Source organism: Centruroides vittatus, unplaced genomic scaffold (genome assembly GCF_030686945.1).
Source record: "Centruroides vittatus isolate TY-2023 unplaced genomic scaffold, ASM3068694v2 contig_301, whole genome shotgun sequence".
Classification (NCBI taxonomy): Eukaryota; Metazoa; Arthropoda; class Arachnida; order Scorpiones; family Buthidae; genus Centruroides; species Centruroides vittatus.
Window position 1 is genome coordinate 4,329,672 of NW_027121927.1, and position 144,179 is coordinate 4,473,850.

Consider the following 144,179-nt stretch of genomic DNA (forward strand, 5'->3'; position numbering starts at 1 on the left):
TTTCTTTTTTAAATTCTAAAAAACACAAACTCTTCTTAAAGATGTATCATTTTATTTACAATTATTTTAAAATTAAAGAGACGAATTTTTTCTGTTCTAAATTTCTAAAAAAACTTTAAAAAATCTAATTATTTTAATCAATTAAAATTTACTAATTGTAACGAATCCTTTAAACAACGTGATTTTTTGTTTTAGATTTTAAATTGACGCAAATAAAAAATTTTTTTGGCACAAATTTTTTAGATAAATTTAATTTTAATATATTTCAAACACGTGTCAAGTTTAAGTATGTTAAATTATACAGAAAATTTGAATTATAACTAGGGTAGAGTATGTACACGGCATCGATATATCAATTAGAATGTGGGGTGAAAATAGGATGGTGGCAGTATATTGTCATTGGTTCTCTTCTACGAAACGAGCAAGCGAGCAAACAAACGTTGCTGCCAGTTATTTGGCTGCTCTGCTGACAGGGGAGTTGTCTGCAGCTTTCTCATCCCTAACAGCAACGACGCCACTCTGTGCTCTAACTGCCATGAGGTGTCTTGTTAAGTGTTGGTTGGTGCTGTCGTTAACGTGCTACCTTCTATCTCCGGTAAATACCGAAAATAATGGAGAACTGGCACACGTTACGGATACAGTTTTTGGAACCAAATGTCAACGTCGACCACCCGGTTTTCTTTCTCCCAAAACATCGGGGGATAATGGTTTTAAGATAAAAGTTGGTGTATCAGGTAGCGTAGATCGTTACGTTCCCGGTGAGATATATACAGGTATGTGGTATTTTATTAAATTCTAAAAAAATCTATATTTATGTGCTTTTTTTCTGGTTCTAAAAAACATACGCTCTCGCACGCTCTTTCCAAAAAATAAAAAATAAAAAACAATTTAATATAGGCTATCGTGTTTCGAGTATTATTAAATAATATATAAATAAAAACTTTTTCGGTGTTTAGAGTGGAGAGAAGGTTCATAAATCTAAAAAAAGAAAAAATTAAATCGAAAAAGTCGCATAAATGAACTGAAAGTAATACTTGTAACTGATCTTCTTTAAAGAAAATCAGTGACTTTTCTAGTAACTTTTTTTTAAGGTAATTACAAAGAATTGCAAATTCTAACAAATTTACAATCGTAAAATATAGAATTAAATGAGTGTTTTACACAAAAAATAGATTAAAAAGTTGAAAAATAAACCGATAAAGTTATTACTTTTCGAGTTAATTAGCATTTAAGTGAACATTAAAAAAATAAAAAAGACTAGCAATAAGATTACAAGAATGACTTTCTATCAGGTCAGTAAGTAATATACTAGTTCAATTAATAAGGCACGAAGAGGAAGAAGAAGGATGATCCGACGTAGTTCATACCGTGTCATGGGTCATTGACCAATTTCGATGGAACTGTTAATGCATTAAGTGGAAGATGGTAGAATACATGACAAGTGCTGATAGGCGCACATAAATATATAATTATTTTATGATTAAATAATAAATGATTTTGTAAAATGTTTACATCTTCCTTTATTTTTAAGTGTACTTTTTATATATTTAATTGTAAAACTTTAAAAAATTAATGCGAAGAATGTCTTGTTGTTGCTTAAAGATTAAGTTATACATATATTTTTTAAATGTGATTAATTTTATTACATTACACAGATTTTTTTTATTTTAAAAATTTTTATTATTTTTTAAGTATTAAGTTATTTTTATTTTTCAAAAATTATGATAAGAAAATAAATTTAAAATTTATTTATTTAACATATAATAATTAATTTATATACTTCATTACTTTAAAAATCAAGTTTAATGATTAGAATTAAGTTTTTAAAATATTTATAGATTTAGCTTCTGTATTTATATATTTAATTTATATATATATATAAATTAGATATTTAAAAAATACATTCATTTTACTATTTTAAAAATATATAAAAATACAAAAGTTTATATTTTATTCAATAACAATTTAATTTTTTTTTCAAAAAGTATCACATTAACATTGAGATGAATATCTAATAAATTATGTTAAATATTATATAATTATACAAAGATTCTTCTGTAATATTTTTAAAAAATCAAAAGAAATAACCCATCTAAAATAATTTTGTTATGTTTTTAAACAGATTGTGGACTGTAGACTTAACTTTCTTTTTATATTTATAATTAATCTTATGCAATGATGTAAAAATGATAAAATTTTTTGAAATTTTCATGTAAAATTTTATTTATTTTTTTTAGAATTTCATATTTATACAGTATATTTAATTTAGTTTGGAATTTTTGGATAGTAAAAGTATTAAAGTTTAAAAAAGTGTGTCAATAAATAAATAAAAAATGTTACTTTAAATTTTTATAAATTAATAATAATTAAATTTTATATTTTTAATGAAAACATTTCATAAATTTGATTTGTAGTTTTTAAGAAAGATCTGAAAAATTTAGAAATGACAAAATCATTTTTATGTCTTTCAATTCATTTATCATTATGAAATGAAATTTTTTAAATATGTCTAAAAATAGAATGTTTATCATTATCTACTGGATACAGAAAAATATTTTTTAAATTTCTCTTTATTCTTTTATGAAATAAATCTTTTATGTTTAATTGTTGTCTCGAAACTTCTAAAAAAATCGAGACAACAACTCCTCTTCCGTAATTTGATATAAACATATGCTGTTTATGTCTAAGCTATTCGTTATACTAGGTCAAAGGTCAAGTTTTAAATTACTGAGTCTGAGTCACAGGGCTCCTGTCTTGAGACTGTCGAACGAAATAGATCAAAAGGAAAGAATATAGAGAACATCTCTTCTAATCTGTACAAATATCGTCAATAAAAAAATTCATTGATGTTCAACTCCTTTCGAATTCTTTAAAGGAGTTGAATATCGAAATCAAGGAGGATCTATGCAGATTAGAAACCTCATTTCATTTGAATATCTCATCAGAAACTGTCCGTAAATAATGTCACATTTCACAGAGAATGGTAGCTCAGAATGTGAGACAATATAACAAGAGAGGAGAGGGGTTGATTTTGGAACGTCACATTTCATATTTATCATTAATAGGTATCATACACGCTTCTATAATGCAATATGCTTTTAATAAAACATGTTTTTTAAAAATTTAGTTTTTGTACTTAAATTTATGCAACACTAAAAGGTAGCAAAAAATAATTGTGTCAAATTTACTATGACTGGTAACGTAATCTGTTACTGCCAAAGTAAATTGGTACAATTTCTGTGACTATAATAGTGTGGAATTTACATCAACACATTCACTATTTAGTTACTACAAATGATTCACCAGTTCAGATTTTTACAAATCTGAAGTCAAACAAATGTTAAGATAGATAAAGTTATGAAATTGTAGTGATATAGGCTACTTAGAGCTTCCACATCCATCAGGAACAAGGCTGAAACCAAGCACAGTACTGTAGTTACAAGTTCAGCGGTTATTTACTATGTTAGACTCGTTAAAAATGTTTATTGAATATTTTGAAAAATTAAAAGTTCATTTTGAGAATATTATCAAAGAAAAAGGAAATATAGAGAAACGATACTCAATAACGTTTTCTAAATCTGTAGAGGAAACAACTTTTGAATTTGTTTGGAATGCACGGAAACGTAACTCGGACGATGTTGATGACGTAGACACGACAGAACAAAGCATTCCCATAGACACACGTGCCTTCAACATTCCCATTGTATCAATTGAAGAACACGTTCAAAATCCACGAGAGTGAAGTAACTTGCTAGCAATGATAAAATTTTGGTTAATGTAATGTAGTGTTCTATTTTTCGTAAAAGTATATATAATTAATTTTATGTTAATATCCATTATATAATCCACGCAATGTATTTTATGACGTAATAATGCAAAGGCTTTTTCGGAGGATGACAACCAATATGATGATTTCGTCGTAAGGTGACACGGGAGAAGAGGGTTAAAAATGTGAAATTTTAGAGAGACACCATTTATGGATGGCCTTCAAGGAGGAGGCGTGAAGATTACATACCTAATTAACCTCTTTTAAAGGAGATTTTGGATATTTAAATCTAACTTTAAAAGAGGACCCATGGGTTCTTGGTGAGAAGGTTCGAAATATGGGAATGAATAAACACGAGATGTCTTATGGATTTTCCTCCATAAATTCATGAGATACGAGGAATGAATATGGATGAAATATCTAATCGTATTGTAACTCATTTCACCTAGTTTGGATATTTCTTGAAATGATTAAATGTATATATAACGATTTAGAAACTAAACCACTACAGCAGACTTTATAGCACATAAATGCAGAAAACTATTGGCGTTCCAATTAAGACTATCAAACAGTACACCCAAGTCTGTCTTATATCCAAGTCTGTTTTAATCAGGAGACAAAGTTCAGTTGGCAAAAACATAGCGAATGAATTTCCGAATCCCAAAATGCGTAGCGAATAAAAATTTCTTTTGCCAGCTGAACTTGGTCGCCTGATTAAAACAGACATGGATATAAGACAAACTCGGGTTTACCGTTTGATAATCTTAATTGGAATACCAATAGATTTTCTGCATTTATATGATTAGATGCGTTTTCAGTTATTTCTTGTTATGAGCTGATTAGAAATGCTCAATCAAAGTTCACTGAAATATCCTATTTATCCTTAATAAATTAAAGAATCTCAACTGAACATTACAATATATATATAATTATAATACTCAAGAAACTTCAACTAAATTTGAATTTTATAAATTTTAGTTAAATTCTATGCAATTAATTTCTATGAAACTTGGATTATAAATTTCCTTAATTCCGATGATTTATTTCTCTCATTAAATTTTGATATCATTAATATCTTGCAATAAAGTATCTCGGTCCAACACCCAGTGGAGTTTATTATTATTAATTAATAAAGACATTTTTATTCCCCAAGGCAAAAAGTTCCCAAAAAACTTGAAAATCAAATTGCGCACTTGGTATTATGCCTAATCCTTTATCGAATACCGTCCAGCATTTAGCGTGAAAAATGTACTGTAATTATTACAGAACGTTTTTCTTGCTAGATATTAGGCAGTATCGATAAAGGATAATAATTAGACACGACCCCGAGGCAATAGATTTCTAACTGGCTAAATATCGAAATAAATTATTATTTCTTTATTAAAACTGTTTATTCGATCAAAGAAATATTGTTTACAAATTTTACACTGATGTTTTCGTAATTCTTACAATTATTGGCAAATTTTTAAGCCACTTTGTAAGACGTAGAAACTTTAAATTTACTTATTGTATCAAAATACTGAATACAGCGAGAAAATTCTACTGAATTTTTTGAAAATAATCAATTATTGGAAACAAAGAAACCTTTATCAAATCAAAGAAATACTTCACTACACTACAAAGAAGCCGTTATCAAATCAAAAGAAACCGTTATAAAATCAAACTTACATCACAAAAAAAGCAAATGGTGTACACGTTTGATTTGATAACTGTTTCTTAATTTCCATTGGTTTTAATACATAATTAGTAATTAATATCGCGGATTAAATAATTAAAATAACTTATCTTCCAGAGCATTTATTTTAACTCTTGGAATTAGAAAATGCATGCAAATCCCATATTGTATTTGTATATGAATTTTCCAAATTTCTAACTGATTCATTGATTACTCAATTGTTAAATATCTGCAGTGATTTGTGGACGCTTTTATTATTCTCGTTTGATGGAGATCCCAAGTCTTAAATTGATTTATAATCCCAAAAGCTTCTGGAAAGCTATCAATGTAATGATATATATATCAGATTCACTAATTGAATAAAAGTAAATAAACTTCCATAATTATCAATTTTCTTTTATAAGTAATAAAAAGTTTTATGTTTATCCTTAAAGGGATATTTAAAATCAGGAAGAAACACGTCATATTCGTCCTTCGACTTATGATAACATTTTCAGATTACTTCTTTAGACTAAAAATAGAGAAATTAAGCACTTATAAGTAGCTTATAAATCAAATAACCTTTAATGAAAATAACATCTTTAGTATCTTCTCTTGAAGGATTTATCCAAGCAATTCCTATAAGTAAGAAGCACTGAATGAAACACTGCACTTCAACGAATCTTTATAAAATAAAAAAAAACTGCACTACGTTCTAAAGAAACCGTTATAAAACCGAAAAAACACTAATGTAAACTGCAAAGAAACTTACCAAATCAAAGAAATACTGCCCTACAGTGCCCGAAATTGTTATAAAATCAAACTTGAACCACTAAAATACAAAAATCTGTTATAAAAATCACTCTCTAGAGAAATACATTAATTCCATAAATACATTTAACTCAATGTTCTTTATTAACGAACACAAAGTAAATTTTTAATATAAACAAATACAAAACGTAAAGTATTCATCTCAATAATCAACTAATTAACAATTATTTTTTGCTGTGTGTTGATAATTTTACGGGTATTCACTAAAGTAAGCCTTTAGTATAAACTAAACAATTTATTTAATTAGTAAAAATTAAAATTAAACTGCCAAATTTGAATTTGTAACTGTTAATTTTTAATCATTAACAGTTATAAATTTATCGTAAAGAATAATTAGAGATTGTTTTTGACTTTAACAATTTGAGTATTATTTTTTTCCTTTTCTGGATACTTTAAATTGTATTTGGGTTATTTTGTATATTCTTATTGTTCAATGAAATTATAACTATAGAGTCAAAATAACCCTCTATTCCTTTAATTATCCAAAAAATTTATTAATCAATCTGTATGAAGTGATGATTAAAATTATTTTGGATTTAAGGCATAAAATGTCATCTATATTTCTTTAAATTATAATAAATTGATTTCGAATTTATAATAGCTTATAAAATTCTACTTAGAAAGTAATTTTCGAAGAATTTTCACAAAATCTGAAAGCTCTTCAATGTCAAAGACACTATTTAGGATCTGTAAAGCTATTTTTCCTAAGAAGATTCTATAAAATTTGTAAAATCTGATGTTTCCGAGAGGAACAACTGGAGAGTTTTACAGATTATTTAAATAACAGCAGAGAGTTACTTAATATTTATTATTATGAATACTAAATAACATAAATTATGAAATTGTTTTGCATATTTTTCTTAATTATGAGTTCAAATTTATACTTCTTTCTGTACCCTATAATACCAGAAAATGGTACCTTGAAAGCAATGATTATATAACCATTAATGTTGTTATAAATCATAAGCTGTAATTTTTAAATACTTGGCTCTTCTCTTCTAAATTTACATGTATTTTTCATTTTGGAGACAGATTTTAGAAAAAAATCTGTTTAGGTATTTTTTCTTTCTAAATTTATTTTTAAATTTGAAAGAACACCACCTGGTTCTACATCATTGGAATTGAATTTTACCAGTGACTCCTTGTTGTTAACATATTTTTTTTTTAAATTTAGTTTTTGAGTTTTTTAGAAAATTATCTTTAAATTTAGAAAGTTTTTTTGTTTTTTTTTTGAATAATTAAATTGTTTCGCATTTTATTTCCTGAAAAATTAATTAATAAATGTACCGAAGTGGTTAACTATTTGTAATTTTGTAAAACTAAAAAAATCATATTATAAAAAATACATTTATGTAGGAAATAAGTGTAAAAATTTATGTAAAAAAATCTAAAAAATTACGATATAATTTATTTGATTTTTATGGAAATTGCTCTCTTGTATTTATTTATGACTCTTTATGGTTTTTTAGAGGAACGTATTCGAAAAATTTTCCATAAATATCAAGCTTTATCACGCCGAATTTAAACACAATATCTTCCGAAAATATCTTCTTACAATATAAATAAATTTTTGGATTATATTTCTCTTATGGGAATCTTTCATATTTTTTATAATTCTAAAACATTCCTTAAATGACTCAAAAAAATTATGTTTAAGCTAATTTCTTTCTTCTACATAATTTAAAATTCACGAAATTCCGAAAGGGCAATTTAAAAAGTAGTTGTGTGTAATTTTAAAAATTACATTAAAGCTAATTTCTTTACTGTTAAATCTCGTTTTATGGATATAACACATTGTTTTTTGAAAATTTTCTTTTTAATTTTTAAATTTACTTTAGAAAATCTAATGAAATTCCAAATAAATAAATAAAAATTTTGTAATTTGCTCTTCAATTTCTGCTGATTTTTTAAATTTAAATTTTCAAAAAATGCAGTTTTTTCATGAAATATATCAAATATGAGTTTTATGAGCATAAGTATGCTACATTCTGATGGATTATTCCATATTTTTTCAAAGCGCCTGAAATGGAATCTATTTCATACGATTTTGTAGGTTATTTTTATCATAAAAAGTGATGGAAGTAAAAAATATTCGTGAGATCATAAAGAATGAATAAAACACAAATTACTGCGAGTTTTTTTTTAAAGAATATTTATTAATAGTCGAATATTCTAAGTACTCAGAGAATACTGAGCATAATTTACGATTCTTAGTCTACTTTAAAAGCATTTTAACTTACAATTTTTTATCTATATATTTTAGTCTACGAAACTTTAGAGATTTTTTTATTGATGTCTGGTTCAAGGTCAAAGTGCTTAATCATCAATAAGATAAGCTACACTCGAATGGTTAAATAGTGTTTTTATAAGATTAAAGCACCAAATATTTTTTGCTATAATTATAATAATTATCTATTACAATTTTTTCTTTATAATTAACCAGTAATTAGCGTGTTAATCAAGTAATTAAAGTTTTTTTTTAAATCTAGAAATTATGTAAAAAAATTATTACAACACTACACCATAAGTTTTTTTGAATATTCATGAAATAAATAGCGACTTAGAATTTACAGAAAAACTATTTAACTAAAAAAAATCACTTTACTGCCCGCTCTTACTTCAAAAAACCTTGACCTTGAATAACCTTTAACCCCAGGCACGAATCTAAAAAACTAAACTTCACATTCTTGCTTCGAGAATTTAAACTTTTTAGAAAGAAAATTAACGAAATTTAAAAAAAAAAAATAAATAAAACTTTTTCTATAACGCTTCGGGTATTTTTCCTTGTCAGGTGGTTTTGATTGTTAATCTAAAAATATACCATTGTGATTTATCAATTAATCTTTCACACGGATAAAAATTTAATTCTTAATATTTTTCCATCTAAAAACATTAAAACATTTTTAGTTTTTATCATCTTTGATTTTTTAAAATGTTTTTTATAAAGGTTTTATCGTTTTTTTAATTATATTATCTAAACAATTACTTTAAATGTCATTAATATATATCGTTAATTGTAATGATTTAGATATTATAAATAGTTTTAGATGCTATATGATAGATGTAAATATCTTTGGAGTGCATAAATATCTAATAAATCTGAATTAAATTACGAGATATTTTCAATCATATACAGTAATCATTTGAGTTTCATGTTCTTTCATATTTTCTTTGGAACAATTTAATTAATCCACTAATTATATTTAAAAAAATCAATTTATAATACGTTGCTTGCATCTTCATTCGGATTTCTTTGGTGTGATTAATAAATTAGTTTAGATTTTTTAGATATTTTCGAAGATATAATAGTCGTTATGTTTGATTTTATATATATTTTTTGAAACTTTACTAATTACACCATCTAAAAAAATCACTTCCTGATATTATACTTATGCTTTATTATCTTTATCTAAGAAATCTGAATTAAATTACAGTTTTTATAGATTTAGCGATATAACAGTTTTATGTATTTGCTCTTTCAGATTTTTTAAAACTTTTATTATTTAACTAATTATATGAGATAAAAAATCACGTTATAATACGACACTTACATTTTATTAATTTTATCTTTAAAAAAAATCTGAATTAATTTCGATTTTTTAAGATATTTTCAAAGATATTAATCTACATGTAAATCTCCTTGATTACATTTTAATTAGTTGCTTCAGTAATTATAATTCAGTTGCATTTAAATCGATTTATTTACGAATATTTAATTTACTGTAATATTATATAACAGTGTAATTTAGAACTAATTAATAACTCGTTTTAATTTTAATATTTATTTTAACAATTTAATCATTTCATTTTAATCACTGTTATTCTAATCATCTAGATTATCAATTAGTTTTCAAAATTAAAATATTTAACGTAATTGATGGTATAAATTGATGTTAATCTTGAGATTTGCATTTTTCTTTACGCGAGTAATGTTTTTAAATATTAAAAATTTCATCCGTGCTACGTCAATTTTTATGTTTTTAATTATTTAAAGAGTGATAATTAAAAAACCAGCAAAAAATTTAAAATTGTGTGAAGTGTCATCTGTTAATGAAATTTTATTAAAGAAAACGTTATATATTATTAATTATTATAAAATGACAAAAAGCTTAATTTTGAAAATAGAGGATGTGTTTTATAAAAAGTTGCAAATGCTAATAAAGTGTATGTCATGTGTATTAGTCTAACTCCACTAATACACATGACTCATCTCTATTTTCTCACCCTCTTGACCATTAACCACCAAAATTTAATAGCATTAAAGTCTCTAATATATAAATTTCCCTGAAATTTTCGACAGAAAGTACAGGAACTGTTAAGCTTCAAACTGGTGAACTAAATAGTGTCACACACATGACACACACTAACTCACATCCATACATACAGGAAAAATCTCCCACGTTTTTGCATTTCTTGACATTTCAAGATCTTCTGAGTCCAAAAAATGTAAAAATCTTGGGGAGGAAATCATTTTTTAACCGATCGCCATACGTTTCCTCTCTCATATATAACATCCCGGTATATAAAAATAGAGGACGAAATGAAAATTTAAAAATCTGTAATACACCATGCAAGTTTGAAGAAAAACGTCTATAACATATCTTATATAAGATTAAAAACATAACATTGTATCCAAAAGCTACAAACTTTAAATACAACATCTAAAAGGTAAATATAAAAAAAATCTATAAAATCTAGAAACATCTATAACACTAACTGAACATCTACATAACATACAAAAAAAGGTCCTGAGTGTTGATAAAATTTTAATGAAGTATTAACATCTCTAAACATGAAAAAAATGTATAGATTTTTCTTAAAAAATTCATAAATTTGTATGAAAATGATATCTGCATTTTCTAAAGAATGATATCAATCAATTGTTGGTGTGAATAGAAAGCAGTTATTTGCATAATATTAATTTTGTTAAAATTTAATCTAAATTTATGTAATTTTAAAAAAAACCTATCAAATAATTTTGTATATTTTTTAAAAATTTATTCATAAATTAAAGAGACAAACAGAAAGAAAGATGGTTTCTTTTGGTCGAAAGAATCTAAAAAAAATTTGTAATTACATAAACATTATCTTTTACTGTATCATTATTTAAATATTAATTTTTAATTAAAAAAATTTAAAAACTTCCAAAAATTATTTTATCTCATCAAAAGATTGATTTCATCTTAATGTCAGTTTGATCATTAATATTAGAAACTTATTTAATTACACATTTAATGATACAGAATGGATGATGATGATTAATGAATGTCAAGTAAATTTTTTTGAATAATTTGTAAGGCTTTTTTGTTATTTGAGATTTCTTAAAGCTTTTTTTTTTTGATAATAAGAATTGAATTATCAAACTCATTTGAATGTAATATTTTTGTATCACGAGTTTAATATTTAAAATATATTTTTTGGATATCAATTTTTTGCTTCCAAAAACACGAAGATTTTGCATTTGTAGACTATGAGAAGACAGTACCAGTATCACCGACAGTAAAATACCGTACGATAAACAGATAGATTGCTAGGATTAAGATATAAAATTTCAATTTATTTTAGACTTTTCGATTCCAGAAAATCAGTTTTGAATTTGTGAGGATGCGAGAAGACTGTATCGACTACAGCCTTTTAGAAATGATCTATTTTTGTTTTATTTTCCAAAAATTTCCGGACAGACAAATGAACAAGACGAGATCCAAAAAGTTTTCTTAATTACAATGAAAATTATATGATTTATAAATGCAAAATGTGAAAAACAACGATAATTTAATTGAAATTTACGATAAGGAATCAAAATATCAGATTCAAATATTAAAGTTTAATCGATTCCTAAGTATATAAATATATTAAATAACTTTTCCATTATGACGTTGTTAAAGTCGCCACTCCAATAAAACTACATTAAACAAAATGATAGAGAAAATGTGATTTTAATGTTAATGCTCACGTGCTGCTTTCAAATGATAATACCTTCGATATAGAATGAATTAAATAATAGTTTTCTGAAGTACCATCAAACTGTTTACAATTTGAATAGTGTTTCATGCTCTATTACATTTTAAATGTGTTATAAGCTTACATAATTTTATACTGTAGAAATTTTTAAATAAATTTATATGAAGAGAAAAATATGAACTACTGTATGTGTATATTTCCATATATTTTTGTACGTGCCATTATTTTTACGCTTTCTATATTTCCCATCATCATTCTATAGGCTCTTTATTATTCGTTTCTTTTATGTATTCAATAACACTAGTTATTTCCTAAGCTCCGATTATATCGATAATTACTTATTCTATTCCTTCATTTTCCTTCCGCGTTTTTCACATCCTACGCTTCCTTCGTTTTTTGTACTTACACAATCGTTTCCTTTTTATATTTCCCATCCACATGTTTATTTTCTATGCTTTCGGACAATACTACTCATTTCCTATGCTCTCTATCGATGTCATTTTTTCTTTATCAGTGCTATTTATTTCCTATGATCCTATCAATATATTGCTCACGCCACAGTAACACTCACTCTGTATTCCTCGTCAACACTATCCATTGCCTGCATTCCATCAACACCATCTATTCCCCGCATTCCCCGGTAACATCATTTATTTCCTGCATTCCTCATTAACACCATCTATTCCCTACACTCCCCGTCTATACTACCCAATTCGTGCTTCCCTATCAATAGTACTCATTCTCTAGCTTTCCATGAATGTTATGAATTCGGACATTCATGAATTGTTACCATGAACATCCTAATGCAGTTCATCCTATTAATTACCCTATAATTTTCCTTATGCAATTACAATATTTAGATATTTACAAATAAACACAAATGTATATTAAAAAAATTACTGATAAAATTCCTAGGAATAAAACAAATCTATTGACGGATAAATCAAATAAAAGGAGATAGAAATTGCAATAAAAGTAACTAAAATGTATTTATTTGAAATAAAGATGATTAAAATATATTTTTTAAAATATGAATAAAAAAATTAAAGATAAATATTTTCGTCAATTTAAAAATTAATTAAAATGTCAAATAAACGTGGCGTAATTTTTATTATGAATTTGTATTGTTATATTTATAAAGAAATTCAAAATGCCTTGGAGTTTAATTAATTGATAATTTAATTATGGTTTCATTAAAATTATAATTTAAGATTTTAAAAAAGTTTATTGTTTAAATATTCTTAAATTCCTTAAATTAAACGACTCGTAGATATAAATTATCTTTGATTAAAATACTTATTTATGTAAATAAAATGAAATATCTGTCCGCCTGTCTGTTCTCTATACACTTCTAAATCCTTTGACAGATCTGCACCAAATTTTTCATAGAAACTCTTCTATAGGCTACCATGAAACCCGGACATCCCATTCGCCTCCTGATTTCATCCCCTCGACACTACACGATAAACGTAACAATGGTAGGCTAAAATAGTCAAACTGTTAATACGATTTTCATTCTACTGTTTGTCCTTATTACTTTTCGCACGGGCATATCTGTTAATTAGTATAATTAGTTAATTAGATATAAAGGGATGAAGTATGCGAATTAGTGAATTAAATTGTTAGATAATAATTTTAGATTTCATTAAAAAAGTGAAATATACAACGTAGTAAATATATCGTAATCCAAAAATAAAATATAATTGGACAAAAGATGTATTTGTGATAAGGCTTGATATGGCTTTGTATGAAACTCTTAGGATATAGAATTGATTAAAATACTCTTGATAGATATTGTAAAAATTTATATAGAACAAAGTATAGCTATATATAACAGGATATGGAAAGTATGTACAAAGATAAACATTTTCCTATGTATAAACAAGTTAAAGAATGTTGTTTATCTGAAAATTATTTGTCAGATACTCGAATAAAAATTTAACGTGTTTTACTGTAGTACAATTAAGATTGAATTATAACTCTCTCTATACATAAATGCTACAAATTAATTGTTCATATTGTGATAAATCAACACCTGAAACATGAAATCATATCTTTGATGAATGCTCATTACATAACTGTTACAGAAATAAATTTTTAGTTAACTTAGAATAAGATGAAATATTTAAGTTTATTGAAATATATACGGGTACAGCAATGAAAATGTTCATAATTATGAAATCAATGTTATCAAACTAAGAAGCTTTGTATTATGCTTTCTCTTGTGTACAATACATGGATCCGAACCTTTTACAATGAAGACTTAGTGTTTGATTGGTATAATATAGTGAATATAATGTAGCTGAAAGGGAATGCAAGGAGTAACTAGTGTTAATATGGGATATAGAGATAAATAGCATTGATATGGAATAAAGTGGCTTAAAAGGCAAGGTATAAAGGGAATTGCCGCTGTTGATAGGAAGTGAATAGTCAGTTAGATAACAATGTACACTGCGTAAAGTATAAAATTTGCAAATGAATAAATTTAAATTGCATAATTCCATTAAATTTAGACAAGGTTTATAACAAGCATTTTTAATTATTTGAATTTTATAATATTTACTTTACTTTAGAATGTTTATATATTTTATAAATCATATATTGTATTTAAATTTTATTTTTTAGAATGGGATTTCTGATTTTTGGATCATTTGATTAAAAAAAAAAGATATAAAAATGTTTCTTTGGAGCAGATTTATGATTTCTATTTAAATTTTCTTCTACATTTTATTCCAAAAAATGTATTTTACTCTATTTTTCATAATTTTTTCGACAAATTTTTCTTTAATATTTTTAAAATAGCTTTTTAAAAAACTATAGAAAATCTTTACATTTTATTTACAAATTAAAAAATATACGTTTCTTCTAATTTTTTTAAAAAGACATCTTTCCTAAATTTTAATATAAAAAATTAAAAGATTCTTTGAAGAAAGCATTATTTTTCTTCTAAATTTTATTCTGAAAAATTCTGGAAAATGTTCCCTTTTTAAATTTTAAGAAAAATTATTGCTTTTTAAAAAGAAACAAATTTTCTTTGAATTTTTAAAATCAAAATTTAGAGAAAAAAGTAGAAAATTTATTCTGAATCCAAAAATTCTAAAGGACGTCTTTCAACTCTTTGTTTGGAATTTATACCAACATTTATCGAAAAATGCACAGAAAATTCATTTTAAATAAACCGAAAATCAAAAACAAAAATTTATAGAAACTTCTTTAAATTATTTTCTGATAAATAAAACACTTACTGCACTTTAAAGAAAAATAAAATCGTGCTTAAGAGAATCCTCTTAAATGACGAGATAACATAGAAAATTCAAGAAACAACACTCGCCATTTAATTCCAATAAGAGTTTTGGTGAAATTAATCATCATTAATTCCGAAAAAAAAGACTTTTTTATTCCTTCTTTCCATTTTAACTTTTCATCGCATAAACCTCTGCATTAGTAATTTGCTAATCCTTAATTACGAACGCATTTAAATTCAAACGTTGAGAAGATGATGGCTTCTAAAAAACGTTTTCTTGCGCTACTGTAATTATTTTTTAATACGCGCCAACCAATTAGGAATAGAATTAAAACTCCAAAAAGAAAAAGGAAGGAGAAAATAACAAATTCGTTCGGTTTTCCTGAAAGACCAATTGAAGTTTTCAAACTTTATTCTTGCTTTATAAATTGGCCAAATGCTTCGATTTTGTAAAATATCTGTTTTTAGAATAGTTAAAAATGAATTTTTTAGAAGTTAATTTACTTATTTTCTAGTGTTTTTAGATAGATCTAAAAACACTATAGAAATATTCATTTTAGATCCAATATAAGACTATGCGTTTAGACTTATTCTAAAAAATATATTCTAAAATATTTATTGTAGCTTCATTCATTTAAATTCATATTAAAAATAAGAAATATATCGTGTTTTTAGACTAAACATACTGGTATATTTAAACAAACACGTAAAAACATAAGCACGTATTTTAAAATGCATTTAACGCTATATTCTAACATGAGTGAATGAATAAATGACTATTTTATTCGTTTATTAAAGTCTGTCGAAGTGTCTGTTCGTAATAATTTGACATAAATTATTAATTAAAAATTTATACAATTTTTTTATTATATTCAAGTTACAACGTACTTTTTTAAAATTTTTAGTATAGTTTTGAAATTTATTATTTAAAACTATAAATACAATGAATTTCTTTAGTAAAATTCATAAAAATTAAATTTAATGTTTTTTTAGTCCTATAATTTCTTCGAAGAAACTTGTATATTCGTTTGTAAAGGTGTACAGTGACATTTTTTAGAATTATATTAATTATAAATATTTTTAGATGTAGTAAACTGGTAAATTGAATAGCATACTTTATGTTCTATAATTTGAGAAACTTGACATTTTCTAAAAATTTTTTGATTCCATTACCATTGTTAATGAAATTATTGTAACGAGTAAATGTATTGCAAAAGTATTTCTCGTGAGGATACAGCTGAATAACATCTTGAAATTTCAAAAAGTCCGTTGAAAGTATGAAAACATTAATGGAAAAATGGAAAATAATCATTTTTCTTTCACTTGTCTTTCGAAAAATTGTGAATTTATGTTAAATTTTCTAAAACAATCAATCAAATTATGAAGGCAACTTAAAGTATGTATTGAAACAAAAGTTAATACAATTAAAATCGAAAAATAATCAATAACTGAATGTAAAACATTGAAAAATAGTTTATTTCAATACAACATTCTAAAATTGACATACTTTTATGTATCAAAATTTTGTTTTTTGTTGCCGAAGATTGTATTAATACAGGTTAATGTAGTGTAAGAACACGATTTCCATTGCGCAGAAGTTATAAAAGCTGAATTCTAAGCTTCTAATAAACTTTATAAAGTTTTTTTAAAGAAAGTTGTTAAATTAATGCGTTATGGATTAACTTCTCATAATATCGAGAGAGATTAAGGCGATAAACGTGTTAATTTTAAGCCAGGATTAGTAAAGTCTTGTTAATTGCAAAGTTAATCCTAGTGAAATCGATAAATTTAAATTTATAGTTTTGGATCAATAATTCATTTTCTGAACCTTCAATAACGGAAATTTTACAAAAAAAACCCCTAAAATTAATTCCTAAAAAATAATTTAGTTTGAATACAACTAAATATTCAATATAGACTGATAAAATGTATTACACGTTACATCAAAAAAGCTAAGATTTATTTTATGGTATCTAAAATCCTTTAAAGATATATTTTTTTTATGATAAAATAAATTGTTTCTTCTTCAAAAATACTTATTCAGTAAAAACATGTGTATTTTGGAAATAGCATACTTATTTTTAATATATTTAAATTCTAAAAACACTATTTTAAATATCCGAAAATTCTAAAAAAGTATACATTTAAATACATATTTTTGAAGCAAGCATATGATTCATATGGAGTTTGTATTTTTAGAATCACACATTCAAGTATATACTTTTATAACCATAAATTTATTTTGATATACTTTTTTTAAAAAATATTTATTTGATTACGTGGTTTTAAAACCACATATTCATTTGGATGCGTATCTTTGGAACCGCGTGTTAATTTTTATATACAGAGAATACGGGAATAGGAGATTGTTGCCAAGAATTTTCTAAAATTATGTTTAAAATTTTAAATATTACGCCAAATATTTATTTGTGTACGTACTTTAAAGGAAGGAAGTAATAAATTAGGTGAAGCTGTTTTAAAAGTTTTATTAAACAAAAAGCATTCGATAACAGCGAACGGCGTTTTTTATTTCTCGGTGCACTTTCATTGAACGTTCAACATTAAGATCTCTGTCCATTACTTTTAGCTAAAGAGATTCACGTACTTGAAACATTTCATCAAGTCCTTTTAAAGCGAATTTCTTCGTTGCTTTCGTAGTTTCATCATCTCTAATGCTATCATCCCGAGCTTCGTGCACTCGTTTTACATCCAGATAAATACGTCCTTCGTCTGTAAGGCGAATGGAAATCATGGGACTGGAGCAATTCTTGAACATCTTCCTTATCTACTTTAGTTAATCAAAGATTTAACACGAATTACTTACTTTCTTCCACGGCATCGTTAATTTCAGAATCTAATCGCTGGAAATCATTTGCTCATTAAAGAATAAGTTTTTGCCGAACAGCTCTCATGTTAGTTACTGTAACTTTTCTTTACACTTAATCAATGTTTTCAAGAGCATCTTTTTTATGCTAAGGTTTTCCCAAAGTTCTATCAAGAATCTTCTCCTGTTGATTTTTCAATTGCCTGTCTTGCATAATACTTTCTAAATGTTAAAATAATTTCCGCGGCCCAAAAACTGGAGTAATGAAGTCGTGTTGGACGGTATAAAATGACTTTTGATATAAATTGTTAACTTCTGTTAGGCATTAAAATTCGCAAAATTAAGATTTGTGTCGCAGAAATCGCGAAGAATCACTGAATAACTATTCAGGAACTCTCCATAAATCTCAACGTATGGCAAATAAGCATTGTTGAAACCCTTCATCGTCTTAAAGTGGTCGCAAAAAAACGATTTTTTTTCGGTTCCGCACGCATTAACTGAAAGAAAATCAAATTGGATTGAATATCAAAATGTATCGCATTGTGAACCATTAAAAACAATTATCCAACTTTTCACATTTTCAGCTAAAAAACTAAAAGAAAACTCATTTGGCAGCAAAGATCGCAATCACTCGAATAATCGGGATTTTAGTAGCAAATAACTCGAGAACCGCGCTAATCGAAATCGCAATAACCGGAATTTCCCTGTATACTTTTAGAGCCGAATATTCATTTGAATATATATTTTCTTACGTGTAAAAGTATTTTTAAGCGATGGAGTTACAATTACCAGACAGAGAGGTAAAATTACTTTTTGTCACGTGAGAATCTCCAGCGCTCTTGTAAAAAGTAAATAAAACATTTCTTAGAATTTCAATGAGATATTACCGAAACTTGCTCTATTCTTTATTATTAATTTTAACTTTAATATCGACTTTTTGGAAGTTTTTAATTTCGCTTCTTTTTTAATATAAAATGCATTTTTAGATATTGACTTCTTTTTTAGAAAAATACACATTTTATATTACTTTAAAATACTTTAAAGTCTCAATATATTACGATAAAGTTACAATAAATAAAAAAATTCGACATCAAAAAATTTAATTTTAGACGTTGCTTAATTATATAAACAGTTCGACCGTATGTCTATCTGTAGAGCAATTATTAAAAATTTGTATTTTCCAATAAAATTTTAAACTTTAGAATTTTAGAAAAATTATAAAATCTCGTACTAAATTTATATCTAATTTTTAACGGTCGTTATAAATTAATTAATATAATATATTATAATTAATTTGGAAAATTGATAAATCGAAGTTTTAGAATTACATGTTTATCTCGAATATCTACTTTCGGAAGAATAAGCTTTTTGGAAATTTTATTTAAAAAAATTTCAAAGTAAAGTCCGTTCCTTTTGCTTTTACAAATCAACCATACAATTTTGCTATTTTTTGATATAATAACGGCAAAATAGTAAATAAGAAAACATGATTTTTTCGTGGTTTACTGGACTTCGCCGTTCAGTGGATTTGATGCTTTAGAAAACAAAAATCATCTTATTTATATGAAAATTTCAAAAGAATTCCATTATTTTTCTTTTCTTTCAGTGCGTTTTTAAGAAATTTAATTAATAAAACGACCAATTTTAAAATGTATTTACATTTTTTAGAAATTTTCCAGATTTATAAAAAGTGAAATTAGTCCAACATTTAATAATTTAATTTATAAAAACGCTTCTAAAAGTATTTAAACTCATAAATCAATTAAATAATTATTTTTTTCTTAAAACTAAAATATTCCAAAAAATTGAATTTATTTTAGTTTTTTTTAATGTAAAAAATCATTTTAAACTCTAATAGAAATTTATTAAGTTTTTTTAAAATAAATTTCTATTTTTTAACATAAATAATTTAACAGTTTCAACTTTATGATTTTATAAGTTTTATGTAATGTTATCGATAAAAATAATTGAAAATGTGGCATATGAATTTTAGGAATATTTTATCTAAAAATTTCAGCTTATTTAGCTTAATTTCAGTTTTATTTTACCATGTCCAAAAATCTTACTGCATCTAAAACCACACGATTGTGTCATCTTATTACATATAACAGCTGTCATAATACAAATTCGATAAACCTCGCAATTACATCATGTTACCACATCCATAAACTCATAGATGCGCCATTTTAAAACGTCCAAAAATCTTCATAATTGCGTTATTTTATAACATCCAAAAAGTCACATCATCATCATTTTATTATAGATTATCTAAAACCTCATTGTTATGACCTTTACAGCTATATCATTTAATTACATTCAAAAACTTCAAACTCAAAATAAATCATCAAGTTTGATTTGTCAAAAAATTTCGTAATTAAAAGCAAAAATAAATTTGTTTTAGTTCAAAGATTATAAGGTTTGCCGCTTCTCGCATTTCTCGAAATGTAACCTTATCCGCATGTAACTGTTCATTAGAAGTATCCACTCTTTGCGAGTTTCACGTTTCAGTTTTAAGTAGTTTCTTTCAAATCTTCTTCAACTTATAAAAGTAGAAACATGTTTTAATTCTTTTCTAAATATTTAAATGCATTATATGCAATTTTCTGTTCTGATTCATTTATTAGAAAATGATTTTTAAGGCAGTTTTTGTAGTTTTGTTTTTATTTTCTAGATGAAATTTCCCTTTCTTATATAGTATATATATACATATATATGAGATTTTGTAAATGAGATCGTAATCTATAAATTATCACAATACAGTATGTATGAATATGGTATATAAAACTATCGAAAATGCAGGGATTTTGTATTCAGGATACTCCTAGTTAAAAACAGAAAAATTATTAGATTTTACAGCTCTCTGTAAAAAATATTAGTCAAATCCCAACCAAATTTAGTACTGCCCAGAGCGTGCAGTTTCGATTTCAGAAAAATTTTTTATTTAAAAGTTTGTCCGCTAGAGGAAAATCGGCGCTACTGTTCTTTGATGTGCATATTACATGCGTTTCTAACCAATTTCGGGAGTTAAGAGACAAAGTACCATAATTTTATTTTAATTTACAAAGTGGAATATGGAACTGACGCACTAGGCAAAGTGAGCATATTATATTCGAAATTCTTTAAAAAACGTATGTAATCCGCGCATTAAAGGAACAGTAGCGCCAATTTTACCGTAGAGACTGAATTTTGAAAGTAAAATATTATTTTCTGAAAACCGAAATAGCATACACAGGACATTGTCCACCAAATTTGCTTGAGATTTTCCCAATAGTTCTTTCTACAGAGAAGTCTGAACACCTATTCTTTAATTATGATCGTCCTGTATTATATCGAGAAAAACAGGATTGTGCTATAATATATTAAACGTAAAAATACTACTTAAACTTCAAAAAACAAAACAAACAATTATCTACATTATCAGTAAGCCTACAAACAAAAGAAAAAACAAGAACATGGCAAGTAAATTACCAATAACTCTATAACACAACACGCAATTATTTAAGAAACATTGGAATATAAATATCTTAATAAAGAGAAGATCGAACTTTAATTACACCTGTTTGGTACAGCAGAAGAAAGAAATTAATTCCCGTTCTATGCGTTTATCAATAATTTCTTTAAAAACACATCGCGTCGTGCAAATTTTACCTAAAAAATCTTCCAAGAAAATAATTTGATTTATGAATGTTTATATTCGAAGCTATATGTTTACATTAATTTCAATAAAACAGCGAAGAAAAATAGAAACAAAAGTTTGAAAAATGACCTTTGGTATAATGATAAATTGATGTCTTGAATCTAATAAATTAATAATAATTTTTAGAAAATTTATGAAGAATGAAGGAAGAAAAATCGATTTTAAATAAAAAGAGTTTATAATAATAGAATGAATAATTTCAAAGTTTTTATAAATTAAAAATTAGTTAATTTTTTCAACGAATTCAAAATTATCTAAAAATTAAAATTTAAATAATTTACAATTTACATTATGTAAAAAGTCATTTCTTAGACAATTTAAAATTATTCAAAAAGAAATTAACGTCAAAATGAATTAAAATTTAAATTATCCGAGAAAATTCAATATCTGAAATTAATCTGTAATAAAGATAATATTGAATCTAGAAAGATATTTATTTACTTAAGATCGAGAAGAAACTTTTCTGAAATCCAAAAGAAAAAAAAATGTATGTAAAAAATTGCAAAAACAGAAAATATAATTTTTTAAATACGATAAAAAAGCCACGATATCATTAAATAGGAATCTATCGATTTTAAAGAAAATTCAATTTTATAAATGAAGTGGAAATAATTTTATTTTGTAAAATTTTCTATCACTCGAATTATTTAAAAGGATTTACTTAATCAAATAAAATACAAGAAGGAAATTGTAAAAGAATTTTTCGAATGAAATTTCACTTTGAAATCGAATTATAAATGATACTAAAACATGGAAAATGTTGGATTAAATGAATGTAAACGTTTTAATGTTATTTGTTTTAATTGCGATTTAATTTGAAATTGTTAATGTAAATCTACTTTGAACAATTTTGCAAATATACTGGGATCTTTATATATGTTTTTAAAATGCAAATTTTATTAAAATCATATTTTTATTAGTTCATTGTTATGCGTTCCGGTAATTTAATTCATGCAAAATATTACATTCTCGCTCTTTCTTTATTTCTTTATTCCTTTTCCTTTTTGTTTTTTTTTTCTTTCCTTGAGAACATTCCTGCTTTTCCGTCTTGTCTTGAACAAATTCCTGCCTTGGTCTTTCCTCTTATGCATGTTCTTGCCTAACTTCTGATACATTACTTTCTGTATTTATTTTCCTTGAACGTATTCTTGTTTTTGTCGTATTCTCTGACACACTCGCGTATTTTTCTTCTCTACCTTTCTACACATTCCTACTTTTCTGACTGAATGTATTTCTGCTTTTCTCTCTACCCTTGTGCATACACCAGCTTATCCTTGCTTTCTGAACATATCCCTCTTCTTCCTTCAGCATAATTACTTGCTTTTCTTTTATTCTTTATGCATGCTTATGGTGTTTCTTTCCTTACCTGAAGCACTTTCCTGATTTTAATTCTTGTCCTGACACATTTCTGTTTTACTTCATCGCTAAAATGTTATAAAAATTAACAATTAACGGGCCACAGAAATTATCTTAAAACCAAACTCAATCAGTTGTAATTTTTTATTATTTCCAAAGCTTCTTTTACACACTTACCTATAAGAATATATATGTCTAAATATATACTGTTCATAATTTTTCTCCTATTTACTTTACATACACAATTAAATATAAATATGTAAATTTATATTTAAATTTAATGAAGCTTTTATTATAAACATTTATTATCTTTATTAAATATGAAATGCCACTGTTTATTTATAATTTTATTTAAATAACTTAACCGTAAAGTAATTATAAATAATTATTACGTTTACGTATGAATTAATATAATTTATTTTTAGTTTTATGCCTCTTGTAAAGCTTCTTATATATATATGAATCAAAATATTCTGTCGGTATTTATTATTCCTGTCACTCACAATTCCCTCATATTGTGTAGTTAACCGTCCATCTGACGTACTTTAAGCAATTAAGATGGTTCCTTTTTATCAAAAAGAAAAAAAGCTTGCCAACAGGCAAGAATTTCTTGTTATAAACCGTCGAGATATAGTTAATGATATATCTTGTCTAACAGAGATTCAAACCCGGACTCTTCTTTTATCTAAGAATTAATTGAACTTATCTCCAGGCGAATTTGTGAGTAAGTTAATGGTGGTTTCTTTTTTTATAGAAAACTTAAATAAAAATTTTTTAATAACCTCTTAAAAGTCACTTTTCTTTGCTATAAGTACTAAAATTTAGTGACACTTCAAAAAAAAAAAAAACTGAAATAACTCATTTTAATATGTTGATTAAAAAAAATCTTCAACACTTTATGACAATGTCAAGTTCATTTGTTATTTTATTTTATTTTATTTTCTGGATGGATTGTTATTTTCAAAAGTATTTTATAAAATTTTGTTATTTCATTAAAAAAGTTTTAAAACTTTTAATTTAAAATGTCAAATACATCAACATTTTAAAACCAAAAACACCATTCACAAAGCTCGAAACAAGCAAATAATGAGGGTAATTATGTATTAGCATAAAGAAAATTCTAAAAACTTTTTGTATAAAAAAAATATAATTTAAAAATTTGTTGATATTTTCTGTATAAATTAAGATTTAAAATTCTAAAAAAAGCTCGCTAACATTAGATTTCTATACTTAGAAAGAATAAAGAAAAATTCTAAAAAAAAGGGAAGAATTGAAAGCAGCTGTAGGCATTTACACGTTAGCGAGGTATCGTTTTCTTACAATGATTAAGTTAAAACAATCGATGAAGAGTCCACGACAAGTATTGGATAATGAATGAAAATCAAGTTGTGTTAGCCAATGCTTCTTTTGTTTGTTATCACTTGTTTTGCCATGAGGATTGACGAAAAAACCTTACGAATAAATCACTATTAATTATAACTACGATAGAATCAAACAATATATATATATATATATAATAGATCTCCATCAAGGGGAATTTTATAGATCAAAACTATTCTTGAGAAATGTATTCTAAAGATGATAATTAATGGTAAAATATGTACAGTACTTAAATAAATTATAAAATTGAACTGAATACATTTAAGATTTTTTTAGATCATAATTATCAAAAATGGCTTGAAAAATTTATTCTGGAAAAAAACTAGAAGAAAAATGTGTATTTCAATTCATAAACTTTAAATTAGATCAAAGGGAAATTTTATATTTTTTAGAATATATTTTGATCAAAATTATCAAAAAATTCTTAAAATTATTCTAGAAATGAGGAATTAATATTTAATTAAAAAATTTTTCTTTTATATTTTAATATTTAATGATCAAAAAAATCATTTTAAATCACTTTCAAAAAATATATTTAAACCACAAAAATGTAATTTATTAGAAAAAGAATTTGATTTTCTTTTTAGAACAGCCGTTTTAATTTACACAATTTTAGAAATTAATTTTATTGCTAATTCAAAAAACTCTAAATTTATATTTTTAGAAATTATTTTTTTGTCTTATGATATTTTAAGGCGTTTTTATTTGAGTTTAATACATAAAACTTTACAATGTTTAATTATTGAAAAAAATGATATTTATGCTAAATTTATGACTTTCGAAATTTAATTTTCTAAGAAAACTAATTAAATTAATCGATAAGAACTTTTAATTTTTGTTTTTTTATGAACAAAGTGATCAACTTTGAATAATCGATTAGAGGAGATCGTTGATTATCCATGACAAAATTATGCATTAGACTTGCTTTAGTGAGATTACAAAGTATCTATCTACGTTAAAACGATAAAAGGAGGAAAGGGGAAAAAACATAATTTAAAACTTTATATCAAATTAAATTACTTAATTAAATAATAAAGAAATAAATTAAATATTTTCGATATTCTAAAAAGACTAGATTTTTAAAGAGTAAATTTACAAATTCTCGACTTATTAATGAGCTAATTTCTATTTTTTTCAGTAAAATTTAATGTTAGGGTATTTTTTAAAATGTCGTTATAATGGAGTATAATACTGATTTAACAATCATTATTGCCGAGGGTTATAGTTATATATAGTTATAATAGTTATTTGAATCATAAAAAAAGTGTACCGGAGATATCAATCGCTATAACATCGGATAAATTACCAAATTCTACAATTTATACGTTGCAATCCCAGTTTTTTCTAAGATTATATATTATGTGAATTAAATGTAATTTAAAACTTAACGCTTTTGTAATCAGTGTATAACCTCGATTTAACGATCGCCATTTCGGAGAATTCGTACTTCTGTGTAACTACAACAACAGTTAACAGAACCTTTATCAATTGAACTTGTCATAAAGAAATCTATCGTTGCATTTTGATAGTGTCTTGTTATAACGATAGCAAATTTCTGATTTACTTATGCGTTTTAATTTCTATTTCTGTCTCCATCAAAATTGCACTTTATATGAATAGAATGAAATTTTAACATATTTTACAAAATTGTCTCTATAACGGGGTATAACCACTCTTTAATAACAGCTATTCTAAGGTTTTATATCTCGATACCAAGTTATAATAGTTACCTGAGCCTGTTATGTGACAGATGTGGTAAAGAAAACCATCGTTATATTGAAGTATTGTACTAATATAACAACAGCGTTCTAAAAGATTCGGAAACAATTTATTTTAAAATTAGTGAATACTTTTAAATATATTCTGTGTATATCTGTGCTTATATTCTTCACTATTACAACGTATCCTTGTCATTATAACAAGCTCAAACCTCTCTACAGCGACACTGGTATGAAGGTAGCTTAAAGTAACTTAGTAACAAAGTTTCTTATGAAGTGTAATCAATTTTTTTTTTTAAATTTAGCTCTATTATTATTTTATTACATTTAGAATTTATTAGTAATTTGCTCCATGCAGACGGGACAAAGCATTGCAGTATCGCTTTATAAATTACAGTCACTAATTAGTGACTGTTGTAAATATTTGCCGATCAGTGAGTCGCGATCTATCAGTTGAGAGTTTAATAACAGTAATATTAACTGGTATTTTATTTAGAGAATTTCAACTAGTGGATCACGAGCTTCAAGTTGAGATGTAAGACTTAATGCATTCAAGTACTCAAAAACTTGTTAAAAATTTGGTGAAAAGTTTTAATGAAAATCATAAAAATTTAATAAAGATGTTATAAATTAGTAACATAAACGAAATGTTTATAAATTCTAACATAATCCACCAGGAAAATAATTTTAACGCCGTTAAGATAACAATCGAAGGCATTTAACATAGAACAAAAGGTTAAAGTTAATGATAATTGGATGAATAGTGACATATTACTAAGGAACTAGTTTATAACTTCCTTGTAACGTTATGAGAAAGTCAAATAATAACAATGCACTTTAACAATTACATTAACAAAACTTTAAAGGTTGTGTCAAAGATGCGGAAGATAAGTGATGAGGTGGAAACTTTGGCATTTATAAATTATATAGTTATTTTAGTAGAATATAAAGATGAATATAGAATGACCTCTATAATATATTATAATATACATATATAGAAATTTGTCCGAAATATACAGGAAACTAAGATAGGCTTATATACCACTTTAAATATATAAACTTGAGTATGCAAATTTATATTCAAATACTACGTATATATTACTTTTAATATTTTATATTTAAAGATATGTATATAGAAATTTGTTAGTATAAAATGTAATGTAGGATATTTACGTTTTTATTCTTGAAAAATTATATTATATAAAAAAATCGTTATCACTGTACATTTTCTTCCCAATTTTATTTAATTAATTTATTTTTCATTTACAACTCAATTATCTTTTAATATTTTTTTTTTCAAAATCTCTTTTGAAAGATAAATTATTTTCTTTATTTTTAATTTTTGAATTATACATGTGTTAGCAGCGTTTTAAATTTAAATAATTTGCTTAAAATTGATCATGATTTAATTTTATTTAAGATTAAAATATATCTAAAAAGTAAATTTGAAAAAATTTACATTAAATTTCATTATTTATGATTATTAAAAAATTCTTTCTATCTTTAAATGAAATACAATAAACATTTAAATTATTTATAATGTTTTTAATAATTGTTTTTAAACATTGTACCATGATCACATAAAGTAGATAAGTAGATAATACTCGAATGATTCGAAAAATATGCTGAGTGAAATTATTTATATAGTCGAGTCCACTTAAAGCATCGGTAAGGGAGAAGTTTGCTTAGAGAGCCTTCCTCTAGAAAGTCTTCTATTGGTCAGTTTTCTAATACCCGGGCAGTCAAAAGATTTTTTTAAAGAATCATAATGAACAGGTTTTATTGAATAAGCATATGAGAAGCAATTACATATGTAAAAGGTGTCATAAAATATACATAAACAAACAGCGCAGATTACATATAAGTTTTCACAAGGTAAAAAGTAATTACCGACCAGGTTACACGATCTTATTTGGAGGTCCTGTAATTATTTGTTTTTATACTGTACATCTCATTAGAAAGTATTCAGCAGTTTTGGAGCATATGTTCGCATCTTTTCAGAAAGGCCTCATATTTTATTTCTGGGAAGAAGTGAAAACAATGTGACTGGTATCTACTAATTATTCCACAAAACAATGAACTTGATATAAAAATGGAAGATAATATGCAAGTACAGTAAAATTATATGGTAATGAATTTTAACGTTTCCAAAAAGAGCTCGCCTTTGTGAAGGGGAAAGTGACTTTTGGCACACCCTGTATTATAAGTTACACAAAGCTCCAAGGTGAAGAGGAATTGAATACCATTGAATAAGTTAATAAAACTCCAAAGAAATGAAAAGTGAAGAGGAATTGAATACCATTGAATAAGTTAATAAAACTCCAAAGAAATGAAAAGTGAAGAGAATTGAATAATATGAATGCCATCGATAACAGAGCATTCCCGATAAGGGAGCATAGCGCAATGATAACACGGAATGTTCTCTTGAACGGACTCGACTGTACAGTCGACTCAGGGGCGGATCTACATAGGAACTAACAGCGCTTAAGCCCTAGGCCCCCAAGTGTCAAGGGCCCACAAAAATTGAATTATTATCATAAATCTTTAGTACGTTTTTATTAATTCGATTAATTTCATAAATAAATATATTTCAACTCTGATTTTGATGTTATTAAAATGAATTTTAAATCCCAATATTTAATTCTTAATCTAACAGAAAATGGGGCCCTATTGGACTTCAATAAGCCCTAGGCTCCGAACAATCTAAATCCGTCCCTGAGTCGACCACATTTTTGTGAAAAACTACAGCAATATAGTAAACATTTAATTAATTTATTACTTCAGTAATTTGTTAATGTTGCACAAAGAAGCATAGTTATAAGAAGAATCAATTACGAAGAGTAAAAAACACAACTACAAGTATAATTACCTTCAAAGAACTAGGATTACTGCTAGATTATAAATTTCTGCAATACAATGCACATATTTTTCTATTATGCAATTAATTAATAATAATAAATATAACCAACAAAATATACACCTTTATTTTATAAAAAACTACATAAAAAGCAAAAATCCAGGGAATTATTTAATTACAATTTTATTCAATCAAAAACGTTCTGAAGTTTGACTTTTCAATAAATTATATTTATGAAAATATTCGGCTATAATTTAATTTACATTAAAAAATAATTTTTTTTGCATAAAATTTCAAATTTTTGAAAATATTTTATTCTTTTATAAAAGATTTCTTAGATTTTATATACTTAGTATGAAAGATGTTCACATAAAACAAGAATTTCATTAATTAAAAATTTTTTAAAGATTCGATTAATATATTTTTAATATTTATTTAAAAATTTACTTAAAAGTTAATCATTTTAATTGAATAACTTTTTATAAATAACTTATTTTAACATTAAACTGTGGCTAGATCATAAACTTATGAGGAAAAATAGAAGCTCAATTAAAATGTTTTAAAGAGCTTTAATTTTTAATATAATTTAATATATGGTTGTAATTATGTTTCTTTATGTAACAACCAAATTACTAGCGTAATTAGAATATTTATTTTATAACTTCCTTACAAAAAAGAATCTGCTATATAACATTTTCAAGAATTTTTATTTTTTAAACATAATTTATTAACATTTTAAAAATATAAATATAAATATAAATATTAAATCATTTTTATGTTTATTATAGTAATAATAAATTAAATAAAAATATTCTATTCATTTAATTTATTTATAAAAATAAATAAATAAAAAAAAAACAACAAAGGCAAAATCTTGGATAGGGATTGATTTATGTTTTTCAATTTCTAGTAATAAATCTTTAAGAGAATAAAGTATGAGTTTGAATTTTTTAGATTTATCAACCTCTTGTATTTTTAGAGCTATGAATTTATAAAAATGAATGCATTTTCTTAGAAATAAATGTGTTCTAGTTTTTTCTTGCATAAATAAAAATTTTTAGAATAAAACACATAAATTTTATTGTTGTAGGTTAAACTTAAAATACTGACAGATTTATTTTTACAAATAAAAATTTTATAAGAAATTTTGTTACATTTAGAAAATTTAAAGTAATTAAATTTATTAATTTTTTTTTTATAAATTAAGAAAATTATGTCATTTCGGTATTTAATTCTATGTGGTACAATAAACGTAACTGATTAGGTTTTAATTGTTTACGATGCAAAATACATTTAATTCAGTTAATTTACAAGATATTCCTCCAAGAAGCGCTTTGTGTGTAAAAACTTACAACTTAAAACTAATATTAGTTATTATTACTATAAAGTAGTGAATAGTAGTTATGTAAATCGCTCTACTTTCTAAACCAGCAAATATGATTTTTAAGAAATTTTGACTTTGAGTAAAATTATTTAGAAACAAATAAAAAAAGGCACAAGGGGATAGTAATGGAAAGCTTATTGAAAAATTTTAGACAAATTATAAAAATAGAAATTGAGTTATTTCATCTTAAGAAGCGTAATGGTAATTTTTGTATCTTGCTCTAGCTTATATTAAACAAAATTCTAACTAGAAAATATAAAATTTATCTAGAACGCAATAACTTTTAGTTTTTTTTTAAATTTCTATAGAATATTTTTTTTAAAATTTTGGGTTTTATAATTTTACAAGAGCTATAGATACCTTTGTGCAAAATATAAATGCAAAGAGTGAGGATTACTGATAGATTACTATGATGTAATATGATTTTCTTTGATGTTCTTAAATTATTATATCATAGAAATAGTGGGATTTGCTACTTTAACTGCTATTTTTCATTATTAAGCTCTGTCAAGTTAATGCGCGATGAAGAATAAGATTCAAAAGATAATAGATAAACAACAACAACAAAAAAAAAGATAAATAAAGAAAAAAGAAAAGATAAATAATGTTATAAATATTCACAATTTTTATGTAATTAAACCTCCATTATTTATTTTGAAAGAAACGAAAAAAATTTCAAATGATCTGGGTAAATAAAATACAACATGATAAATGAAACGGTTATAAATATTTACATTAAAAATATTAGAACTTTTTGTAATTACATAAAAATCATTTGATGTACTTTTTAGTGTAAGGTATTTGTATGGGTAAGAGAGACAAAGTATTGTTTTAGTTTTGTTTTCGCCCTGTGGACACTTAGAAAACCTTTTTTTATCATACCAATAACCATGCCCACAATCGGGTGGCAGGATAATGAGATGAGGCCCAAATATATAGAATATATAGACAGAGCAGACCGTTCATGGAAAATTCATGGGAAGTTGCACGCCCAGATTCGATCGCGGGTTCTCCAGAGTGGTAGGCTTTTGCTTTAACCGCTATCTATTACAATGTATTAAAAATCATTCGTGAAAATTTTTTTTAAATGTTCAAGAATCACTTGTACAATAAAAATGAAGAAAAATATGATTTCTTATTTCATCATGATTTATCGAATTCTTCACGACAAATCTTTGTGAAGACACTGATAAAAAATCCAAAAAAAATAACAAAGAAATACGAAATTCAAAATTAATTTACAATTAGTTAAGTATTACATTTTGTATAATGTTGAAAATCAAATAATTTCTATAATTTATTATCAAACATTAATTTTAATATAATTTAAAATTTTTTCATGTAATTTAACATAGTAATAACTTAGAATTAATGATGAGATACATATTAACTGTTTCATAAAACAGTATTAATTCACGTAGTGTTACATACATTAATTTATCGATAAAAATTCGATAATTTCTTAAACATTTTTATGAAGAAAATAAGTTTAAAAAATTGTAGCAGTATAGGCAGAGTAATTCTCTTTATCTTTCTCAGAAAATATAACATTTTATGGTGTCATATATATCACGTATGACTTGAATAGCAAATACGTGTTTAAAGAACTGTCCAAGAATTTTATGCCATATTTACTCTAAAAAAATATTGAAATAGCGAAAAATAACTTATTACATGCTATTCAGTTGAATAACTAAGTTTTATTGTTTTTTAATGTAAAAAAAGGAGAGGAAATATGAAACTAGCGCGCTTGAAGGCAAGCGTGCCAGTTTAGAAATATGTTTATTTACATTAAATGTTTAAAAATTTATGTTAAACCGTTAAAAAAAATTTAATATGCAAAGTTTTGTATACAAAAAATCTCATTGTTATTGATGATAATGGCTTTAAACTGTATTAAAGTTAAGACATATTTCTTTAATATGAACAGCATCTTGCTTAGCTTTCTCTACATCTTTATTTTGCTTGTAAAATTAGTAAAATTGTGAAAAATTTAAGCTGCTGAAACTTTATTTTTTATTTAAATTTATTACCTTCTAATTTTTATAATAAAGAATTATCTCCTATAAAATCTTCGACGATATTTTATAATTAACAATTATCATCTATAAAATTCCTTTAATGGCTGAAAAGTTTTATAATTCATATTATAATTATCTTTCATGAATGCTCCTGCTATGTTTTCATAACTAATGATTATCTTTTATGGTTTTCTCTAGCACCTTGCAAGTATAATTCCATATTAGCAGCCTAGTCCATGATAATAATGATGAGGTTTTTCTTCTATGATAAAAATATTCATCTTATTTAAAATATTTTAAAAAATTTTGTACACTCTTCTATAATAAATAATCATAAAACCAATTAAAGATAATTAAAATAATCTTAATCATAACGTAGATTATTTATAATAATTTTCTTTTAATAAGTTGGAAATGAATTATAATTAAATAATAATTTTAAAAACAGAAATAAAGATAATCTTCCTCGTTAAATTTAACAAAAAATTTATAAATTAAGCAATAAAAAATGATTGTGCAAGTTATTAATAAATCCTTGAAATTATATGCTTAATAATAAATAAAATAAGATTATTATTTTTAGTTTACTTTTTATAAAAGTAATTAATTTTAATTTTAGAAAGGAGTAAAATCAACAATTATTATTAGACATTATCACTCCTCTAGGACCATAAAAGACCATAAAAGTAAGGAAAGATCCTAATTCAGATACAAGGAAAAGTACTTTTCCACATGAAAATAAATACGTAAAATGTTCTCCTTTAAGTAAAATCGATATTGTCTGTGAATTTATTTTTTATCTTTTTTTTTAAATAGAGAAGCATTTTTAATGAAAAGAACCGTGCCATATTGATATATTATTCGGTTTTTAATATTCGAAGTATAAAATGCGAAATTATATACATAGGAATGAAAAGTTATGTATCACTGATAAGATTTTTTTTTTATTTGAATAAATTTAATTTTATTTAATTTAAAAAATACACATTTTTAAATCAATTTTCAGACGGTTAATTTACATTTAAAGTATAAATAAATGCAGTTTTCAAAAATTCAAAATTTAATATGTGAATCGCTTCTAAATTTCAATTTTTCTCATTTAAATTTTTTATCATCTCAAGTTTTATACGGTCAATATGCAATATGGCCAAAAAGTCAGTTAATCAAGGTGAACAGACTTTTTAATATCTTAGCTGTATACTTAAATATTAAAATTGAAATGCAAATAGGTGTTTTGGTTAATAACAACCATTTAAGACGTGAAATTCTTCTAAAAAAATCATAACAACAATGCATTTTACAGACATTTCTGGAAAAAAAAATACTAAATTATCTTTTACACATCAAAATTAATGTATTTTTTAGAATGAAATGTCAGTTTATAAAATAAAAAACAATTAAAAAAGGGGAAGAAAAATCAAAAAAATTCTTTCTTATCCGAAAAAAATGAGTCATTAACAAGATTTATTGCTAGATTTATTATTATTTTTTAATATTATTTCTTAACCAAACAATATTAAATGTTATATTTATTATTTAATTGAAAAGATTAATTAATTAATTTTATTATTTAAAAATTAAAATTAAAACAATAAAATTTTTATTTAATGTTACAAAATACCGTTAATTAAATATTGATTACATATTTTAGATATTAATTTATCATCATCATTATCATCACTTCAGGCAGATTGATTCATCTTCATTTGCCTTACCAATATCTAAAAAAATCCAAAATTTCAAAAATTAAAAAAAAATATTCTAACTTTTGTTTTTTTTTAAAATAATTGAATTTTTTAATAAAAATTTTGGATATTCTAAAAGCACTTCTTGATCCTATTTATTATCTAAAAATCTCATTTATTTTCAAATTTGCATTTTTTTTTAAACTTGTAAAAATTTAAAAATAAGTAGAATACATGTTAAATTTTGTTTATAATGCAAAAAAAAATTGTTTAAAAAAATATAAAACGTCTGAAAATATTTTTTGAAAAAGTTTTTATATTAATTATATTAAAAATTACAAATAATAGACTATAAATACTGATGATTTTTTAAAATTTATTTCTTAAAATTTAACTTAATTAAAATCTTAAAACCGTCTCTTAATTTAATATATTAAATTAAATTAAATTTAACATAATATATTAAATTAAGAAATTGCTTAAATAAATTAAATTTAATATAAGGTTTAAATTTTAAATAATTTAAGAAAGAAGAGAACAGAATTTTAGTTTTGAATTTAAAAAAATATATTTAATGTTTTTTTCTTAAAAATTTGGATGATTTTCTTGGATTTTTCAATTGAAAAACAAATTTAAAAATCAAATTTGACAAAGAAAAATACCGAATTGTTTTATTTTTCTAAATATTTAAAAAAAAATTGAAAAATTAAAATTTACAAATGAAAAATGTTGCAATTTGTTATAGTAAAAAACTTAAAAATAATTATAACTTTTCAATTTAACGTGAATCAAAAAGTTTTCTTTCTTAAATTTTCTAAGTAACTCAAGAAAAATTTTACTTTTTTCTATTTTTTTTTAGATTTTGTAAATACATAAATTTGCATTCTTAGAAATATTCTTTGAAGTTTTTATACATACATTTACTAATTTAATTTGTTTTAAAAATATATCTTTATCTAATTTTCTTATAACTAATGTGTCTATGGATAGAAGTTACATTTCAACTCTATTTTTTATTTTTTGTACTTGTAAATATCATTTATATATAATTTTATATTTTTATTTGATTTTTACTTTATTTAGTGAATTTACAAAACTTTAAACTTATTTCGTTTCTTACATAATTATCTTCTCTCATTTTTTCTTCCTTTATCCATCTTCATTGCTTGTGGCACGTTATGTAATATTTATCAACTGTTAGTCTCCTGAGTTTACCTTTATAAAACCAGAATTAATTCAAAATAAATTTTTAATTTTTAATTTTACCTTTTATAGTTTATTAAATTATTATTATTATAAACTAAAATTATTTTCACTATTTATATTAAATCTCTAAATTCCACTGATAATGATATTTTTAAAAAATCTGCATGTGATTTGTCTAATGAAAATTGTTATAGATGTAACGAGCAATTTATTTATTTTGATATCGTCATATTGCTGAACTGCAATTTGTAATCATATTTTTAATTTATTTGACTTAAAATATATGCTCTCCACCTCAAATTAGTAATGGCTTGCCCCTGTACATCATATTTTTCCTGATAACAAGAGTCATGCCAGTCATCCATCTAACACCTTTCGGGAGAAATTTTTGACGATTTTTCCGACCGATGGCGAGATTATTATTAATCAAATTGAAGACAAGTCTGCCCAAGAGGGACCACCATTTATTTTGCGCTCCAGACTAAAAACATACACATATGGCGACAGGCCTTCCTTTTTAGGCTTCATGTCGCCAAAGGTAAAAAAGTCCTTTAAAAAAACACAAACATCCAGTCTAAAACTAGGAGTCGGTGACACACAGACGTCTTACTCTTCAACCATCCAGCCAGTGGGTGTTTCCGCTTTTTTATCTGCTGGAACAAGCGCTGGAAAATGCAAATTTTAAAAGCTGCACCCTGGCGTCGGTATTTTAAAATTTCTTTTTGTCGATTTTTCCGACCGATGGCGAGATTATTATTAATCAAATTGAAGACAAGTCTGCCCAAGAGGGACCACCATTTATTTTGCGCTCCAGACTAAAACATACACATACATGAAGCCTAAAAAGGAAGGCCTGTCGCCATATGTGTATGTTTTTAGTCTGGAGCGCAAAATAAATGGTGGTCCCTCTTGGGCAGACTTGTCTTCAATTTGATTAAGAAAATTTTGAATTGAAATAACGTGACTTTCGGTTTACATCAGAAGTTCGTATATAGTTGATCGGGACCTCCTTTTCCTAATCTTTTTATATCTGGTCTCGGCTTTCATCTATCTAACTTTGTTCTCAAGATTAAGGAAAGACAGACGGTTGACAGTGGGAATTTATAGGTCTACAATCTTTTCAAATTGCAGCTCAATAATACAAGTTCGAAATTTCATGCTTTTTGTTTATGTAATGAAGCTCAAGAACAGATAAGATCTCATTAAATTGGAAAATATTAAAGATGAAAAATACTTATATGTATTTTTTTCAGGTTTGATGTAAAGACAATATTTAATTTGTGTAGTTATTTTCAAAAGCTTATTATACGATAATAATGTAGTTTATTTTTTCTCGTTGTATGTTAGAAAATACATGGGAAGTATTATAATTTAAACAATTTTGTTACAATTGTTAATACTTTATAATAACGATAGAGGTTACTGTCGTTTAGAATGGAAATATAATAGTTAACTAACTCAAATAGTACAAGGTTAATGCAGCCTTATGTTTTATGTTTAGAAAAGGTATTATAAAAAAGAAAGCTGTCTACAATGATATTGTTATAACTAATAAATATTATATAAATATTGTATAACCCTCGAAGTAGCTGGAAACAAATCCTTATACAATAAAAGTTAATTGATTGATTGATATTTAAAAAAAAACTTTAAAATTTGTAAAATAATTTTTGAGGCTTTTTGCATAAAAATATAATTTATTTAAAAATATAGAACCTTTACGTAAATTAATCAATAAAAACTTTGCATGAATTTTGTTTTGGTTTTCTAAATGCAGTAGATTTAAGTTAATTTTAAATTTTTAACTGTGTTTCTGTTGATTTTAGTGGTAAACTAATAAAAAATACTTAGAGAATCGGTTAACAAGTATTTTTAAATTCAAATTTTGATTTCACACGATGAACGGACAATTATTTTAAATTATTTATCTACTAAACCTGAACTTTAATGCAAGTCTTATGTTATAGACGTTCTGTACAACTTGTTTTAGCTATATTCTGTTTTATTTTCTGTCGTTTTTACTTTTATTCTTGTATTAATGACTAAGGGCGTCGCCAGGGGGAGGGGCAGAGGGGCAGTTGCCCTCCCCTAGAAATTCGAAAAAGTTATTTAAATGCTAAGTTTTAATTAAAATAATCTTCTTAGGCTTCTTGTAAGTTAAAGAAAAATGTTTTATTTGAGAGATTTCTTTTCCGGTACATAGTAAATGATTAAAACTTTATGAATCGTTTCTATTTTACCTACATACAATTCATATCCTCTATCAATTTACATCATCTTGCCCCCCCCTTATCCATTGGCTGGCGTCGTCCTTGTTAATGACCATAACATTAGATATTTTCATCATACTTGCTAGTTATCTGATCAACAAATGATGAAGCAAATCTGTGCTGCATCCTACATCTACAGAACATCTAACAAAATTTCACGCACCGTAGTAACTTTATTTATATTAATAACCGTATCATTCCTGCAAGACAGATTAAAAACAAAAATGGATATAACAAAGAGCACATTTTTTCTAAAGACACTTAGATATTTATGAAATACTTTAACATAGATTTGAAAAAAGCTATTGAAATTCTCACGAGTTTCAACATTCAAAAAAGATTAAATTCCTGTATTTACATTTTAGAATAGTTAAATGTATTTTTTTAAGCAAAGAATTTATTTATTTTTATACAAAATTTTAATGAAAAATGAAAGATAATTTGATTTTTATTTAGATAATATCAATTTTAATTATTGGAAAATCGAAGGACAATTTAAAGAATGAATTATTTTCCATTTTTGATTTGATTAGGTAGAAATAGTGTAAATAATTTAACTTCATTTCTTAAATTGCATCTATTCCTTTAAAATTAATGTTTTATTTAAAAAATAAAAGTCTAATTTATCAACATATCTGGATTTACATATAAGATTTTAAAAAAAATAGATATAAGGGTCTCCTACTTTTACATTCACATTATATTATATCAATATTATTATTTAGTGAAAGAGAAAAGCCTCTTATATATTATATCTTAGGGCCACAGTCTAAATCAGGAGTTACCAATTCAACTTTCAAAGTCAGTCATACTCAAAACACTTCAAAAATGGAAACAATGCATCAAAGACTTATGCCTTATTTGAAATACTTCTTAGACATTCATTTTTCCAATTATATCTTATCATATTGATAAGAGATAAATGAAAAAATAAATGTCTAATGGAAAAATAAAAAAGATCCCATTGCCTATATCTATATTAGGCATTTCTGCCCTACGCTTTTATTTTTATTTTAAAAAAAATGAACTGATTATTGCAAAAAGGGAATAAGCGACAGTTTTGACGTAATGCATAGTTTGAACGTTACATGACATTTACATAGCAGATCTAACGTTTTTCGTGAAAAGAAGCATAAGCAGCCGTAGAAGGAATCTCCTTTATGTACAGATCGTGTATTATAGTGTGAAAATGGATTCTATTCATACTTAACTCGTTTTTGCACCAAAGGAAAAAATTAGATTTTAGATGTCGTTATGTGCGTCTTTTTTACACTTTACATTGCATATTAGCAAACTGTCTAATTTACATTTTGCTACTGTGATCCATGTTTTTTTATTTTTGAACTTTCAGTATCAAAGATGTCGATTTCGGATGAGAAAAAAGTCATAATAGAAAGAGGAGAAAAGGACAAAGACACGAGGAACGTAACCGGAAATGTAGAAAAAACACAAAGGCAAAAATACTTAAACATCTTGACTGCAAGAATCAGATGAAACTACTGCATGTTACAGGAAATCCTTACAAATGTTCGAGGGAGTGTTTTAACAAGCTTTTGGTCATTGATAAGCATATATTCTGAGTACACAAATAATATTTGGTGCAAAAACGAGCTAACAAGTGGAGGTCACCACATGGTTATCACAAATTTCAATTATATTACTTGCGTGGAGAAATTTTGACTCCTTTATTGAACAAAGGGAGAAAGCACGCTTCTGAAATGTTTAAGAAAATCGAAATGAAAAAAAAAAATTCCGAGCAACATGAGTAAGTTTTGCAGGACATACCAAAGACCATGCGGTTCGATAGAAGCATACCGGTTCCTGACTCATCTTTTCGAGATAGCTAGTTCGATCCTTGGGGACTAAGCATTTTTCTTGAAATCAATGCAATTTTTACATAAAGTAATTGTAAATTATACTGGTTTATAGAAAAAGCTATTTATTTCCTATTTAAAAAGCTGCATTTTCTTTCTTTGGAAATTCGTTTCGGAATTGCTGTCTATTAAGAATAAATTTAAAGTAGTCTACAGTATTTTACATTTAGGAATGCAAAAATATGGTAAAAATTTGAAATTTTAAGCAATTAAATAAATTCGAAAAATTATTAGTTATTACCAATTCTCAATATCATATTGAATTGTTATATGTGATGGTAAACAATCATCTTTCAATGTCACTTCTTATTCTTATGGTTTATATCATAAATATATTCTCTTTTCATAGCTAATAAAACAAGCAGACAGTATAAACGTAAAAAAATATACCTTAATAATAACAAAATCATATACTATAAAATAATTAATTTATTATTTATTTATTTTATTTAAAGTTTATTTAAACAGACAATTCCGAAATAAATTTTCAAAAGAAAAAAAATCCAGCAACGAGTTGCTTAACTTTTCCGGCAACATTTGGTGGCGCCATCTGTTATAATTTTTATTTTAAAAATTTGTTATATTCTGAACTATTATAAAATGGCAAAAGCTTAGTTTTCAAGGTAGGGATGGGTTTTATTTAAAAAAATTGTAAATGCTAATAACAAGTAAAATCGTCATTAAGTCTGACCCGACGGGAGATATACACGACCCCCTTTATCCCTCACCCGTTGACCTTTAATCACCAAAATTTAATCGCATCAATCTCCCTAATACACAAATATGCCTGCAAACTTTCAGAAATTTTCGATAAAATGTACGAGAGTTATTAAGCTTCAGAGTGAACAAAATCCATACATACAGAATCACTAACATCCATACATACCAGAAAAACTTCCGAATTTTATTTTTGCATTTGTCGACATTTCGAGGTCCTCTAAGACCAAAAATTAAAAAAAAAACAAAAAAACTTCGGGGGTCATTTTTTGACCGATCGTCATATTTTCTCTCTGTTATATAGGCCTATAACAGACGGGAAAGTAAAGAAATGCACATTTTTAATAGAAAATAAATAGATTTTGTATAAATTCGTGTAATTTACATTTATTTACATAAAACGGTTCGAATTACGTAATACAGTACAGTACGAAAATTTTAAACGTAAGTCACTCGGAATTTTTTAACTTCCATTTTCCTGTAAACGTTTACTTAATAAAGATTCATATCAGGGCTTATCCACAAAAATAATATTGCTGAAATCTGTTATGACCATGTCGTGACCTCCCCTTGTAAGTGCTAATTGTATTTAATTTAATGAAATCATAACTGACTACCTGATAATTTTTCTTGATATAAATGATGCATCGCTATATCCTCAACTATATGCGACCGCAGAAAATTTCCAGCGGAGGCAATGCTTGCAGACAAATAAGTACATCAATAAATTATTATTTAATTATTTAATTTTTGGTGAGTTTTTTTCAATAAGTAGATTATAGAATATAGTGTTGCATCAAAACGTCTCGTGGTCGAGGATGTATGGTTACATAACCACTTTTAATAATTTGTGGAATGCTTTACTCGATTCCATGGAGGGACAACTGCTCTATTGCCCTTCTCTGAGAACGCCCATGTCTTGAACTTATATTAAAAAGTAGGATTCTATTGCTATACAGGATCCATTTGAAGAACTTTTTTTAATTGTGAGAATTTGCATTTTTGTGACTCATTCCCTTTTTTCAGTAATCTATTTAATTAATTTAGTAAATAGGCTATCAAAATTTCCATTAAACTACTTTACATATAAATTTATAGAAAAGATATTCAGCATTATATAAAAAAGAATACATTATTATTTGTAAATTAAACGCAGAAAATCACAAAATACCAATATTCTATGGCAAAAACGCAAGCCAACTATTAAATTTAATATTAAATTGCATGCTTCTAGCCCTTCTATTTACCGTTATTAATTATTTCGTTACTATTATCCTTTAAGGCTATAACATCTTGTAGGATAAGTTTAAATATATTAATTTATAATAGAACAGCCTAAAAAATGTAAACTGATGAGGTCATGTTGTTGAAGTGCATATTTATTAATAGACCGCAAATTTGAATAAGAATTTTATTGAAAAATTAGTTAAATATTGTATTTTAATGTTAAAAACTGAAATCTGAAAATGGGTCTCCACGTACGATAAGACTGAAAGACGTTATAGCCTTAAAATATAATAGTAACGAAATAATAATATTAAATTTAATCTTAATTTATCTCAGTATTAATTATTTTTACTGGAAGCCTTCCAACAACACGTCTTTAATATTTTATTAAGGGAAACACGTGTGCTTCCTCAAAGTAAATCCTGAATGAAGAGAACAATGTGTCCATTTTCTTCATAAAAGACAATTCTCATGATTAGAGATTTAATAGTATATAAATATTTATACAGAAATAAATAAAAGAAATATATATATACACCATTAGAAATATAGTAGTTTCTTTCTTCTTCAATTACGAAGAAAATTGATCATGATGACATCGATCCTTACCATCAGTAAAATCCACTTTACTGCTTTCCGCATCAGAACAAGTGATATATGAAGCACTCACTTCTACTATCTCAACATTATAAGTGATAAACATATTTATTTTATGTCTATCGTGTTCTTCTTCTAAAAACATTCGACGATACTAAAAACTTACAAGTGATTATATTCTGCACATTAAAAAATTCATTAAAATAAATATCGAATTAATTTAATTTTTAATTAATTTTAACAAAAAAGTTTCTTTTTAATAAAATAAATGTATAGAGAGAGATACAAGTTTTAATCCTATTTAATCCCTTTGTTTCCGTATCAAATAGTTTAATTAATTTATTATTTGGTCCGTTAAATAAACTTACTTTTCGTGTTAAATAAAATAAATTAATTTTCTTTATTTTATTTTTTTAATTTAATTTAACATTTAACGTTAACAATATTAATCGGATTTTTATACATTAATTTATCTGGATTTTTACGTTTTATTTTAAAAAAAAATATTTACTCTTTGATGTGTTTATAAACATATATTTTATGTGAAATTAAAAGTCATTTTACTCTACAAAAATTTAAAAAAAATATTTTTAAATAGTATTTTTAGTTCTTTTGATTTAAATTCAATAGGATCAATATCTTTCAAATGCTTATTCTATTGAAAAATGAGATCAAATTGAAGAATCCACGATGTCGGATCTTGGATTCTTCATCCAGAATTGGATTACATCTTCAACATTAAAGATTAATTTAAAGAACTTTCATTTTGATCAGTGCCTATATACGAGCCCTAGGCAAACTGGTAAACTCGGTTTCTTTTTTTGAAAGGTTTTAGTATTATTAAAAAAATCAATTCTTCAGTGGTTTCGGTTCTCCAAAACTACGAGCATAAGATCTTGTTTCTTTAGGCGTAAAAATAACATTGATGTTAATGCTTTTCTTATTAATTTTCATAATAAATCTTCGTTCTTTTAATCCAAAAACCTTGTCTTTCTCCATCAAAACATTGTTTCCTTATAAATGCTGAACTAATGAAAAACCTTGATGAAATGCGATGAGTTTTTTAGACTTTAGTTCATAAATGTGACGATATATAATGGTATATCTGCGCATATGATCACCATCTTTCGGAAATGAGAACCTTTCCCATAGTTTCTTTTTGTTTTATGTTCCCGCGTTTTTAACGGAAGTATGAAGTTGGCACGTGGATTTTGTTCAATGAGTATACCTCGAGTGAGGCGTGTAATTCGTATTGTTCTTTATTATAATAACATATCTTTCAGAAATGCACATATTCCTAAACGGCATTAAATTAATTACTACTAATCTGTATTATATATAATCAAAACATTTTTATTAAAAATGTGAGACATGCTTCAAACAATTTCAATATCCTTATTTCATTTAATTAAACATACTTTGTCATCTCAAATTGAAATATTTTAATAATAAAATATAAAAATTCGTATTTATTTTCAGAGTAATTAAAACCTTATAGCAAGTCATTTAAATGTATATGATCATTGCTATTTTTTGAAAATAAGTCTTAGAAGAGCCATAAATTCATAGCGTGACTGATGAACGTCGGAATCGGAATGATGTAAATTCCATTGTGCGATATCTGCAATTTAAAATTTTTTAATATAATAATATAATTCAGGCTTGATCATTTGAATATTCTATAAAAATTGTCAAATGATAACGCCGGATTCACAAATTTAGATAGTCAAACATTTAGTCAAATTATGTAATATCTATAGGTATGCGATGAAGCCGCCACGTTGTATTAAATTAAATATTAGAATTAAATTAATTTATTATTTAAAATATTCTGGAAGAAAACATCGAACCTGAATGGTATTCGAACCCACAGCTTCTGCTTACCGTGTTGATGCGCGCTATCGGACTAATTAATTTAGAAGTAACCATACCGATCACTTGCCGTGCCAAATGAGGACCACTAAGCCCTCCGAAGCGCTTAGCCGACTTAATATGTGTACCAGACATGGTCTTTTTTCAGAATATACTTTTAATTATCATTATTAAATTTAACACAAAATGACAACTTAATCGTCGACCATTAGTCCAAATTCCATATCTGTATATTTAATTAGCCATGTTAATGAATCCAGCATTATCATTTGATTACAGATTTTTATACATTAAACTTTCATTCTACTACTTATACATTTATAAATGTATAAGTAGTAGAAATTTTACTGAAGATTTTTAATTAAATTAATATACTGTACATGAAAAAGTACTTATTCAATCAAATCATTAATTTTTTTTTAAATTTCACTTCATTTTTCTTTAAATTACGAAATTTTTCTGAATTACAATTTATGAATGATCGTTTTAAATAAAATCCATTAATTATGCAAATTAGATTGAAAATATATTATATTTCAACTCCATTCTCTCACTTGATAAAAATTCAGATATTTCATAAATTAAAAAAGTTTTCCTTTATTCAAGATAGAGGAAAACTTCTCTAAGTAGAAACACAATGAAAAGAAATTTTTTTTTAAAAGTGTAAAAATTAACAATAAGTCTTTGTATAATAAACTTAAAATTGCAAAGAATAACTTAAAGTAAATGATTTGATTCTAGATGAATACATACTTTACTTCCTCTCATCTAACTTTTATTAAGAAAGTAATAATTTCATTAGTTCGCGAAGAAAAAATTCCTTCATTAAATATAACGTTAATAAAACAATTTCCAATATTTTGTTTATTAAATATTTTTTCTTTAATGAAATAAAAGTAATTTTGAATTTTTAATCGAATTTTCTTAAAATCCATGGAATATTATGTTGCCTAACGTTATGGATAAATGATATTACATAATTAATGTTTTACTATTTACTCACTAATTAGCAGCTATTATTTTTGTACTCAGATAATATATAATTGCCATTTTGATGAATTAATTTAAAGATATATAAATGTACAACTATTAGATAGCCTGTCTAATTTCATATCTTTCTTTCTTTTTATAAATTTGTTTGTTATTTCTTCGTAATTATAATGTTGTTTTAAAAAAAAAAAAAGTTGGAATGTCTTACCTTCATTCATTTTTAAAATACTCTTAATTAATTCATTTTGGCAAACCTTTATTTTTACGTAAATTCTGTATGAAAATTAGCTAAATTCTTCAAATTAAAATAATTTTTTCCGCTATTTTTTCATTAATTCTCTTTTAATTACGAAGATATCAAAATTGCCGCTAGGTGAATAAAAAAAAACAGTAATCTCCTGAGAGAATCGGACCCGAATCCTTGCGTAAGAATATTAAATCTACGCCACGTTGACTTCTTAATATCTTCATCATATTTGCATCGGAAGCCATAAAGCATGTAAATTTGATAAAGAATATAAATTTGCATATTTTATGAATAAGCTGCAAGAAATGTTTCTTATTACCTAAAATTACAAGATTTTCTTTTTACAAATATGCAAATGTTACAGTGTAAATACGTGAATTATAACGAACCTTTTGTGTTTTCCCGGGAGTTTATTCAAAAGAGAAACTTTTAAAAAATTCAATTTAATTTGAAAATAAACGAAACAAAAGTTCATCTGAACGAATTATTATTATTACATTTTTATTTTTTATTTGTGAAAATTTTATATTATTTTATTTTTAAATAACATTTAATAATTAGGAGCTTTTTAAATATATTTTTAATCAAGATCTTTGAATTTAATTAAGTAAATAAACATCAAACAGTAAATAAAGGAAATTGTAGAGAATAATAGAGAAGTTTAATTAAAAATATATTCATGAATATAGAAACTCCTTTGCAAAATATTCGAGATAATAATAATAATTTAAAATATTCAATAAATTATGTCTTTTTACAAAATTACGTTTGTTTGGACGGAGATTTTAATTTTAAAAAAAACTTAGCCAATCATTGTTAAGAAATATACATATGTGATCTACATAAAATTATTTTATCGTTTGTATTTTACGGAGGACTGCCAATATTTTTTAATTCAATTTTATAGTTTAAGTTTATTTGATTAATTGTTTTTTTTTCTTGTAAAATCATTAAAACTGTAACTTTTAGATTAAAAATATCCAAGATTCTATAACACAATGACTCATTTTTAACGTTACTTCAATATATTAAAATTTGATGAAAATATTTAAATTATTATACTTCTGGTTCTGTGTAAAAAAGAATTTTATGGAAGTGATAATTGATTATTTTAGTGAATTTTATTTAGAAAATATAATAAATTTTTCATTAAATTAAAATTTCTGAAGACAGTTTTAATAGTACGCATCACGAATTAATTACCCGTTTGGCAATTTATTAGTAAATTATAATTAATGTTTTGCATCAATGTGTGTAAAGTTTCCAAAACTTAATGTAAAAGAGAGTTTTTAGATGATTTTATAAAGTATTTTCCCATTTACTTTGAGTGTTTACGTGTCCGTTTTTTATATATATTTTTTCTCACAAGTTTTCTTTTTTAAACTAAAAGATTGAAGTTAAAATTTAAAAATTCAATATCGTATATTTTCTTCGAAAGTTTAATATTTAATCAAACCCTTTTACTGTCACCTCCATTATATAATTATAATAAATTAGATAACGTCATCAAATTTGGTGACATCACGTAATTTGATTTAAATATCATGGAATAAAACAGTAACAAAACGTAAATGAATTACGTCAAATTTTCTGACGGGCGTACATACATATAGACATTCCATTTTAAACATTTCGAATATTTTTAATAGTATAATTTTTATGTAAAAAATTAGGAATAATCTAACAAAGTCGTTTTAAATTAATGATCTGGATTTTTTAGTTTAATTTTGAAGGTATTAATTACTTTAAAAGTTACTTGATTGTTTAATAATTTTTCGGAGACTACTTTACGATACGAAAAAAATTTACTGAATAATTGAATAGACTTACTCATGTATTATTCAATTTTTTAAAGTTTAAATCAAAAAAGTCGCTATCTAAAACCATACTTTTCTTCTTCACTAGCTCTTAAGTCTGATATATTTTCTCGTATACGAATGCCTTCTAAAATTATTTATAACTTTCTATTGTAATTCCCTTCTGAAAAAAACTACTACTGTATACATTTTTCCTTATTTTGTTAGATTTAAACTGCTTTTTCGTAATTTTTTTTCTTCTAAATAATTCCATTTATAGCATTACATTTTGAATTTTTTTTCCTTTATTTATTTATTCATAAGAATACTAAATGGATCTTTTTCGAAAGTCGTAGTATTTTTAAATATTTAAAATCTAGCTAAAAATATTTGAAATTAAAAAAAATTAAATTAAAATATTTATAATAAACAGTAAATTTTTTAATGTTTATTATAGTTTATATTATTTACAAAAATTGTATTGTATTTTTTAAATGTAATATCAAAATATTCTATTTTATTGTATTTTATAAAGTTGTATTTTATAAAATTATTGTATTTTTTATCGTATTTTTTAATAAAATACAATATCAAAATATATTTTATTTTTTAGCAAAATTTATTTTTCAGTAAAAATAATAATAGAATAAATTTTAAGTCTTAAACTATAAGTATTTTCGAATTTTTAAAGTTTTATATATTTTTCTTTTTATTTTCTCTACAAGATAATTGAAATCGATCCTGACGTATTATCCTTTCAAATTGTAAACATCTTTCTTGTTATCTGCCGCTTGATATTTAACTTTTTTTATATTTATTGACCATCATTGACTTCCATACGCTTCAATTACTTTAATCCACTATACATCTGTTCTTATGCTTCTGTAAACAGAGTTTAAATCTTTATTAATTGTTTCTACTTTTATTATACACGTATAACTTATTTATTATATTAAAATATCATTAAAACAAATATAAAAATATTTAAAATATCATCACTCGAACAATGTAATCAATGATAAATCGCGTTATGAACTTCTTCGTAATAGAATTTCGGTGCATTCGTCTGTTTGTACGTCGGTAGAAAGTTAATTTTTCCTGTTTATGTAAAGTTAATATAATAAAAATTTTGAGTGAAAATTGTTCAGTAACATATTTTTAAAATATATCAAAATAGAATTTTAATGAAGTGTTATAACATAATATAATTCACTCTAAACGATTTTAAACATTCGAAATTGTCAGTTGAAATATTATTTAAATCCATTATCTTTCTAAAGATCTATAAAATTGGTAACAGATTGAGTCAAATTTAGATTTATTCCCAATAGTCAATGAGAGCATCGTCTAGAAAAGTCAATTTGGAAATACTTTATCATTGATTTAATTGATTTATTTGAAAGTAGAATCTAAAAATAATTTCTTTAAATTGTTTTTGGAATTCAGATTTATAAAATTAATATTATTATAATCGCTAGAAACTAATACAAAATTTATAATAAAATTAATAAGCATTTTTTAAAATATAAAATTAAAAATAATTATAAATACTTCATAAAATATAACTAAAAATTAAAGTTGTATTTTAATGTATTTTATAATTGCAAGTAAAAATACAAAAATCAAAAAATTCAGTTTAAAACATGCATTTAATTTTAAAATTGAATTTTTAAAATGTTTAAAATTTTAAAAAAAATTATTATTTATTATTTTTATAGTAATTTATTTTACTTTAAATTTTATTGATTTTATTTAATAATAGGTTATATTCAATATCTCTTCTTTAGAAAATTTTAAATAATTTTAATTCTTACCGTTTGTATTTTTAATGACAAATATTTTAAAGAAGTGAAAATAATTTAGAAAGTTTTGGGAGAAAAAGAAATTAATTATCATCGCTATTTTTTATAAAGAATTTAATTAATAAATAAAATATAATTAATTAAATTTTATGGAATTCGGTACAAAATTTACTGTTTAAAAAAAAATTTACTTTTTACAATTTGTAATAAAGCAAATTTTATTGAAGGAAAAAAAATGTATTTATATATCTTAAAATTTAATGCCTTTAAATTTTTTTTGAAGAATTAATCGAATTTTTAGAGTAATTAAATTAATTTATAAATTCAAAGAATGAAGCGTAATATAACTCATTTAATCAATTTTTTAAATTAAAATTTTACTAATTTTTTAAACATTTTTTATAGCTTGTAAAGAATGAAAATAACGTTTTTAGAAATATTTTACCATTAAAATTTATTCAATTTTAATCATTAAAATTTTATATAATTAATGTCACGTTTCTCTGGTTTAAATATTTCAAAAAATTCAAATCATCCTTTATTATTATTATTATTATTATTATTATTATTATTATTATTATAGAAATTACATCATTTTATTTGTAAACCTCTCATTACTAAGTTTAATCTGAATTTTGTATTTCGATATTTGTATTTAAAGTAGTTATTTTTAATATATTTTAAGCTGTTCATTGAGAACATTTATTGAACAATTTTCTAAAAAATTCTTTTTTCTTAAATTATAAAATAATCTGATAGTGAATCTAATGTGTTTATAGGGCGATTTTATTAGTTTTTATTAAATATTTTTTTTAAAAAAGCGTATAAAAATTATATATTTAAAAACTATTAAAATGTCTAATTAAAACTTAATTTTTGGAATATTTTTAGCGATTTTTTTTAAAAATATTTTTTGAAAGTAATATATCAATGTTGATACAATATCAATAATCGAGTAATTCAACAGATCGCCTAAAGACATCAATATTTCAAAAAATGTAACTCAAAAAATACCAAATTTGAGATAGATTTATTTGAAAAAAGAAGATTATATTGTGCTATAAAAATGACATTATCACACTTCGAGTAGATTTATAACAGAGAAGAAAATGTATAAAATTGCTACTTTTGAAGATTTAAACACTTCAAAAATTTTTTTTAAATTGTAACATTTTCCTTTACAAATTTATGGATTTTAAAAATAATCTTTATTTAAATATTTTTTAGAGTTAATAAAATAAATTATACAAAAATCTGAATTTTTAAACACTTGTTTTTGAATGAGATTTTAAAATTAGCGCGGTTAAAATTATTTTCTCCGTACTTTTTTTGCCTTTTATATTTTAAAAAAATCTAAATTATTTACATAACGATTATAAAATATCAACTTTTAGAACTAATAAAAAAATTTGATTTATTTTTAAATTAATTGTTTTTTTTAAAGTAATGAAATAAGAGTGATAAAAATTGTATATTTTTGAAGTTTTTTCAATTCAAAAATTCTAATAACATTACTAAAATATACAGATTTTAAAGATTTAAACCTTCAAATTGATGTTAATATTTTAGAATTATATAAAAATTTATACAAAAATCTGATTTTTAAAATCAATTTTTTAAAAATAATTAAAGAAATTAATGTGCTTATATTGCATACATTTAGAAAACTGTTTCCTATTTTATTTTCTAATTAAAAATTTAAAAAAAAAAAATCAAATATATTCTAAAAGCATTAAAGATGGCTTTAAAATACTAATAAAGCAGAGAAGCATCTAAAAAACTTAATATATTCCAAAATTTCTAAAAGGAGTAGACAAAGTTGTTATTTGCAAATATTTACGAACTTTTAGAATATTTTACAAATTAAAATATCTATTCATTTAAAAATATAATATTTTAGGTTTTTTTTAGAATGAATAAAAATGTATTTATATTAAAATATAAATAATAATAAACCTTGTTTTTTTTATAGATTCCTCGATTTGATCTAAAACACTAAACAAAAAATTTAAAATTTCTTCTACAAACATTGACAAAAGTATACAAAAATAATATTTTTAGATATTTAAATTTAAAGTGTTTTATTTATTTAAATTTTTTTAGAATTTATTAAATTTTTTATAAACACAATGAAATGGACGCTATTAGAGTTATGTTTTCTCTGTTTTTATCTTTTAAAACACAAAAAAAATAGTAAAAAAACCTAATTTTTCTCTAAAAACATTATTAAAATTAATTGAAAAATAATCGGATTATATTTAATTTAATTTTTATTTTTCTATCTCCTATTATTAACTGTCATATATCATTTTACTAACATAAAAAAGACGATTGCTTTTAAACAATTATTTAAAAAAAAACATTTTTCATAGTATTTAAATATGCACTTTTAACATTTTTAAAGAATCTATCGTAAATTTTTTAGAAAAAAAAAGACTTAAATGATGCGATTTGCTTTCAGTTCACATTGTAGAATGGAAGGAACAAGCGTAAAATCATTTTAAAGTAAAAGATGTAAATAAAATGTATTACTTGTACACTTTTTTATGTTTTTTTAGAGTGGATTAGATGTTTTTTTAGAAGATATAAATAACTTTTTCTCTGACAAGATCGTTTATCTTGACGATAAATACATGTCTTTGAAGTCATCAAAAACCATGCAAGCATGCAATAAAAGTCGAAAGATATTGTGAAAGTAAATCTTTCTTTAGGTTTTTTTTTATTTATTTGATTTGATTTTTTTAAAGTTCATCCAAATTTAATTCTGGTTTTGCTCATCATTCTGGAATAAAGCGTTGTTTAATATTACACTCTAAAAATTTCTTTTCATATGTTCTTGATGAAATTTATGATTGAAAGAACAGCTAAAACATTAAAGAAATTTATTGTACCCATTATTAATAAAAGTCTCTTCTTCTTTTTTTTAGGGAACTTGCATATTAAAATATGATTATTCTTTGTAAAAATTAATTAAATATAATTAGATTGATTAGAATAAGTGAAACGAGGTAGAATATGTTTTTTAGAAAGTCAATCTAAAATGCTTTTTAATTCTATTTTCTGTTATGTATTTTGTTTTAAAAGTGTTTTTTATATTTAAAAATTGTTTAAGCGTAAAGGAAAAGATGTTTTTGGCGGATTTTTATAAAAGGAATTGATGTTATTTAATATGATCTAAAACTACAAAGTAATTTTTTTCGGTATTTAGATCGTAAATTATATCATTGAATTAATTGAATTTTTAAAATAATTTGAATAAAATATTTAATTTTATTATTATTTTTTTCTAATATATATTAGAAAATTAAGCGAAATTCTTTGTTTATTGTTGTAAATTAATTAATTAGTAAGCCAAATTTTGTCTTTGTTGGAAATTAATAAGCTAAATTTCTTCCTTATTGTTGGAAATTATGAAGCTAATTTTAATGCCTATTGTTAAAAATTAAGCAAAATTTTCTGCATGTTGATGAAAAATTAATAGATTAAATTCTTGCTTGATATATAATTTTAAGAATATGTTTATAAATTAATTACTTTTTAAAAAATAAACACCAATTTAATTAATTTTTAAACAAAATTCTTTCACCATCACTTTAACTATGAAAATATTTATAAAAACACAAAATTGTATTGATTTATTAGTTTTTAAAGTTTATTTTTTGTTTTAGAAGTTTATAAAGCAACATTTATTTTTATTGACTTGAATGTTATGGTATTTTTTTGTTACTCCATCCCCTTTTCAATTCTATAATCAAAGATACGTTGTGGTCTGTAACAGGAAGAATCTACTTCGATCGATTCCTATTAAATACCATTGTTCGACTTTCTGACTAACTTTATCATATAATTTTTTCAATATAAAAAACTATTAGTGCTTTAGAATCTTCTGACAAAAGTCTTTTATGAAAAAAATCCAAAAAATCCAAGAAAATTCCATGCTATTATTTTAATAAAGGCATTAAATTGTAAAAAATAGCAGATAAAGTAATATTTGAAATGATATTTATTCAACATTTTATGCTTGAACAACATGAAAATGTTATTCGTAAATTGTTGTAGCGTAATGTAAAGCAAGTAATAAAACAAAAATAATTTACTTTATTTTCTTCGTAATAAATGTTATACGCCAGTAAAAGCATTGTTTTCCTGAAAATTTCTAGATTTTCTAGATATATATTTATTTTTTTTATAAATGTCTAGAATAACTGTTGTAGATATTTTAGATGATGTTTGTGCTTATAATCTAAAAAGTCTCATAAATAAGAACAGAGAAGTGAAATTATTTATTAATGCTCTTCTATGATAAAAGAGCGATGTCGGAGTTTTAGATGCTATTTTATGTTTATATAATCTAAAAAAATCATTATAAGAACAATAAGTTGTTTGTTTTCTCCATGTTAAAAAAATAATTTATATCCTGAGCAACACTTGTGGACTTTTTAGGTGATGTCTGTGTTTATAATGTAAATAACACCTCTTAAATACGAACAATGACATAAAATTATTTATTAGTTTTCTCCCCGTTAAGAGTAGCTTTTGTGGATTTTTTTAAGACGGTGTTTGTGTTTATAATCTAAGACAATCTCAAGAATAAGAAGCGAGACGAATTTTTTATTAGTGCTCTTCATATTAAAAGTGTAATATATGTCCAGAGCAACACTTATGACTTTCAACATGATTTTACTGTTTCTAATGTAAAAAAAATCTTATAAATAAGAACAATGAAATAAAATTATAAATAAGTTTATTTTCCAAGTTAAAGTGGACATAACTTATGTCCAGAGCAATATTTATGGATGTTTTTTTCTGGATGCTGCTGCTGTGTTTTAGGTGATGTTGGATATGTTTATAATCTAAAAATCTCTTAAGTAAAACGAAAATTGAATTATTGATGTTCTCTATAATAAAATTGCAAATTTATTTGTTTTAATTATGTAAATTAACATTTTTATCGCCATTTTTAAGTACAGTATTAACTTTACATTTTGAAACTATTTCATTTATAAATTACATTTTCAAAATAAGTTTATAAGTAAAATAAATTTATTAGACAAAATTTTTAATTAAAAAAAAACTAATTTTATTTAATACCTACAAATAACTTAAATTTTTTTACTATCTTTTTAGTCAGTCTTCAAGGTTATAGAACTCAATACAGTGTACAGAAGTTTACAGGATTTATGATCGTTGTGGAACCATCTAAAATCGAAAATGATGCAAATGAAGATCCAAAATTTACAGGATCGTTCCAGGTACATATATTTATTAAATGAATAATTAACTATTTTGAAAACATTAATAAAAATATATTTTTATTAAAAATTTACCATAAGATTCGCGAGGGTTTACCATAACATAGCATACTCGTTTTATTACAATATTTTACACATTTACGTCAATCTTAAGTCGATATTTACATCTCTTTCTCAGTATAAAAATGCAGAATTTATGTCGAATTGACGTAATAAAAGTATATATTATTGTAACAATACAAATTCATCTCATATTTTAAAGATTATGCACTGTAATTTAGAATAATTGTCTATATTCTCTTAATTATTAATTAAATGAAGGAATTTTAATTAAGTTTTGTAAAATGACAAAATAATTACAAATTGTTTGAAATTATTAAGCTGTAAATGCCAAGAATAATTTGAACAAAGGGAGAATTCTATTAAATGTTGCTCTATTTCGATGAATTTACGCGATAAAGTGATGCGATTTCTATATTTATTTCTGAGAAATTTAAGCAAATAACTCTAATATTATTCTAGATATTGTTGAAATTAATTCTGAAGGTTATTTTAATAGATTTTCAATTAGGAAATAATATTTTGCTGCTGCTACTCTTGGAAATTGAGTGTTCATACAATCGAATTGAGATAATGGATATATCCTCTAAGAAATAAGAATTTTATGCAATTTAAATAATAAAAAATATATAAATATATATTAATTTTTTATTTTTTTATATTATATTTATTATTTATATATATATATAAGTTTTCTTAATAAAATAATAGTTTATATCATTAAAGTAATTGATTAAAATTAGTATTTGTAATAATCGAAATTGTGGAATAACGTTTTAAAATGCGCATAGTTTCTTCGAAAATGCATTTTCGGTATGTAATGTATATGTATATACTGCATATATACTTTCATATATACATTAATAAATAATTGAAAACCAAAAATGTTTTAGTTTTACAATAAAACCTAGGCCTATATTTTTTACTTAATTTTTGTAAAAAATTATATTAAACGTCATGTATCTTTTACGTACAGTACGTAATATATATATATTTGTGTGTGTTCTTGTGGATTTAGATAAAAGAGGACCAACAGGACACCTTTTAAGAGCTATATATGGGTATTCACACAGATTAGAATGTCCTTTTTATCTAAGTTATGTTTGTGGCCCTCCGGGTTAAGAGTTCTTCTTGACCACAGACATAGGGTCCCCAAAATTTAATCTTTTGTGGAAAATAAAATGACACTAAAATGTTGTAAATTAGCTACTTTGATAAAGATATCTATTATTGATTTTATTCATACATTCTTGTCTTTCAGTTGGGACTACGCTCCGTAAATTTAATTAATCGGGACCTATCTCATTTCCCTTAGGTCTTGTATATGTATATGTTTGTATTTACTTGTATAGCTACATATGTATATATATCTACGTGTATATACGTTTGTCTGTTTGTATAGTGTTTGATTGACACAATATAAATCTAGAGAAATACTCACTTATTACGTCAAATAACCTTTAAAAATATATATATATATTTGATGTACAGTAGGCTACATTATGTAGCTTAAGATGTCGTCTCTTCAATCTCACAAGATATATTTATAAAATTCACTAAATATATTAAATTTATATGAGTTTAATAAAATTTCTAAGAATAAAAACGATAAATAAATATTATTTCCATTTTTTCAAAAATAGCATATATATTATTCATTATTTTCATACTTACTCTTTCTCTTTTATGTTATTCATCATATTACAACTATTAATTTAAGGAAGATGCTATATAATATTTTATCTCAATTTTAATCTTTTATATTCATCACTAAAAATTATTATAAATTTTCGTTAAAAATTAAAAAAAATTGCAGTTTATATTTACAAGATAGATGAAAGTAGTTAAGCAGAAAGTAAGGAAATCTAAAAAAAGTTCTATGTTCTAAAAAATTTATAAGCTTAAATTCTCCTTAACATTTGTAAATATTTTACTTAACTCGGAAATTACATTTTGGATAATTTAAAGATTTAAGAAAACTTTAATTTTTCTTTTAAAATTTATAAAATATATATTTTAAATTTCTAAGATATTTTATTGTGGATATTTTATATATTTTATTTTTATAAGGAGGTAGATAAAAAATAAATGGATCATTTTCTTTCTGGTTCTTAGCAATCCCCAATGTTCTTATCACTTGACAGAAATGTTATTTTTTGCTTTTTTTTCCTTTTTTTCGGTTTAGAATTCAGGTTTTTCTGTAAAATGATAAGCTAATCAAATTTTCTTTGCACTGTATAGAACATTGCCAAGAGCAAAAAGATTTTAACAAAGAGTGTTTTTACCGAGAAAAATTGGCCAAGAGCAATTAATAAGAATATTTCTTATCAATCATTTCCTGATTTAAACTTCACGTTTTAAAATTTATTATTTTTTGGAAGAGACAGGTCCTCTTATATATTATAATGCAGAGTTTCTACATGCTTGGCAGAAATATTATTTTCCCGTTATTTTAAAGCTTTTTCCGTATAATGATAAACTAATCAAAATTTATTTGCACTTTATGCACTGTAAAATCTGTATAGAATTTTTTTTCTATATTTTCTCAGTATTATAATCTTATTAATTATTTCAATTCTTTAATATTATCTGATAACTAATTAACATTTAAAAAAGTAATAATTTTAAACGCTAACGTTCGATTTTAATATCTCTAATACGTATAAAACATGCAAAAATATTTTTATTAATTATTATACAGTATATTTTGATAGGAAACAAAATTTAATTTATAAACTTACTAAAAAGTTATAATTTTATTATTTTTAAAAATTTATTTGGCTCTTTTTATAATCGTTTTCTTCGTAATTTTGTTTGGAGTTCGTGTACTACAGGTTGAAATATTTTTAATTAGGTAAGATATTTTTAATAGAAAAGTTTTTAAAATATATAATTAATTATAAACATTTAAGTACAAAAATTATTTCTATTTCGAAAAGCGGAAGTAATAACATTGAAATCATTATTAGAAATGATTTTATTGCAAGTGATTAATTATTAGAAGATGGAAGATCAAATATAAGCTTTTCAAGTAAATTAATATACAAGATTAAATTATAAATTTTATCACACTATTATTCAAATATAAATCTAAGAAAAATGTTAAATAATTGTTATATTATATAAATTTATAAGAATTTATTAGATTATTAAATATCAAAATATATTTTTATTTACTTCTTTTAATTATATCAAATTATATTAATAATAAAAGAAAAGAAAATGCAAAGAAAAATCAGGATTTAAATAATATAAGTAAATATTTTTATACTAAAAGAATAAATGCCAAGTTCTTATTAAAAATCATTTCTTAAGTAAAAATTTAAATCACAATTAAGAGAAATAACAGTAAAAATTATTGTGTAAAAATGCAACAAAAATATTTCATTTTTTATTTTATAAAAAAGTGCAACGTTTTCCGTTAAAATACAAAAGATTATATAACACATCAATTGATTAATTGTATCATATTTAAGTGCTTTTATGATAATGATCTAATACGTAGATGCTACATTATGAATACTTGCATCAATAGTACATACTTATGACACAACTGTTCGGTTCATACCATAGCTTCCTCATCGTTATCATTACCATCATTAAAGCTGTGAGATTGTTAATAATGATTCGATTATTGCATTCTCCATAACAAAATACAGTATATACATTTCTATTTTCATTACTCAATGTTAATCATAATCAGTCGTGTTAACGATGATGGTCAGTATGTCTTGTTGATGATGAATAACGTTGATAATCTATTTGTTTTGTCAATGAGAATGCAGCGATTGAATCATCGTTAACAACTTTGCAACCTTCGTGATGATGGCGATAATAATGATGATTCAACTATTGTATTCAACTAATGGAACTGAATATTGTGAAATGTATTAATAATGCAACTATTCATGATGTAGCATCTACAATTATTTGGAATTATAGCATCTATTATTTAATAGTGGTATCTCTTCGATTACTGTCATTTCAATGATAATGATGCATAATAGCAAATTTTCATATATTCCGTATTGCAACATGAACCACTCTGATTCTCAACCATTCAGTTATTATATTCTCATTAATAAAACAGCAGCATTGGCTTGATGATGATGCTGCACCATCACCTATTAATTTCATTAATGGTGATACTGCGTTAACGGTTCACGTCAACGTTAAAATTCACGTCAAGTGGCATGGCCAATTAGGCAATGTAGTAGAAATTTATAATTAACAAGAAATTCCAAGTTAAACGTTTAAAAAGTTCATCAGAACAATTCTTCTTGTTAAATTTGGGGTAATTTTACCTTTGTATTAAAAAAACAATGATAATTGGAAATAAAATTACATAGACTTAGTATTAAGCAAGTATTTACAATAATTACTATACAGTGAAATGCTCAACATTAAATTTGAAATATTAATATTAATTTCTAGTTCAATGTCTAGGGATTTTGAATAAGAGATTTGCATTAATTTATTGGGAATTAAATATTAATACTGTTATAAATTTATAGAACATTAATAATGGATTACATCAGTTTCGAGATAATAAACAAATATATATTGAAAATATCATATGATTAAATACTTTACATGGTGAGTATAGTAATATACATATATATTTACATATATATGAGCTGCAATCAATATTCGTTACCCGTTATTAATGTGATAATAAGGTGTATACATAGCATTGGATCCATTGATTTTACGTTGAACTGAATCTAAAAGAAAAAATCAGATGAAATTTTTGGTCGTGCTTATATAAAGCAAGATGAAGCTTTTAAAAATAAATATAATCCCCTTCTTTGATTGGATAATTTCAAAATATATACAAATTGACGTAATAATTGATTACGTCTAACCGATCGAATCTGTTAAATTTCTCTGTATCAGAGATGAAGACATTGTTACAAATAATGTTGGCAACTAAATCACTGGTTTTAATATTTCGTATGCAAATTCGGGTGTTTATATTTCACGACACAATAAAATTAACTAGTGAATATTTAAATTCAAAAAGTTTGATTTTATTCCTTAATAAAGTCTAATAATTTTATTTATAACAGTTGTAATTATTATAAATACTTTCAAATATTCGTGACACAAACGAATATATTAAATAAATATATTTCTTTTATACATAAATTTAAAACAAAAACATAAATATAAACTAAATAAAAAACGACAATGTGATCCAAAAGTCCGTTATAAATAATCGATTACTGTTTTATTCAAATACTTAAATTAATTTTTTATCAGTTTCATAGAAATAAAGTTTTGAACTGAGTTTATGATTCGTATTCGCAAGTATACTTGGGACTCTCTGTAAATCTTATGGAATATTATCGTCAAATTTTATTTTAAAATGTTTTTAAATTCAGGAATTAATTAATATTTTATAATAGAATTTGACATCAAAAATAAAAAAATAATAGATTTTAATGCTGTGCTCCAGATACTATGAAAGAAAATTATGTGACAAGTTAATCAAAATGGAAAAATTTATGAGATAAGAAACATAAAAATTCTGAAGATTTCATAAAAGAATCAAATAAATCAAACTATTTATTGTAAAATACAAGAATATAAATATTTTCATAAAATTTTTAAAATAAATTTAACTGAATTTAAAATTAAATTTCACGAATTCTTTATAAACTTATGCAGTTATTTGGTATTATTAATAAAATAAAATAAAATAATTTTCACACTAAATTCGAGAGTAAATTAAACATTACTATATTTATTTAAAAATATAACTTAAATTTTATTGATTATTATTTTTCTCCATTGAATAGGAGGTGAAATTTGAGTCATATCTTTTACCTCTTCCTTCAATAAGCAGTGAAAAGAGGGTTATATAATGTAATATCTGATATTTTCTTTTTATTTTTTACCCTTTCTTAAATGCATTTTTTAAGAAAACGGCAGAAAAATGATTGAATTTCACTCTTTCTTTCTATCTTTCTAAAATCTATTCGCTTGGGTCTTAATCGGAAACGGATTTCATGAACAGAATAATCAAAGAGATTGAAGAAGTTGGAACTTTGTACAAAGTCAATATATAGGTTAAACATTATTGACGTTCTCTTTCTCAGCAATCTGAGCCAAAGAAAGAAACTTTTATCAAACCAGTTTTATAAACAAAAAATTATATATATATATATATAACGTAATTAATCAAAGTAATTAAAGGTAAATAGTCAATATACAGTAATCTTTTGTTAATTGCTCGTATTCTCTATATATACTCTCTGTTTTAGAAAATATACCACATAAGCATTCTCTCTATTATATAGTAAAATAGAGAAGCCATTGTGATCCACCAAGTTTGGATTATTATTTTGACTAATTCCAATTTTTTCAAAGAAATAACTATGCTATCACTTACAACCTAGGTGATAGCTTAATCATTTCTTGAAAAAATATTACAATTGGTCAAATTAATAGTCCAAATTTGGTTTGCTGTAATGATCTCCTATCTTACATTTCCTATATTATAGCAAGAGACTATACCGTAGATATATACTCTATTCTCTCTACAATAGATTATCTCAATCTTAGATGGCAGTCTTTAAAATACTCTCTATAATATTAATATGTAATCAAATACTTTTTATTCATAAATTTCCTATTACTTTATGTAGTAATGTAGAGTACGCTCTATATTAATTATTTATATTCCTTATATGTAAAGAGTACTTTATAGATGCCAAGTTCTCTGTTGTAAAAATAGGAATATAGCACGTTTCTCTCTCTATAATATATATATTCTCTCTATTTATTATAGCACTGAACTTTATAGAGTACCCACTATAATTGTTCATCCTTTATAGCATTCTATAAAAAATTATTGAGTATTCCCTGTATTATGTAATCATAAAAATTAACATATATTTTGTGACTTTACAAATAAAGTATTATATAAAATAATAAATGAAAATTCTCTAATTAATTCGCAATTTCTTATCGTTTTATTTTATTTAAAAGAAATTATTCAAATGAATTAAATTAAAGTAATAAATTATATTAAAATTACGCTAGTTAACATTAAATTTGTTAGATTATATTTTACTTAGTATAAAAAACATAAAGTTTTGAAGTATTTTTAGTAATTCTTTTTAGAAATTTTAACTTAATTTGTAAATATGAAACTTTAATTCTCGATAAAACCCTAATTTTTTAAAATAAAATGATCATTTATTAGATTTTTATTCAGGTTTTAATTATTTAAAATGATAAATGATAACATTAAAAGTTTTTCATCGATCGACTCGATAATTCTAAGAAAAATCAAGTTAGATAATATCAGTTTTTTACAAAAATTTTTCACTTTATTCATCTTTTGAGTTTGATTTAATGAGTTTTTTTGAATATTCGTGAAACAATGAGTTGACGTTCTTTGTTGCTTAATTGTCCCTCTTTCTCTGTTATTTTTTAACAACGAATTGCAGTTGTTTTACTGTATTTATTTTCTATAAATTATTCAAAAACCGCCATTGAAACTAATAAAAAAAGTTTAATCAATATCCATGAATTTTTGAACTTTTTTTGAGTTTTTTTATAAGACGTTAGAAGGAATTTGTCTTGGACGTTAGAAGGAATTTGTCTCGCTTATTGTACTCGCTTATTTTGACACAAACGTTGACTCGCTTATTGTACTCATTTATTTTGCTTTTCCTTTGAGTTTAAAAAAATATATATATTTGCAAGAATTTATCATGATATTTTATAAGACAAACATTAAAAGTTAACTTGAAAATTAAAATAAAGTTAAGTTGCAGGAGAATGTCAAAAGCAATTTTTTTGAATTTTTTCATTTCTAAATTTATCTTTTAAATTTGTTTTTAAAAATATGCTATAAGAATTAAGTCATATAAAATTGAGTTTTACCAGACTATATCTAATTAAATTATTTTGTAAAGTAGAAGAGAATATCAGCCGATCCGCTCTATTGAGCAATTCAATTTATTTTAAATTTATCTACAGATGAACTTTAAAAAATAGAAAATTCCTTAGTTATTTTCAAACAAATTAATAGAAACAAAGCAATATTAAGATATTTTATTGTATAGTGATATATAATTATACGTAATGGGTCAAGATGACTTGCGAGTTAAATGGAACGTATCTTTCATATAAGTGCTTCGTATGTACAGTACTTTGAATGGATATAAATGGCAAATAACTAAAAATTACTTCAAGAAATAAATATAAAATGATTTATTTACAAATTCCAAGTTATATTTGTTTGGTAATTTTTTTTGTCTTATGAGATTATGTATTTGAAGGAGAATGATCAAACAAGATAAATCAAAACCGATATAATACACCAAGTAAAAATCATGTTTTTATTATTAATTTAATTATTCATTTTTATATAAAATTAATCGCTGTATTATTTAACAACATAAATATATACAAAATTTTAGAAAATTAAGTTTCTTTATTATTCATTGATAATCTAAATTCCTAAGCAAAAGTTTTCAGGTTAAAAGTAATTTAAACTGTATGGAGTGACTATAAATAATCAATTTTATATATCATTTTTACATTTGATATAGAATATTGTACAAATTTAACGTAGCTCTAGTTTAAAAAAAAAGGCTAAATGATACATGAGAAGTCATTGTGACATCTTCATTGAATCATCTTAGTGTCCTCGTAGTAACGCCTTTAAATCTCTATTAGAATCGTTTTTGAATCTTTATATTGTAATATCTTTGCATCCTCACAGTATCTTTTTGAATCTTCTTATCATTTTTTGTTTTTTGAATCTTCATAATATCTGCTTTAAATCTTCATTGCATCGCCATTAAAATTTTGTAGTATATTCCTCACATCCTTATAGGATTAAATTTTTATTGAATCCTCATTGAATTAATAATAATTAATCTCATATTTTTTTATTTCAGTTACTGGGCGATGCTCTTTCGAAAATTTCGGAAGATTGTCCAAACGCAGTCGTTCACACTTCATCCATTCCTAAATCTGAAATTCAAGTTTTATGGGCGGCACCAATGGCAGGAACCGGATGTGTAGTGTTTAGGTGAGATTAAATTTCTGAATGCTACTAATTATATTATATTCCATAAAATTTAATAATCATTTCAGCACTAACCTTAATGTTAATGTTAAATTAATCACCAATGACATAAATAACGCATTATTTGTGTCATTGGTGATTAATTTAATGTCAAAAATCGAAAAATTAATTCTTCTCACGTACATAATTTTCAAAGGAATTCAGTTACTGAACAATTTGTTATAAAATTTAAATTTTTTATCGAAATTTTATTGAATTCTTGTAGAAAATTCTTTTTTTATTTAATTATCAGAAAACTTTATCGCCAGAAAGACGGTCAAAGAAATTCATTCAAAAATACAAAATTTGAGGACTTAAGCAATGTTGAACCTTATTTTTTAGGCTAAAAATCGAATTTTTTGTGTCTTAATATAAATTTTTTTTGTCTTCAGTATGAAGATATTTATAGAAAATCACTCAAAAACAATGTTTCAATGTAAATAATAATAGAGTACTAATTTTGTTTTAACATTTTAAAGCGAAAAATATAGTTTTATTTCAACTTTAAACAGTTTTTTCGATTATTAAATATCTATGAACTGAACAAAAATTAAATTTAAATAATTTTAGTACATCTCAACCTTTTTTCTAAACAGTAGTAATATTATAATTTACTCCATTCTACAAGGATTCGCAATCTATCGGTTGAAGGATAACAATTTTGATGTTATTACTTGATAAAATCATTAATCATTAATTAAAATGATTCATTAATTTTATTAATTATGCTAATTTAAATAAATATCGAATTAAAATTCCAATTTATTTTATATAAATTATTATTAAATTATGTTTAAAAATCATTTTTAAAACAAAAAATAGCACAATTCTTTCTCATTAATAATAATAATAAACGAGTATCGTTAAATTAATTCTTTGGGTGCACTTATGATAATGATTTTTTGCTCCAAGGCTCGTTTACTCTTTCATTCATCATCAAAATTACAACATAAATCATGTCAAATATTTTACTTTTTACATTAAAAATTTTTTGTTCAAAAATATTTAATTAAATATTATAAAATGTATTTTAAAAAATTATAAACTGTCCCCATCTGTCGAGGAAATTTAAAAGTAATTTTAAAGAATTTACATTTAAAAAATTTCTGAATTTTTTTCTGGGGATGTTTTAGAGCCATGAATATTTAAAAAAATATTATTAAAGTCTAAATATTGACTTTTTAAATTTAAATTTTATCTTAAAATTAAACTAAATTTAATGAAATTTTTCAAGATTTTATAACATTTTTTAATGAATTTTTTAGAGCAGTTACTCTCGTTAAATCTCCAGAGCTACGATATATTCGTATATAAAATATGCAATAAAATTATTACCAGTAATTAAACCGTAATAAAATCTGTGATGAGTTTTTGAAGTTTTTAGATTTAAAAAAAAAATTTTTTAATTAATTTTTACAGCAACTGTCATTGAGCATCGAAAATTGTGGTATATATAAAATCAAATAAATTTATTGATTTAAATTTTAATAAAAGCTTTGGAGATTATTTTGAATTTTTGTTACATTTTATAACATTCTTAACGATGAATTTTAGAGCAACTGTCATTGAACATCGGGAATTATGGTATATGGATGATGGAGGTTTATCAAAGGAGTTATGCGAAGAAGGTAAATATATAAATAATTTTATAATTAATAAAGAAATAAAATTATAAAAAGAGTAAATAAATAACTTTGATTTTTTTAGATTTATTTAAAAGTGTTTAATATAAAAAATAACTTTGTTAACCATTTCTATTTATTTTACTTCACTAGTTTACATTTAAAAGTAAAAAGATTAGAATAAAAAAGTTTAAATAATTTAAATTTTTATTTGCGTGCGAATTCTTAAAAAGAAATAAATTGAGATTTTAGAAAAATTTAAACGTATAAAGATAATAATCGAAACGTTTAATTGTAAAGAAAATTTTCCACGCAATATTTTAAATAAATAAAACTAAATTAAATACATTTTTAGTGTGAATTTTATTTAATTTCATCCATTTTTTCGTGATTTTTTAACGGTTTCAACTGAATTTTTTAAAGAAATGTTTAAGAATATTTGTTTTTTAATTCAATAATTTATTTAGAACATATATTTTTTTCAATTATTTGCTTCGCACAGAAACGGAACAACCAGAAATTATTGAAGAATGTTGCGCTTGTGATGAAGCCAAGTATGAAGTAACCTTTGAAGGTCTATGGTCAAAGTTTACACATCCCAAAGACTTCCCAACAAGTAAATAGTGAGAAAGATCCCATATTTTTAATTTTTAAAACAATATATAGCTTAATTTTCAATGATTCAACAACAATAATAGATTTATGATTGTGTAGATGAATGGCTTACCCATTTCTCTGATATTGTCGGTGCATCTCATACATCCGATTTCCGTTTATGGGAACAAGGAAATTATGCTTCTGAAGGTGTGCGTCATGTTGCAGAATGGGGTGCAACTAAAAAGTTAGAATCGGAACTCAATGCGGAGGTTTGTATGCATTAATCATACATAATTTTAAGCTAAGTCGGATTTACGCATATATTAGATAAGGCATGGCTTAAAGGTCTCATGTCTTAGGAACCTAATCTTAAATGGTATTGTTTTTCAGTCTACAATAATTTTTGAGGTTAACTCCTCAGTGCTTTGGCTTACAAATCATAATATATATAAGTCCGGCCCTGACTTCAAGCTATTGTACTAGCATCAGTTTATTTCTAAAAACGTTAATTTAAGTTTTAGATTTTGAATAAGTCATTCATAGAATTTAATATAAACACTTTAAATAATTAGTTTTTTTATTTTTTAGAAAGATAAAATCCGGACAATTATTAAAGCAAAGGGCCTTTGGTACCCGAATGTCAATGGAAAGACGTTTGCTGTTTTCAGAGTCGACAAGAAGAAACATCTCATGTCATTGATTAGTATGTTAGGACCAAGTCCAGATTGGATTGTTGGAGTTAGTGCTTTAGAATTGTGTCTAAAGAATTGTTCTTGGGTTAATGAAAAAATAATTAATCTTTATCCGTGGGATGCTGGAACCGATAATGGCATATCATACATTGTAAGTATAAAGTTGAATTTAATACAAAAACTTTAATAAAATTTATAAGATTTGATTCCATAAAATTCAAGGAAAAAATACTGGAAAAAAGATTGAAGTTAAAATAGTAAACGCATAAATGTTTTATGAGTTTAACTCGAAAATGGTGTGTTGAAGAATAAAATAGTTGAAGAAACTAGACGTATTGATTTGAATTTCATCAAATAATTTATATATAAAAAAATAATGGTTCTAACTGGAAAGATGTTAGATTACTTTCCTTTCGAATGTTTGGTTTTTTTAGAAGCTGTCACCATATCTTTTTGATATTTGAAAACTGAAATGGAAGCCAGAAATCGATCAAAAAACGTTAGAAATTCAGTTGGAGCATTCGATCCGAAGCCATTCTGTCGATAATTCTCTTGTAAAACCAGTAGAAGTCACTTGATATAGATCTTGAAAGTTGACTTTATGAAAAATTTCAAACGTAGAAACTAATGCTATACTATTTTAATATATAACACTGTAAATATATTCATGCATAAAATCAATACACTTTTTTTCTCTTTTTAATTCGGTTTAAAATTCAAATTTATTAGGTTATAAATATAAAAATGTTTTAGGTAAACTTTTAAATTTAGTTTTTTAAAATTTATTTAACTTTTTTTGTAAGAATTTGTTAGATTAAATTCTTTCATGAATTGAGTTCAAATTATTCTAAAAAATTATTAATAATAATAATTGTTCATAAGTAATTTAATTAATCGCATAATTAAAACTTCGAACTCAATTGATAATCTATTAGTATTTATAAATATATATAATTAATCTAATGAAAATTATTAAGCTGATTTATTTTTGAAATATTTATCTTTAATTCGTGAATAAACGTAAGCATTTTTTGTGTTTTGCATTAGAACTAGGACGACTTTTAATTAATTTTATCGAGTTCAAGCGTTAAATCTATATATTTAACGCTTGAATAGTGTAATTATTTAGAAAAAATAATTACATTATTTAAGGAATTTTACGAATAAATTAGTATAAATTGTTTGCAGTCACCGAACTCTCCAACTGTTCCTCAAGAAACAATTCGTAGGATTACTTCGTCGTATCCAAATGACGAATTCTCACCATTTTATGACCCTTCTGGTACTCCTATGAAGCCCCTTGCTAAATTAATTGTTACAAGAGAAAGAGTTTATGAAAAATCATGCAAGGATACAGATACCTTTTCTTTACCTCCTGAAGAACCCGAGCACGAAAGTGATCGTCGTAAGTATCCTGTTGAAGAAAATAGCAATTTTAGTTCATAATGATAAATAAAATTTACATAAAATATTATAGCCGAATGTCGAGTGTCAGAATGGAGTGAATTTACACCTTGCAGTGTAACTTGTGGGGAAGGCATAAGGATGAGGAATAGATCTTTTTTGATGGAAAAGAAAGCCCAAATGATGGGATGCAAAACACAAATAGTAGAAAAAGAATTGTGTGAAGTGGAATGTTCTGGGTAAAATATTTACATAAAATTAAGATAATTTATCAAATTTTTTTAACATTTACAAATTTAATTTTAATGCTTGCAATTTGTGTTTCCAGAGGTTTCAGTTGCGAAACAACGAACTGGAGCGAATGGACTGAATGTAGTGTGACGTGTGGTAAGGGTTTTCGCATGAGAAATCGTAGATATGTCAATTCTATGTCACGCAAAAGTTGTACTTTGAGTTTAGTCGAGAAGGAAGTTTGTATGACAGATTCTGAATGTGAAAATAAAGAAATTGTAAGTAATTACGAGTACGCATTTTAAAGTATTAAATTACCATTTCACATTAATTTTTTAAATTAATAGATTGATGCCCAATGTGCTGTTACACAATGGTCCGAATGGTCCCCGTGTACAGTAACTTGTGGTAAAGGTATGAAAGTTAGAACTCGTTTATACTTCGATTCGACAGCACTCGCTTCTTGTAACGTTGAATTAATTCAAAAAATGGTCTGTATGTCTGGAAGAACAGATTGTACCATCGAAGCCATTGAAGCAAAAGGTATAAATGTTAATTACAATAATGACATACCTAATTTTAATTAAGAATTAAAATAAAGTTGTCGTGAGGCATATATTCAGTGGCGTAGCGTGGGTGTCAGCCGCCCGGGGCGAAGGAAAATTCGCCGCCCCCTTATCTAGGTATCTCAATTTAAAAGACTAAAATATACAGTAATTCTAAAGAACAATCATCATTATTGTGTATTGTATAGGTGTATTGTATTATTATTATTTATTGTGAAATTTTGCCGCCCCCTGAAAGTGCCGCCCCTGCCGCCCCCACTACGCTACGCCACTGCATATATTATTTACGAATCAAAATTTAATTCATTAATACGTACTTTTCCATTCTTTAATTATAACTATTGACTTTAATCTACAAACAGATGATTAAACGCATATAAATTGCATATTCACTGAGTAAAATGAAGTACAAAAGGTTCTACCTGTTATTTTAATTAAAATGAAGCAGTTAGGACTTTATCAGAAAATTTTATAACAACTTCTTAATTCAAAAAATGAGTGACATATTTTAATTTATGGATTGCAACATCATAAAGAATTAACTTATCAAGGCGTGTATCTATGTAACAAGCAACTTAGCCAATAAAAAAGTCTGTTGCATATCAAATAAACACGTCATCGGCTTGCTTAATTAGCTACTTGCTACTTATTAGACGAATCCAAAATGTATCTTTTATACTTGCATTTAAAATCACTGATGAATTATGTGAAAAATTATAAAATAGCATCATAAAAACCACATTTCAGTAGCATTTGTTCCATTAGCAACTGGAAACCACTGAATTAAATGTACTGTATTATGAACGCACCTATAGTGTGTAAACAGCATGTGTTTGCCTGTATCTGTTTCTGTTTAATGCCATTTTCTGATGTTTTAGTACTATTTAAGAATTTTAAAGCAAAATTTAAATGCAAAATTTGAATCTAAAATTTGGCCAAAGCCATAAATGCGAATTTTTTTATGCAGACATCTATCTTAATTTTTAATAAATTTTATACATAAAAATGTAATTTATGCAAAAAACCTGCAAAACTAAACTAGGTAAAAATATTCTTATTAAACCATTCACCTTCAACCTGTTTTACATGTGATGAACGTTATGAGGATTCACCCACTGAAGACTGCCTTCAATGTTCAAATTGTTTTTTACGGAGGCATGAACAATGTACTGTACTGTACCTCTTTTGAACGAACGCGACAGTTTCGCTGTAATATTTATTGACTGCGCACTCTTATCCCGCTTTCTGCGCAATCTCTCCTCTAAGATGGGGACAAGATTGCAAATGTACATTGCTTTCGAAAATCGCTTTTATATTAATTTCGCTCCAAATAATCTTGTTTTAATGGTTTCTTTTAAATCTAGAATGATTAAAGAACTTATTTTGACAACAGTATTTTCAAATAGAATTATTGTTTTTGTGTAATACATCATTATAGCAAAAACTGTGCGCTGTTGCTCTTCTTTCCCTTTTATTTGGATGAGAAGAAGCCTAACAAGGATTTGTATTTGCGTCATCTAAAGATAATTTATTACTTTTTGAATAAAAAACTTTATTGGGGCTAATAATTCATATGCTTGGAGCACTAAGTTTAGATTTTAGTTAAAATCAAAACTAAATTGTAGAAGATATAGAAGCAAAAGTTCTTCTTCAATAAAAGTTGCTATTTAAGCATACGAGATGTAATCATAAGTCATTTGATTTTGGAGTTATAAATTAATTAATCCTTAAACAATAAATGTCCTAAATAAACAAAGATATGAAATTGATATACGTATAGAAACAATAAAATTAACATCTTTAATTAGGCTTAATTTACTTTATTAATTATTTAATTAAATCTCAATTGTCATAAAATCAATAACTAATTTTATTAATTATCCTTTATAAATATTTAAACTGTACAAATATTTACACGTATCGACAGAAAAGAATAAATTCTACTAGGGATTTAATCATCGAATTATTTTCCTTCATTCTTCACTTATCGTTAATAATATTATTTTATTTTTAAAACATCTTAAAATTAACTAAATAATTAAGAAAATGATAATTATCTTTCATTCTATTGCTTAAGAATCTTTCGTTTAATTACGAAATGATGAACTTGCGTTCCTCGCCGAATGATTGAGAATTAGCAATTAATTTGTGATAATTGTGATTATTGCATTTACTTTAATTACTAACTTTAATTTATTCGCATATTTCATTTAATATGTGAATAATACGAAGAACTGTTCTCATTTTAATTTTCATTAATGACAAAGAAATGGTTTCATTTATTATTTTGAGAGTCTGACTACCGAAGGGCCTTTCAGAGGGGTCTTTGAAATCCTTTTTGAGGCCTCACTGTATTAAAAAACACGAGGTTATTCATCCGTTTTTATCTGAAGATGAACAATCATTCCTGTCATGAGGCCCGATTGCTCATTCTCTCTGGTACAGTACTTCACGATTTACCCACAAGGGTCTATCACAGGTGACGATAAAATATAATGATTATTAATCAATTTTAATTAAGAAATATGTGAATATATAAAAATTTACTTTTTAAGTAATTTATGAAGTAAAATAATGTTCTGACATGATATTTGCAATTGAAAATGATGTCCTCATTCATAATTTTAAAGAAGCGTAGAAGAATTTATAGTTGATTTTTTGTTCCTTTTTATATTTATAATAAATTTTAGATAAGAAAAAATGTAAATTTATCTTGTAAATAAGATTTATTAACTTTTAAAAAATTTATCTAAAATGTTGGATTCAGAGATTCTCAAATATATTGCAAAGTATAATCTCATTAAAATAAAAAAGTTTTTGGAAAGTGTAACTATTCGAATGAATAGGAACTTTTAGACTAAGTTTACTAATAAGATAAATTTTAAAAGATTGCTAGTATTAATAAAAATTCAATCACGTCTTTACGTTAGAACATTACATAAATTTATGAAATTTTATCCCAAAAATTTGTACTTTTAGATGTTCATTTGCGAAATCTCAACGTAAGAAAGTTTTTATAAGGATGATAAATTGGCATTAACGAATTATATAACTAGTTAAAGATTTCACAATAAATAAATTGGAAAAATCGACTAAGTAATTTAAGAGGAGACGTTAACTTTGGTGAAGAAATTCATTTTTTTTTTTTTTTTTTTTTGCTTTTAGAAACATTTAATAGCAGCTAATTTAGTGTGGTTCCATAATTTTCAACTATTAAAGTTAAAAGCTAAATTCAGTTCGTTTTTCTAGATTTATTGAATTAATTTATTCTTACTCTCGACTTTTTTTTTATTTTGCTAATAGTGAATAATTCTCAGGATTACTTTATGTAAATAAGTTAGAAGAGAAGTGACTCTCTAGAGAATGAACCATTTAAACTGTTTACACAAAAATTTAATCAAAAAGCTTTGAGTATTCTATATCATTTTCAGTATGTTATGCAAAAAATTAATACAATTATGCTAACTAATTATCTTCATGGTTACTCAAATAGTCTAAGTCCACCCCAATATTCTACGGATCTATTTTTGGGCTTTAATGCTAAAATACATCTATAAAATAATATAATAAAGTATAATAAAAATAGCAAAATATATAGGATCATTTTCTGTAGAATTATCAAATATCTAATAACCTAATTCATCATAATTTCATATAAATTTAGAAGTTTCTTCTTCCCCATTCGTGCAATCTCAACATTCTTTGCACCATTATTAAAAATTCTATAATTTATATCTATAGATTAAATTCTAAGTCATCGAGTTACGATGATCAATGAAAGTATCTTAACTCAATTTTCGTCAATAAAAGTGAATCAAATTTTAATAAAATTGTTAATTTATAAATTTTTATTGATATAAACTATCATTAGGCCTAAATTACTGCTTTATACAGTATTTTCTTATTCTACAATCATTTAATTATTGTTAAAACTGTTAATTATACCATTTTAATTGCGTCGTTACATTCTATTCTACTCCTTAAGTTTTAGCAATAGTTATAATATTTCAAGATAAAAAATTTCAAATTTTCATTTAAAAATTCAATTTTTATGTTCTTAAATTGAAAAATATTCAATTTATTATATAAATTTTGTTTTAAAACTTCGAATAAGTGTTGTATCTTCCGTCCAATTTGTTCGTTACTACGAAGTAGTTTACGAGATTTTAAGATCTCAGGCAAATTAAATTTAAAATACTTCTTTATAATATAATATTTTATTTTTAAACATAGGAAAATGTTTAAATTTTAGTTTCGAACGAGTGTTCCTAATCTAATTTATATACATATATAACCTATGTATATATATATATATATATATTTAAAAAAAGCTTTCGAGGAGCATCATTAGAGGATGAATCGAAAACTTGTAGAAATGATATCTCTAGGAACGCGATATCTAATATAATTACGAGTCTAATAATATTAAATGTATTAAATCTAATAATAATAAATATAAAAATAAATCTAATATGACAAAATATGAAATAATTTCAAAAAGTGAAGGAATTTGTGTAAAGCTATTTAGCTTAAATATATCAAATCTAGAAGTGAACCGAAGTAGAAGAAAATAACTTTATTTTTATTGCATAGTATTTTAGCAACTAAATAAATAAAATAAATAAATGATAAAAAATATATGTCTCAATTTTTATTTTTAACTTTTACTCTTTAAGAAAATTTATAACTTTCAAAATCTGTTGAAGAATATAACAGTATCATAAGGTTGCATTAAATTATGCATGTTAAATTCGAACTTTTATTGATTTTTAATAAAACTTAAAAATAAAGTAAGTTTAAATTATTAATTTTGATACTAAATTGTTTATTAAAAATAATTATTCATAAATAAATTAAATCTAAAGTATAAACCCGAGTACTTACATCATGTCTACCTCAAGAAAAAAGTCAAGATCTATACAGAAAAGATATGCTTTAAATCACATATGATCCGAACCTATGTCTTTCTATACGTTATTGAAAGGCGTAGGTTCGAATTTTTATCAAGTACCAAAACCGTAATATAACTTTGAGATAGTTAAACTATAAAATAAAGAATTATTTATAAAGCATAAATTAAGAATCATTTACATTTATTTTCAGAAATTTGTATGCAACCAAAAGAAGTAGGACCCTGTAGAGGTTATTTTGCAAGGTGGTATTATGACTTTACTAAAAGAGATTGTATACAGTTTATATACGGAGGTTGTCGAGGAAACAGGAACAGGTTTGAACGTTACGCTGATTGTACTCAAACATGTGCTATGCTGATGAAAGGTAGGTTAAGTGGTTAAATTATATGAAATTCTTAAAATTGTAAGTAATAGTACTTATTATCTTAGCTCTTCCCATCCCCTCAGCAACATTAGCTACAGCTCCTTTGCCTGCCTCGAACAAAACAGAGGATGGTGCTGTCAATTGCGTGGTGACTCCGTGGTCAGAATGGAGCCCTTGTTCACGAAGTTGTGGTAAAGGAAAAAAAGAAAAAAGAAGAATGATTAAAATTAATTCAAAAAATGGTGGCAAGCCGTGTCCTAGAAAATTAGTGAAGGTCAAGAAGTGTAAAGCTAATCCTCCATGTTGTAAGTGGAACTTTATATGTGTAAGAGATGACTAAATATAATGTTTTCTAATTAAAAATTCATTCTAGCGGTTAATTGTATGATGACTCCTTGGGGAGAATGGTCGGCATGTACTAAAACATGTGGAGAAAATAGCATACAACAAAGAATGCGTCAAATTAAAAGACCGGCTAAACATGGTGGTGTGCCGTGTGGGCCAAAGGTCGAACGCAAGTATTGTGTACTACCATCGTGTCCGAAGAACTAACGGTAATTATGAATTTGAAATAAATCACTTACACATTTTATCAGAAAAATATGAGTAAATATATTTAAATTTTACATACAATTGTCTTGTTCCCGTGTGATGTAGATCGATCCCATTGCGGGTCAGACCATTCATAATGAGTGTAATTGATTACAGTATGTTGGTGGCTTGCGTTAGTCAATCAATCACCTGTACAGAAGTGATGGTAACTTATAAAAATAGTATAAAGTTTGTCTATTTACATCTGGAAATTATATATTTATATTAAAATTAATAGACGTATCCTGTGTTAACTGTATTGATTCAGTTTACTATTAAATATTAAAACAAAGTGATGTCAAGCTGTTGACAGTCAACTAAATTGTGACAATTTGAGAAGTAAATTTTCATAAGTAAATTTAATTGCATGTAAATTGCAAATCTTTTACAGTTCAATTATATTAAATCATACATTTTTAGAATTTACAAAAGTTAAAATCGCAGGCAAAAGTTTTTTCTGAAATACAAGTTTTTCAGAAAAAACAAGTATACAAGTCCCAGTTACAGTCTGGTAAATATTCACCGAATTCAAATAATTAGTATTTTTGTGTGAAAAGTATTTTATATATCATTCTACATTTAACTCTTTATACAGTTCTTTAATTAAAATGACATTTTCATAATTATTTTACTTAAAAATATAAATTGTAAACATTATATCAGAAAAATATATTCATATTTCTTGGTTTTATCATATCGCATTTGAAAAATTCGTTCTTCTTCTAGATACTTCAGATATATCTTAATATCTATTATATATATTGCAGCATTAATCAAGGTAGCCAGCTATTCTTACATCTACAGATACCTTGCTGTAGATAAATTACAGTTATTCTTATATCTAAAGAATGGTATAGAAAATAAATAGCTTCAGATCTGGAAATCTGGAATTGGTTAGAAGTAGCACAATATCTCGACTTTTCCTTGTAGTTTATTAAAGAAAGATCAATATTTCCGATATTTCTTGTTCGGATATGGTAATGTAGATTAAATTTATGCCACTTTTTTGACACTGTTCTTTATTTATATTATCAGAAAAATTGTTGATATAGTTGGCATAATATTATAATATAATTCATAATATATTATGAATTATATTGTATTAATATATTATATATTATATTCATCATTTTTACTATAATTTGATTTTACAAGAATAATTTTTTAATGCAAAACAATGTATAGTCTATAATTATTTAACGTGACGTAAACTATAAAGTAAGAAAATAATAGAAAGTTTATCAGAATATCTTATACGTTGAAAAATTCTAATAAAAACTGTGTTTAACTCTGAAAATAATTACAATAAAATTTCGCTTTGTGGTCACCTCTAAAATTCTCTTGTAAAATTGCATGAGTTTTAATATAAATCAAACTCCATTTTAGTGGCTCACTTAATTAGCCAAGATAGGAGTAAAGTGATATTTATCATCCTTTACGTGGCCAACAGGAATTGGAAAATCCAACGTTTCTACTCAACGTATTGTTTAAAGTACTTTAAATGGAATTGAGCTTTGTTACTGTAGTTTTGCAACAATTTGCTGAGTTCAGCGACATTCAATAAAATAATCTTAAATTTAATTTTTCGAATGTAAATAATCTCCAGATTTTAGTACGAAGAAAGACAATTATACAAGTACGATAATTTTATACAAAATCTGATTGTATTTTCTAAAAAATATAACTGTTAATCAGCGTATGTTACTGATACGTCACTTTCAGCATTCAACAAAGAAAAGTATAGATAAGTTTGATGTAAAAGCCAGTTAATTTGAACACTTTTCCGACACTTGGACATTATTGCATATATAATGACTTCTGTTTATTAGATTTTTTAAATTTTCCTGTTAAAATACAGTTTTAAATAACAATTTCATAAACATACTGATTCAGTCTTCCCCCTATTAAACAATTCCGTTTATTACTGCACTTGCAGTACTTGAATTCACCCTACTGCAAACGTCTTGCATTCACTGTACTTGTATCCTATATTTGAATACTCTAGTATTTATTGTTTAAACTTTGATATTAGATAAGGTATTAAATTTCCAAATATTTCAAAGGATTATAGTATTATGTGCATTACTTCTTTGTTCTCTTATAATCTGTATTAAACTTTTTAAGCATTCTCTCTAATAACAGTTCTGCATGTCAATTTTTTCATAATTCCATTCAGGTGACAGAAATTTTTTCAAACTCCATTTATTTAGCCAGAAATTGCATAAGTATGATTTTCTGTATATTATACAAGCTCACTTGTTGGCGCTGTTGAATCGGTGCTTTATACATTATTTTCTCTGTAGAGATACTGTTGAAGTGAAACTTCACTTCATTCGTTATTTTTACATCTAGGATAAAAGTCCTAAACTTGAAAGTGACAAAACGATTTTTCATTGGCTTTTTTCGACAATCGCTATATAAGATTGGTCGAGAGAGTGTCACATGATAATATAGCGCCATTTTCTAGTCAAACGATAGATAAAAGTCATTGTTGTTCCTTTGTGTAGGTTTAACATTATTTCGCGTTTATTTTTCTTTTATTCATTATCTAATTATGTCGGCTCGTTTGCTTGTATGTGTTTTAATCGTGCATTAGCTACGTTAAAATTACCTTTAATATTATCGGAAAGAAAAAAAAATCGCGAAATAAACAAAATACAAATTCAAAAAATATGCAGAGAGAATTTGTATGTGAGGAAAGTTTAGATAATTTTAACGAAATTTAGCATGATTACCTAACGGAAATGAATATGTGATATTGCATAAATCACATTTTCTGTCTTTATTTTGTACTTATATAAGCAAATTATTGATAATATATTTAATTATTAAAATGTATTGTTATATATCTGTATTTAATACCGAGTTCATCTGTTTTATTAAATTGAAGAGCAATATAAAAAGTTTATAATATCTTAAAAATAAAAATATGATTTTAGAATTAATATTTTTGTTTTCGTCATCTAAAAACAAAGAATATCTTTAATTTATGCCTATATTTTGATGAAACTTTTACATTGGATAAATTGAAGAGTCTGTATTAAAGCAGTTCCTCTAAGATGCTGCAACGATGGAAAATGATCTTTCTAAAAATATATTTGTTTAGCATATACCAAACTTTTTAAAGAAATATTTTTGTCATTTATGTAATATTTTATTGTAAATTAAATTAGAAATTTCGGTTCTTTTAATCTCTAGTGACAAAGCATCGTATAGCGACTGAACAACGAAATTTGACGATAAAAATTTTTATGACTAAATCTTATTGTGAATAGTTATAATGTTAGCAAATAAATTTATTATATTTTAAGAAAATTATTAACATAATTTATATTAAATAATAATAATAAATGTTTTCCTCTTCTTTAGGTCATATCAGTACAGAGAAGTAGATGCTCAAAGATGAGATCACATATCAGTTTTTCCTGACACGAACCTGTATATATGAATGCATTTTGTATCTTTATCAATTACAATTGTATAATATTTGAATTTTACATGTCAACAACTTAACATAAGATTTCTTGAAGATAAAAAAATTGTTAAATTTACATTATTAATTTTAATTATTGTTTTCTTTATTTTAAAAAGAAATTAATGTAAATCTTTTCACGCATTTCATCACTAAGATATGGCAAGGCGAAAAATAAAACGATTTTTTAAAATGAATTGTGTATTTTATTATATTCCGAATATTAAATAAATAAAAACATCTTAGGAGTAAGTAATTTAAAAACTTAATTTATTTTTAAATAAAAATAAATTTGAATTAATTAATTAATTTTTAAAATAATTTTATAGCTGGGAAAATATTTAAAAAATCAACAAAGATTTAATTGACACTAGGTGGCGCTGTATTATAGACTATTGTATTAAACTGAGTTCTGTCATGAAACGCCATCTGGTGTCAATTACATAAATCAATTTTAATAAAACAAGAAAGTAATAGAGACATTATACAGTATTAAATTTAAGTCATCGATAATTTTAATGATTTAAGTCGTAGTTACAGCATTTTTATTACATCCAAAATTAATTTACTAGAACAAATTAGTATAATAAATTACATACAAGCTTAATGGCGTCTTTAGCTTCCCCTTTTAAAAGTTGTTTCATTTCATTAACAAAATTGGTTAAAAAATAAATGTAATATTAAGTGGGTCCATTATTACATTAAATTATGGTTTGATAGCTATTGAAGAAATGGTATGGTCATTAATCATTTTAGACTTTAAAAAGGCGCGAACATGGTAGGGGTTAAACTTCCAATACCTCTCATTGTTGATCTGATCTTAAATTTCATACTACAAAATTATGATCAGTTATAATGCGAATTTCTGCCTATATAGACTTACATAAAGACAGCCTTTTAGACTTTATATAAAGTCTAAATTCTTATTATTTTTGTATATTCATATTTTCTTTAACTAAATTTTCTTCTATATTCTTTAATTAGTTTTATAAATATTTTTCTTGATTGATTTTCTTGATAAACATCTTTCATGATTATTTCTTTTAATTGGACATCCATTTAATTGATAGATTTGTCTGATCACGTCAACGCTATAATGCTGGCCATAATTTTGTCAGTTAAGGGCAGACCTGATCCGCAACGGGGTTGATCAAAATAAGTAAGAGAAGGGAAGCGATACTTCGTTCTGAATTGTATTTACAGACGATAGGGGAAAGAAGAGTAATGCCGTGCACCTAAGAGAAAACACACAGATTTATTCAAACATCAAAACTTTATTAGTAAAATATAAGTTTGAAGTGTTCTTTACAATTTCGTTTTATTTATTTTACATATAAGTTATTTAAAAAATTTGTATTAATGACTTTCCAATGCTGTCCATCGAGTAGGAATGTCCGACCATGTAGGATATTACCGCTCAACGCTTGAGCATTGATACTCATTATTTCACTTGAAGTTTTACAACAATAATCACATTAATGGTTATTTGATGGTTTCTATACTTCTGCAATCTTTGTGTGATCAATTTTTACATTTCTGTCTGAGTATCCTTAGATTTTTGCTTTCTAACGCCTCTAGTTTGTGCTTTTCTGGAATAGCTGTTAGAATTTGTGAATTTTTTATTGTGTCTACTCAATTTTCGCCATTAATTATTGTTTGAAATACAAGAAACTGGTGAAGCATCACTTATATACAGGCACTCGTTATTGAATTTAGCTTACGTGAGCGTTATTATCCTTCATCGCCTTATTGGATTCTGACGCTTTTTTGTTGGCCTAATGCCTAACAGCATATAATAAATTAAACAAAAATCAGAAATAGAAAACTAAATACATAGCCTATAGTTTATACAAATAATGATTAAATCTAACAATTTAAAATAAAGATGTACTTATCCTCGACTGAAATTTGCAAAATTTTTAAAGCGATCATCTCACAAACAAACCAGGAATGAAAGAAAGAAACTGCTTCTGATGGCAACCACCACTTGACTATAGACTTATGATGACATTTGCTACCTGACCACAACAATCACACAATCACACATTCACAATTCCATTCTGTTTCGAGATACCTAAGTGAGCGTCATTGCCCAACTTTCCTGTATATTATTTACGGATGAAGACATACAGTATTAATCCATTCAAAAACAGCAATTATCAACTAAAAACAGATATATGGAAAATAAAACTTTAAAATTAATATAATTTAACAGTAAAAATTGTGTGTAAAACAGTAAAAAACTAGTAAAAATTAGTAAATAGCCAGTACGATAATAACATTTAAAATTTATAAGAAAAGCTGAAATGTTTTCTTCTGTTAGCTTCTTGTAAATTTTAAATGCAATTATCGTTCTGAACAGCCTCAATGAAAATAAAATTGAGAATATTAAGAAAGTCTTGCAATACATGCCTGTTGATCATTTGGCATCTCAAATTGTCAACTGGACTCTTACACGAAACAGCGATGACACTAACGAGAACTAAATCTAAAAAAAAATATGTTATTAATCAGTGTGAAGTTTCCTGCAGTCTAGTGCATTTATAAATTGATAGAAAGAACATATGTCCCAAATTTTGATGTTCAATATCGTGGAAATAAACATATGGTTCGAAATAGTGCCTATTGATATATGACTGTGTGAAATACCTCGGCCATTAGCCATTAAAATTTTCATAACACAGCTCACGAATATTTTTCGCTCTTCTGTAAGATTTGGATCATAGACATATTAGCGAGGTTGAGGCCGATGTTTTCAACGCGAAAACGTGTACGTCGGACGTTCGGCGCCGCTTTCCTATAAGCCTGGAAGTTTGACAATGGCGTTTGGAAAGTCAATGGAATCATGCTCGACATTCCAAAGGCCATTGCCAAACTTCTAGGCTTACAGGAAAGCGGCGCCGAACGTCCGACGTATACGTTTTCGCGTTGAAAACTTCGGCCTCAACCTCGCTATTCCGTTTCAATATAAAATGATTCGTCGTAAAGTCGGTGATTCCTCATAAAATGATCGGTCGTAAAGTGTAATACAGACTATTATAAAGGATGCCTGACAAAATATTGGAAATTTCATGAAATGTTCGATTAGTCTAAAAATAAATAAATCGAAGCGTTTAATAGAATATGTATACATTTATGAAATATAACGTTGAATGTAATAACTTATTATTTATCACGCCCCTAACTGTATCTTAATATCTTAATAACAACAATAGTAATAATTTATTATCTAATTTTAACTGATTATTTCAAATAAAACGAATTTATCTTACTTCATAATCTCGTGTGTATTTAGCATTTTTAAAGGGCCTATTTTTTATGTTGATTTCCCTAATCAGTGCATTGAGTTTCTTGTTAGAAAGTGCATTGAGTTTCTTGTTATATTTTTATATTATTCACTAGTAGATTCATACAGAGTGAAACCAGCATTCTGCTTGGAAATCGGATACAGAAGAGTCCAACTTTCATGTTTATATAAAAACTTGATAGAAACGGAAGGAAAAAATATCAGATTTAACTTTCTATCTGATAGCATCTCTCACTACCTATGAAAAAGAAAAGACACAATAAAAAAGAAACAAACACGATGTAAATTTAAGAGGAGTACATTTTAGAAGTTTATATAAATTTTTGGTTTAGCGAATTTCTTTGTAAAGATATCTCGTCTATACCTATGAATATAATCTCTACATCTTGACTTTTTTTCTTCTAGTATCAAAAAAATCCAATTGATGCTATTTCTGAAAGTAAATCAAAGCTTTCAGACAGATGACTTCTTCTATTCTCAAATAAAATTGACAGAATTAAATCATCGATCACTTAAAATTACCTAGATCAGATCAGAATAGGTAAGATCGAAAGAATATTTTTCTTGTTTTTATACTGTTAAATTCGTTTATTTTAAAGTATACTTGAGGGAAAAAAAATTCCATTATCATCCGATGAATGTCAAAATTGCTGCTTTTAATGATGAAATAAACTTGATTTACTCATTAAATGATGCTAATTATCTTAATTATGTTACTCCTAAACAATAGAATATTACTAAAAATTATATTTAGAAAACTGTTTTATCGTAATTATAATCTATATTCACTGAACGATTATAATTAATAATTATACAGAAACTATCTAACAAATAATTATAACTTTGTGAAATGATTAATGAATGAAAATTAATTAAACTAATAATCAATTTCAAAATCAATCAAATTAGTTTAATCAAGTTATCATCATTATTGGTAAGTTTAGAAATAATGCCGAAAATTAACAAATACAGTCATATCAAATAGGCCTACGTTAATTAAACTTTATAATCTTTTTAAATTTATAAGAATATGTAAAAAATATTAATGAAAATTAGCATCCGACATTACACTGATCATAACAGTAATAACAGGATGTAGCCCTCTAATTCGTCCTTTCTTTTGTCAATCTTATCCATTGTTTCTCAAGTTTTCTGTCTAGATTATCTCTCCACCATCTTTCTGGTCTCCATCTCTCCATCTTCCTCTTCCATTCTCCTACTCTCTTTGTCCACCTGCTATCCTTCAAACATTACAAAAAATTGCTTAATTTGTGATATGATTTGACTACATTCTACATTATTTACACTACTACATAAGTTTAAATGCATTAATTTCTATAATATTGAATTCGTTTCTACATCGCGTTATCTATTTGTTAACAGGGCTGGATTTACCCAAACACATTCAAAATTTAAACATATGGCCGGTCACAACTATGGCAATTAGAGAGGGCCAACTGGCATAGGTAAAGTGTGGAAATCGTTATGCCTCGAGCTGATTAATTTTGATACATGATTAATTAACAAGCGAAATAGTAAAGCCACTTCTGCTTCGTTTACTTATTTACTCCGAAATAGAATTCAAAATTTAGCCGCAGTACAGTTCCAAAAAATCTAAATTATAATACTAAAAATATTAAGTTATAATAATATTATTAATTATAATTATAAAATGTAAAAAATTTATATCGTAAAATATTTTTGTCAATAGGTGTGTTAAGGTAAGAAAACAATTATGAATATAACTGACGAAATTTATACTAGATGGCGCCTCATTACAGTGGAGTGGAGAAACGCTTTTCATTGTAATGATGCGTCAATCAACTTAATAAATCATTTTTCATGATACAATAATTATAAAATAATTGATTACTTTGGTGAAATAAATCATAATTTTAGATTTTTTACCATTTACCAAGGTTTATTTAACAAAAAAAGAAATTAATGCTGTATGGTGTTTAGGCTAATTTGGATTAAGATTGCATAAATTCAAAAGTAGAACACATTATTAGATAGCACTGTGATAAAAAATAATAGCACTCTAGAAAATAAGTAAATAATTCTAATTAAGTTAATTTTATTGAATTATCAATTATTGAATATTTATAAAATCATTTTGTTATTATGTCACATATTTCAATCCGGTTGCTATCGCACAGTGGATCTGGTCAAAGGTCATGATGAAACGCAAAAGTCCTCTTAATTTTCAGGGGGCGAAAAGTGCAAAAAACAACAGAAAACATAAAGCTAGACTTTAACCATCGATTGATTCATCGTCAATGACTGCATGAAACCACTGATGTTATGTGAAGTCATCACACACTACACAGAGCCATAGACTATGACGTCTATGCCAAATAATACCAAAGACGTGTGCATGTGAGATTATATGGACAGCTGACGCATGTATGCACGATGCCCATCGCCAACAATTTTTATTTGATTTTTTAAAAAATACAAATTAGAATATTTTTAGTAAAAATGAACAAATCGGGACATTTCGGACAAACAGTTCCAATCGGGACATATTGCAACTCTAATTAGGATCAGTATCTTTTTTCAAAATAGTTTATCTCTTTTCATAAAGTCTATCGCTTAATAGAAGGTTTACCAGATATATTTTATATTCGTCCGAAAAATTAATTAATCATTCGTTTGAAGTGACTTTCCATACCCGCTTCTCTGCCATGTTAGTAAACATCATCATCATTACCCATGGGCTCATTGCTCGTTTGTGTCTGATGCCTTTTCCACTGTTTTCTTCCATTTCTCTCGATCCATTTCCCATTTTCTCGATTTCTCTACATTTGCTTCACACACTTCTTCACGTCATCAATCCATTCTCTATGGTCTGCCTGTTTTGTTAGATCCGTTACTAAACTTGCACGTGTTAAATTTTCTCTTCATTTGTGTCATACTTTCCTATTGGCTAAATAAATGCGGAAAATGTTTAGTCTAAAACTAGCAGCTTTATAAAGTCATTATAGTCACTATCACCGAGCGGACTAACAAACTAGCTGATGTTCAACTTACGGCAGTGAGTTGCATCGACCATAACGATCACTAAATGTTTGACAACTTCTCACATAGCAGACTAGTGTCCCACTAAATCCTATATAGTTAAAAACCGGTAGTCAGAACTTCTCCTCTTCTGTTTCTCCTATAAATCCTGGTATGCTATTTTCTCAACCTGACTGCAACATTTTTTTGACAGTAATGTTTCAATGCAAATATACGACTCCGAAAAATTCTTATCGAGTTCCTTGTTCAATACAGTAACAAAATCTTTTGCTTCTTTGAGTCTCTCGTAAAACTTGCAAAGTTTTACTGGGGTCTGATTCATTTGACGCAAGGCAGGAGCAAAGTCAAAATTCTTTGTTTGTAAGTAATCCGAAAGCAGTATTGTCATTTCACATATATCATTAAAAGTGTCCGAACCCACAATTGGTTTAATAAAAAGTTTCTCTTAATGCTCACTGGACGGAAAAAGTCAAATAGAAAATACCCCACATTTCGTGGAAGAAAAGAAAATAAATTAGATCTTTATTGCTTTTTAGTATTCTAACTACACAAATTTCTAAGTACTTTCAAGATGATAAGCCCGTCATAAGAGGCTCCAAACATATTTCACAAAATTTAGAAAATTTTAAAAGACGTATCATGCATATCAAGATTGCATAGGTTACATTTGTTGAAGTAATAAAACTTACCTCCCATTTGTCCTGATCATTTTTGTTATATCAATGCAAAATTTCATTTAGAACTCAGTTAAAAATGAAACTGAAAGGATATATGAAACTATGAAGTTACTATGAAATAAACTATGAAATACTATAACAATGCTTTAACATTTACAAAAACATGGCTACAGATCCACATCGCTATGGATAACTCGGAGATAGAATTGCCAACCGTCCTACATTTATGAGGACACTCCTCCAGTAAACTATATTGTCTTTTTTTGATAATGTCCTTTTTTCAGTAGGCCTACAATTATTTGTTTTTGTTTAATTTTACTTTATTTTCTCAATATTACCAACAGGCGGAGTTCCAGTATTACATTTTCTTATTCAAAAGAAGCGATTTTCAACCGGTGTGCAAAAGATTTTGATATGAAGCAATAAAAATTGGAGTTGTGATATCTCTATTGCATCGAACGAATCATTAAGAGTGATAAACTTTCCGATTAGTGTTATTATACCTGTTATTATAGACATAATCTTTCTATGTGCTTATGGGTATCGCATGGCAATTGTCCTGCGCTTACACTGTATCGTCGGCACTGTATGAAGACAATCAGCTTTAATTAAACAGGAGTTACATCAAGTCGACTGCATTACTTTACGATTGCATGGGATTCTTCAGAACCCACTTTCTAGTCCGAAATTGTGAAGTTTAGGGCATTACATCAAAAACTATGATCATATTTTTATGACCGTAATTTGTCTTGTTTCTAACAATATAAAACACTTTTGGATTAACAAAATACATATTTTATGTGTAATTTTTTGTAATTTGATCTGAAAAAATCAAAAGTAAACAATATTTCATTGATTAAAAAATACGTTTATGTTACATATACCTATATTTTAAAAGGTTAATAAATAATTTCTGTCATAAATAACTGATTATTAATTTGTATTTCAATACAAAGTATCATAAATAAATGGGCTTTCAAAGAGATTTTTCAAAAAAGGTTGCGACGGGTTTAACCTTTTTTGAAACAGCCGATACATTTCTTAATACTTGAATTGTGTCGTAAAACTAATAATTTGTTTAGTGTGCTGTACAGTATAGTACAAAAGGTTGAAAACCGCTGTACTAAAGAAATGGTTTTATGAAGATGTACTAGTTACTGTAGTAACTCCCAATGTTAAAGGTACAGTACATTAAATTATGAACTATCAAAACCAGGTGGTTTGATAGTTCATAATTTCTATTGCTGAGAAACATTTTATTAAACAAGCACAAACGTTTTCAACCTAATGCAATAGGCCATCTTCATGTGTAACCTAATTCGAACTCCTTTTAAAAATGGAACTAGTAATAAACTATCAAACCCACATTCCTTCATTAAGTATAAAAAGCTGAGTTTGGTTAGTTGTTTTCTGTACATTATAAGTAATTCAGTAATAGTTTCGTCTTAATCACTCACTAGAGTAACAGAAATTAACTGTAATGAATCATAGAAAAGCAAATAAAATTTAGGAACTTAATTAGGGTGGCATTGTGCAATAGTCGGTAATAATTCTAACAGAATTTAAAAAACTGTTATTTAATGTTTTATAATTTACTGTTAGTTAACAAATATCTATAAGAAACTACTTTGTTATAAATGTTCTTATGAACAATTGTCCATAAGAATGTGAGGCTCAGGATAGGTCCGAACCTCACTAAAATTCGAGTTAAAATCATTTATTTTTAGGAAAAAATTATCATATTTTAGAGAAAAAAAATAGAAGTTAGAAATAGTTTTTCTTAATGAAAACGACGCGAACTTTTAAACAATAGAACAATGGAGAAACACAGATCGTCTATCTCTGAATGGGAATCGAATTAAACTTCGATTTTGACCTCTCCCGCGCCCCCGAAAGGTTTCGAATTGTCGCCAGGTGACGAGGAGAGACCAATCGGAAAGCGGAATCGGAGGAAAACGGATAAAACCTAAGAATTCAAGGACGCGACGGCTTCTTCTCCAGAAAGTTCCAAGTGACGGATCTATTGTTGTGGGTGTGTCTCGTGCCCAACTTCGTCTCCGTCTCCCGATCTCGGATCGACATCTTTCCATCAACGGAAGTCGACCGCATCGTTCCGGAGTCGTCGAGACGTCGAGGGAACTGGCCATTCGCGACCTAGGGACACTCCTTCAAAATGAGACTATATTCGAAAGGAGAGGAAGACCCAGAGGCTACTGCCGACCTAGAACTTCCAAGATCGCGGAAATCTTGTAAGCTTCTTTCGTGTCAAATAAACGGTTTCTTGTAACTGTAGAGTCTGTCTCAGTGCCGATTGCCCACATACAACCCTTCGCGACCGCTCGACCCTCTTGACATAGTCTGCACCCTGTCGGCAACCTTACAAGAACATTTATAACCATTGTACCCAAATGTTCTTATAGACAATTGTCCATAAGACCATTTGGGTACAAGAAAGTTTGCAACGCTACCAGGAGACATTAACTGAGTTTGCGGTAAGTGAAACTTCCACTTTATTACAGAGATTGTTTTGGTTTATCGACAGAGAAGGTGCTGCTCTACTCGGGACCTTACGCGTCAGTAGCTGTAATTATAAATTAAAACTTAAAACGATTTTTTAAAAATTTTTGTTGTTTGCTTAGAGTGGTCTTACTAAAGTCAATAGAAGGGGTCTTTGGAGAAACTTTCAATTTCCCGATAGGTAGGCTTACCAGGTGTTCCGCTTTGACCGGGCTGTCCCAGTTTGATGTGGCCCCTGCGTCCCGATTGGTTTGTCATTTTGTCTCGGTTATTTGGTAACATTTTAAAAGTGTCGAATATACAAAAAGTAAAAATAGTACAGCCTCTGGTAAAATGGCAATTTGGCAACTAAAATATTCAACCTGTTACACTCACTGTTGCCAATCTAACTATTTTGTATGTAGATCTTTTAATGTCTAGATGTTTTCCCCCAAAATTTATAGCATGCGGCCTAATGAATTTAAATGTTTTATTTTTTCATCCAGATATTTTTTCACAGAATTTATAATAGCATATACTATTAGATCCAAATATTTTTATTTCATTTTTTTTAGATATTTTGTTTCAATTAGAGTTGGCAACACTAAAACTTACACTGACGACGTCATTGTCGCGCATGTCTTATCTTAGTTGAATTCAAATTGCTAGTCAGCATTTGCGATTATTTTCTACTGTACATTAAATTAATTTAACTTCCAAAATGCCGAAAAGAAACTGTGTTTACTGTTGAATTAAAAATGGATTATCCGTTTTTGAAAAAAGTTTGTAATCGTATTGACAAAGTGAAATGTGAACTGTGTTTTTCGGAATTTTCAGTAACTTCTGGTGGCGTTCGGACATTAGAAATCACTTGAAATGTGCGAAACAAAGCAAGCCTAGTAGCAGAGGAAGGAACTTTCTCAAATGTATTGTCATATTTTAAAGGTACCGATTTAAGTGTCAAAAGAATTTTTAATAGCAGCTAAAGAAGCAACGTTTGCATTTCGTGTTGCTATTCACAATCTCAGCTTTACGTCAGTTTATCCAAATTGATTTCGAAGTTCTTTGAAACAGAGTTTAGACAAGCCAGAACAAAATGTGAAGCTGTCATTGTTAATGTGATTGGGCCACTGTTGTTTCGGCAGCTCTGCGAAGATTTAAATAAAACAAATTTTGTTACGGTATCAGTAGATTCTTCTAACAAGAAAGAAATTAAAACTGTGCCAATTGTTGTGCGGTATTGCGTACCAGATAGTGGCGTAAAAGTTAAACTTTCAGACTTTCAATTAGTTCCCGGTGAAACTGCAAAAATATTGACAAACCATTTAATGTCAGTTATAAAAACTTATAGCAAAAAAATTATTGGATTTTGCGGAGATAGTTGCAATACTAATTTTGGAGGTGCTAAACATAGAGGAGAAAATAATATTTACAATAGATTGAAGAAGGATCTACGAAGAAATATTGTTGGCATTGGTGCGGTGCTCACATCGTACACAACTGCCTTCAAACTGCAGTTGACGTTCTACCTATTGAAATAGAAGCTTTAGTGGTCAAAATTTATAATTTCCACATTTATACGTTCGAGTCACTCAACTAAGAGTCCTGTGAATTTGTAGGTGTAGAGTATAAAAAGATTCTTCAACATGGCAACGCCCATTTTCTTTCGCTAATTCCAGATATTGAGAGAATACTTGAAATCTATGAAATCTTATTTTATTTCACAAGAACACCGTCTAGTGATGATAAAACAGTTTTTTTCATACTGATTGTGGTGAAATGTATTTGTGGTTTGTCCAAGGGCAACTCAAATTGCTTAGCAAAGCTATCTTGATTATGGAAAGTACAAAAGCTAGTGCAACTAATATTATCAGTGAACTTGGAAAATTAAAAACAAACCTCGAGGAAAGGCGTAATAATAACTTTTTGCTCCAAGAAGCAAAAGAAACGTTTTAGAATAGTAAAAAATAATGGAAGTATTAATATCAATACAATCCTACAAGCGTTTACAACATTTTATGACAGATGTCTCCCTTACATTGAACTATGGGAAAACAGTTTTGGTGGAGCAGAATCTTTTACTTGGATAAACAACAATGAAGTAACATGGTCTGAAATTGAAACTACAAGTGAAAAAATTAATGAAACTGTTGCAAATAATACAAAAAACAATGGATCAACTGTTTAATGAAGTAAAAGCTTTTTGGTCAGCTAACTATGAAATTTGGAAAAATACAAGTTGTGATGAAAAATGGATACAACTTTCAGTCATTTCAAAGAAAAGAATATTTCATTGCCCAATCTTGTTCAAATTATAGAATACATTTTTAGCATGCTAGGCATATTCATCATACGGTCTGAAGAAAGAGGTAGAATTGGCTGAATCGACCGTAAAAGCTTTACTACGCTGCAAAATTAACAGTGAACTAAATTGCAGTGAATTTTTCGATGCCATTAAAAATAACAAAGAATTTTTTAAAGAAAGTTCACACTAGTGATAAATATTAATAACTTCTTAATAAGAAGGTATTGAACATACCTTCTTATTAAGAAAGTTGATTATTAAAAATTGCTTTTAACTTACTGTTGTTTTTTGTTAACAACTTTATTTAGCCTTTTCAATCATAGAAACTTATCGTAGTATGCTTTATTTTCTGTTGTATTTTCTCAAAATTGTCCCAATTTGAGGAAAAAATATGGTAAGTCTACCGATAGGCAGTATGCGCCTTTTTTCAGTTAATGTCAAAAATGCATTGGAATATATAAGCGGCAATGCTAAGAACATGCGTCATAGACTTTTCCTCAGTCTACGCATTAATGCAGCGAAAATACGGGCTTCTTTCTCAGGATCACGCTTATGATATCAAAGTGGGCTTTATGATTGACCCTGTTTCTCCTAATGTGCAATACCCAACGCATTATGCAATCGTAGTTAGGCGCATTTCTGACACCATAAACAGCAAAACTCATTTTAAACGGCCGTTACACTCTCAAACTGAATACTTAACGATGCACTTAGCGTGTTCTCCATAGTCCGCGTCATTTTTATTTTTGTTACGTGACGAAACTATACAATTAAAATCTCGCCTTATCTCATCGTTGTGGCAGAATTTGAACTTTCATACGACTAATGTACTAATATGTTTATTATTACATAAACTCCAAATTATTCTTGTATTTTCTAATTTTAATTTGTAAAGAACGATTTATAAAATTCAATTTTATTTTATTATAGGGCCCTTAAAAATTAATGCTTTCAACATGCCTTTTTTTTTAAAAAAAACTATAATTGGTATTTTACATAAATTATTTTTGAAATCAGTAAAATAATAATTTATAACTTTAAAGATAGATGTTTATGAGTTTCAGAAACATTCATTTTTCATTATTAGAAATATTTCTAATAATTATTTTCTCGTTATATTTTAATTAATTCTTTAATCTGAAAAAGTTTTTGGTGTAAATAATATTGATATTTCTGAAGTAAATGAAAAATAATGTTCATTTTATAATTACAACAGAAATATTTTATACATAATTTTAATTAAAAATATGCTTCATTATCTGCTCACACTGAGTATTACTTCCATTGACTTGAAATTAATTTTCAATGCGAGATAATAAAAAAAAGTGCCGGAAGGATAATTTAGCTCCCGTCCAGCTAATAAAGAACTTCAAAATTTAGTTATTTATTTAAAAAATATGGTAGTAATGTAATATTTAGAAGCAGAATAGGACCAACCCATATTTGCAAATGGTTCTGATCTCACTTTTCTCGGACTTGCATATTTTATTTTTTATGAAATAAATTACGTAGTATAAATCTGTTTTCTTTTCCCCTTATATTAAAAATATATTATTTAAATTAAAAATATAACAAAGGCCTTTCTGATGTACAGTGAGGCTCAAGCCAAGTTTCTCTGCCGACGGATTTCGAGAATTATCTAAAATATTAATCAATTAACAAATTAAATTAAAGTTGCTTATTTAAAGTTTGAAACTGCGTGTAAATATTAAATATCGCTCTATGTGGACCTTTACACAGGAGATAGAAAGACCGTTTTGGTCGAGCCCAATACTTACGAGGGCCAGAAAACATATCAGGCTTTATTATTTAAAAAAATACAGTATAGTTTAATTATTTAAACTGTTGTCAACATTTAAAAGTTATTTTTATTTACAATTAACTGCCGTTTGTTTGAATTTTATTATGAAAAAATAAATAGTCTAAATAAAATAAACTTATCCTTATATTCCAACATTTATGTATTTATCATATCATTTAAGTCAATTACAGTATTTAATTTATAAATTGACGTTTTTAATTATTTTTATTGTAATTAATAATGTTTTTATTATCATACTTACATTGACATTTGACTTAAATTTAAAATTTCTCATAAAATTAACACATTACATACTATATATTTATACAGTTTATATTACTATAATATGTGTAAGTATTTATTTAACACATGTTACAGTATTGTTTAACACTGCACGTGCACACGTTCACGCGTTAAGATATGTCTAAATGTATCAAATATATATTCATTATTTTAAATTATTTTATATATGTTACTAGCAACATATAAAATATTTAATTAAATTTTTATAAAATTAATAATAAAAATTACATAAAAATACATTTTTTATCACATTCTTAGATTTCTTTATTTCTTGGCATTGGCAATTTTCCATAGAACTCTGTTGTAACATAATTAATGTCTTAAGTGTTTTTAAAGAAAATTTAATATTAAATATTTTTACAATTTAAATAAAGTTTCTAGCTAAATTATTTATTTATTTTTCAATTTAAAAATAAAAAACAAGAAAAAAAGAAGAGTTTCAGCTCCTGTGTAAACTTTTCTTTTTGTAAGCTTTGCTATAAAGTTTAATAGAAGATTTCTAAAACAGGAAGCAAGAAGATTGAATTACTAATACATTAATATAAAATTTAAAGTTAAAAAAACGTTTTTCTTTCAATGTCATGTCTAAAATTCTTCTCCAGCTGTTACGCCTCCTCTGGATCATCAGTGGGGACTATTTACGTGAAGATATTAATAGTGGGCACAGTGCCAACATCCCAAAATTGCAACGGAAATCAGTGACAACACATGGAGTTGAAGGATGTCAAGTAACTTCGATAAAATGTCGTTTGGACGCGTATTTTCACTAATTTATCTGCTAATTAAAATAATTGGGGTAACAAATTCTGCCGAAACAACAGAATTATGGAATGATGAGAACTTTGCTCGTTTCTCTTGGGATTGTAAACGAATGCCAAATAATGCCAAGTATTCCAAGGAGGATGACGGATTTCAGATTAAAATACACGGAAATCCTGAGAGTTATACACCATTAAAAGAGTATACAGGTGAGTAATTTTAATTAAAATTATCTCCATTTAGCTAGTTACGCTATTCTAATTTTTGTTTTTGTTTTCTTCTAAATTTAACTGTTTACTCGAGTTCCCTCTTAAGTAGGTTATGATTTATATCGGTTATAATTAATCTAAAAAACACCCTGTGGTAGTTTCAAAGTAAACAATCATCATATTTTTTAATTCAGTTTAGTAAACAGCAGAGAAATTCGCTTCTGAAAAGTCAATATCGATGATTTTCTTTTAAAATTTAGAGGCAGTAAACTTATTAAACGTGTAATATATAAACTTATTAAGGATAGTTTGTGTGTAAAATATGCAAGTTAGTTAAGTGTTTACTTAAAATTTTATATAATACTTATAAAATAAGCTTTGTAGGAAATTTTATAGCTTTATTATAAGCGTTATATGGTGTAGCACTTTATATGATATGCCGGTGATACTTCAAAATGATAAATTTACAAATATTGTTGATAAATAACAATTGAATAAGATATTATAAAATTATAATATATAAAGGTAGAACTATTTTTATATATATTTTTTGTAAATAAATATCAAATTTTTTCACTTATTTTGTAATGCCGTTGGACTATTAAAACAGTGTTAGTTTTCAGTGTTATATATAATAATTATAATGTTATTAGATTACCAGTATTAATAATAATATAAACTAGCATCTTTGATTAGTAGTAAAATAAAATACTCTAAACAGGATGGCCATAAAGTTAACCAATCTAAAGTCTAACTTGCTATTTTATTTAAATACTTTATTATTTACAAATTATGCAAACTATTTTATCTATTTATTAGTAATTTTTTTATGTAATAGTGTATATTTGTATACTATAATTTACAAACTAAGTACAGAGTAATTATATAAATATAAGAAAAAAAAAATTATAGTAATATGGTTAAAAATATTTATTTTTATGTAATTAATTTATTAATTAATAATTTAATAAATATTTTTATAATATTAAAAATATCAGCTCAAGTTATGAATAACCTCCTTGTTTTTGTTGCATTATTATGCAACATATGCTTTAAATGTGATCTGCCTTCTTATATTACAGTTTTCTTAGGAAAATATTTATAAAGTCAATTGAATTTACTCAAAATATTTCCTTTTAAAACAAAGAATAAAATCATTTCAAAACTTTCTATTTTAATAATATTTATATTCATATAATAATAAATTTTATTCCACAGTTAATTAAGATAATGAAATTACATTTCAATATATGATGATTATTAAATTTTCATATTTAAGTTAATTTAAAAATATTATAATTTCAAAGTTAATTTTCTAAAATTTTATTAAATTGAAGTTCATATTTTAATTTATTATTAAACTTTAAATAAGGTAATCAATATATTTAAATATAATTAACTGTGAAAGAGTAATTATATTTTATTACGTAATTAATTAATTAATTTATTTACGTGATTTCAATATTAAATATTTATATTTTAATTAACTTAAAAATAATTATTTTAAAAGCTAAGAATTTAATCATTAATGTAAAATGTAAGCATTAGATTTATAATAAAATTAATTAAATAAATTTAAGGCGATTAAACTTGAAAAAAATCGAAAAAATTTCAATAAAATAAAAAGAAATTATCCAAAACTTCCTTCTTGGTTAAATTATGATAAGTTTTGTAAGTAATTTAAATTACTTTTTTTAGAAATTTATTTTGTGAAATTAAAATTTAGTTAAAAAGAAATTCTAAATCTTAATTAGAAAGCGATTTTTAAATAAATTTGTCTCCATTAAGATATTTTTTTATGTATATTAAAATATAAAATTACTTTATTTATAAAATCAATAAAATAATATACAGCCTCCATTTTAAAAAAATGTCATAATGGATGTACACTAATTAATGTAAATTATAATACTGTTTAAATTCATCCAAATCGATTTTTTTAGAAGGGCATTTGGTCAAGGTTATTAGATTTTTTAAAAATTTATAACGTTTATATTATTATTATCTTTTACTTGAAAAAATACATTGTACTTTGTATGTAAATATCTTGAATTAGTTTGTAGGAAATTCAAAAAAATTTAATCCTGTGAAATTATTTTTGTTGATATAAATATTCTTTATATTCTTAAAAATAAAAAAACAACCTTTAAATGTCTTCAAATACTTTTCTAAGACAATTTTAAGATATTCTAAATGACTTAATAATACATTTTAAGGCATTTAAAAATTAGAACTGAAATAATTAATTTAAAATATTGTAAAGTAATTAGAAGGTTGTAATACAATATATTATTGATTGAATTATTTTTAAAATATTATTCAATATAAAGTATAAATTATTTTTAGTAACAAAGAATTTCAAAAAAATCTCGAATAATGAATAATAATTTGAGTTTGATATTTTCTGAATTTATTTAATAAATAAATATTTTTATTATTTCTTGAACTGATAAGTGTTTTTTCCAATGTTAATAGTTATTTTAAATCCGAGAATATGTAAGATACAAGAATAAATACAAGTGTACTAGCACAACATCCTCATACAACATGTTTTGTATACCCATTCACAAATTTGGTTCACAGAAAATGTATACCTACTTTGGTAATTCCAAATTCAATGTTTACTTAATAAGAAATCTGTTGTGCTTTGAATTTAAGCAACTGAAGGTATGTATGCAGTTGTCTCAACACTATTTCTATATCACTTATTTGAGTATGACATGGACATGAAAATTTTAGAAAGTTTTAGCAATAAGTGATTCCAGTGCAATCCCGTTGAAAAATAATGCTCTACTAACTATTATTTTAGCTTCTTAGCTTAAAATGAAACATTGATTTACTTACTGAGTCTTCTTACGTATAATATAGCTGTCATAATCTCAGGAGAAACATTTAATTAATAGTAGACTCCCATATACGTTTTGATCTAATGTTTGTACTATTAAACACAAAATAAACATTATGTCTATTCTGTGGTCATTCTGTCTATCCTACCCATCTTGCATTTTGTGCTTATTTAGATCACTATAAATAACATACACACGACCACTGGGCGCCAATGGCGAACATTTTGAAGTTTTGAAATGATGTTACATAATTCAATGATATGGTATATTGGTATAAATTATACGTTGTAATAAAACTATCCAATTATTGTTTTTCAAAAACATCTAAAACATAGATATGTGATTCAACAGTCAATAGCGTGTAATTGAACTCGGTGCCAATGTTTAAGAGATAGTTTCTAGGGCAGTGATGGCGAATCTGTGACTCGCGTGACGATTTCACAGTACCATATTGAATATTTAGAAAGTATTAAGGTTTTATAAATTATAAAAAATATATTTGATCGATTTCAAGCCTACCAGTGCCGAGTGGATAAAACCACTGGACATTGATTCGAGGGTTCGCGCCTGGCCAACGGGCTGGTCACGTGGAGTTTTCCGGTTTTCTTCGTGTTTGTAACACCTAAATATGGCCGAGTTTCTAATCAAAGACCTCCCGGAGGCATTCTTCTCAGAAGATTGCCCACGTGTCGCGTTGTCGTAACCAAATAAATTTGAAAACTTTGCGTATGTACTGTAGTATGAAAGCGGGGTTCCGAAGTTTCTAGTTTTGAAGGCCTAACTAAAGTCTTAAAGGTCATTGATTATGAAACTCAGAAAAATTATCATCAAATAATTAATTCCCATTAAACGAAATATTTGTTTCCGTTTTAATCACATTATCGTTATATTTACATTTATATAGCGTTTATTGTTATTTTTGTCATATAGATTATACATAACAGTAACCATCTTAAACTTTCTTCTTTTGCCTTTTAAGTATTTTCGTTTTATTGTAAAACGAATAGATAATGCTAAATTTTAAAGTGGATGAAAGGCTTTTTTACATTTATTATAGCAGGTCTTCTTGGACATTTACGTATCTCAATTCTATGACAAAAAAAAGCATTAAAAATACAAAATACTTTAAAAAGTTGACAATTCTAGTGTTAGTACTTTGGCGGAGAATACGAAAAGTAGTTTTTTTTTTTTTTTTTTTTTTTTTTTTGTAAGCCGTATGTAGAAAACGAAGTGAATTTTGGAAAATCTTTATAGAAGATTTTAGGCTTATTTTTGCCCCTAGAATCTATCTTTAAAATATTCACACCGAGTTCAATGACACTGTATTTATACATGTACTTTGAATCATTCTGTACTCTTTTTTTAGTAGTACAAAAATTTTGAATTGAATAAATTAAATAAAAATTCTACTTTATTCTTTTCTGAATTTACAGTTGTCTTCAAATTTTAATTTTCTCTACGTACATATATTGAAAATAATTTATAAACTATTGATATATTTTATAATATAATTGTTTGGAATTGTATAATGCTAAGATAAACTTTTTTACTCTTTATTTCCGGCCAATCTTTGGTCAAGAGGACAATACCACTGAATACTAGTCGTGGGTTCGCGCCTGACCAACGGAATGGCCAAGTGAAGTCTTCACATGTCTAACACCTAAACAAAGCCAATTTTTCACACAAAGTCCAATGAGAGGAGTCCGATTCTTGGCAGGTCGCCCATGTGTTGCGTTGTCGTATATCTTCAAACCAAATCAAACTCTTTCCTTCTTCAAGCATTAAAAAGATTTGTTTCTATGGTCATCATGGACTGGATGGAGAAACTACAGTTGCTAGGCAGGGATTACGAAGTAACTCTTCCAACTATCTCTGAAGATTATGAAAATCCGGATTTGAACTCGGATCTTTTAGCATGGAAACTCAAACTCAAGCTCGGATTCTCAGAAATCTAAAATTCTGATAAACCCAGAGATTCTTACTGTAGATGATTAACACCTTAGCCACCGGGTCTCAAAATATAACAAATTGTTTTAAATAATAACTAAATTTTTATATAACACTAATTAATACTTCTCTATTTTGTATTTAAGGTCATAATTTTTTACCGGAAAATTATTTAAGTTAAAAAACAATATTATTACTTTATAAAATATTTCAACGCTTCTTTATACAAATTTTTAATTTGTGTAAGCATTTCTAAGAGAATTCATCATGGCAATTTAGTTAAAAAAGTCATTGTAAATAGATTAAATAAGAATTTTTATTAAATAAATTATAAGACAAGAGAACAAGGAATATTTGAATTATATGCTTTTGTAGTAGAGCTGAATTTTATTTTTATTTTATAAATAAACTGTATACTTTTTCCATTCTATATTTAAAAAATTTAAATAAATATTTTGAGTTTTCTTTATGATGGGAACATTCATATTCTAAAACAGATGTTAGATTCTCCAATATCTTATTTCATGGTTCTAAAAATTTCACTCTCTGAAGGAAAATGTTTATGTTAAAAAAACTATCTTTAAAAATTGGATTTTACTTTCTTATGATAATTTCTATTTTTATATACTTTTTAAAATTTGTTTTTATATATAAAAACAATTTAACGAAAATTGTTTACTTATTATCGTCACAAAAATTTAATCTGAGTAATTTTAATAATTTAGTAATACAAGTTTAATCAAAATGATACTACAATCTTAACATTTACTTCACATTAATTACAGTCAAACCTCGATATAGTGTCTTCTTAATTAATGGAGAACCTTTCGATATCTGTAAATTATAAATGTACAACTTGACCAACGACATTGTTACTGCAAATTAAGTGACTTTCAAACTCAATTTTAACCTTACATGCAGATTCCGTTACTATATATAATAGTTATTATCTGAGGTACAGTACTTCGTTTTAACGCCACACTCGATTTAATGTCACTTTTAGAAGAAAACAAATAGTGGTGCTAAATAGAAGTTTGTACGTGCTTTATAACAAAAGATGCTATCAAATGAAAATATAAGTATAGAAGCTCCTAACAATATCTCGCAATCCTTCAACATAGACCCATACCTGGACCTATATTGAAGGATACACAGTACGCTATATAAGCTATAGCTTAGTGTCTCATGCTACGGATCAATAGCTTAAGGCTTTTTAATTTGTTAGTATTTGTTGGAAAAGAACGATCCCTTATACTATTAAAGCTTAGGATCACAACTCTAAACCAAGCCTTGATCCTACGTGCAGCCTGTACACATTAATGAGATAATAAAATTCATGCTACCATTTCCAGCTTTTTAAAACAGTTTCTCGTTGCTTGTTATTATGACTCATTTCATTCTTAATAAATGATGCCGAATTTTAATTTTTAAATCAAAATAAAGTTTCATTAAAAAATTTAGAATAAAAGTTGATATGAATACTAAACTTTTTTTTCATTTTTTCAGTTATTTTAGAAAACGAAACTCCAAATAAGAAATTTTCAGTTTTTTATCTTGTAGTTGAATCAGCTTCAAATAAACCTCAAAATGTTGGAAAATTTAAGGTAAAGAAATTATTTTAAACATAATTGTTTAAGATCAATATAATTTTAAAATTTTCAGCATTTTCAATTCGGGTATATTCATTAATTTTCTATAAATTTAAGTTTGAATATACAGTATTTATATTATGCGTTATTTTCACTTCTATTTCTAGAAATCATGCAAAATTTTATCTATAAATTTAATATCAATTTTAAAATAAAAATGTCTTCGTTAAGTTAGATGAATATATTGGCAACTTGACAATTTCAATTGAAATAAGATGAAAGAGAAATGAGCAATGTTGTTAATTTATTGTATTTTCTTTTGCATGCTCAGTTTCAGTGTTGCTGTCTTAAGAGAAGCTCTTGGTAAAATAAATCACTCCAAAGTTTTATTTAATTATGAATTTCAATATAAAAAATTACTACTAAAGTTTTATTAACAAACATGAAAGTTGTTGCACTTTAAATGTATTTTGCTGAAGAATTGTAACATTAGTTAAATTCAAGGATAGTACAGCACGATTAAAATAGCTTGTCACCTTCGTTAATTTTGTATTTATCCAAGATGATTGTACAAGCAGCAATAAAATATACTGCAAACATTGCTTTTAATTGTTTTTAGTTGAATAGACACCATTAAATCAATTATTCATAGAATTTCATAAATGATAGGAGTTTTAATTAATCAAAATATCTGTGTACCCTCCATGTTCGTAATAGAAATACGGCATGCTCTGCTTTACTAAGCGATAATTACTTGATCACAAATGCTATGCATTCTTAGCTGTTAACAAAACAATTTCAATTAGCTCGACATTTAATAGAGTGACAAGACATTGTGATCTCTTTCTACACAGAATTATTTTCATGTTACCCAGGGAAGAAAGTATGTATGCCATACCATACTTGTAAAATAACTTCACCAGAAAAAAAAACAGTTCTGATTTAATCTATTTTTGAAGATTATAATAATTTAAATATAAAAGATTGAAAGTATTCGTAATTAAACTTTTATAAATATCAATTACGCAATATTTATTCACATCTAAATTCTTATTGAATTCAATTAAATTTTTATTGATAATATATCCTTTCAACTTTAAGTTCGAGTTCACATTTAATTACAGTAATATGTTTTTCAAACTTAGAAAAACCTGTTTTTTCGTAATGAATTTATAAATATGGTAAAATAACGAAATTTTTAAAGATTATGTGCATTTTAACATTATTTTAATCAACCAATCTATGCAGATTGTTATATAAATTTATTTTTATTAATAAATTCATTCAAAGATTAATTTTTGCTATAATCTATGTCAGGGATGGTAAACCTTTTTGAGGCCACGTGACATATAATAAGCATACTTAGCTTTAAATGTTTATGCGTGCCAAAGTTATAGACTTCGAATAAAAATACTTAAAAAATTAAAGGAATGTACTTTAATCGTAAGATACGTTACGTGCCAAATGATTTCTCCTTACGTGCCATAGGTTCGCCACCCCTGATCCTTAGCTGTTTATAAAATATATAGGTTTTTATTCGTTTCTACAAAATTTTACAGGTTACGGACAAAATACTTTCAACATTTTCTCATTCTTGCCCTAATACAATTATGTACACGTCAACAGTACCAAAAAGTCAAATTCAGGTTTCGTGGGTGGCACCAGGAATTGATTCTGAATGTGTAGTTTTCAAGTAGGTTCATTCGATTTTAATCCAAATACGCTTGAACTTCTTTCTGCAAGTTTTATCTCATATCTGCTGAAGTTTTCTTTGTATATTTATTTTTTAAATGCGTCTAACTATATTATTTTTAAATTTAAATTTACAAACTCTCTGAGCAATGCGAAATATGGTTCTTTTTCAGGGCGACAGTTTTAGATATTCTAGATTATTGGCATCAAGATGAGGGAAGATTAACGTTACAACTATGTCAAGGAGGAAAGTTATTTTGTATTATAATATATTATTTATATAAAACAATCATTTCTATTTGAAAACAAACTAAAATAATAATTATTTCTTAATATCTATAAATTATACTTACAGAATTAGACAATAATGTACAACCGGAGATTCTCGAAGAGTGTTGTGCATGCGAAGAAGCCATGTATGAACTCGTTTTTGAATGTTTATGGTCAGAACACACCCATCCAAAAGATTTTCCAGCGGGTAATACAATAAATTTCCTTTATTAACATAAAATTTTTATATTTTAAAAAATTAAAATGAAGCATATATGTTCTATAGTGGTATAATTTCAGATCGATTCCGTACTAATTTTTCGACAATTATGGGCGCTACTCATTCTGCCGATTTTCGAATATGGGATTATAATCAGAAAGCAAGCCAAGGTATTGCTGAATTTGCAGAAGATGGTAGGATTGAAACATTGCAAACAGAATTAAAATTGCAAGTAAGAGTTTAATTTTTAACTTTTTTGAAAAAATATGAACAAAATTTGAAAAATTCGTTATTTGTTTCGAAGTTCGCAAAAGTATATATATTTCTGAATTAATTGTATGAAATTAATTGAAAATAATTTTTTACAGTCAGACAAAATTCGCACAGTCATTAAAGTTAAAGGTCTAGACGCTCCTACACTCTATGACAAAACTTTTACAATATTTCGTACAGACAAAGATCATCATTTGTTATCCATATTAAGCAAATTAATTCCAAGCCCAGACTGGGTTGTAGGAGTACCTGCATTAGAATTATGTCTAAAAAACTGTTCTTGGATTCATAACAGAATTTTAAATCTTTTTCCGATAGACATAGGAATCATCGAAGGAATCACTTATAATGTAAAAGTCTAAAATTATTTTCTTTATGATTTTCCGTAAGTTTCGTGTTTATAATATATATTTATTTCTTCACTTATTAAAGGCTTCTAAGACGAAAACCATTCCTCAAGCGCCAATTCGACCTATTAAAGCTACTTATCCAACTCATCAGGAATCGCCTTTCTATAATGTTCTGAATCCAATTGCAAAGATTATTATTACTCGACAACGATTGTTTCAGAAAGACTGCACTTCTGGTAAGATAATATGAGATTGTGATTTGGTTTTACTTTCTTGGTTGTTTTATATAACAGAAGGAAAGTATGGCGATCGGGCAAAAATGATTTCAAGAGTTTTACATATTTGGACTCGGGGACTTTGAAACGTCGAGAAATGCAAAGAAAGGTTCGGGATTTTTTCTGTATTTATGGATGTCAGTATGTGAGGCACAATTTTGTTCACTCATTTCGAAACTTAAAAATTTCTGTGCCTTTTGCCGAAAATTTCTGAAATTTTGCAGAGAGGTTTTTATATTATGAAAATTGATGCTATTAAATTTTAATAGTTAAAAGTTCAGGGATGGGGAAATAGAAAAAAATCATGTATTATATTTCGGACTTAATGAAGATTTTACACGTTATTAGCATTTACAATTGTTTATAAAATTCATTTTCATCCTCAAAATTAAGCTTTTCGTCATTTTATAATAATTAACTAGCTGACCCGGCCACGCGTTGTTGTGGCTCAAAATGTATCTATTATAAATGTATAACATTTCCCCCGTGGGGTAAATTTCAAAAAATCCCTTCTTAATGTACAGTACATTCTCTTGACGTACCCTATTAAAACGCGATCAAAAACGCGTCTAAAATAGTATAATAAAAGCAGAGTTCTTCACAGTAAGCCTTAATCCTGTCCCTCTCCCTCGCAAGGAAATATCGAAAAATCCCTTTTTAGTGTATATTCTGCTGACGTAACCTATTAAAACGCAATTAAAAACGCAAAAAACCGCATGTAAAATAGAATAAATAGAAGCCGAGTTCTTCACAGTAAGCCTTAATCCTGTCCCTCTCCCTCGCAAGGAAATATCGAAAAATCCCTTTTTAGTGTATATTCTGCTGACGTAACCTATTAAAACGCAATTAAAAACGCAAAAAACCGCAAGTAAAATAGAATAAATAGAAGCCGAGTTCTTCACAGTAAGCCTTAATCCTGTCCCTCTCCCTCGCAAGGAAATATCGAAAAATCCCTTTTTAGTGTATATTCTGCTGACGTAACCTATTAAAACGCAATTAAAAACGCAAAAAACCGCATGTAAAATAGAATAAATAGAAGCCGAGTTCTTCACAGTAAGCCTTAATCCTGTCCCTCTCCCTCGCAAGGAAATATCGAAAAATCCCTTTTTAGTGTATATTCTGCTGACGTAACCTATTAAAACGCAATTAAAAACGCAAAAAACCGCATGTAAAATAGAATAAATAGAAGCCGAGTTCTTCACAGTAAGCCTTAATCCTGTCCCTCTCCCTCGCAAGGAAATATCGAAAAATCTCTTTTTAGTGTATATTCTGCTGACGTAACCTATTAAAACGCAATTAAAAACGCAAAAGACCGCATGTAAAATAGAATAAATAGAAGCCGAGTTCTTCACAGTAAGCCTTAATCCTGTCCCTCTCCCTCGCAAGGAAATATCGAAAAATCCCTTTTTAGTGTATATTCTGCTGACGTAACCTATTAAAACGCAATTAAAAACGCAAAAAACCGCAAGTAAAATAGTATAAATAGAAGCCGAGTTCTTCACAGTAAGCCTTAATCCTGTCCCTCTCCCTCGCAAGGAAATATCGAAAAATCCCTTTTTAGTGTATATTCTGCTGACGTAACCTATTAAAACGCAATTAAAAACGCAAAAAACCGCAAGTAAAATAGTATAAATAGAAGCCGAGTTCTTCACAGTAAGCCTTAATCCTGTCCCTCTCCCCGCAAGGAAATATCGAAAAATCCCTTTTTAGTGTATATTCTGCTGACGTAACCTATTAAAACGCAATTAAAAACGCAAAAAACCGCATGTAAAATAGAATAAATAGAAGCCGAGTTCTTCACAGTAAGCCTTAATCCTGTCCCTCTCCCTCGCAAGGAAATATCGAAAAATCCCTTTTTAGTGTATATTCTGCTGACGTAACCTATTAAAACGCAATTAAAAACGCAAAAAACCGCAAGTAAAATAGTATAAATAGAAGCCGAGTTCTTCACAGTAAGCCTTAATCCTGTCCCTCTCCCCCGCAAGGAAATATCGAAAAATCCCTTTTTAGTGTATATTCTGTTGACGTAACCTATTAAAACGCAATTAAAAACGCAAGAAACCGCATATAAAATAGTATAATAGAAGCCAAGTTCTTCACGGTAAGCCATAATCCTGTCCATCTCCCCCCGGGGGGGAATTTCGACATGTATATTATATAAAAACACGTGCGTATTCGAATGCAACGTTGTGTCACAATTTCAAAGGAATCGGTAGGAACAAAAGAACGTTATATTTTATTTATATAGATAGATAAAAAATGATCTGCTTCAGTCCATTCTCACAGAAAAGCATAATGCCTCACAGAAAAGCAAACTTAGGTCGTCGGAAGTTAGCGCCATCTGTTGAACATAAAAGCCTTAATCCATATATAAATATATTTTTGAAAGGGGGGAAATGGTGGTCTTCGCATATGCCAGAAACCTTCGCGGGAGTGTATTAAACAACTTCCCGAAGTTTCATGGCAATCGGATAAATGGTGTGGTAATGCATGAAGGACAAACACACACACAGACACACACAGACATACATTCGTTTTTATATACAGGGTGGGCCAGCGAAAACGAAACGGCAGAGTGTTCGTGTTCGTTCAAGCAAAGCGCTCGGACAGGTCGATTTTACTCTCGAGGGAACATCTTTTGCAATAAAGTTTTTGCGATTCTGAATATTAACTAAACAAACATTTTTTTCGAAATAAATGCTTGTTTACTTAATACAAAATAAATGAGTTTTTAAAATTTTTTGTTGTCTGTTGTATTCAGAATCGCAAAAACTTTATTGCAAAAGATGTCCCCTCGAGAATAAAATCGACCTGTCCGAGCGCTTTGCTTGGACGAACACGAACACTCTGCCGTTTCGTTTTCGCTGGCCCACCCTGTATATAGATAATATAAACATTTTTTAAAATAAAATATCATAGCAGATAGTGCAACATATAATTTTAACTTTTTTGCTGGGAAAGTTACGTAACTTGTTGCTGAAATTGTAGAAATTTATGTAGAAAGAATACATTTTCTAAAAAATTAATTAAAGCACCATATATCATCTATGCCCTTCACCTGTTTAAAAAATATATAGGCTATTACTTTTATTTGTTTCTATAATATTTTACAGGATTACGGACAAAATACTTTCAACACTTTTTCATTCTTGCCCTAATACAATTATTTACAATAACTGTATTAGTATTATAATAAATGTACAATTATGTACATTAATACAATACACATCGACAATACCAATGAGTCAAATTCAAGTTTTGGTGATTAAAACTTGTTAATAACTATAAAATTAATAAAATATACTATGATTTTATTATAAAACAGCATAGAAATTTATATCTGTCTCAAACTCTACGTAGCATATTTCTTCAGAAACAATGCAATCTTTAAGACTAAGTCTCTCCTTACTGTAATAACATAAATATTTTGAATCACAGACTAAATTTTAATGTAATCCTCAAGAATTCAAATATATATATATATTTATTTAAGCATTCGAAGCGTGTCCTGTCACCGAGTGGTCACCTTGGAGTCCATGCAGTTCTACTTGTGGAAAAGGAGTTCAGAAGAGAGCTAGAAATTATTTAAATGGATTTATTCCACAGAACGATTGCCATTTAATGGAAAAACAAACATGTTACACAGGATTATGCAATAAGTAAGAAGCTTGAATGTTTCTAAGTTATGATGTTTCCTCTTTCACCAAATTAAAGATTTTCATTTATATACAGCAGGGATTCAGCAATACCGTCATATCTATGTAAAGTGTCGGAATGGGAAAGTTGGTCAGAATGTACGTGTGGTAAAGTGTATCGTGTTCGCTACAGAAAATATGAAAATCCACTTCCCATTGAAGGTTGTTCTATTCCTTTGAAGGAACAAGAAATGTGCCCAGTTACTCCAACCTGTACGGTAAGGAAGTAGACACATTTTATTTTACTTTTTATTGAATTTTCCAATAAAAAGAATGTAATTTGTTTAAAAATAATTTATAGCCACCACAAGAATGCGGTGTGACGCGTTGGTCAGAATGGACCCCATGTTCTGCCACGTGTGGAGAAGGCACGAGAATTCGAACACGTTTGATACATAATCCTACCGCTTACGCCCAATGCAATATAGAATTATATCAGAATGTCACATGTACTAGTGATGCTATTGACTGTGACGATACTGAGTCTACAGCTGGTAAATAAATTTACGACATATCTGAATATTTACATACATACAAAGGTATGTACGCGGTAGCCCAAAAGATATCTACCAAGCTTTAGAGCTTTGATTTGAAATACAGTATTTAAGAATTAAAAAACTAAAATTTAAAAAATTTCGTTATAGTTGAGGGCAAACAACTCGTTCAACTTTCGTTATAGTTATTCACACTCAATTACAACTCTATTGTAGTTCATCCTCATTATAAAATAAATCAAGAAAGTGGAGTACTGGACTGCATATTCTCCATGTATAAATCATTTAGACTTCTTTTCTTGAAGATATCTCGAAGTTTGTGTGAACCAGACCAATTCAAAGACTGAAAGAGTCGAGTATAGAATTGCAATTCCAACTTGTGAAAGTTTGACATCAATTTTTGGAATAAAGTTGAGGGCAAATACATTGAGCATAATATAATATAAATGGCCTCGATATTGCTTAGAGTAAAAATTGTTATACCTTATCGTTCATTTGCTATAAAGCACTAAACTGGTAGCTATCTTTTGGACCATCTTGCATCTAAATAGTTATTAAACTTCTTTATTGATCAATTTTAGTTTGTATGCAACCGAAAGAAGCAGGTCCATGCCGTGGACATTTCCCTCGTTGGTATTATGATTCGACCAAAAGAATGTGCATGACATTTATTTATGGTGGATGCCAAGGAAATGGAAACAGATTCGAACGTTTTTCAGACTGTGATAGAAGATGTGAAACACCTTTACGAAACAGTAAGTGCTTGTTTGTTCCTATAGTATTTTAAAATTATTTGTTAAAAAAGAGTTTAAATTTAATAACCAATTTTAATTGAGTTTAAAAAGATGATGACCCAAAAGTCATTTAATTACTGTATAAACTAAATTTTTGTCTTACTCAAATAATTTATTTACAAAATTTGAAAACATTGTTCAAAATGAGCTCATAAATGCAGAATCGCTTGCAAACTACACGATTAACTAACTTTTGGATGAATTTTGTATTTTGCATTATTTTTCTAACATAAAAAAATGATAAAAATAAGAAAGTCAATTTTTTCTGAAATATATAACTAAATGTTACAAATAAATATATTAGATCTAGAACTTGGTGCCGTTGATTGTCAGTTAACAGAGTGGACTGAATGGAGTCCGTGTTCACGAACATGTGGCACGGGTCGACAAGAAAGAAGGAGAATGGTTGAAAAAAACGCAAAAAATGGTGGAAAACCGTGTCCTCCTAAACTTGTTAAAAGAAGAAAATGTGAGATGCCTCCATGTAGTAAGTAATTTTTTTAATAATCTATCTTTATATGAATTAGCACTAGCTTAATTTGAACACTTTCGATATGATACTATTAATAATGATTAATCAGTTCATGCACTAATTAATCATTTCTGCAGACCCCTTAAAGAGGTATAATTGGTTTTTAGTAAGTATTCCAAGATTCTGTACTTTTCGTGTCCTTCTTTCAGCAATTTCGTGATGCTCTTGCCCAGCATTTCTCAAACTTTTTGCTCGCGCGACCCAATATATTTGTTTGTAATGTTCCGCGTACACAAAATAAACTATTTATCGATCCACTTGTGCCAAAAGTCACCCGTCAGTTGTTTTTTAAACATAAAAGTTTGAATAAACAATGAAATATTTTCAAAACCGTTGCAACTTAAAGACTTTGAGTACGACCTCACATAAAATATCTATTTTGACGTTATTCAAAATAGAAAAGAGAAATCAATTTCATGTACACACATTCTATAACCTTAACTTTATTACTAAATGACGATAGTTATAAGAAAGTCGTTAAAAGTTTTCAATACATAACAGATGCATCTACTGTTCATAGTTCGTAGAGAATATTACCGTAATAAAATTATTACAAGTATTTCTACGGAAGATAATATTATCTCGCATCTCATAGTTTGATAGTTTGCTGCTCTTGCCTCTTTATTTTTTTTTTTAAGGCTGCATTCACACTGCCAACGACAACAGACCTAAACGATAACGACGTTTTGTCTTTCGTCGTATTCGTTCATCGCCAAAGCGTTCACACTGTTCATTGGTTTTCGTTTTACAGCATGCGTACTGTCTGTGGCTTTCTGCGCTTTTAGATCAGACTCGTCTCTGTTTTAAAATTGGATATACAGCAAGACCCCGCTTAACGCGGGGGATGCGTTCCTAAACGACAAAGCGCTAAGCGAGACAGCGTTAAACGAGACCATTTTAACATAGAGTAACTAGGGATAGGGGAACACGCGACCAAAAAATAAGCAAATTTTACTATAATTTTAAGTTATTTTTATATAAATTTTTGCATATAATATATGTTAAATAACACATAAACATATGCGCACAGAAATGTAAAGTTAATTTTTTGTGACGAAGGTCCTGGCTCTTCTGAAATTCTTGTTTTTTGCGATGAAGTCGTGTAGTTTCATTTGTCGCTTTCTTTTTCTTTCCTTAAGCAAATGTCGGTAGCAGAAGATTGCATTCAAAAGGCCTCGCTTTGCTTTGGCACTCCTATCAAAATCTGGATCATTCGCTACAGTTTGATGAACGATTCTGGTTATCGTTGCCAAACTTTTACTAAGAAAAACTGTAGAGAAAGTTTTTGGGTTCTTCATCTTCAGAATTTCTATTTTTCAGTTCTACGTGAATTCCTTGTTCTGCCAGTTCTTGAAGGTCGTCGTTGGTAAGGCTCTGACCAAAAACCTGCAGTAACTCCTCAATATCCTACTCGTCTACATCTCCTGTATCGATTAAGTTGACAATTTTGTTAACCTAACGATAAGCTATAGGGTCTTTTCGATGAGAATTCTTGGATACCTTCAGCCATAACTTCTTCCACACTTCGTTCCTGCATTTATCAGTTAATTGTTGCCAAGCCAAGTCGATATTTCCTATGGCATCATGATGTTATATTTTTTCCAAAATTGCACAAAACAAATATAAATTTAAGAGAAGCAAAGCGAATTGCCACCTTTTGCTGATTGGTTCGTGTTTGAGAATAATAGTATTATATACGAATCAATGAAATACCGCGTTAATTTGAATCAGCGTAAATTTTGAGCGCTTTTTAGGCGTCAAGCAGACAGCGTTATATCGAATCAGCGTAAAACGAGGCATTGTTAAACGGGGTCTTACTGTACAGTGTAAAACGTAAATTCTTCGACGTCGACAGCTGAATTTATTACTTTTCTTAAGGAAAATATCAAAACATCGACAGTGAATCATAGCTATTCATATTGAGAGAAAAAGATAAGGAGATTTCCATGCTTTGGTTAATAAAAAGATATCGAAGGATATTTTAAAATATTTTCTACCATCTATTAAGTTTCGTAGAGCTTCTTCGACACACGAAATTAGCGGTTCCTCCATCTTGTTCAAAGAATTGCGGGAAGTTCACGTTGATTGGCCAATACCGTTACGACAACGACAATATTTGTCTTGTCATAACGTAAATTGACGTTGACTTCGTAAATTGAGTCTTGCTCTCTGGGAAACATTAGTTCTAAATTATGCCGCTACGGCGAACAGCGCCAATCGCGGCAACTGGATTTATCAATTTCGGGTCGTAGTTATAAGCCTTATCATTTGTTTATCGTACTGTCAACGTTTTTGAACTCGTCATACGTTAAATAAACTGGAATGCAGTGAGTGTGGTTTACTTACCGGTACAATACTTGTGTTTTCTATTCATGATTATAAATTATAAATGCTTTGTTCGAAATTATTAGTTAAAAGAGAAAATAAAATAAATTTATAAATAGACACCTTGCTTAAAAATGAATTATTCTATAAAAAATTAATATTATAAGAGTATTAAATGGAATTATGAATAATACGGGAACTTAAAATTTAGGATCTACAACAGTTATAATAAATAGAACTATTAGGCTTTAATGTTCGTTTCTGAACCACTCATAATAATGTACAGTATTTAACGGTATTTTCCACTTCATATTTCTGTTTCCATTTCTTAAAATCACTAAATGAATTAAATGTCTGATTATAATTAGATATAGTAATATCGTGCAGCTTTCTGAAGTATAATTATACTTCCTTTTTATGAAATTCACTTGAACACAAACTACATTTATGCTTGTCTTTCATATGTCTGTTTAAACTTTGCTTATACCAGTAGTTTAAATTGCATATACTGCATCCCATTTCCATCAAAGACAACGAAACACTTAAACAAAGACAAATCCAGTTGCCGCGATTGGCGCTGTTTGCCATAGCGGCATAATTTAGAACTAATGTTTACCAGAGAGCCAGACTCTTGTCGCCCCAGATGATTTCTCCCAACGTGTCACTTTGGGCACCCGTGCAATAGGTTCGTCATCCCTGGCCTATACTATCCGTCGGAACATAATTGATGCGCGATAATACATTTTAAATAACAGGCTCATTAGATCGTTACTTCCGATCGAATCATCACGTGGTCACTATAAAAAATGTTTTAAAAAAATTTATCGTAGAAGAGTTGCGGTTACCTTTTAAAATTTAACGTTTAAATATTAGATTTAATAAAGTAAATTTAAAATTACGTCATTTGCCAAAATATTTAAAACGGCAACTTAGGTAAACGACTAAGCCAAAATCGATAAAAACCTTTTTTTATATACAGCTAATAACCAATATTTCCGCAAAATAAATATCCCATTCTTTCCGTTGGAACATAAAAAGAATAAAAGAATATCACCAAAATTTTATCTGGATTGGAGAAAAATAGCAAGAGTTATAGGGAATTAACAACCCCTCCACACACACAGACGATGGTTTTTATATTTTTAACGGAATAAATGAAACTAACAACCGAAAAACAAACTGTATAACAACTTTGAAATTACATTTCATATAATTTCATGTGAAATGTAACTCAGTACCGTTGATTTTTTTATCTCTCTCCATAACAAATACTATATAAAATACGAGTAATCGTTTTACATTTTACTATTTTGTATAATAATTATAAGTTTTTGAAGCACTCAATTAGAACTGTAATATTCAATTAGCATTAATATTTAACAAATTTTTCATTAACTATTTATTTTGCTTATTAGTTGTTTGACTGACTGCTTACTTCTATTTAAAAGCTAGCAGAATATATAATTTAAAAAATACTTAATCATTCAGTTTTCAATTTGGTTCCAATTCACTCTACAAACTTTTGTCTGCCAGTTAAAAGGACTACATTGTAACCGTTTCACAGAAGATGTAATGTATTATACAATTATATCTCTTTATATTAGCTTCATTAGCTTCAAACAATAGAAGCATTAGTATAAATTACATTACATTTACATTTTATATTAAACAATATGTTCCTAAATCCTTTAAAAGTCACAAGATACATTTTTACTTTCACAGGCACGATTTTGTTATCCTATGTGAAACTTAATAACTTATGTGTTTTTGTCGAAAATTTCTGAAATTTTGCAGGAATGTTTGGATATTTGCAAGATTGATGCTATTAAATTTTGGTGGTTAAATTTCGACGGGGTGGGAAGATAAAGGGAGGTCGTGCATCATATTTCGAGTAGAATCGGACTTAATGAACATTTTATTCGTTATTAGCATTTACAATGTCTTCATAAAACTCGTCCCTATCCTCAAAATTAAACTTTTTGCCATTTTATAATAGTTAAAAAAAATAAAAATTTTTAAAATAAAATATCATATCAGATCAGATAGCGCCACACATGCAGTTTTAAATGTTGCCGGGAAAGTTAAACAACTCGTGGCTGGATTTTTTAATGTGTTTTTAATCAGACTTAAGGCCTCGTACTTTTACGTTCTTAGTATGCGTTAAAAAGCCTCCTAAATGCTATAATTTAGGGCTTCAACAAGTTTAAATCAAGCCAAATAACGCATCAAATCTCCGTATACCGTATCATACTAAAATAATTTACGTCTTGAAAACATAATTACTGTAAAATTAAATTTAAAAAATATCATATCTCTGTAATTAATTGAATTTTTTAATTCGGGCTTTTCAGATCATTTTTTTATTTTATTTTAAATAAATGTCTATTTTCTTTTTATTTAATAAAACAAGTAATTTACATAAGATATTTTATAAATACACAATTTTTTTAGAATTTTTAAAATATTTTAGGTATTTATCGAATATATTTTTGTATTTTGATTTCAGAAAATAGAAAAATTATAAAAATATTCATTTGTTTATTTACTTTATAAGTGTTATAGAATTATTTACTTTAACTTGAAAATTTTTATCGTTCTTTAAGCTTATATAACCAATTTACTTGCGTCTGGAGTTAGGAAATTCTGAAAATAAGCACGTCGCTCCAGATATTTTGTGAATTTTCTAGTCTCATGGACACTTTAAAATAACTTTTATAGGAAAAATGTTTAAAATACTTAAATAATGTATTTTTTAATTAAAAATAATAATAAATAATTAAATTTTTTTACCCATACAGTAGCAAACAACGATGAAAAAGGTGAGTTTTAATTAGTTTTTATTTGTTATAAAATAGGAAAAAAGTTGAAATTTGATTAAATTATATTGTGAATTTTATATAATATATTGAATTTTTTATAAAATTGCAATTTCTAGATTGCGTTTATTTAACATGGAACGAATGGGGTCCTTGTAGTGTAACGTGTGGTACAGGCTTACAAAATAGAAGAAGGGAAGTGAATTATGAAGAAACACCATCAGATATCGAATGTAATTTCAAACAAGAACATAAATATTGTTATCTGCCATACTGCAATTACCGTTAATGTATGTAAAATGCGAAAAAATTACATATTATATGGTGTGTATTTTATTGTAATTTTACATTACACCTATAAAAAAACAATTGTTTTTTTTTTAATTCCCTGAATTTGACTTCAATATTACAATTATATAAGTGATTAAAATAAATAATTTTGTTAAATTTTTGTTATTTTATAAATTATTTAACGTTATAAATTCGAAAAGAAGTTACAACACAAACAGAAATTTGGAGTTTATACAAGAAACATATCCAGTATCGATCGTTTCCGTGTGGAAAATCATATAAAATATCATTATTGTATGCTTAAATATACTTAAAATCCTTAAGATCATGTTTCAATATACTTAAAATCCTAACAAAAATTCAGATTATTTTCACATAAGCCAAACAACTTTTAGTTTAGGGCTTCACGTTTAAATTTTTAAAAATTTATTATAGGTAGAGAAAGAAGGGCCTCTTATACAGCTTTTTAGGACTATAACAAGGCCCTTAGCTTTGATTTTGAATAAGTTTCCAGTTCATTATTAGAGAAGCACCTCTCATCTTTTAATCCTTTAAATTTTCTTAACATAAAGCACAAAAGCTATAATTTTAATGATTTAAATTTAATTTTAAATCGTTAATGAACTTTCTTTAAGGTAAAATTTTAAATACTTAAAATTATTTTTTTAATTATTTAGTTTTTTAAATCGCAATTTACCTACTCCATATAAAGAGTTTGTATTATTATATGGAGTAGGATATTAAAATGGAATTGGCTATTAAAAAAATTCATAATTTTTTTTTTATAAATTTCGCATTATTTATGTGATATAAATGCTTAAATTTATTAAGATAAACATATTTTATTGTTTATATGAAAAATTAATTAATTATTTGACAAAATATGACCATAAATAACTGATTAAATCAATAATTTAAACTCACGTTTGAGGTTATAATATTCAAAATTAAATTAAATTAAAAGTTTAATCCTCTTCAAAAAATAATAATTTTAATTTTATCAAAACAAATTTTAAACATTTTTAAATAATCTACAATCAACCAAAATTTTTTAAGTTTCAAAAAAATTCAGAAGTTAAAATTAAAATTTTTAACGAATTTTTATGTAAGAAACCCGTAAAATCCATTAGTAAATTGATATAATTCATATTAATTATATATAAATATAATTAAAAATTAAAGAAGCAACTTTCAAAGAAAATATTTTAGAAAAACACTACCGATTTTACATCAAAAAATGATTATTTTTAAAAATTTATTTTTCTTATTATTAATAAATATTTTCTTTATCTTTACTTTCAACCAATAAGTTTTAATAATATAAAATCTGAGAAATTTTTCTTTAACAAAACATGATTGGTTGAAAACGATGGGGGAGGGAAGAGGGAGAGTGAAAATTCAGAAAACATGATTCTCTGGATGACATTTAGAGGGCAGCACATACGACTTTTCTCAAGGATGCTGTGCTCCTGGATGCGGTAAATCGGATGTAGTCGTTTTCTTAGAAAAATATCAGTTTAGAAAAACGTTTAAAGGGTAAGTTTAATTAGTTAAATTTTATTAAATTTCGATTGTTTTTATGTCATTTAAGCTATGAACAATTTGAAATTTAATTAAATAAATGACTTTATCGATGCTCTCTTTAATTTTTTCACTATCGTTAAGCGATTAGTTGAGATGTCAAAGTGTCGTCACTTCGATGATGCTTTAGTGATTTTCTATGAATTTCGTATAGAAGGAATTGTTTATTTGTCAATAATTTCTTGAAATTTGTGACGTTTTATATATTCAAACGTATAAACAAGATGGCTGTTGTTTGTTTATGACGGAATATATATACATAGCGCATTTTACAATATCACAGAACAATCGATAACATTACAACAGCTGTGTTATCATCAGAAAAAAATAAAAATTGCTCCTTTCTCCGTAATTTCTGATGAATATTTTAAAGATTTATCATTAAATATAATAATAATATTTTTAAAAAATTCAATATGCTGTACCGTAATTTAATAACGACACTGTATGTTGTTCAAAAGAGATTTAGTATATTTTTGAATGATTTTTATATAAATTAAAGTAAAAATTAATGCAAAAAATTTGACTGTTAATTAATTAACATTTAAACCATTGTATTTAAATGTTGTAAGGTACGCAATTTTCAGAGAAATGTAGTTTGATAGGAATGTTGAATACTTAAAAATTTATTATATATCAATTAATATAGTCTACTAATTACTTAAACAATTAAAAATATTTTATTATTATTTTTTTATGTTTAAATACTAGATATAATGATTTAAACATCAATCAGATGTTATGCTGTAGGTAATTTTAATAGAGATGACGTATATCGTTCACTGAAGGTGTATATTTTCTAGTAAATTTTATATAAATTAATGTAATAACTACTAAAAAATAAAGAAAATTAGCTTTTTAAATACTTATTTAATACATTTTTAATTAATTAAGTATTATATTAATGTATTTAAATTTTACATTTTTTCATTTTTAATTTGGATGCAGTGCGAAATTTAATAACGCTGTTACATATTTTTAAATAGTTTATATATAAATTAATGTAATAATTACTTTAAAATAAATAAAAAAAATTGGTTATCAATTAAATTTTTAACAAATTAGAGTTTAAATTACTATATTTAATATATCGGATGAATGCAGAAGGGTAGGGAAATTACAAATTGATAGCATAATAAATTTAAAGTTTTCTATAGTTTTGGAGAATTAGGATTTCGAATTTTATTTTTTTTAGTATTTAAAATCATTTTTTATTTATTATAAGTATTTTTATTATAAGTTTCTATAGAAAATATGCTGTAAATTAATCATCTCTATCCTATCTATATTCGTATCTTTCATTATCATCTTCGTCTATATCTAAATTTTATAAAACATTTAAATGTTTTATAATTTTTTATTGATTTTTAAAATTATAAATGAAAATAGTATTTTAAAAAATTCAAAAACATATTACAAGAAATATAATATAAGATTGAAAATGAATTTTTGTACTTAAAATGGTTAAAGTTTGAGTAGAGAAAAATGTATTATATTTTTATTTAAAAAATATTTAAAGTTTTATATTTAAAACATTTAATATAAAATCTCTTCTGTTGTTAAAAATATATAAGAAAATATGAAATTTATTGATCACCTGTTTTAAAAAAAATACTACTTTTGATCATTTGTAAAACACGAACTTTTCGATGTTTTTTTTAAATTTTGTATAGTTTTCTAAAAATACAATTTATTTCATAATTTATAAAAATACAGGTTTTGATCATTTGTAAAAAATTACAATTTTTCGGGTAATTTATAAAAAGTTATAACTTTTGAATAACTCGTAACGATTTCATTCAAATTTGTTGTAAAAAAATACATGAAAAATGCATGAAAAAATATAATAATTATTGCATATTTTCGTCAATTTTTTAATAATTTCTTCTCAAAATTTATTTCATAATTAAAATTTTTAAATGAGTACTTTTAAATTAATCGAAAATACTACTAAAGACTAAAAAATGTACAGATAAATGGTAACTATATTAAAGAAATCAGTTTATTTATCCAATTTATCAAAATAAAGAATTAATTTTTAAAAAATGCCAAATTATCTACATAAAAAATTCAAAAAGTAAAGACTTTTTACATTTTTTATTTAAAACTTATTGAATTTTTTTAAAATTTTTTATTAAAAATTGTTTTTAAAAATATTCAATTTTTACAAGTTAAAAAATTGTAATTGAAATAGACAAAAATTCACTAAATTTTTTAATTTATTTTATTTTAAAAAAAATTATAATTTTATATTCAAATTCATTCGACTGTTATGTTAGCGCATTATTTAAATTTCTTTAAAACTGTTCTAATTTATTAATTAAAATATTTAAAAAATCACTGTCAATTATATTAAATAAACAGGTTATTAAAGTCACGATAAGAAATATATTGATAAGTCAAACGCTTCGTCTTCGTGATTGCTGTGATGTTAAAATAAATACATAAAATTCATCACGAAATATTACGTGAAAGTCCTTTTTTTAGAATTGAGTTTTATAAAATAGCAAAATTGCGCTCATATTACACGTTATTTTCAGCATCATCATTGTCTAAGAAAATGTCTCATTTCCTAGATTATGCACTGGAGAAGAATGAAATCGTTGCAATGTTTAGTACTACAAGTTTTTTTTTCATAAATAAATGACAAAAATAATCTACTCCCTAAAAATAAATTTTTCCTAAATTTTATGTTTTTAGTAGTGAAATTGTCTAAAAATGTTTAATATGTATATATATTAATTTTGCAGACGAGTAAATGATTTCTTCTAAAAACTAACTTTTTTTTCAAAATTATTGTACTTTATTTTTATTATTCAATTAAATAACATAAATCTGTGTACAGTAAACTAAGAAAAATAATCTAAAAGTTATTAAAAGAAACCGAGAAGATGCAGTTGAAGCTCGTTAAAAATTTCATTTATTTGCTTTTCCTAACACTCGAAACGATATAATGTTTATAAAATTTTATTTATTTAACTAACTTAATTATTAGAATAGGTATTATACTTTTAACATGCACTGTTACTTTTTTAAATTCAGACATTAAATATCCGAAGTTTTCAAAAATGTTTAAATTCATTTCGATTTTCAATTTGACACTTTTTGCAATTGGAAAAGTAATATTTTGAAGTAGTAATAATATCAGAAAAGATAAATTATGATTCAGAAAGATCTCGAGAATTTAACAGATATACAGGACATAATGAATTGTTCATCATTTTTTAATATTTCTTAAAGGTTTTTAGTAAAATTTTTACTTAACTCTAATATTCTTCTTAAATATATAATAATGTTTTTATACTTCAGCTCAAAAATGAATTAAATATATCAATATATATATTTATTATTATATATATATAAATCACAAATTGTTTTTTATAATAATTTTACAATCTACTTTAAGAGTGCTCAATAATGCATATACTTAAATGTAGAAGATAATTTCAACGTTCATTCCAACAAGATTTATAGTCTTGTTAATGAATCCATTTAACATTAAGTAAATTCGAAAATTAATTAATCTGAATGAATGTAAATGTAAAGAGGTCAAAGGCCGCTACAATGGAATCAATAGGAGGAATAGATTTATAGCATCGATTTCTAGAAATGGAACGTTTTCAAATGATCCATAGTTCTGTTTACATACAGTTACTACATAAACTCTGCATTCAGCTCTCTTAAAGTATATATATTTCTTTATTTTATTATTATTATTATTAAATATAGATTCCCATTACATACATATATATATATATATATATATATATTATCTACTATTGATATTTACTCTAAACTAAGAAGTAAACTTAAATTTTTACTAAATAATTAAAGTATTTATTTATACAAAATACTTACTTATTATTATTATTATTAAATATAGATTCCCATTACATACATATATTATATATATATTATCTACTATTGATATTTACTCTAAACTAAGAAGTAAACTTAAATTTTTACTAAATAATTAAAGTATTTATTTATACAAAAACGTACTTAAACTTGACTGTTTTCTAATTAGTTTAGAGTAATTTTAACATAAATCACTACACGAATGCTTGCTGGTTTAGTCTAAGATAAATCTTGAGGACAAATAAATGGATTCTGAAAATAAAGACAAAAACACTTAAAGAATTTAAGTATATCCTTTAATTAGCACATATTTAACATTAAAATATGTTTTAATCCAATAAATTACTAATCGTGCAATTAGATGCAGCCGAATGTACATTTACTATTGTATTTTTGTTTTTCATTTTTTATATCTATAATGTATTCATTCATTCATTCACGTGGCGTCTTTTTACAGAGGATTGCAGTTGAAGTTCTTCTCCATTCTTCACGGTTGTAGGCTTTTCGAAAGGTTGAGCCAATCCATTTTTGATGTTATCCTGCCACGTTAACCTAGGTCTTTCCTTTCTCCGTCTGCCTTCTACCATTCCTTGAACTGAAATTTTCATCAGTTTCTCTGAGGATCCTATTATTATGTGCCCACCCTATGGTGTTTTTCAGGTTTCTTTCCATTCCAAATCTACTCATAACCTCCTCATTGGTTATTCTATCTATTCGACTAATTCTTTCCATTCTTCTAAGACACCATATCTCAAAGGAATTTATCCCATTAACTACCTCTTGGTTTATTGTCCATGACTCGCATCCATATGTAGCACACTCCAAATCATTGTTTTAAGTATTATTAGTTTCAATTTTTTGCATACATTTCTATCCCTTAATACTGAAGATATTTGTGCGAAAGCAGCTTTAATCTTTTTTATTCTGTTTTTAATTTCATAATTACATCTGTTATTCTCAGTTATCCAACTTCCTAGGTATTCAACATTTTTACCTTTACTATTTTCTTTCCATCCTACATAATCTTTAGATCTTTGTTTTCTTCTCTTGAGATTATCATAACTTTCGTTTTGTTTACATTTATTTTCATTTGGCATCTTGCTTTTTCCACTTTTTTCAATCTATTTAGAATTTCCTGTAACCCTTCTTCGGTGTTACATAGCAGAGCGATGTCGTCAGCATACAAATGTTATTGATAAGATATCCATTAATTTTTACATCTTCGTTTAGATATTCGAACGCTTCTCTTATCATCCATTCACTGTAGATGTTAAAAAGTGTTGAGTATGTTGTGGACAAACCACATCCCTGTCTTATTCCTTTTTGAATCATTAAGTAATCCATTTGGTATCCTCTCCCTAAAAACTGACCGTTGCTTTTTGACTTTTATAGATATTGTAGATTATTCTTAGTAATTTTTTATCAATGCCTATTTTTTGCAGAATCTCAAACAACAGCGTTTGATTAACACTATCAAAGGCCCTCTCGAAGTCGACAAAACATACAAATAGCTCTCTATTATGATAAATCGTCTTTCTCCTATAAGTCGTATTATTGTAATGGTCTTCCTTGTCCCTTTGCCTCTTCGAAAACTAAACTTTGTCTCGTCTAGTTCCCGATTTATGTAGTTTTCTATTTTTCACTGTATGCTGTTAACTAAAACATTTGAGACAAGGCTTATCAAGCTAATAGTTCAGTGTTTATCATAGTCTAAGGTACCCGCAGTTTTAGGAAGAGGGATGAAGATAAATTTTGTAAAATCATTCTAAAATTTTGTTTAAAAAATTAGTTAGGATTATTGTTCCATCTTCCCCCATAGCTTTAAGGAGTTCTTATTTCATCTATTCCTGATTTCATCTATTCCTGATGCCTTCTGTCCCTCAGCTTTTTCAACGCAGCATCACTCTCTTCTTTCTCCATAATGTAATATACATCTATATTACATTATATATAATATAGATATATTGTATTATGTTATGTTATATATAAATCATATTATGTTGTATAAACACGTTTGATTTTTTATATCTATTGATATAATGTAATTACTTTATGTTTTTATGCCTGTAAGTAATATTATAAATATAGTAAATTTGTTTACATGTTAAGGCACACTTCTTGTACATCAAGCTATAAAAACTTATAAATATAAAATTATTAAGCTATAAACATAAAAATAAAAGCCTGGTTAAACTCTCTAAGAATCTAAACTGAGTCGAAAACGAGTGAGTTACAAGACATAATTTCATCCGCATCACTGAAGCGGATTTCTCCAGTGATGCGGATGAAAATATATCAAGTATTTAACTCTTTTTTATTTATTTGTTTAAGAGAGATTCTCTAATGTCGCCGTTTTCCTAGAATGAATCTTTAATTCTGTAATTACGCGTTCAGAGAATGCGCATGTTACTTCCACCCAGTACATTTCGAATTAGGTCATCAGTCGTAATTGTTTGTCTACTTAATTTTTGAATCAAATAATTTATTTTAAAAACATTTAAATGTATTAAATTCTCAAAATAGGAGAGTCTCCACGTTCCTTTTTGTATGTAACCTGGACATTAAACTGACACATTATAAAATTAACATAAAAATTTCACTTTTTGGGAAATTTTAAGCATTTTTACAGATTTCAATACATTAATATGTAATTAAAATTAATTTAATCACTAAAAATTGCTGAATATGAAGACAATTTAGTAATTCTTTAGCATAAACCTTAAAGAAAGTTCATGCTAAAGTATTATATGTTTTAAAATAGAACGTCAATATTTTCATGCTTTAAAATTTAAAAAAATTCCTTTTGTTTCGTCATTGATTAACTTTAAAAAAGAATTTTTTGATTATATCGAAATTTAGCATAAAGAAAATCAATATGGATCGAACTTTCCTAAAATAGAAATTTCTAAGATTTTATAATAAATAATAATTTATTTACTTTATTGCTATTAGGAACTTAATCATAGATTTACAAAAATTATCTTATATTATTTTTAATATTAATAATTTAATTTAAAACTGAAAAATTTCAGGACGTGTAGATTATCAACTTGTACTTTCATTTGACATTGGATAATATTGTAGATATGAATAACAGTGATAAACACGTTCTATCTTTTCTAGAAAAAAAATTGGGATGATATATCTGAGGCATCGTTTAAAATCGCAAAATTAAATTATTTGAATTAAAAATGTGTTAGCAAGATTGACAATTCAAGATTTTCTGGATAATAGCTATCTTTCAGAAATAACTTACCGTATTTTACGGACTATAAGACGCATTTTTTTCTTCGAAAAATTGCCTCCAAAATTCAGGTGCGTCTTATAGTCTGTAGCGTCTTATAGTCCGTAAAATACGGTATATTCTAGATTTCCCAAATGATTTATTATTCTAGGAAGCGATATTCTCGAATGAATTATTCGCTTTTCTATGAAATTTGGTATTAATTATATATATTATTATTTGATATTAAGTAAAACATGAAGATGAAGATCCAATGATCTTTCTAATTTTCTGTAAATATCTGTTAAGAAAATATATTTTCAAAAAATATAAAGATGCAGCATCGTAAAATTTTTGCACTATTGCATCTTTATTTGCAATATTTTAAGTCTATAACTGATTTATCAAATTTTTCATAGTTTGCATTATAATTTTTGCACAAAATCTGCAGTTCAATTATATAACAATAATTTTCTTTATTATTTAAAAATTTTAACAGCATATTTATGAAATATGTGGTGATTTCAAACACGAATAGAGCACAAACGATTATATGAAATTATTTAAATAGTTTTAAACTGTTATGAGCCCAAATTACCAGCTTCAAATTCATATAAAACAGGTTTTTAAAATTTATATCTTGCGTTTTGGGGTTCAGAATCTTCATTATTTAGGATAAAACTTAGAAAAAGGTATTATTATTATTATGATATTAATAATACAGAATAAAGCATATGACTTGTAACTCTTTATAAAAGAACTTGACAACTTGACCTATGTCCTATAATTTTCTTTGAAAAATTTTTTGAAAGATCAGCAATGCTTAAGAAAAACTCTACTAACGCTACTGAATGAATAAGCCTAAAATATCAATTTCTTCTTTATACTTTAAAGCAGTGCTGTCTAAACTTTTCGATTGGCGGGCCAAATTGCGCATTAGGCTTAGGTATGTGAGCCATAAGTATTTTGTATATTCCATATATACTAAAAGTGGACTTATTCCTATTGTTTATGAAGAATGTATTAAATAGGCTCGAGGGTCGAATTTGGCCCGGGGCCGTAGTTTGGGTGCCACAGTTTTAAGGTATCACTTTCGGCAAAATCGATTCGGCATACTCCATTTCCTGGTAACATGAACTATTCCAGTGGTGCTAAGTACCATTTCACTTATTCCCATTCTTATCCACATTTCACCATTCTTCCTTGTAACTCCATATATCATTCCCATGACTTGGTCAGAAATGATGCATGTCATGCCATTCCAATGTTATTATTTTATCATGGTTATCCTTTCCCGTATATATCTTTTCCTACGACATATATACCATTCCATAGGAATAGTACCACGTTTATGTACCATGGAAATGATAGAATACTATAGAAATGGTTTTCTAATATTGATGATATAAAAATGAAAGATGTGACATGAAGAATATATAAATACAACAAAAACTTTTCTTAAAAGACATCACAGGAGGTAGAGCCACTATCCGGAAAGAAGTAGAACCGAATTTGTTACTTGACCTCATCCATTTGAGTATTTTGCGCGTTTTATAAGGAATATCGTATATAAAAATTGCATATTATCAATGTAATAGATCATGTTCTATCAAAAAGTATATTTAATTAGAATAAAATAATTTTAAAATATTTAATTATATCTAATAAATAATTAACTTCTCTACGTCTTTTACACTACAAAGTAATTACACTTACTTATCCGTAAAATTTTTAAAAAATATTTGCAAGTAATGCCAATAAATTTATAGATAAATTATTCAATTTTATTTACTTAGTAATTATTTTCTCTGGTATAACGCATTTTAATTGAATTTTTAAGATTGCTCTCGCATCGTCACGTACGTACACTAAACCATTAAAGAATATTAAATATTTATAAATAAATATTAAGATATATATAATAAGGAACCATCTACGTGAATTTCTTTCAAATGATTCCATTGGGATATACAGTTTATACATAGATAAAATACTATAAATAATTAATTTTCGTGTCGTCTGACAGAAATTTATTTTAAAAATAAATGTATAAAATTTAAAAAAATAATAAATGTGCTTCTCTATAAAGTAGTATTAATTAATTAAATTTTTATATTTTCAGTTTTTGTAATTTAAACAGCAACCCCTATATAAAGACTTTTCGAAAAAAGTGTGTTTAATTTGATTATAATGCTTTAAATTTACATAAATATATGAAAAATTCTATATAAAAACTTTCCCGAAAGAGGGAAATGTTTTTTTGCAACAATGCAGCAAACGTTTTCAGCCTGATTCACAGGCCATCTTCAGGCTTGGAATACATTTGAAATTAAAATTCCATCCATGGAATACAAAAATTCAAATTCAAAATTAAATAAGGTACAATCAAAATAAAATATTGAATAACTAACATAAAGCAAAAATAACAAAAAATATATAAAAATGTAACAAATGAATACGTAAGCATTAATAAATGCAAATTTCTAAGACATACAATAAAACCACTATATTGATTGGTTAGAGCCCTTATTAAACTTCTTAACCATAAACTTCCATGCAGAGGGAAGACTATCTGCGTCCCTCGCATTAAGACAGCCTTCTTGTAATCTACTTCTAAAAATCTGCAACTTTTCCGCTGTCAAGGCTAATGATGGAGCACGATCAAATGGAATGAGGCGGCCATCATAAATCCTTTATCGTCTCCATCATTAGCCTTGACAGCGGAAAAGTTGCAGATTTTTAGAAGTAGATTACAAGAAGGCTGTCTTAATGCGAGGGACGCAGATAGTCTTCCCTCTGCATGGAAGTTTATGGTTAAGAAGTTTAATAAGGGCTCTAACCAATCAATATAGTGGTTTTATTGTATGTCTTAGAAATTTGCATTTATTAATGCTTACGTATTCATTTGTTACATTTTTATATATTTTTTGTTATTTTTGCTTTATGTTAGTTATTCAATATTTTATTTTGATTGTACCTTATTTAATTTTGAATTTGAATTTTTGTATTCCATGGATGGAATTTTAATTTCAAATGTATTCCAAGCCTGAAGATGGCCTGTGAATCAGGCTGAAAACGTTTGCGTGTCTCTATAAAGTAGTATTAATTAATTAAATTTTTATATTTTCAGTTTTTGTAATTTAAACAGCAACCCCTATATAAAGACTTTTCGAAAAAAGTGTGTTTAATTTGATTATAATGCTTTAAATTTACATAAATATATGAAAAATTCTATATAAAAACTTTCCCGAAAGAGGGAAATGTTTTTTAAATGCGGGAAAATGTAGCGTAATTAGAGGGAGGAAATGCTTGGAGATCATTTAAATACAACATGAACCTCAGAATAATGTATTCTGAGTAACCAGTGACATAATCTAGGTATGCAGATATGCAAAAAACGTTATATGAGGGTACAGTAAATTGAGATTTTGTATATTTATGCATTGAAAATAATCCTACAGTATAAATCTACGGATTTTTTTTTCAATTATAATGCCTAAAAATACCTTAAACGTCTAATATACTAGAATAATTATAAAAAAGTTATTTATAAAATAAAATATGAACAAATTTATAAATATTTATTTATATAAATACATATTTTAAATAATATAAATTAATAAATTTAAAAAAAAAAATTTATTATTATTGTGTTTAAGACCTTATAAAATTAATTTTCATCCTTTACGACAGATGGCATTATGTTATTAGATGGTCAATGACCTAAAAAAAAAAAAATAATAATGTTGTCATGGCTGATCCAGAAAGTAATATCTAACTAAGGTTAGTATATTAATATATTTATTAATAAATTAATTAATAAAATATCAAATAATTCCATTTTAAAAATTTTAAATATTTGAATTTTTATAGAAAAATATCATTTATTTTTTATAGACAAACCAGTTTTTTTTTATATTCTGAATATTCTCTGATTGCATTTAACTGAATATTTATATTTTTAGAAGGGAAGTGCAAATGTGTTTTTCCATTTATTTTTATAATATAATATTCTTTTATGATATTTTTTGTCATTTTCTACCTTATCTAAGACAAGTCATTCTTCCTACAAAATATTTTACTAGGTGACAGAAAAAATCGATCCACAGTTAACAAGAATAGTGTTGTTGCACGGCTGATATACATTGTGGTTCCCTTATGAACACCTCAAAACAACGAATAACTTCAAATATACATTAATAAATATTATAAAAAAATATTTTTATAATTAATTACCATGAAAAAATATGAAGATTATTTATTTATCATAGCAGTACATTACAAATAGTTCAAATTCCTCTTAACATCAATATAATTTCTTATTTTCTTATTAATATAAGTTCAATGTTTCTTATTATAGTACACTTATTTATCAACAATACTCAAATATTGTTATATCCATAGAGCAAACTTTTTAGCTATTGATTCTTGTTAAAGCTCATATCTTGTAAATGGATCAAATTCTACTTAATATCAAAACAATTACTTATTTACTTACTAATAAGTTGAATATTCATTCCTTACTACAATATATTTACCTGAAGGTCAATAACACTCAAATATTGGAATATCCCAAGAACGCTCTTATATATTGACTTAGTTTAAAAGCACTCCTAACAAGTCCAAATGAATAGAAAATATTTATTTGGACTTGTTACTTGAATTGATTCAAAGAATAGAATAAGAAATATTATATTAATTCAATATTTAAATTATTTTAGAAATGTTAATATCAATAAAATTAAATTTATTGTTTATTTAACCAAAACTTTTATTATTAAAAAAATAAAATATATAAATATTTTATTTAAAAGTTTACATTGATAAAACGATCATTTATAAATTTATAAATGGATGATTTATATTATTGAAGATAGATTTTCTTTTCAAAAATAAGTTGAAGACTGAGCTGATTAATTTGAATCCACATAGAAAATTTATTATTGATCAATAAATCACTCCCAATATTTATAAATATTTACAGAATAATAAATATAAATATATGAACCAATATACAGAATATGAATTTATGAACAAACAAGATTAAGATATTTTTCAATTTTCCTAATTCGTCATCTTGCCCTAATTCCCTTAAATTGTACTTATATTTTTATACTGGAAGATAATCCGATTTGATTTAAATTAAATTGAATGATTTACATTTTTTAAAATACATTTATAAAATAATGATTACATATAATAAACATTTTTAAATCTTTTTTTTCAGCTCTTCGGAATATATCAATAATGAAATTGCACAAAGAAAGAAAATCCTTTGTTTTTCTAAGAAGCATACAGATTTTAGTTACCGTTTTTACCCTTTTATTGCATCATAATCTAAAGAACAATGTAGTTCTTGGTGTGGATAATCAAAATCCTAATTATTTTAATATTGGTGCCGTATTAGAAATGGGCCCGAATATTGTTAATTTTCTTACTGCAATAGCTAACATTCAATCGGAAAAAATTCTTCCTGATTTTATAACTGTCAATGGATGTACTGTCTATATGATGCCAAATCCCATTAGGATCGCACAATGTGTTTGTGACGAACTTATATCGAAACAGGTAATTAATTATATTGATGGTTTTAATATGTAAATATAGTATTATTGGAGAAAATGTACAGTGTACGAGTCACAATTTTTGTTTGCACGTATTGCATGCAATCGTTTTCGTAAATTTGTAAGATAGATTTTACAAACTATAAAGATTATAGTATAAAACTTTCTATGAAGTCCTATTTAATACCTTCATATAATACTGTATTAATATCACTAAAATCAGAACCTAAAGTTGTTTAAATCTTAAAATCAATAATTGCAATACGTTACTTAGATCGATATTTGAATATTAAGTCATTGCTTTGGACTACACTGTTTTGCATGTGTATGACGAACATGCAAATGTCTCTCCTGTCTGCAGTTTTTAAATTCTATTATCTCATTTCTACTAGACAGAGGTTTTCCTCTTTTTCGTGGGAAATTAAGTCGATCCATCTTTTCCATTTCTTTCTCTCCATAATATCCTCCTCTCTCATAACCTCCTTTCCTTCATGTTTTTCTTCGCATCATTTCAGGCCTTCCTTGATCTATTTTTTCCTTTTCCTGGCAATTTCCAGTCCATCACAATCCGAAATTGTTCTATGTGTATCCTCCTGACATGTCGAAATAACATCCTCTTTTCTTCTATTATATATATTATATTTCTTTTCATTCACATTTCTTTCTTGTCGTCTCATTTCTAGTTTTTAAATATTTTTTAAAGTTTCTACTTACTGTTTTTTTATAATATAATATTTTAGTGCCATAAATATTTGTGTTTCGTGTTTATATTTAGGTTTATGCCGTAGTAATTGGAAGTCCGGTTTCAGAAGAACTCTCACCAGCTTCTGTATCGTATACTTGCGGGTTTTATAATATACCTGTCATTGGAATCAGTTCGAGAGATAGTTCGTTGTCTGATAAAGTAAAAAATATAGCTTCATATATTGTAATAATATTTCTATATTTTTATTACATATAATAAAAATATGTATGTGTGTTTTACAGAATCTTCATGCTTCATTTTTACGTACTGTTCCTCCATATTCTCATCAAGCGGATGTTTGGATAGAATTGTTGAAGTTTTTCAAGTATAATTGTGTTATATTTTTGCATAGCTCTGATAACGATGGAAGAGCCACACTTGGAAGATTTCAAACGTTGGCTGACAATGCAAATATTAAGGTTTGTTTTATATTCTATTAATGTTCACATTGTTGAACAGTTAATAAATAAGCACAAATTAATAAATATGTATAATTTAGGATTTTTGTTGAATTTATCTCGCGTAGTTCCAGTACATTTAGGCCACGTAGTCATTCTTAATTTTGCCTATTATGATAGCACTCGATCTCCAATTTTCAGAAAACAAGGATGAGAAATACAAAACAATGCCTCAACATGTGATAAATTATATAGGCCTACATATAAGTTCAGGTCAGATTCAAATCCGAATACCTTAATGTTCAACAGGTCAGATTCAAATTTAAATGATTTAAATTTCCATGATTCTAATTCCTAAAATATTAGTGAATATTTCATCTCTGAATATATGTGTACAGGGGCTTAATCATAATTTACAACACAGCTATGGGAAATGGAACGGTTCTTTATATAAATATATGTGTGCAGCCTTACGGGGGACGTCCAGAAAGTTCCCGGAAAGTTGTTGTTATTCGTGAACAGAATGCTATACGGGTATTTATAATTAATTGATGCGAACGGAAACTTATTGGGACATTTTTATCAGGTATTCCAAACAGAACTGCACGATACTTACGCGTAATGTTATATCAGTTTAAAATTTTACCCTTGCATCTGAGAACATGGATTCGGTAAATTTGAAGTGTGCGCTAACATTAAATTCTTAGTTAAACTGGATTAGAAAAAACCTGAGATTAAGGCTATCACAAATGTTTATAAGTAGAGACAACGAACCAAAGAAAACCACTCTTTATGAATGGATTAATTGTTTTAATGAGGGTCGAGAAAACATCAAAGATGACAATCGCAGTGGGAGTTCATTTTTTGGAGAAAATATCCATGCTGCGGAAACAATAGTAAAAAGTGATGGCCTAATAACAGTGCAAATAATAGCTCGGACTTTAGACACATTCTTAGGATCCGCACAGAGCATTCTAAAAGACTAGCTAAATCGGCACCCATCGCGATAAAAGCAAGCTTTTATCGCGATGGGTGCCGAAATTGTTACGCGAAAATCAGCTGGGTTGTAAATTGAGATTAAGTTCCTGAAAAAACAGTTCTTAATATTAAGTACTGACTATCAGTACTCAATACTAAGCCAACTGTAATGAGGGATTTACATATGAAATTTCATACAATTATAATAGAAATTTTTCAATCGTAAAATCAATTATAAAGCGAGCGATTGTAACGCAATGTAAAATGTTAATAATCATTTCATTAATTAAAAAAATTAAACATATAACAGAACATAAATACAATGATAAAAACAATCAAATAACGCTTATTTATTATAAAAGAATAATGCGAAAAGTAATTTATACAGTATAAAGTACATAAGGTCTCAAAAATTTAGATACAATAACAATTCTCAATACTTTTTAAGCATTGCAGCTTCTCAAAATTTATCAATTCGACAATTTTGAAAGAATACGGATGTAAAATATCCAAAGACAGTTCACAGAAGGTTAAAAGCAAACTTAAAATTTGTGTAGAAAAATATACTGCAAACCTCTTCTACATCTGAATACTGTTATGCAAAATTAGAATGGCAAAGGAAAGTCATCATGTGTCAAAGAAACATGAATGACTTTCAATCAGTATTAGTGATGAAAAAAGTGAAATTTGAATGGTCCTAACGACTAGAATTACTGTTGGAATGATATTAGATAGGAGCCAATATTATTCTATAGTTGTCAACTTGGATCACTTATGGTATGAAAGTATTTGGATATAATGACACTGTTAATTTAATTTTTTTAAATATATCAATTTTTTATTATTAATATATATTTCTAAACAACAATAACTATTTAGAATATTTCTAAACTACTTTAGAAAATAGCCTATTTCCTATTGAATTAATTAGAAAACTTGTGGATATTCCAACAGTACGACACGCGCATATTTGTCTTTTAAGTCTACAAAAAATTGGTTTAAAGACAAAAATGTTGCTATTACGAAATAGTCAGCACGGTCACCTGACCTAAACACAATTGAAAATTGTGGTGGGATCACAACTCGAGAAGTTTATAGTAGAAGAGGACAGTTTTCTAATATTTCTGAGTTGCTAAAAGCAATAAAAAGAAGCTAGTTTAATTGAAAACGAAAGCTTTTACAAAAATTGGTTTTCTCTATGCCAAATAGAATTTTTGATGTTATGAAAGCAAATGGGAAAAACAATTAAACGGTAAAAATAGTTTACAAATGTACTGTACACTATAATTACTAATACACGATTATTTATGAAATTACCTAAATTTTAATAAATAAGTAATCTGTTAGTTACTTATGTTTAATTATTGTAGTTTTCTTGTAAATAAATTCACATTTTTGGTTAATCTTTTATACAGTTTAAAATAATTGTTCTGTATGTGTTATATTTAAAAAATTAAAACATATATATATTAAATTATTCTTAAAAACTAAAATTACTTAAACTTTTGAGACAGATCTTACTAAGATGTTTAATAAAGAATAGTAACACTACTGCAGACAATCTTAAATATTTCTTTAAATATTAAATATCAAAGTTCTTCAAATAACTTGGAGTAGAAAAATTGATAGAAAATATTTTAAAATTCGCTCATCCCTATAATGACATTAATACTCAATTTAGTAAGAATGGTCTTCCTGACTGTAGACCAATGATAAGACTATTGAAATTATTTGGAAGAAAACAAATTTATATAATTCTAAATAAGATTTTTGATTATTGTATATTTTTTAATAAGTTTTATGGATATTAATGGTATTTAGCATAGAATTTATATCATTAAAATAATGGTCTTATGAAGTAAAACTGCAAGTTTACAGTACAAAGCAAACAAATTAAGAGCAGTAAAAATATCGAAACATGTCCCATTAATCGATATTTTTATATAATTTTCATAATTATTAGCTATTTATGACGTAAATAATATTCTAGAATATATGTGCGCTCAGAAATCATATAAGGCATAAATGCATATATAGCCTATAGTGTTTCCTAAAATAAGAATTGAATCGATGTTCATTAGTCTGCATAAGTGAAGGAAAATAGTTTCGTGTTCATTGCGTAGTAGAATACAATATGTACAGAACAAATATTTTTAAAAATCGTATGACAGTTTTAAACAGTTATATTTTGAAATTTCTTGCAAAAACGTCGAACATTTCAGAGATTATACAGATTTTATAATTTTCTAATACCGGTATATGCTCTATTTGTATATATATATTACGTTCTCCTTCGTAACGAACACGTATGCAGACTAATGAACACGGTTCCCGGTATTTTGAAAATGACTCCATAATAGATCCCGCTTTACGACCGAGTTAAATTTTACTATTATGGCTATAAGAAATACCATATTTAGCCATAATATTTTTGTTAGATATCTCTTTAGTGTTATTATGTTGTTAAAACTCGATTTATAATACTAAACATTTAAGAAATGCGACAAAACGTTTTCCAACTACCAATTAAGTCGTAAAGACGGGGTTCTTTTGTATTTACTTAGCCTATTTTAATTCAAGATAATTTTCAAGAAAACTTAAATTATTTTTAATAATTTGCATGAATTATGAATAAAACAACTAAAACTTTGTAATCAAGAAAATAGTAATAGAATATTTATGAAAATATGAAAAATATACCTTTGTAGATAGAATCTGTGATCGAATATGAACCGGGTATTACTGACATAACTCAAGAATTAGAAGAAAAGAAAGAATTATTTTGTCGTGTATTCATTTTATATGCAAAGTAAGTACACACTTAATATAATTATTTGTTTATAATATTATTTCAAGACAATTTAAGCTTATATAGTAATTTTACTACAGAACAATGCTTTTACGATGTAAGAGGAATGAGGAATAAAATTACGAGAACAATTTATTCATTTAATATTATTGAATAAATAAATAATTTATATTGGAAATATGAATGAGAGCTATACGACAATACGACAATCTTGCATTTATAAGTAATAAAACTAAAATTTTAAATTAAAACCATTTTTAAAAAAGATACGAAGTCAAGTACATGTAACCCCCGTATAACACGGGAGTTACGTTCCAAAAAATTGCCGTGTATGCGAATCCGTGTTATACGAAACAAAGAACTAGTACGAAAACGGGGGTTAGGTTCCAAAAATTAAAAAACATGCTATTATATTTTCATAATTAAGATAAATATCTTTATTAAAATTTTCTTAAGTGATACATATTAATATAAATTAAACAATGTTTTCTTCGTCATCACTAAGCACTATTAACCGAGGGGGTTTTCTTTTTGGCAAGTTATCCTTATCCTCTAGCATTTTTCTGCATTATCTTTAGATCCATGCTTTGGATCTAAAGATAAAGGATGGATCTAAAGATAATGCAGAAAGCATTATCTTTAGATCCATCCTTTTGCAAAAATTATGTAATTTTAGATTGCTTGCTTTTAGTTAAAAAATCTTTATAAATTTCCTTATATGGTGCTAAACACTTATGAAGAATAAAGCAAGTATGGAATAAGGGAAAAACATCTGGCAAAAAAAGCAGAAGCGTCGAGATCTGGCAATATTGAAACAAGTTTCGAGAAGAACCATGTGTATCGACAGAAGGCGGGAAAAGAAAATTTACATACTTAAGTACTAATAGTTCACGAAAATTATTATTTTCGTGAACTATTAGTACTTAAGTATGTAAAAATTTATTACATTTCATGTTGTACGAGGGTTTTACCCAATTCTCGAACCGTGTCAGAGTGAATCCGTGCTATAGAAGTGCCGTGTTATACGGGGGTTACCTGTACAGTATTCGATTTTTATCTGCTTCAAAAAAAACTAAAAATACAACATGATTTCATTTAAAATAATTTAGAATTCGTTGAGAAAAACATTTAAATTTCTTAACTCTGCTGATAAATTTAAAAATTTGTGTTAATTTTTATAATTATCGCCGAGATGGTTGAAAGGAAACGTGTTACAATAGAGGGATTCGTGCTTAATTCCTGTTTTCTTTTATAGGCCTATGGAGAATGATTTTTGTAATTTTATTATTTATTTCTATTGTATATCTTGTTTTATATTAGGAATAGTATTATTACTTGAATAACTCGAATAATAATAATATTAATAATGTGAAAACGAACATTCTTTCCCCACTTCAATAAGTAATCAGAATCTTGCAAACTTATAGTTTACAGCACTTCATTCGTTGCGACGATTTACATTTCGAGTCCTTCCTTCTTATCAGCTGCGTGTTGCAAATAAGTCATAAATTGTATTAATTATACTCAAAACAATTTTAATTAATAGAAAATGGCAATAGCTTATTTGATAGCATCTTTTTAAAGTAAGAATGCAAACTCTGGAGTTGAAACTTTATACATTCATTGCCACAAAAATTAGTGCACCAAGAAAAAGTTGTCGGAATCGAACGAAACTGTACATGTATGAGTGTAATAGTGATATAAGAAAGTGATTACAAAATGAAAGCAAAAGGATCATTTCTTGCAGGAAAAACTACAAATGAGAGGATGTTCTAGTACCTTGTTGGGCCACCTCTAGCGTCAATACACGAGGTAATACGGGCGGCTTGGAGGCATACAGATGCCATATGGTGTCCTGCGGCATTTCGGTCCACAGTTGCTACAAGCGGTCCTCTAGTTAGGCCAAACTTTTAGGTTGTCCAACTTGGCAATCCAGCTGATTCCAGACATGTTCGATCGGTGACAAATCAGAGGACCGGGCAGGCCAGGGAAGTGTGGCAATGTGGCGAAGGCAGTCCTGTGACCACACACCTGCTGTATGTGGTCGAACATTGTCCAGTTGGAAAATGGCTCTTGGGAGCCCTGCCATTAGAAACAACACATGTGACTTCAGGATGTCACCAACATACCGCTGGGCTGTTACGGTCTCTTGGATCACTACTAGAGGTGACCGGCTGTCGTATGTGATGGCACCCCCAGACCATCACACCAGCTTTGAGGCGGTGTGTTACTCCAAAACGTAGACAGGATTGAGGCGTTTACCACGGGGACTCCAGAAACGAACACGGCCGTCGTCAGTGCCCAAACTGAATCTGGATTCGTCGCTGTAAACGACTCGGTTCCATCCCATTGTGGTTCAATCCCGTCGGGAGCGACAACAATCCAAAAAGAGGCGACGGTGGGTGGTTGTCAATAGCAGCACATGTAATGGTCGTCACGATACCAAATGTTCCTTACCCAGGCGTCTCGAAATGGTACAGAAAGACACAGGAGTCTGTAACGATGGCGCTACCTGTGTCCGGATGGCATACAACGATACGGTCGGCTGTGTGCGTGTTTGTCGGAGGACCAGACGGTCCTCTCGGCTAGTAGTCTGCCGAGTGCGTCCCGAACCTGGGCGCCGTGTGTGCGAGCTCTCTCTCGTCCACTGGTCCCATCACTTCTTCACAGTGTTGTCAGAACGGTTTAGGTGGTGGGCTATTCGGCGAGATGACCATCTGGCTTCTCTCAACCCGAGTTTGAGAAGAGAAGGGAGATCTTTCCCCTCTCAAACTCTGTTAGTTGTTCATATGGTCTTCAGTTGTGACGTAAAGGCATCACTAGTGATACAACGTCCCTCTGCAACAGGTAAACCACCTTTGCGAATTTTTTTATTAGCTAAGAGGGACTTATTGCGTAATGCCTTCCGCAATGAGTCATCATGCTTAAATCATTTCCATATCTGCTTGAGATTCATCTGCATGCCAAGTTTCGCAGCGATGCAACTCCTTTTTGGTGCGCTAATTTTTATGGCAATGGGTGTATATCGGGTGGAGAACAGCACGTCAAATTACTTCACTTTTCTAGTTTGCACAATTTATATCTTAAAGAGAGTGAAAGCCACATAGATTTCTATATATTTTTAAAAATTAATACGAAAGACAATAGCGAGATTGAGGCCGAAGTTTTCAACGCGAAAACGTGTACGTCGGATGTTCGGCGCCGCTTTCCTGTAAGCCTATGAGTTTGACAATAGCGTTTGGAAAGTCAGTGGAATTATGCTCGACATTCCAAAGGCCATTTCCAAACTTCTAGGCTTACAGGAAAGCGGCGCCGAACGTCCGACGTACACGTTTTCGCGTTTAAAACTGCGGCCTCAACCTCGCTAATAATTTTATAAACTTTATACAATAGGAATTGCATTACTTTGTTTCCTTTACTACTTAATATTTCGATATTCATCATAATCGCCAAAATTTCTCTCAATGCTGAAGCAGTAAATGGCATCGATAGGTCAATGCTCCACACGTATCCGGTTTTATTTCCAAATAAATCAGATCCATTAAAAGAATATTAATGGATTATTTATATTTTTCATTCAAGTCGCATCCTCATTGCTCTATAGAAGAATATTCAATTTCATCGTGATGGATTTATTTCTTACTAGTACATCCAGACAATTCAATACAATAATATAAAACAAATTATGCCGAAAGATTTTAATATGAAATGCGAAATAATAAATTTCCTTTTATAATTACGAAAATTAAAAGAAAGACAATCTACAAATAGATTACTTGCAACGAACAACTGTACGTAATCCAGTAATCCAGTCATCCAAGACATGAAACTTCACAATTATGTGAGTAATATATAGCATGGAAAGTCATAAAAAAGATAAATCTAGTTACAAAAAAAAGTATGAGAACATAAATGTCAAAAAGTTTTGCTCTTTCACAAAAAAACAACCTAAATTTCTATGCTAGTCACGTCATAACTGTAATAAGTAAGTAAAGCACCCCTGGTTTTAGACTTTTAACTGATATACAGTATAAGGGAAGACAAAGAAAACGTAGTATGTTTTCCTTCAGTTTTTGAATAATTTTGTAATATAGAGTAAATTTTCTTCTTATTTTCTGTATATATTAACTTACCAAAGTAAAAATAAATATAAGTTAAAAATTTATTTTTCAAAATAAAAATGAAATAAAAATATATATTTTTGATGACAAAAACAATTTAAAATTATTAAAAGATGTATAAAATAAAATAAAATAAATAACATTATATAACATTTTAAATGATGAAAACCGAATTTATCAGAAAACGAAAATTTACTTAATTTTCATATACAGTATTTAAATAAGTTAAAAATAGATATATAATTATTTTATAATTATATATTTAATTTATTAAAGACTAAAGTAGCAAAAATTGTATTTGATGGTCAATAAATTGTTTCAAAAGTAATCAAAGTAAGTGCTTACATAAAAATTTTAGAACTTGCAGCATTTGCTGAGATTTATTCTTTGCAGCATCTCAGGAGAATTTATTCTCCTGTGAGATAAATCTTTCTTAAATTGTATTTTCTATAAAATAAAAGTTTTTATACTTAAAAAACTGGGAAAAAATTACATTTTTAGTGCACAATTATATTTAAACAATTGTATTAAATTAATAAAATTTTTATTTACAATTAAATGGAAATGATTTTAATATATAAAAGTTATATATTTTATAATAACAAATAAATTTATACTTTTCTAAAATAATATAATTATTAAATATTTATTTAATTATTTTTATATGTTAAAAATGCATTTAAATCTTGACAAAGTTGGTATATTTTAAGATTTTAAAGTATTTATTTCTCTATTTTTACTGATTATTTATATTAATTAATTATAATTACATTACATAAATTTATAGAGGTTTAAGGTATCAAAATACCAAGGAACCAAGCAACTTTAAAATATATGTAAAATTATATTGAGGATAGCTAAACGAATACTACGATTAATATTATATTCATTACAATTGGATTGTATAATATATAAAGTGTAGAAACATAATAGAAACGTAAAAATGTGTTGGATGTAACAAAAGTTTTTGTTTTCCTGCTACTGTATTTATTGATTTTTCGAATGAGTCAACCAGGAAACGGAAGTTATTGCGATATATAAGTTAAATAATGGATTGCCATAACATCGAATGGCTTAAACAATTATTTTTCTCTGTCAAAAAATATTTTATAGTCCATTCAATATACTTTATCGATTTACAGAATGAATTAAAGTTGGAAATAACAGTTGCAAAATCTAGAATAGACACGTTGCAGTTCTTTGAATTTGTTCGCGAATTACTAGTTTTAGAAATGTTTTAAAATTAAATAATAAAATTTAAAAAATTAAGGTTTAATGAGTCACTAAATAATTCAATTCATAGGTTTTTATTAAGTAGCAGAAGTAACGTATCTCTTGGATTTAAGATTTAAATAATCATTGAATATAAGATTCATAGAATTAAGAGAAAAATAAGACATAATAAATTACTAAATTTAATTTTAAGATTCTTTAAATAGCTAAGAAGTAGCATAACTTATCACTTTACATCTTTACCTTAATCCAATGTTTTTTAAATTATAAAATAAAATGAATTAATATCCAGTTCAAGATACACAAAACTGTGAGGATTTCTCAATAATTGTCAAGAATTGATAATATTTATTTAAGTAGTTTATGCATAGTAGCCAGCATATTAATATATTTAAGCATATATATTTTTATAAACAAAATTTTAAAAACAATTTATAATATTGATTAATTATTGTGCAAAGTCGTGTGCAATTAGGGCTAAAATAGCTCACGCATATATAACTGATAGTAATTAAAATTTGTGTTTTAATCAGTTTTCAATTGAAATTCGTGGAACTATATAAACGCGAATTTAAAAGTATTTATGTAAGTTTTATCTAAAATTTCTAAATTTTTGCATGATTGTAATCATATAAATTACGCTTACAGTTGATAAAAATGTATTAAATTCTTTAAAAAAAAAGAAAATATTGTCGCATATGCTCCACTGATAGTTTAGAGAAAGTGCTATTGCAGTAACATTATATACAATTGCATTACATTGTGTATATTTTCAATGTTTAACATGTAGCTCATTTCAGTACAAAAGATGCAGATGGAATATTTCGTGAAGTAGATAGATTAAATATGACGTCGTCGGGATATGTTTGGTTAGTTTCTGAACAAGCACTTTCAGCACCAACTAAATTGGATGGTAAGTATACATGATAATTCTAATTCAACATATAAAAGTTTTATAGTAAATGTAACAATTAGTTATTTTAAAAATATTTTATAATCAAAAGATTTTAAACTTGTAACATGCATTTCTTATTTAAATAAATATACCTACATATGCAAAGAATATGGCTTAGGAAACAGCTTACAGATTATTCTTGCTGTATTTTATTACATTTTATTATAATATTATTACAATTAAACCCATCTTTAAGTTAATTAAAGAAGATGACTTTAATTTTGAATGCTGCAGGCTTAAAAGCTTATTTTATAAATTACTTGAGACTTACAAGTGGAATCCGATCCCACTCTCTGTAATACATAAAAATGTGGATTCGGATTCAGTTCTTTACCAAATAGTATTAAAAGCTTAGGTAAGTTAGAAAATCATGATTGTCCTATCTCTTAATTCTAGAAACATTATTCCTATCAATATAATTGAAAGATAAATTCAACTTTCAAATGCCGGTCAAAGTTGATATTAATTTCAAATGATATATTGTAGGTATTCTAGGAATACAACTAGTGAATGGAAGCGACGAAGAAGCTCACATATTTGATAGCGTTTATATTATTGGTTTAGCATTGAAAGCTCTTTATCATAAAGAAAATATAACAGAACCACCTTCTAATTGTGATAGTAAAGATAAGAATTGGGAGACAGGAGAGAAATTTGTACAGTAAGTACATATAATTATTGTTTTCATTATTATAATCACATTGTATTTTATTATACTGTTTAGCATGTTCTTAGTACAATATTTTGTCCTTATCACTTCAATAGCTGACACTTTCCTATCTACCGATATTCTGCAGAAGTGTCATGTAACAATTTATACATTTGTAAGTAAAAAGCGTATGTAAATTATATTTTTTTATTCAAATATATCGTTGCGGCACGGTTAATTGATTCTTGTTGCATTACTTATTAGAAATTTAATGTACTTCTTGAGGATTCGTGTAGAAATAACTATAGAAGAACCTCTGTTTCCTTTAGTGAATGCTTGGCAATAAAAACTTTACTAAAGAGATTTAATCATGTAATACCTTCCTAATATTTTCTCTGTGTAGACAAATTCTACACAGAGGTAACTCTATACAAGATGACATTCCTATTTTTTAACGATAAACTGAGGATTCGCAATAAAACAATATCTTATAACTCCTGATGAACATATTATTTATGATCCGTGATAAATATATTTTAATGGTGTATTAGTCCCTAAGATTGTCAATAAGTAATAAAAGGGATAAAATCTTGTAATAGAAAAATTCCTGCGAATTCTCAATAAGTCAATGCCTTAGTGATAAATGAACCAATAAGATTCCATCTTCTATCTTGTGATAGATAAGTCTCTGAGAATTCTCAATAAGACGATATTGATTAACAGTTATATGCAGAAGAAACTGCATTTATTTCTGATTTGTTACAGACAGGGCGAATAAGTTTAAAAGTTAACTTTCCTGTAATGAATTATGTACGAACCTTAAGAAATAATTTTATTTTTATAATTGTTTTTATTCGGGAGAATATTTTTAGAGACCTCTCAACAAATTGTAGCTTATAGATTTATTATCTTTCTCAAAAGTTCATAAAGTGTAAAAATTCGTTTGTTTTCACAGTTAATATTTTGAGAACAAAACAAAATAAGTATTGTATAAAATATAAAATAAAATCCTATCTTATATGCCTAATAATATAGTAAACATTCGCTCTAGGATCTAATTGAATACTGGAAACTCGTCGTTATAAATCGAACTCTAATTTCCTATAGGTTTAGTGCTATAAACTGAGATCAAGTTCTTTAAAATACAGATTAAATTATATAATTATTACATATTACTACAATGAGAGGACTAATAATAAAGTAACATTTTATACAGTCGCAATATAGAGTTTTTGTCACTCGCAAAATCGAGGATGGTTAAAAGATGGAGATCGTGAAATGGAGATTTAATTTATACTAACTTGTAAATAATTATTTATTATATTTCATTTCAAAATTCTTAAAATCTCAATAAAAATAAAACGTAGTATTCTAACTTTTCAGTTTACTAACAATGTTATTTATATTTAAAAAGGTATTTGAAAAATCAAAAGTTATCTTATGGCAAAACGGGGCATGTTATGTTTGACGATAAAGGAGATCGTTTAAACAGTAATTATAAAATTATAAATATTGTTGATCGACAATTTTTAACTGTTGGACAATTTGCTTATTCTCAGGTAAATTTTGATTCTTTTTAACAAGTTTTTAATAACATAAATTTTTGAAGTATTAAAGAAAGTACACTAGTTAAAATTTTTATTAAAAATTTGCATTCGTGTACACTACATCAGAAAGTGAAAATTAAAATACTTTCTAGCATTATAAATGAATGATAATTTTAATTTAGATCTGTATTTAATAAATTAAATACTAAAAATTAATTTCTAACTAAAATTATCATTCCAATTATAATTAATTTAATAATATATATATATATTTATTTATTTTTTACAAATTCAACAAAATTAGGCCCTGTCAAAAGATTATTAGGATTGTAGTTAACATATAGAAAATGTTATTACCTCTTTGTATATTGAATTTTGTTTTTATTATTAATGCTATATTAGAAATACTGATAAATTTTTTAATATAGGAACGTTTTCAGCCTCTAATAGGCCATCAGAACAACAACATCAGAAGAACAAAATACATTTGAACTTTAAAGTGGAATAAGTTAACATAGATAAGAATTTAAAATTTAAAATTAACTAATAATCTTACAGAATTTTACTGATAATTAACATTAGATATTTGTCTCAGAAACATCAATTTATAATATTTAAATATAGCTTTAAGAATAACAATATAATGTATACATATACATATACATTTGTAGCTATAAAATGACTTTAATAAAACAATTTAAACGTTATATTATTAGTACATATATATAACTTTTATCTACGAAAGTATACATTATAAATTACTTTTGATTGTGCTGTTTCCCAGAGGAATTTTTAATATTTTTGCGTATCAAGACGATAGATACAGTATAAAAATTGTGTATATGTATTAATAATATAACTTTTAAATTATTTAATTAAAGCCATCTTATAGCAAAATTTTATTACTACTTTGTACATTACATTAAACAGTATTGTTGTTATTCTTTATGACATAAATTAGGTTGTTGCAAATGAAATGGCCGACTTTTACTTCTGACTTTGAACGTTTATTAATTTAATTTAAAACTTACATATTCAATCAAAATTGTCTCCACGAACATTAATACACTTTTCCTAATGCAATAAAAATGCATTAATGCCAATTTGATTTAAATCACGAGAATGAAAAGACATTAAAGGTACTTTTTATTTCGTCCTCTTCGTTCAAGATTTTATTGCCAAAAAACTGTCCAAATGTATTTAAAAAAGTGATAGTCTGTTGGCAAAAAGTCTGGAGAATAAGGTAAATGGGGAAGAATTTCATTTGAATACTTTCATTATTGTGACGAACAATTAAAGAACTGCATACCGCCAAATGATGCTCCTTAACTTATTCAAATCTATAATTTTTTTGTAGATTCATTAATTTTAATCTTATATTTAATTTTTACATATAAAATTATGTATATATCGTATATATTTGCTTTGTTTTAAGTTTTAAAAGTTTTAATGAAATTATAACGCTTTTTATAATATTACAGGCTAAAGAAAAAATGGATTTGCAGTTGAATTCTAATATAATAGTATGGCCTGGAAATCTAACTGTAAAACCTTTAGGTTACATTGTACCGACTCATTTAAAGGTGCATAATGTTTTTACTCATTTTTCTAAATTAAATTTATTTTAATTACACATATTATTAATTAATTAATTGCTATTAACATCGTACATCTTTAATTGAGTTACAACCTGCAGAAGTTTGATATGCTAAACAATATAATTAAGAAAATACTTTTTTAAGATCAAGTTACTGTAGTTTAATTATAAATTTTCTAAATAAATGACAAATTCTTGTTTCTGGTAAATAAATTTAATGCTAAGATCTTCCATTTTCATATTTTTTTATAATTGAAAATAATTTCTGCTTTTACCACTAAAACTTTTGGCGTTGTAAACACGCTGTAAACACACGCCAAATACAATATTATAGTAATCAGAGCTGAAACTAATAAAATTAAATAATATTTAATAAATTAACGTAAATGTATGCTTATATCAAGTGAAAACTTTGGCATTTTGATAATATTAAATATATTATATAGTATTTTGAATGTTATCATATATATATCGTTGACAAGATGGATACACTATAAGGTTTATTAAGGCGAATATACATGGAGGATTATTATGATCACACTAAATATATTTATTGTGCATTTAAGAATCGGAATCGAATCTGGATCTATCGCAATATAAAAGAAAATCTTATAGCATAGTAATTGTGAATAGTCCAAGACTTGCCTGCAAGTGTAATGCTTTATTACAACTAAACAAGATAATACTGTATTGTACAACTAAACAATCCTGCAAAATGTTACTCAAATCATTTGGAGCATATTACGATTACAATGTGTTCAAAATATTTGCTTTCAATTTCAATCTCCATCTTCCTCATCTTATCCCAAAGTTTGATGATACCGTATTTTGAAGTATCATTTGGAATAGTGACTATTTCACAATATAGCTGACTCGAACTTTTTTTGGATTAGTTTGTTACACTCTTTCCTTAAGAAGGGCCATCAAAAGAAGTTTTAAGGGTTAAAATATGAAGAATAATCAGGGATCAATTTGTTACCTTGATGCTATTCCTAATGCAAAGTCGTTGAAGTTGAAGGCAAACATATTGAACACATTGTAATTTAAATGGTATCAAATTGAATAATATTTATATTCCTTATCGTTTAGTTGTATTAAAACACTAAACTTGATAAAGATCTTTTAAACTTCTCTGTATATTCGATATATGTATATATATTTCTCTTTCCGTCCTGTGAGCACTAAAAGAGCCTCCTCTCCAGGTCCCCACGTATCTATCGTGGGTTCGGCTAGACCCATAATAGGGTGGTGATGGACGGGGCCCGATATATTCATATTTATCTACAATTTAGTTATATTATTATGAACTTTCAATTATTTTACTAGTCACTACTCAAAATTATACAATTATTTATTTAGTTATTTTTAAATAATATGTATTATGGTAATTTAAAAAAAATTAAAAGTTCTTTGTTTATTATGCCATAATAACCTGTGTATATGATCGTATTGTATTTCTGTATAATTTTGTTTTTGTGAAGAATATAATCAATTACATTAAAAACTATTTATAACACAATAAACATAAAAATATACCTTTATTTTTATGAAGGTCGTTACTATTGAGGAGAAGCCATTTGTATGGACAAGACCAATCCCTTATGAAGGCGAATGTGGAGAAAATGAAATACTTTGTCCTAAGCATAATACAACAAATGGTATATATTTTTTCTGTTATACTTTGAATTTTATAAAATTATTTTTAAAAATGTTAATGGTTTTCTTTTAACAATTGTAAAATGACGAGAGTTCGGATTGCACTTGCGGCCAAACCAATCTGTTAATGGCTGGGTAAATTTTTCTATA

General features: G+C 26.2%; 3 protein-coding genes across 5 annotated transcripts in view; all 3 read left to right on the forward strand.

The window, feature by feature from the left end:
• Positions 1-437: 437 nt before the first annotated feature.
• On the forward strand, positions 438-78,025 carry LOC136972788 (spondin-1-like). The gene is made up of 15 exons (XM_067267432.1): positions 438-773; positions 54,104-54,228; positions 63,207-63,340; positions 64,931-65,004; positions 65,501-65,614; positions 65,713-65,864; positions 66,184-66,438; positions 67,476-67,692; positions 67,765-67,930; positions 68,020-68,200; positions 68,270-68,465; positions 73,592-73,765; positions 73,831-74,070; positions 74,139-74,319; positions 77,726-78,025. The coding sequence occupies exons 1-14, from the start codon at positions 536-538 to the stop codon at positions 74,315-74,317; spliced, it is 2,445 nt and encodes an 814-aa protein (XP_067123533.1). The 5' UTR covers positions 438-535; the 3' UTR covers positions 74,318-74,319; positions 77,726-78,025.
• Positions 78,026-92,383: 14,358 nt separating this feature from the next.
• LOC136972790 (spondin-1-like) lies at positions 92,384-113,271 on the forward strand. 2 transcript variants are annotated; one of them, XM_067267435.1, is made up of 15 exons: positions 92,384-92,706; positions 99,006-99,103; positions 100,648-100,781; positions 100,954-101,025; positions 101,134-101,258; positions 101,351-101,502; positions 101,639-101,893; positions 101,976-102,129; positions 105,662-105,827; positions 105,904-106,081; positions 106,165-106,357; positions 106,939-107,112; positions 107,456-107,638; positions 112,807-112,827; positions 112,944-113,271. In XM_067267435.1, exons 1-15 carry the CDS (start codon positions 92,460-92,462, stop codon positions 113,111-113,113), a joined length of 2,322 nt encoding a protein of 773 aa, XP_067123536.1. In that variant the 5' UTR covers positions 92,384-92,459; the 3' UTR covers positions 113,114-113,271. The 2 variants fall into 2 exon arrangements, with proteins under 2 accessions (XP_067123536.1, XP_067123535.1); XM_067267434.1 differs by having other exon boundaries at positions 92,385-92,706; positions 105,901-106,081.
• A 1,287-nt stretch (positions 113,272-114,558) lies between these two features.
• Positions 114,559-144,179, forward strand: part of LOC136972791 (glutamate [NMDA] receptor subunit 1-like) — a 34,666-nt gene continuing 5,045 nt past the window's right edge. For both annotated transcript variants that reach the window (XM_067267436.1, XM_067267437.1), the window contains exons 1-11: positions 114,559-114,651; positions 125,471-125,560; positions 127,005-127,345; positions 128,117-128,245; positions 128,329-128,505; positions 132,171-132,271; positions 138,426-138,538; positions 139,067-139,241; positions 140,644-140,788; positions 142,258-142,359; positions 143,926-144,031. In XM_067267436.1, coding sequence (XP_067123537.1) covers positions 127,025-127,345; positions 128,117-128,245; positions 128,329-128,505; positions 132,171-132,271; positions 138,426-138,538; positions 139,067-139,241; positions 140,644-140,788; positions 142,258-142,359; positions 143,926-144,031 — 1,369 coding nt within the window. In that variant the 5' untranslated portion in view covers positions 114,559-114,651; positions 125,471-125,560; positions 127,005-127,024. The remainder of the gene's footprint in view (positions 114,652-125,470; positions 125,561-127,004; positions 127,346-128,116; positions 128,246-128,328; positions 128,506-132,170; positions 132,272-138,425; positions 138,539-139,066; positions 139,242-140,643; positions 140,789-142,257; positions 142,360-143,925; positions 144,032-144,179) is intronic.

Coding starts and splice junctions, on each gene's coding strand:
- LOC136972788 (XM_067267432.1), top strand. CDS start 536: ATGAGGTGTCTTGTTAAGTGTTGGTTGGTGCTGTCGTTAACGTGCTAC. Junction 774..54,103: donor TCCCGGTGAGATATATACAG/GTATGTGGTATT, acceptor CTATCTTTTTAG/TCAGTCTTCAAGGTTATAGA. Junction 65,615..65,712: donor TCCCAAAGACTTCCCAACAA/GTAAATAGTGAG, acceptor ATGATTGTGTAG/ATGAATGGCTTACCCATTTC.
- LOC136972790 (XM_067267434.1), top strand. CDS start 92,460: ATGTCAAGTAACTTCGATAAAATGTCGTTTGGACGCGTATTTTCACTA. Junction 100,782..100,953: donor TCTGAATGTGTAGTTTTCAA/GTAGGTTCATTC, acceptor GTTCTTTTTCAG/GGCGACAGTTTTAGATATTC. Junction 101,026..101,133: donor ACGTTACAACTATGTCAAGG/AGGAAAGTTATT, acceptor AATTATACTTAC/AGAATTAGACAATAATGTAC.